The sequence below is a fragment of the Lonchura striata genome, chromosome 28 (assembly GCF_046129695.1).
Source record: "Lonchura striata isolate bLonStr1 chromosome 28, bLonStr1.mat, whole genome shotgun sequence".
In the NCBI taxonomy this organism is placed as follows: domain Eukaryota; kingdom Metazoa; phylum Chordata; class Aves; order Passeriformes; family Estrildidae; genus Lonchura; species Lonchura striata.
In genome coordinates, this window is record NC_134630.1 from 1,527,030 (window position 1) to 1,648,925 (window position 121,896).

At 42.9% G+C, this 121,896-nt stretch overlaps 4 protein-coding genes and 1 pseudogene across 8 annotated transcripts; 2 read left to right on the forward strand and 3 right to left on the reverse strand.

Annotated features, from left to right (window-relative positions):
• Positions 1–6,242: 6,242 nt before the first annotated feature.
• On the reverse strand, positions 6,243–38,267 carry SPPL2B (signal peptide peptidase like 2B). Of its 2 annotated transcripts, none has more exons than XM_021528185.2 (15): positions 38,140–38,267; positions 29,480–29,599; positions 27,266–27,448; positions 26,470–26,559; positions 25,984–26,123; positions 25,039–25,181; positions 24,120–24,216; positions 23,847–23,963; positions 22,275–22,356; positions 21,381–21,455; positions 21,184–21,246; positions 19,719–19,818; positions 18,687–18,764; positions 16,281–16,441; positions 6,243–15,308 (listed from the first exon to the last, which is right to left on the reverse strand). In XM_021528185.2, the coding sequence occupies exons 1-15, from the start codon at positions 38,194–38,196 to the stop codon at positions 15,021–15,023; spliced, it is 1,794 nt and encodes a 597-aa protein (XP_021383860.1). In that variant the 5' UTR covers positions 38,197–38,267; the 3' UTR covers positions 6,243–15,020. The 2 variants fall into 2 exon arrangements, with proteins under 2 accessions (XP_021383860.1, XP_021383861.1); XM_021528186.3 differs by having other exon boundaries at positions 15,142–15,308; positions 16,213–16,441.
• A 39-nt stretch (positions 38,268–38,306) lies between these two features.
• Positions 38,307–44,178, forward strand: LSM7 (LSM7 homolog, U6 small nuclear RNA and mRNA degradation associated). Its single transcript, XM_077788767.1, has 4 exons — positions 38,307–38,399; positions 38,823–38,913; positions 40,107–40,178; positions 43,138–44,178. Exons 1-4 carry the CDS (start codon positions 38,358–38,360, stop codon positions 43,278–43,280), a joined length of 348 nt encoding a protein of 115 aa, XP_077644893.1. The 5' UTR covers positions 38,307–38,357; the 3' UTR covers positions 43,281–44,178.
• A 1,748-nt stretch (positions 44,179–45,926) lies between these two features.
• Positions 45,927–48,890, forward strand: LOC110469449 (kelch-like protein 23). Of its 2 annotated transcripts, none has more exons than XM_021528187.3 (3): positions 45,927–46,944; positions 47,675–48,086; positions 48,309–48,890. In XM_021528187.3, exons 1-3 carry the CDS (start codon positions 46,023–46,025, stop codon positions 48,619–48,621), a joined length of 1,647 nt encoding a protein of 548 aa, XP_021383862.1. In that variant the 5' UTR covers positions 45,927–46,022; the 3' UTR covers positions 48,622–48,890. The 2 variants fall into 2 exon arrangements, with proteins under 2 accessions (XP_021383862.1, XP_021383863.1); XM_021528188.3 differs by having other exon boundaries at positions 47,696–48,086.
• A 5,392-nt stretch (positions 48,891–54,282) lies between these two features.
• LOC144247579 (ceramide synthase 4-like) lies at positions 54,283–68,411 on the reverse strand (annotated as a pseudogene).
• A 3,434-nt stretch (positions 68,412–71,845) lies between these two features.
• LOC110469450 (ceramide synthase 4) lies at positions 71,846–112,122 on the reverse strand. Of its 3 annotated transcripts, none has more exons than XM_021528191.2 (12): positions 112,075–112,103; positions 109,209–109,263; positions 96,056–96,229; positions 88,759–88,876; positions 86,225–86,343; positions 84,188–84,245; positions 81,093–81,143; positions 77,259–77,351; positions 76,495–76,623; positions 76,134–76,240; positions 75,614–75,770; positions 71,846–72,984 (listed from the first exon to the last, which is right to left on the reverse strand). In XM_021528191.2, the coding sequence occupies exons 2-12, from the start codon at positions 109,226–109,228 to the stop codon at positions 72,793–72,795; spliced, it is 1,218 nt and encodes a 405-aa protein (XP_021383866.2). In that variant the 5' UTR covers positions 109,229–109,263; positions 112,075–112,103; the 3' UTR covers positions 71,846–72,792. The 3 variants fall into 3 exon arrangements, with proteins under 3 accessions (XP_021383866.2, XP_021383865.2, XP_021383868.2); XM_021528190.2 differs by lacking the exon at positions 112,075–112,103 and adding an exon at positions 111,889–112,026; XM_021528193.2 differs by lacking the exon at positions 109,209–109,263 and having other exon boundaries at positions 112,075–112,122.
• Positions 112,123–121,896: the final 9,774 nt, after the last annotated feature.

A 121,896-nucleotide genomic window follows, 5' to 3' on the forward strand; every position in this document is an offset into this window, starting at 1 on the left:
CAGCAGGACCTAAAGGAAAAGAGCTGCCTGAAGTGGGGTGGTTCATACCTGCAGCACTGAATTTCCCCCCATCACCAGAACTCGCAGCCTCCACACTGGGGATGATCTCTTAACCAGCAGTGGCCCAAGCACACAGAAACCATAAAGGGAGCTGTATTCCCAAAAAACCCCTACTAATTTCATCAGTCAGACATCCATAGTCCTTCCAGTTCATACTGTATTTATCATCCTTATCATCCTATTTATCATCATTTATGTGATAGAACAGCCTAACTGCCACACAGGAACGGGCAGAGATTATCCAACATCACACACATACACAGCAGAGGCTAAAACTGGACAGAGTTCCTTGTGCTGAAGTTTATTTAAGCCCACAAGTGACCCTTCTGCCATCTTGAAAAGACAAAAAAATAGATGAAAAACAGAGAACAGAAAACTCTGGGTTTTGGTCTGCTGCTTGACACAGTCATCTCTCATCCAATTGCCACTTCTGTCCTTAAGTATCTTCAACATTAACAGCAAACTTGAGCAGCTCATGTGTTTGATGGCAAAGCAATAAAAGAACATAGGATCCTAAAATGATAAAATTATCATAGAGATTTCTCTGAAGTTGATTTTGGTTAGAGTGTATCCTTTCATTCCTAACATCCGCTGTCCCATAGATCTCTCCAGACTGAGCAACAATGATTGAAATCTGTTTTAAGTTTCCTGCTGAACATCAATAATGAAGACTTGGCTGGTTACAGAATTACAGACTAGTCTGTGCTGAAAGGGATCCAGAAGAATCATTGAGTCCAACTCTTAAGTGAATGGCCCTTATAAGGATGAAACCCAGAACCTTGGTCTTATTAGTGAAACAGAGATTTTTGGAATTTACTTAAGTTAACAAAATGAATTAAGCATTTATATTCTAGCTTGTAGAGTTAGGTGTTGAATTTTAACCTTTTACTTAAGAAATCTCTGCCAAGGTACAAAAGGGCACAAGAAAATGCAAATTACTGAGGCTTCTTGCATAAAGAACAATAGGAGTGAAAATACAAAGAACCCAGATAAAGAGGCTCCTCTGCCCCTAAGCCTACCAAGACTGACAGACAGTACTCAGATAAGCACCAAAAGACTGAAAGTGCACACGCAGAGAGGAAGGGTTCAAAAGTTCAACCATGAGAAAGACCATGATCTTCAGCCTCATGAGGCCACCAGAGACACCTGTATGACCACCATGGCAAACCACAAGTGCCCAGAAGGGTGTGGACCTATTTAGCATGAGAGGTGAGGACAGGCAGGGCCAGGGGTTCAATATACATGAAAAGTTGTGCAATGTACTGCATATGGAACATCTTTGGGAATAAAGGTTTGGGTCAGACAGATGCTCAGTGCACAAGTTTTTAGAGAGCTATCTCACTTGTGCTGAGCGCTGACAATACATACCCACTTCATAACTACCCCAGTCGTGGAGTCTATTTATTTATTCCGCATATTGCTTCATTAGCACCAAGCTAATAACCAGAAAAATGCTGCAGTCTCTGAATCTGAACTGACAAGCAGTTTTGTCCTTTCAGACAGACTGTACATCCCTGTGAAAGAGCTGAGTGAGAGATTGACATCCTTCTAATAGTTCATGAGATAAAGAGGATCTGCACCTATCTTTGTGTGAATGGAGACAACCAAAAGTAGCAAGGGGAGGAGGACTGCAATAAGACTTCAATAAAAGAAGAAACCAGCAAAATATATCAGTGGTTAAATAAGTAAGAAATTAGGGCAGTTTCTGCACTTCTGCTGAAGGAGCTGGGAGCAAACACATCAAAGTTAAGTGAGAAGTCAAGCCACTATGGATGTGATCTCTGGTGACCAAACACAACAGGGGCACTTGGGACCACCCTTGTCTCTTATGTTTGTTGCACACATAGTCACAGTGTGCAGATAAAATGAACACTTCACTAAAGCAATATAATACTCAAAATTTAATAGAACAATCAGGAAAACACTGTGGTGAACCAGAAGGATTTAAATGTCTTTAATAGTATTTAGCTGGTTTGCTACATTTCATGTTGGAATCCTGGAGAATGCTGTGCGTAGGATATGAAATTATTTCCATGGTCAAGAAAATTTCTAGATGTAAAAAACACAGTAAGTAGAACTTTACCTGAAAGGATTTCAAAGACCATTCACTTCATTCTGCTTCCCAGGAAGACCCTTTTACTGAGGGTGTGGAAAAAAATGAATGTGAGGTTAAATGCTTGTGTCTCCTGGTTCTTCCCCTGTGGCATAACAGCTAAGAATTAGAATGGGAACAGAAACCAGCTTATAAAAATAGTTTAGAAATGAAGAGCTTTTTATCATGAGAACCCCATCCTGACACATCAAGACATATATCACACAGCACCACCCCCCAAAAGACATTTTAAGTGCAGATTTCTTTGTTTCATTTTCTTTTTCTGCACTGAGTAGAGACATTCCTCATTCTTGAAGGGGGAAAAAGTATTGGTTGATTTAATTCAATGTAAAATCTTGATTTCAGAGTGATAAACCAATCAAGATATAAGAGAACACAGGAATAGAAAAAATTGATACTCATATATAACTTTATGAGAGACATTTGAGATTTTTTTTTCATAAAATTAAATTCTGCACTTCTAATAAAAGTGATGGTTATGTGGTTTCTTCTGCTAGAGTTTCCCTCTCTCTTTTTTTCCCCCTATGGAAATATCACAGAAATATTGAGTGACTCACTAACTTCTTAGTAATGAAAGTTATAGATATTCTCAGTTCAGTCAGAGAGAAAATGGAGGGTTTCTAACCAGGAAGGAGCCTGGGAAACAGTTGGGAATGACTGCAAATAATTCTTTATCTCTCTTATTGTTCACATTGTTTACTGATAAGTTCTGCCACTGAGCGTCATTCATTGCACACCAATGGTTGAGATGTTTTTACTCTGGGACCAATGGAATTGGTCTGGACGATGCTCTCTATAAAAGAGCAATGTATTTGAAATAATACAGAGTTTTAGTCTCTTGCTTTCTAAACTGGAGTTCTTTCATTCCTGTCCTGCCTCAACAGTGACAGAAAGTTGTTTGAATTTTGATGGAATTGTTTGGAGACCATTGAGCAGCTCTGTGATGGCCACAGAATTGTGTCCTTTCTCTATCCCCATCCAAGGGGTACAAAGACACAGAATAAATACACTATTCATTTAGACTTCTGGAGGTCATTTGGAATTAATTCCTCACTTGAAATGCCTCAACTGGAGCACGACACCGATCTGTGGGATCCTCAGCATTAGGAAGGACATAGATCTGTTGGATCAAATCCAGAGGAGATGCTCCCGGGTCTGGAGCCCCTCTGCCATGGAGACAGGCTGGGAGAGCTGGGGGGGCTCCCCTGGAGAGGAGAAGCTCCAGGGAGAGCTCAGAGCCCCTGGCAGGGCCTGAAGGGGCTCGAGGAGAGCTGGAGAGGGACTGGGGACAAGGCCTGGAGGGACAGGACACAGGGAATGGCTCCCAGTGCCAGAGGGCAGGGCTGGATGGGAGATTGGGCAGGAATTGTTCCCTGGCAGGGTGGGCAGGCCTTGGCACAGGGTGCCCAGAGCAGCTGTGGCTGCCCCTGGATCCCTGGAAGTGTTCAAGGCCAGGTTGGATGGGGGGTTGGAGTGCCCTGGTTTAGTGAAATGTGTCCCCACCTATGGCAGGGGCTGGAAGAAGATGGGCTTTAAGGTCCCTCCCAACTCAAACATTTATGGGATTCTGTGAATAGGACTATTGCCCTCATCACTCTGTAGCAGGTGTTGTGGATATTTTTTGCCAGCTTTAAAGAGCTCCTGACTGTGGCTGACAAGACTGTAGTAATGTAACAGAGTACAGGGCAGACAGGGCAAAAGAAACCTCCTCAAATTCAACAAAACTGAAAGATTCTTCCTCTGGAATCCCAATGCCACAGAGTTCATGAAGTCCTTAATGTTCTCTGTCTATTTTAGTGCAACCCCATGTTGTGAATCTGATCTAGGAAGGGGCAGCAGGCCAACTCTTGCTGCTCAAGTAGTGTTTCCTTGTAGTCCTCCACATAAAAGACAACTTTCCCTACCCCACACAGAGGAAAACATGAAACATCTGAATAGCTGGGCTGGATGGCTGTGCATTGCAGAGGATGCAGACATACCTGACTATTAACATAACCTGCTCAGGAGCATCTGTTGGGAACAGGGTGACTCCTAGGAGCCACTGGAGACATATAGCACACTTCTGAAAGCTGCATCTCTTTCCAAGGAACTCTTCTAACAGAAAGCAGTATGCAGAGGTGATCTAGAGAGTCAAATCTATCTTGGAGGTGAGAATGAGAAACTGTGAATATGGGAATTGTACTTAGAAAAAACAGAGATCACAATACTGTATATGCCTCGTTAAAGCTGCCACAAGAAGAAAAATAGGACAGATTTAGCCAAGTCTTAGGGTCCCCAGGTGGTCCAAGAATTCCCCAGTTAATCGTTGCCTGCAGAAGTGAAGCAATGAGCTGATTTGAGATTTGGCAATTGACTGAATACATTCGCAAAAATGTATTTCAGAGCACAGGTGCTCTCTGGGTGGGAATTTCAGTGTGCCCTTCAGGCAGCCCCTGTGCATAGAGCAATCCCTGTGCCATCATCCTGGGTGGAGAATGTGGAGAATTCAGCCCCTCCTTCCAGAGATGCCTGAGGGGGTTTTGCTGCAAAACTGAGCAAGGTGTATAGAGATAAGATGCCTATGAATAGTCCACACAAACTGTCCCTGCAAACACAGAAATGGTCACGTAGGACAGATCTTTAGCAAATGCACAGTCAGGAGAGGCTCAGAATGTCAAGATCTTCACTAGGGATGGATCTGCATTGTGGAACTGTGGGGAGAACTGTGGGCTCCACCACAAGTGTTCAGCAGACCAGCGGTTCAGTCAACAGCTCCTGTTCAAATGGTACCATTCCCCATTACTTTGTATCAAGACCGATAATATGGGTTAAAAAAAAAAAAAAAACAAAACACCAAACCAAACCAAACCAAACATCGACCTTGGAAAAAAAAAAAAAAAAAAGAAAAAATGAAAGGAAGAAGAAGTAACAACCTGCTCCCCAAACCAACCCAAACCCACAAAACCCCAAACAACAAATGCTCTGTCCTTGTCCTTGTCTATTCAACAGATACAGGAATAATACAGGAATAACCTAGTACAAGAATATAAAGGTCACACAATTTCACAGATGTATGTCTAAATCTAAAACACCAGGCACTGTTTTAGATAATATCAGCTGAGGTTTACAATACTTCAGGATGAACTCTGTGGCCAGATTGTATCTTAATAATTACTACCCTCTATTTAAAATGAACCCAGTCTTTCTGGTTTTGAACCTGCCTTTTCTGAATGAAAGCATCTGTCTCTTGGTTCCCAGTGACAGTCCAGATAAAAAGGCTGTCTTGCTGCAGCTGTTTTTTTGTAGTTGATTGGATTTTTTTTTTTTTGGCATGTAGTTTTCTTTTTGTTTGTTTGATTTAGTTGTTTTTTAGAGTCAGATATCACAGAAATTTTTCAATTTCCCTCTTCTCAGCTGTATTGTATATTTAGAAGTGAAATGTAGGACATACTAAAAAGAAGCACATGATGGAATTGTACCTGTTGTCAATTTGTACCACTCCTGGATACACATGTGACTTGTTTTGTAATTCAGTAGATATTCAGCATTTTTTTAGAAAAAGGGACTGTTAGTAAACACCTCCCTTCCCAAGCAATAGCATTTCAACATGCAACAGAGTAGTCAAAACAAACCAAATTTATCAGTACAATTGATCACTCGAATTTAAATGGCTGGTGAGGCCCTGGCACAGGGTGCCCAGAGCAGCTGTGGCTGCCCCTGGATCCCTGGCAGTGCCCAAGGCCAGGCTGGACAGGGCTGGGAGCAGCCTGGGATGGTGGAAGGTGTCCCTGCCATGGCAAGGGTGGGGTGGGGTGGGATGGGCTTTAAAAGGACATTCCAACCCAAACTGTTCTGGAATTCTGTCAGGGTTTCAAAAGCCAGGGAAAGAGATTACTTGTGTGGACTGTGTGGGGATGTCAGACACCATTTCTGGTATTAAGCAAGTTTTAAGAATTTTGCATGGAATCCAGCTCATGTTGGGAGCTGTACACAGTGAATTTTAAATTCCAACGCGCATTTTATCACATCCCAGAACAAACAAACAAAAAAAAAGTGTTTCACACTTAAGGATGATATAAAATAGCAAAACTCAGTTCAAAAATTAGGCAACTTTATTTGACACTTTTAGAAATTTTTTACAGTTTTAAACTAAAACAGACTAAAGGAAATTCCAGTGTTTTCAAAAAGCAAATAGAAGGAAAAAACTAAACACCTGCAATTTGACTAGCTGACCAGTCAATTTTAAGTTTGCTTTCTTTCCTTGTATCTCTGTATGCTTGAAACAGCATTCCTTATTCCATAGAAAATCACTCTGGAAAACCCTTGGGATATTTCTCATCTCTTTGTCTTAAGATTCTGCCATCCTTGTTAATTTTGAAATTGGTTTTTTCCCATCTGTGTTACATCACAGAAGGAAAGCTAATCTACATCTGGTCACTGGAAATCCAATGTATTACAATGTATTTACATATTAAAAAAAAAATATATATAATGACGTGCTGTGCAATTGGATAGAAGGCTGTAATTCAGCCAGAGGGAGGTCTGGTATCAAAACCATAAAGATCCACACAGACACAGGGTGGGAAAAGGCCACCCAGACTGAACTGAAAATCTGATGCTTGTACTATGGTTTTGGAAAATCAGAAATATTTGCCAAAAATGTTTTTTACTACTTAGGAACAAACTTGCTTTGTCCCTTGGTTGTCGCAATGGCTCTCTCCTAGTGTCAGCACAGGAAGGGATCCATAAGGTGACACAGTTGGTACTTCGTACTACTTGCAAACAATAACAACAGAAAAAAAGTATTTTGTACCACAGATAGAAGATACTGTATCATAGACAAAATACACAGAATTACTGCTTTATCTACCCTTGCAGATATTCAATATGCACAATTTTGCAAGTCATTAAGTAGTAGCCTGAGTGAGGGGAAGGGACCCTCTTCCCATGGGGAATCAACAGCCCCACAATCAGCTACAACTGTGGGACTGAGCCACGTGGTGTATGCCATTGACAGACTGACTGATGAGGTAAAGGAAATACAAGATAGGAACCAGGGTCTTGGGGAAGGACATTGATTTTATCAGCCTCACTAAATATATCCTTACAGAGAACTAAATTACTCACCCATTATGTCCCATCTGCACTTCATTTCCATACCTTGTTTGTTTGAAATCTTTTTTGCACGAAAAATACTCCAAGTAAGTTTTCATACCAGTCTCCTACACTGACCAACTTCCTTAGCCATTCTTTTTATGGGGGCAGAGGGTGTTTTTTAGTGTGGGCTTTTTTCTAATTTTACCAAAAAAATTATTAAGGGGACAAGCTGCATAGAAGATCTTACAACAGTAAAAACATGTAACATGTTGGATCAAGGGAAAATCTTTCCTTCAGTACCTGAAATTAGCTTAAAGTTTATTCTTCATGCGTACATATATAGAGGGAAACAAATGCATTTGCAAGTTTTTGCAAAATTGCTAAAATTTGCAAAATTGCTAAAATGAGCAATCTTTTAGGTTGCACTCTTCATATACTATCCTACATACTACTACTTGAACACCATTACAAAGTCCTTCCACAAAGACAGCAGACATTTAAGACTAATCATGTTATCTCCAAGAATCATCTTCCTCTCTAAAAGTAGCTACTGTGAAGCATCCAAATGGGTCTTAGATTGTAAATCATCTTTATACTGCTTGAAATTTTTGCTTCCAGCCTCCAAACAATCCATACCCAGAGCATTTCTGATTCAATTTTAGTAAAGTAACATTAGCAGGGGTCACATGGGGCTCCTGGCAGGCTATTAGAACCCAGCTCCTCCAGCCTTTAAAGAACACTGTCAGCAGTGAACAGAGCATCTATAGGCAGGGCTGAAACTTCAGATTTTTTTAGGTTTTGCTTTCCTGTGTTGCTAGGCTGAAAGTACCAGCGCTCATAGCTGCAGTCAGCGGCTTTAGGCTCGAGGTTTCGTGTTCAGCCCGTGAGGAAGGCAGCAGGTGGGCCGGGCCCCAGGGTAAGAGCAGCAGTCAGCTCCATTTCATGCCTTTCATACAGCACCAGGAGTGCTCTGTGACACAGAGATTCCTTCTTGCTCTCCCACAACCAGTGCTGGCTGTGCGACTCTCTATGAGAGAGTTTGACAGTCAAAAGGTCGCCGGAGGAGGCAAGTGGCAAAGTATGAGTTGAAGACAAACTGGTGACATGCTCACCCCAGCAAAGGCACAGCATGGCACTAACTGGCCATCAGAGCAGCCAGCCTGTTTCCCACACAGGCTTGTTGCCAACTTAGGATCTGCTGTAACATCTTTGATAAACATTTTTTGCAGTCTCCACTACTGATTATGAAAAAAGTAGATTATGACCCAAACCAAATTAAATGATGCCACTGTGGGTTGTGTTTTACTTTGTCAAACTAAACCTGAACCACTATTTTGAAGTTTTTGTTCAACATCAATCAGAACAACTTCAGTCAGAGCAGAACAATAAAATTCTCTTCTGTTTCCTTGCTGGGGAATGATGTGAAGGACTGTGCTTCTCCTCAAACAGCACCAAGCTTCCCACCATCACAGTGTTCAAGGGTTGGATCCACAGTGGAGAAGTGGCAGGTTTGTGGCAATTTCCTGACTACAGACATATGCTTCAGAAGAAAATAGCTATTTCTATCCATTCCAAACCTCTGGCCCAAGGAAGAAGTTACTGTACTGGAAACATCAGACAGGACTCTTGTGCCAACCCTACCCCAGGGTCGGGCTCTGGGAAACCTTGCTGGCTTCAGTGCACCGACTGAAAGGGTGCTGCTGCTCATGCCAAGTGCCACATTCTCAGAACTGGGGATCTTCCAGCAGCACTTGATTATAAGGTGTTGGCTGTCTGCTACTGCAGGGTTCCTACCAGCCCAAGCCACCGATTTTTTTAGCAGTGATGATAGAATACGGGAATCACAAAATGGTTTGGGTTGGAAGGGACCTTTAAGATCATCTCATTCCAGCCCCTGCCATGGTCAGGGATGCCATCCACTAGATTCAGATTGCTCAGGACTACATCCAGCTTAGCTTTGAACTTCCAGGGATGGGGCATGAGCTGGTGATGAACTGGTTTACTTTGAAACCATGTCTCCGCATATTTTCAGCTGACCAATATTTACATGAAACACTCAAAGTCAGATCACAACATACAGTGCACGTCTGTCAGCAGAAAGCAGTTCTTAAGCAAAAAAAAAAAAAAAAAGTCTAGTTAGTATATAATCTCGGAATTTCTCAGAGACAAACACCTGGATGAAGTTTGCCATCTGGAGCTGAACTTGCATGCTGACATGCAGAAAAATATTATGAGAAAAACGTAACACAACCTTCACCTAAGGAAGATAGCTCCAAATAATCATAGCAGCCTGTGCACCTGTAACCCATGGCTGCTGGACTCACCAACAGCTTCTGGGAAACAGAACCAAGCCTGAGCCCCTGTATCATATGAAGTTAAGTCCTCTGCTAGTTCCTGAAATTATAGATTATTGTGTACAGTACACTAGTTCCCAATTCAAGAAAATTCAATTAAAACACATTATTTATAATCTATCACTAATCTACAGATGGCAAAATGCCATCTTTACTCCACATAATCTGAATATTTAACTGCAAAACTCGAAAAGGTGGAACCTTCACAGAAGAACACATAATTATGTGTTAATAATAAATAGAGATAATAGAAAGGATCAGTGAAAAGAAAGTTCTTTTATGCCACTGGCCAAAGGAAGCTTCTGGTAGAACACAAAGCTGTCTTGTTCTGAAAATGTTCCAGGCTGCCAGAAGCAATACAACAAATTAAACATAGACAAAAAAGACTAAAATTGATGTTATTTCTTTCTAGAAGATTTATCATGTTTAAGTAGCAGAAAACAGTCTTTGTCTCACAAGAGCTGAACTGTCCATCACAGTGGTTACAGAACACCCTGACAGCATTCATGATATATAAACTGAGTACTTGGGGATGAAGTTCATGCTGTAACACCATTAAACCCAGGAATCCTGATCCTCAGAATGTATCTGGACAGGTAGGCCAGGGCAAGTTGTCTGGCCCCAACTGCCAGTGGCATGAATTATTCTGGTTGGTGTGGTTCAGTTCTCTCCTCACAGAATCAAAGGAGCTCATGCACTGGGCACTGCCCCGTCCCACTGAGCCCTTCACCTGTCAGCCACGCCTAGATTTTCCTACCACCAGTACCAAAATTTCTTTATTTATTAAGTCTATTAATTCTAATGTCATCCCTGCTTGAAAATGACAAATTGTTTTTCCAATTTGCAGCAGCAGTTCAGATTTTTGGATATTTTTCAGACCCTCAGACCTCCTTTTCAGAGTATACTCCACTGCCTTTCTTGTTCAGTGTCTCCTCATCTCATGCTTTCTGAGTCATCTTCATTTTTTATTTTTTATCTTTCCTCTATCCACCCTACCCAGCACCACTAGCAAAAACCTAAACTGAAAAGCTGTTAGTGCAGCTCTGTTCTTCATGTCCCACCCCAGCTAGGAAACCCCATGCAAGATTAAAATACCTAAAGATTAATTATTCCTTGTTGATGATGTTTGACGCACCTCTGAAATGGTTCCTGTCCTCATTCACCTGAAGACACAGCCCTACATTCTTAAAATATCTGAGACCACACTCATCTTGGAAAAAAGTATAATCTCTGTAGGCTTTGGATGAGTATTTGGATCTACTGGTATGTCTGTATTTCAGAATTGTGTCAATGTGCTATGAGCCAAGCGTTGATAATCATTAGTTGTATACACTGCTGCTTGGCCAGCATATTCAGCCTTCAGTGCACTACAAATAACACACCAAATGATAAAAGTATGTACAATATACTCTGATTTGTTCATGGACAGTCAATGAAGCTGCTGTTAAAAAGGAGTATCATGGGCCTTACATCCTATACAGCCTGTATAGTGCAACAAACCAGAAACACAAACACAGCCATGGGGCTCAAGACCAGAACAAAAACACTGGATCTTGCACTACAACAGCACATGTGAGCTTTAACTTCAAGGCAACACTATTCTCAAACATCCAATACTGTCTTTTTTAAAGAGCTGCAGGTAAATTCACAGCATCTCCCCGAGGCAGATTAATTCATTAGTGACTGCAGCCATGGTCAGCACCAGTTTCCAGCATACACAGAAGTTAAGAGGCACTACCATGGTAGTCATGATCTGTTCCCAGTTAGAACAATGCAGTGGGAATGCAAAAACCAAAGCTGAAACACAGAAATGCACATGGCTGAAAAATACTGTCAAGACTTTCCTAACAACAGCCATACCGAGGGGTACTGTAAGGAAAGAGCATCATACTCTGAAGGAAAAGCTTGACCAATTATCCAAGACCATGGAAAATGTTCAAGAAATATGGAAACAAACAGTTTACTAAATGAAGTTTTCTATGAAACATGTTAATAAACCTTTTGGAAAATAGGCTATGCTGCAGATTTTCTGTTGTCTGGTATCTGCCCAAGTTTAGAGAAAACATTTTAATATTTTTGCAAGTATAATTCTTACATATGTGGATGCACTTTTATTAGTGCCACTGGTAAACACAGAATATATTTTCAAACCTATTCTTTTATGTTTCTTTTTTATGTATTTAATTTACAATGCTCTTCATTTCTGACAAGAAAAATAAAATCATCAAAATTTAAAGAGGGTTTGAGATACTTTTCTCTTGTCACCCTCAGTAAAGTCCTTCATATTCCATTCTACCTTCAGCTGCATTTGGGCAATCCTTCAGAAGGGAACAGACCAAAATGAACACTTGGGGAAGCAATCTGACTCTCACTATTGTGATACAGAGTCAGATTTTCTCAAATGGATTTTTGTTTTAGTTGTGTTGGTTGTTGTGGTTTTTGTGTTTGTTTGGGTTTTTTTTGACTAAAATAAATGCTTCCTCTGAACACATACCAGTTCTCAGGAACAGAACCCTTACTGAATTTCTAGATAGATAAGGCTTAGTGAAAGACATAAACAAGAAGCCTGTCAACATTATTTTTAACATTAATGTCACTTTCATTACTTTAAATATTAGAACTCAAGTTTTAATATTTAAAGTAATGGTGTGGAATGTGTATCTGAAATAATCAAAATCGGAGTCAGTCACATTGAACTGATAGGCGCATTTTCCTATACAACATTAATTTTTAAATTAAGCTGATCGGGAAGGTTTTTTAAAGATAAAAAAATACAGCCTTGGTGTTTCATGGAAGGGATTGATCTGCCCAGGATCAGGGTCCAAACAGTCACAGCCAAGCTGGAGCACCACAGTCACCTGATTTGTACAGTACTGAGATAGTCAAAGTCTGTAAATTGTTTCCATTTCACATGTCATTTCACAACTGGAGGTACTGAGGTACTGCACTGAGAAGCAATCAGGATTTTTTCCCCCTGCATTCCTTGTTGTTCAGGGGAGAAAAAATTACACTTAAAAATAGATGGAAATTCCACAAAACATGAGGTGAAGCAGAATGTCCAGAATGCAACTGTGAAATGCCTAATTCAGTGTGACCAATTCTTCTGTTTAAACTGAGCTATGAACAATCTGAAATAAACTGTTTCCTAACCACACAAGAGAACAAATGCAAAAGTACACTTTCAAGTAGATGACAATACCTAATACCTCATCATCAGAAAGCTACTGGCTTTTAAATATGTAAAAAGCTACTCCAAACAACATTCTGACTAAGAGATGATCAAGGCAAAAACCAATAGAACTTTGAGTCAGACTCCAACTTACCTTGCTATTTGTCAAGTTCATTATTTAAACACAAGATTGCTTTCTTAACTTTAATAGCCATACTTACACAATTACTTAAGGCATAATCCAGTTAATTGAAGTTTTCAGTAAAATGTTTTTGTTGCTTTTTATTAGTAATAACTGTTTCAGGTTATGGCTGGCCAAAGTAACGGTCCATCAAAGAAAAGACTGAAAACCAGATTGCTTTAGTACTATCTTCCATTAGGGCAATTTGTAAATTAAATGTACTCTTGTAGTTGTAAATTAAATGTAGTGTTGGCCATTGGACCCAGGGAACCTTCCAAAAAACTTCATAAATCATCCTATCAGATAAGGTTCAAGGCTTTAAGCAGGAGCTGGTAAAACTCTGAAGCCAGAGTGTGGTTTTAGAGAAAGCAGTTCACATCCTAGAGAAAGAATGCTACCATTGCCCACAAAAGATTTCATCCAAAAAGCACAGGGGAAGATTTTGGAAGATCTAGCCAAAAAGACAATGGCTGATATTTAATTGACATTCCTGAAAAGAGAGCTCTTCAACTCCAATTCAACATGCCAACTGGAGACTCACAATTTAACAGCAGTGCCTCTGACTGCATCACTGCGACAATACTTTTGTAAATTACATTTTGGGCTCTCAAATACTCAAGAGTATTTCTTCCATACAATCTGGAATAATACCCAAGGATCCTATAATACTTCAATTTTCTATTTCAGTTTTTGTACAAAGTGTTTGAGGCTTTCTGCAATGTAAGCGCAGAACAGACTCCTCTGATAAAGACAAATGTACTTAGATGGAACAAGTAATAGCAAAGTCCCATCATCTTTCTACATACAAAAGCTGATGCATAAAAGACTCAATCATATTATACAGGAAAACAAGTTCAGGAATATGAAGTAAGACCAGCTGCACCCCAAAATTTTTAAATTCACAAATTCCTTCACAATGTAGCAAGAAACACAAAATAGTAAGTGAGCTCCCAGGTTCATTCCAGAACCTGACAGACTATGCTTTGGCTACTCTTGGGACAAAGACCAAACGTGACTTAGGCAGTTGGTAAGTTACTGAGCAGCAAGTAACTTTTAAATCACAACTGTCTCTAGGACCATATGTGCTCCATTGGGAATGAAAAATCAGACTGTTTTCTTCAGAATTAGAAATCACAATTATATTCCTTGAATGAAGAACAAATAGAAGCTCAAAGCCCCAAACATAAGAACATTTGCGCTTTAACATTTTTCCAATGAAAATATTGCCTGTTAAGCTTAGTATAGTGCTACTACCTAATTTTTTTCACCTATTTGGTTTATATTTTATTTTTAAACATTCCTAATATGCATTTGCTTCCAGGCATTATTCTGTGACCAACCCTGTTTATTATCAGAGCACTTAAGAGTTCACATGAATGCCTAGAAAGCTTCCCAGAGCTCTACTCACCCTGCCTTTTAAACTAGACTAGTAGCTCAGATACCTAGAAATAAAAACAAAGACAAAAAAGTTAAGAGATGCATTTAATGCACCATGGTAGCATAAAGCCTTTTGGAGTAATGGTAATTTAACCATTCTCTGCATTTCCTGAATGTCAGTTTATAATAATGCATTCCCTTATATCAATGGCTTTGACAAGTCAAGAGAAGTAAAGTAAATTGTGACAATAGGGAAAGTGCCAAAAAAACCCAAAGAGACCATGTTTCTCTCAAGTAAGCATTGTAGCAGACTTATTCAATGCTTTTCCTCCACGTTAACCTACATCATGGTAAAGCAGTGAAACAGCCACACAAGCACAGAGTACTGAGTAAATAAAGACTCTTGATGCTACCCTGCTATAATGCAAATGGAACAAATGGTCAAAGGCATTCACTAACAGTGACCATTGGAACCCACACGTGAGAACTCCTGGAGAGCACCATATTTCAGAAAGATGTTTTAAGTATATAGCTGTACTGAAGCTGGAGACAGAACATTCCTTGTTGGATTTGATGATCAGATTCCTAGTGAGGTTCCTCAATGAATGCAAACCTTACTAAACCAGTCCTACACACATACTGGTTTTATGTATGTTTGTGAGGGAAAGGAAGGAATTCTTATCACATCATTTATTCCAGCTGGTTTTGTTCTGCATTTAGGCATTTGCTTTCAAGGTCATCCTTATTCTGAGCAGTTGGTTCCTCACTGTGGGCCATAGAGATTTCTGACTGGTCTGTCTTTGTGCTGGTGTCGGCCAACTCCTCTTCAGCTGAGGTGGAGCCATGCAGCTCCTTCACGTGGAGGGTGGGGTTGGTCATTTGCTCTGCATCTTGTTGAGAGTCTGGCACACTGCTGTCTTTGGGAAGCTGAGGGCAGTTGACAGGAGCTATCACCACAGGAGGCTGAGGTAGGTCTTTCTGTAAATGGAAGATCACAGTCAAAATTATGGGAAACAAAAGCTATTGTGTCCAATTATCCAAGGTAATGACCATACAAGATGAAGATTAAAGGTCCATCAACTCAGTTAACATTCTCCAGCAGCAGATGCATACCGTTATCCTTTCTTTGTGTTCTATAGGACCCAGGGGAATTTTTCCTTCCAGAAAAGTGTTTGCTTTCAGAGTGATTGTTCCTCACCAGTTTCAGAAGTGCTCTGCTGATAAGGCAGCAACAGGCATTTGGTCTTTGGCCACTGTCCAGTTCTGTCCACATTTACTATGACTGTACAAGAACTGGTAACTTTTACATAACATTTCAGATGATCTCAAATATTTCTCTAACAATTAAATTCATTTCTCTGGTGGAAGCTTGTGAAAGTTATCACAACTAGTTGAAAAATAAAATAAACCTCACTGGAGGAACCTCCAGCTTCATAGATTTGGCCTTCTAGTAAGTACTCAAAAACTAAAATCAGGCATGATAGAAATTACTTTTTGAATCAAATTAATTTCACTTGCAGCACAGTGAAACAGTGATAATTTACAATACAATTTCCACCTTCATAAACAATATGCTATGAAAGAATATGAAGAAAGTATTTTAAGGGTATATTTTATGTAGTACTAAACCCCACATTTTATATAATATTGTGACCTTTTACTACTACTGATACTTTCAAGAGAGACCAAACAAGTAACATTTTGACAGAATCAAAGATAGACAAGGTCTACTTTACTTTTCACTACTCTGATTTAAGTGGCCATAAACATTGCAAAAACCAGAAAACCTGACTGAGGCAAAAAAAGTATGTAAAAAAGCAAACAATCAAGCAAAACAAAAATCTTTGTGTTTGTGTGATAATACTGCAATATTTTACTCAACTTTAATTCTAGTTAGGTTTTTATAATATTAGTATTTCCTGAAGACACTCATATCAAACTGGTATTCACCGCAAAGCCGCTGCCCGTCCAGAACATGGCAAGCTCCCTTCTCCAAAGGGCTACCACAAAGCTGGTGAGGAGAGTACAGGGCACCAGGTAGAGGAGAGCAGGCTGGCCCATCTGCATCAGTGCCAAGGCAACAAAGGTCACAAGAAGGCCTATGCCATATGCTGGAAGAAAACAAACCCAGCAAAACACAGTTATTCAGATATAGCTTTGCTCAAACACACCTAAATAATTGGCTAAAATAGCATTCTCACTAGAACTTTTTTTCAAGCAATATGTAAAACATCTCCAGAAGTTTTTCAGGCCTCTTTAGCATTATTTACACCATGTAAACATGGAATACTACAGTTTTGCTATTCATAACATGCGAAAGTAGTGTGATTGGCCTAGTCCATATTGTGCAATTAAATAATTACCTTAAGCAAAATAAATATATGAAATATTTTGTATCATATTATATTTATGAACTCAGCAGACACAGACAAATATTATGACCATTATAATGTGCTTCTTGTTTAGGTTGGCTTTAGCTGTTTCTTCCTATCCTGCCAACACAGCTAAAAAAAATGCCAGCCAGCTCTAGGTTATATGTTTTTATTACTTTCTATTTAAATTTCTGCATAAATGTGGCAAAATTTATTTAGTAGAACACAAGTAGCTTGGATCTCAAAATGTAATTATTTTCAATTACATTTTCAAGACAATGAAGTTAATCCAACTTTTTCTTCCAATCCAGATTCCATATTTTTCCTCAGAAGGTCAAGAAAGACTTTGAGGGGCTGTCCAGAGAAGGGAAAGGAGCTGGGAAAGGGGCTCAGCCTGGAGAAAAGGAGGTTCAGGGGGAACTTCCTCACTCTCCACAACTCCCTGACAGGACAGTACAGCCAGGTGGGCTCCCAGGGAACAAGAGACAGGATGAGAGGAAATGGCTTCAAGTTCTGCCAGGGGAGATTTAGATAGGATATTAAGCAGAACTTCCATCCCAGAAAGGTTTTCCAGTCCTGGCACAGCTGCCCAGAGCAGAGATGGGAGTGCCTATCTCTACAGGGATTTAACAAATGTATGAATTTGGCATCATCCAAATCTGTATTTGGATTTGGATATGGTTAGAGGTGGGTTTGGCAGTGCTGGGGACTGGCTGGACTTGATGATCTCAGATGGCTGTGATTAGAATGATCAGTAACTCCTTACAACCTTTAAAAATGGTTTTTGGGCAGGGGCATATTCTGTTATTATTGAGAGATCCTTATATCTAGCTAAAATGTTTCTTATTATGATTTAAGACCATTGCCTCACATCTTATGTGCACACCTGTAAGAAAAGTCTCTCTGTCCTCTCTGCAGTCTCTCATTAGGCAGCTGTGGGCAGCAACAGAATCTCCTCTTTGCTTTCTCTTCTTTTTACAACCCTGTGCTCTGGTCTTTGTCCATCCTGACAGTCTCCACTGGATTTACTCCAGTATGTCAAAGTCTGTCTGGCACCAGGGATCCTGGTTTACTCAGTCTTAAGTGACAAATTGAGAGGAATAATCACTCGTCTCATAATTGCTGACTCAGTCTTGCTAACTCAGCCCTGCATGTGGCTCATTCTCAGTGCTGCAATAGTATACTGCTGACTCTTTATTAATGCAACATTTTCCTATTTCTGCAAACATTTTTAAAGTACCAGATAAGACAACAATTTTGTTTTACTATATATGAGAGACAATTATTTGGAACATCAATAAAAGCATCTCTCTACCCCTGCTAGAAGCGTCCATGAACCTAGGTATTTTTTCAAAGGAAGTTGTTAATGACAATTTCTCATGAAATTCACTGCAAGCATTAGAAGTCTTTACTAGAAAAAGTACATTGAAAGAAAAAGACAACAGGAATCTGTCAGATCCTATTCATCAGTAATACTTAAGTTCATGGCACATAACTCTGTGGATTTTACAAACTAAAGAAAAAAACTTATCTAGAGGTGTTATAATAATAATAAAATTCCCTGCATCATAAGTTATGGATTTTTAGAATACACAAGAAATGAAGAACAAAGTCAGAGGATGATATCCCTGAACTTGAATTCTCATGCACAATTAGCTCAAAGGTTCATGAATCAAGAAACTACAGTGAGTAGCTGAGCATATGTAAAGAAAGTATAATTACAAGGGATTGACTGAGACCTTTGGCAGCCATGGCACCAGAAGCTCCCCTTACGCAAAGCAGGCAAAACAGCTCAGAAAAGCAATATCAGCTAGTTTGGTGATGGAAGATCTAGACTTGAAAGCACTTTGCTAAATATTTCTGTTTAATAATAAAAGGAAGAACAGGATAAAACCCACAAACTATGCCATGCAAGACTGACAACATGCTTTTAGAGGGAGCCACTCCTATAGGTCTTGTGTTCAGGTGACACTGTGGTACATACCTATTGTGCAGGCTACAAAATAGACTCTGGATGACTGCACCTGAATATCAAATCTATGGCAATAGGCTACCAGTAAGCCTAGGAAAAGAAAGAACAGTTACAATATGCTTTCAATATAGTCACGCACTTCATGATAAAGTTATCAAACCAGCTAGGAACTTGCAAGAATTTTTTTTTCCCAAAAAATTTCCTTGGCATCCTGTGTTTAAGCACCATGACAACATATCTAGGAGGCTGCACAATTTACAAACCAATTATCTGATGGTACAAGCCCCATGTCTTGGAAGCACTCCAAAAGCAAAATACACAGCTACAAATATGCAGATCATAGATAAAAAAGTCATCCCATCCCTACTAACTAAACATTTGTAAAAATACAGTGTTCACAACAAGAGCAAGAGTAAGTTCAGCCCTTTGAGATGGTACTGAAGACAGTAGAATTTTATGGTTAATGACTATACCTGTTTCAGGCTGGGGAGAGGAGGGGAGACTAATGGGGATGAGAGAGTTCATATTTTCCAAAATACAAGAAATTAAAGAAATGACTTTGCAGAAGAAATCTGAAAGCCAGAAGGTTCATAATTTTTTCACCTGCAGTGATGCCAGGGATAGTTCTACATACTATCTAAAATCATATTTGAGAGAAGGTGTGGCAGACAGACTTCCTGTGACTAACAGGAAGGTTTGAGTGGTCAGGAATCTGTACTTAAACCGTGTGCAAAGACAAATAATTTCCTCTATCACCACACTACCAAAGATGCTTTACAGCACAGAATCAGTTGCTAAATCTACTCCTTCAATTTCTCTACATTTCTTGACATCACTGCATGTGAAACTGAACCATAAGATTAATGCACATTTTTCTTGTGCACATTAATCTTATGGTGAACAGTGCACAAAAAAAAAACTATAATTGAAAATTTATCAGGTTTATAGTAGTCAAATCAAATCTATCACTTGAAGCAGGAGTAGAAGAGGAATAAACTAATATGACAATGCAACATGTAAAATTCTTAACATGCTAAACAATACCTGGAACTAAAATGTCTCCAAATCCTAGAAGAGAAAAAGGTCTGTCACACAGAGCCAATGGTGAGGAATTCAGTCGTGGAACCTTCAGGACCATTGGGAGCTTGGAATGAGAGAGACACATGTCTGATGAAAAGCACAGTCACACTACCTACCAGAACTTGTTCCTGTTGTACTCAAAGTGCAAGTTTCAAATACATCAAATGTATCTTTTTATATATTCATTGCATACAATATTACTGACAACTAACAAAATGCATTTAAGATGGGAGTGATGAAATACTTTCTAAATACTATGTTAACTACAAAGTCTTCACATACAATTGGGTATCAATTCTGCTTTAGCTGCAGGTATGTACAAAATTTAGGTAAGCTGCTACATGCATAAGAAATAATAATTTACACAATTCATTTACCAATATAAGTCTCAAAAGATCAAGACATGAAAAATTTCAAAAAGTCATTTTTCAAATCACTTTAAAGACTCTTCCCTGTCCCCTGTGTTCCTATTTATTACATAAATTGCAATGTGAGGCACAGTATGCCACAATCCATTGCAAACCTGTATTTTCTTTATTATAGTACATTAAAGAAACTGTATTTGCTTTTTTCTTTTCTTATATTAGTGCCAAAATAATTTTACATATTTCCACTTTCATTACTGTTTTATACAATTAATTCTGTGCATAAAGTTGAATTCAAAGGGGTACTTAAAGGGGTACAGGAGAGAAGAACAAAAGAAGTCAAAAAAATTAGTATGGACTGTATGGATTGATCCACATCCTGCAAACAATTACTTTCTTTGCTATTTTCTCACATGACACTATTACATTCATTGCTGAAATAGATCAAATTAATCATTAAATAAAAAAGGTTTTCCTACAGATTAGTTTTTTTTGTTTTGTTTTGTTCACTGTATCTCACTGTCTCCTACATCTCACATACTTTCCTCCCTGAGTCAGCCACATCTTGTAAGGTGTTCATGCAACTGGCTGCTGTCCAACGGTGAAAACCCACTGAACACTGACTTCTGTTTTCTTCTGCCTCCAGTTTGTGTTTCTCTCCTTTCCCTATAGTCTCAGCTTTTCATAAAGCAAATGTCAAAAAAGGGAAGGAGGGGGAAGAGACAGAATGATTATATGTTTTACCTCTTTAGGAAAAGATACTCATGCTCATTTAACAGCAAGTTACTATTTACAGATGTGGTCATGTTTTTGTGAAGCTGAGCTAACCAGCTTTCTTATATTGAAACCCTGTCAAAAAAAGATAAAGGGAAACCAAAGCTGCTGTGATGAACCACTACAAGTCTGCTTTGCCCCTCCAGAATAAACAGTCAGGAGCATTTATTCCCACATTAACTTCTTTTCAGACTGGCATCTTCATTTCAGCTTTGTGATCTTGAATTTTAGAGAAGTTAAAAGTGTAACAGTTGAAAGCTAGTGCTGGATTTTCAGACAACATAGAGTACCTTTTCATGAGTGGCAGAATCAGATGGGCCTGCAGCCACCTCCACCATTATACTCTCCCCAGTCTAAAGAAAAAAATGGGAAAATTGTAAATCAGCACTTCCCTCAGCAGCTCTGGGATGATTTAGGAATACACAGAGAAACAAGTCATTACACTTTGCTCTGTGGACAGCAGGGAATAGAGAAGCACCTTACTTACCTTTGTTAGAAAAGGTGTGATAAATACAAAGAATATATCATACACAAAAAGAACCAGGAGGAGTAAGGTACAACCCTGAAGGAAGAGACAAGATATTTGGTATTTACACACAATGCATTAGCAAATAGCAAAGAATTAATACTTAGAAGGCTATTCAAAGAAAAGCTTGCAAAGACTAATACAAGTCATTCATGTATTCTTAATTCCTAAATATTTTAGACAGAGGAATAGGGTCTTGCATGTATCATATAAAATAAAGTAATTCTTAAACACAAAATTACATGTTATTGCCCAAAATTCGTTCTGATGTAAAATCTGGAAATGGTGCCAATTCAGTTTGCTGTGGAATATGAAGAAGCTCTGCACTGAAATACGCGAGGCAGAGCTTGAAACACTATACACTCATTTACTGTCAGTCTATACAAACTTATAGGTGAAGGTAATTTGAAATAAGAGTTTGAAGAGCTGCTTAAGGGGCAACTAAATAACTAATAATAATTTTTGTCTTAAGATACTGACTAAGGTCAGAAAGATTTGAAAAAAACAGACTGATGCATTAGTTGTATGTCAATTTGAAAAACAAAATCAAAACAATCAAAATAAAACAAATAAAACTCCCCCAACAACAAAATACTCAAATACCAAATACATATATAAAGGGGTGGTGTGTGATTTACTAGTCAACACTCAACAGAATCTACAGAATAATCACATGCCACTTCTGGGTCTCCATTATACTCGTTGCATCCTTTTTTTTCATGCTACATATGAATGGAAGTGCATTTCAGAGACAATATACTCCATTTTAAGTGACTCCTCTGTTCAAACATACATGCAAACTTCTTCTCTTTAACTTTCTTCTGAAAGTCTATAACTTCTGTTTAACTTTCATACCTTAAATGTAGGCAGGCGAATTGTTTTCAACATGTAAAGACAGAAAGCAATTCCTAAAGCATCTTGCAGAACCCAGGCCCACCTTAAAAACAGGAAAGTAATGTTTTTGCAGGAAACAGCAGGAAAAGCAGACCAAGCCTTGTCCTCACTAAGGACCTGCTTGGGACAAATAAAAACTCCCTTTTATTCAAAGTACTTGCTTGAAATTGACATTGTTGTCAGCATGAGTTTGCAAATGGGAAACTGTTTTTCATCAACCTGATAACCTTCCACAAAGAAGTGCCTGGGAGATGAGGGAAGACCTGGTGATAGTGTCTATCTAGACTTCAGTAAGGCTTTCCACTGACAATCTTCCATAAAATCTTCACAGAGAAACTGATGAAGTACAAGCTGAATGAGCAGTGAGGTAGACTGAAAACTGGCTGAATGAGGTTAGTGGATACCAAAATGGGAAGTCCTGGGGTCTTTTGTCCTGTGCATAGGGGTGAATCCTTGTGTGCTGAGGCAAATTTACAGCTGGGCCTGTTTTTCAATTGTGTTTTGCAAGTTGAGTATCGAAGTGCTCTTTGCTTTGCTCTCAACTGCCAAGGTCAAAGAGAAGTAGGATCTGAGATAAACAACACTAAGGTTTCCCAAAAATTGCTATGGCCTAGGTACAATGAGAGCTAGTGCTGTTGGATCAATACATGTGTATACTTGCTGATGGAGCTCTGTGCAGGAGACACTCAGGCTCACTTCAGCTCTGAGGCAGAAAATGGATTTCCTAGTCCTAAATATTTTGGAACATCTCTATAGTACTGCTGTACTCCTCAGTCTGACACTTATCTCTCTAAAGAGTCTTTCAGAGTTGATGACTCCTGATTTGAATTCTGTCACTGAATGATCCACACAGATCACAGACCCCACAAAAGCACTGACATGCATTCAGAGCACAGGTCAGACATCTCTGATATCATCATCAGAAACACATGCTAGCATTACAGTTCCAATACTGAAATATTGTTCCAATAGAGGAACCAAGAAGATGAACACAACCTGTATACATAGGAAAACTGCAATATCTGAGAGTGAGGTAAGAGGCAAAAAATCCCAAAGAAAAACAAAAACACAACACTCTGTAAAAGATCCACCTCTAACACAAGTGGTACGAACCTCCTACAATTAGGTACTACAGCAACACTGGATGTAGAGAATTACTGACTTGTACAAGAAAGCTGAGAAAAAGGAAAGATCTGACAATCTTACCAGTTCTTATTCTCATGAAGAAATGAGTTAGACAACTTGTGTCCAACTTTCCATATCACTTCTGAAAAGCTGTCTTAAAGAGATCAGAATTCTGACTGGGACTCAGAGAAAATCAAGCTTAACAAGAGACAGTTTTCTGTAATTTAAATGAACAAGAAAAAGATGAAGTACATAAGGAACAACGAAGAATTTCTGCATGTCTCTATTTTTTTTCCTGTCATCCCTAATTTCTGGATATATGTAGACTTCTGTGGATGTCAGTTACTTACATGATAAAGTATATTACAATTTTTAGCACAGAAATTTTTTTTAGCACAGATCACTTACTGATCTTCATTTCTGAAGATTCCCCAGACTACACTGACAGAGATACAAAATACTGCCAAGAGCAACATCCGGATCTGGGGACGCTTGTGAAAATACGGCAAGTTGTTGTCTGGGATTCTGAAAAAGAATCACACCGAAGCTACAGTTGTCTATGTATATAGCCTCTTCCCTTATCAACATTTTGAAACATGACACCACCTTTTAAACCCCACACCTACTCAACAGTATAAAAAACTAAGTTTCTCTATTAAAATTTTGAAAGTTGCCACATACCTACACTTTCCCAAGGGGAATCTTCTTACAAATGGAGACAGACAGCTGTAAAGACCAATGGAGGCAGCCAGGCAGAATATTCCTATTATAACATAGACTGAGGGGAAAAAAGTATTAAATCCAAGTAGGATAAGGCAAGAAATGCTTTTTTCATATCCTGGCTGAATAAAGAACACACAATCAATAAAACTAAATGAGAAATAAGGTTTGCATTTCAACAGTGAAAGATAAATTCAGAGACTTCAGATGATTGATTAGATTTGTGCTCTTAAGGATCTAATTCTAGCTCCTTTTGCTCAGGTGTACTTTATGCAATACCTACTTAAAGAAATCAAAACCTCTATCCTAATGTTCTTAAAGTAAGTCATAAGCCTCAAAGGCAACCTATGATGAAGCATTTATCTTCTCTTTATGAGTAAACAGGAGCATTATAAGGGACTATTAAAGTCACTAAGTAGCAAAATGAATCAATACAGATGCGAAGCATGTTTCAGTACTTCTTCAAAAATATAAAGAAGCATTAGGCTCTCATATTTTGTCAATCTGGTGAGTAATCAGTAGAAAATTATAATATTTATAAAGATAAAAAAATGATCCTTGATCTTGACTTCAAATTGAACAATAATAGAGAGAAGGAGTAGGTCTGAGAACACATTTAACAAAAATAAAAATTGGAAAATACTAAGTCTGTATTTGCTTAATAGGCCTTAATGCTTGAAAGAAACTTTATGCCAACCTCACAAAAAGGATTAGAAATCTACTCAGTGAGTTTTCTTACAGTATTTTAAAACATATTGGGATGAACACACATGACAGAAGAGAGATGTTTCATTATTATTTTCACAATTAAGTGTTCTTTGAACAATGTCATCCTTATGATATTAAAGATGTATCAATACAAATACAACCTTAAGAGTACCTAAGTGGTCATAGAAGAAATAAAGGAGGATGAGCATCGAGCAGCACATCACTACAAACACACAGATCATTATGGGAGTCACATCCACTGTTTCATCATCATGTTTCTCTGCCCCATCATCACGCTTGTGCTTCATGTACCTCCTGAAAGAGTAACATGGCTACAATTAGTTCATTCCTTCTGCAACAAAATACACAAGGATGCTGAATCTTCAGCAAAAAAACACAAGGGGTTGAAACAACACCAATGCCTGCTTTGATTCCCACTCAAGTCAGTGGGATACCATTTTTCCATGGAGGTATGAACATCAATTGTAACACAATGCATAAACGAGTAACTGCTGTGTTAACTTATCTAGAGGATTATTTCATTTGGAAAAAACTCAAATGAATCCTGAAAGTAACACAGAATAGTTAACTTCAGACGAAATCCTTGAATCAAGTTGTGTATACAAAATACATATTAGAAATTAGTGTAGCACAATGACCTCCTTCTCCCAATCCCTCTTGCTGGCAAAAAGTAACCATAAAATTTCATTTAAAATTTGCTAACAAAGATAGCATATGTTAGCCATCCAATCAATTTGGTTTGCCTTATACCATTATACCAGTAAAAGCAAATTAATTTTTTTTACAAAGTATTTATGTAGTGAATTTTTGCAAAAGGGAAGTCTATTACTTAATTTTATTTCTGAGCTTTTCAAATGTTTGGTCTTTTAACATGGCAAAATCCTAAAAAAATCTACATGTAATTTATACTCTAATGATTTCCTACAATGACCAAACCAATGCAAGGTTCAGGGCTTTTCAAACATCACATCAGCATTTTCCCTAGAGTCTCCTAACATCACTAGAAGAGCTGCCAGGTAATGCTTACATAAACACCATCTATTTTTTGTTCTGTGAAAAATACAGAAAAACTGGTATACTGCATTTAGTGACTCACTTTTTCACATCTCTGCTTCCTGCCCAGTAGCCTCCAATTGCAACAGTCCCCACAGCCATGACAAAGATAATCACCATGTTGTAGTCCAGCACAGGTTCATTTGGTGCATACATTGCTCCTTTCACTGAGCTGCCAAAACTCTGTGGAAGTAAATACAAGTTAGGAAGGACATCCAAAAAGCCACCTTAGCAAAGGTTCACTTATTTAATTTTCATTAAGTAACCTCAGAATCAGGCTTTATTATAAACACGTAATAGCCATCTATTGGCTCTTCTATTAGTAATATTTATTTCCAGCACCAGGCTGTATTTTGATTTTATTATAAAGATGAGAAATAACCTCCCTATTTTTTCCAAAACACAATAATGCAATCTTCATTAATACACTCTCTACATAGTTAAAGCTCTTAAGGTAGACTTAATACTGTTGAGCAGTAACTCATTTACATGAGATAATATATATGAGAGCTTTTAGTATCGAATTTACCTTGCCAATATCTAACATATCAGTATAGCTAAGCAGAGCCACAGGAATATCAATCTCTTCATACTGACTCCTATTACCTCCAGGAGGAACCTGAAAGACAGTTCAGACCAGGTAAGAATATGTTTATTTCTGCAAATACTTCTACTCCTTGAAAAGGGTTAAAGTTGCAAATTCTGTTCTGGCTAATTTGAAAAATATTCTAGAAGGGAAGTTAATGATAGCAAACACTCAAAAGTAAAAATATATGCCTGTTCCCAATAAAACAGAAGTAATATAAGACTGTAACGGCAAAATGAAGCAACCAAATTTCAAGCAGTATCTTTTGCACATCAGGGTCACGGGTTTATGACTGCTGTGTGCCTCTAGTATTGGCCAGGACTCAAACCTACTAACTTTGTTTTTAAAACTACTAATTTTACAAAATACATGCTGTTGCTTCTCCAGCTGTATCTAAAGCACTGGATCCAGTATGGAAGCATGATGGAGTCACAAACCAACCACATTCTTTGACTCCACTATTTCATTTGGAACAAGAGTAATCCTGAGCCCTTGACCTGAATTTCACATGAGCCCTGTGCCAACCCTTCCTACTGAAATGAGGGCCTCTTGTTTCATTCATTCTTCTGTCAGATGTATGGTTTCCACACATAACTATTCAATCTATGTACATGCAGGAACACACATGCATTATTTACTTTAAAGAGGAACATCAAATACCAGCAATGTGCACCACAGACAAGACAGTATCTAGCATCAGAGGAGTATCAGCAGCATAGGAAGATAAAAAGCAACTTACCAGTCTCTCTCTACTAACAATCAGCAGCCCACGAGCCCCATTTATCTGAGCAAGCCTCACTTTCTCATAGAAGGTGCAATTTCCTCGCATCACCATGGGGATTTGATTATTAAATCCCCCATGAGGTACATCAGAAGGAGAACACAAAACAGATGCTGTCTGATCCTGCAGTTGCAGGAGTGACTGAAAAAAAGAAATTAGTTAAATATATATATATAACATAAAATAATAAAAGAAGTCAAGAGCAGAAGCCAGAGCTTCTAAAGAGTAATTTAAAACCTTCCAGTAATGGAAGCAAAATGAAATTCTCAGAGCAAAATGAAAGCTGAAACAGTGCTGCCTTCTCTATTATGTAGGGACCTGCCTTGTTTCACCTTATTGTACAGAATTCAGCTGGTAATAAAATTTGGGATACATGTATGTATATATACACCTTAACTTGCATTTATTTTCTTCAGCATTGTTGCTGTTCTGATGCACACAGCCAGGATGTGGGAGGAGACAGCAAGGTTTTATCTTTGCTGGGGTAGCAGAGTGGCAGGCTGGGATGATGGAGGGTATGAACAGCTAGAAATCAAAACACAGGCTGGGGAAAAGTACAGAACCATAGGCAATAAAATTCCATCTTAAAACCAACTGCATCCAGTGACCTGAGATTTTTGCATCCCAAGTACTTGAATACTGAATTCTAAGATAGTTCTCTCAGCACTTGTGATCCAGAGATATTGCAAGTTTGTCACAATTCCTTAGTTTTGGCCCTCTTCAGACCCAAAGGCATCTAATCTGGTGTGTTTCAAAAACACTTCAAATGTTTTAGAAATAACACTGGCACAAATTGTTCCTTGCAAAATCTAAACAACCACCAGCATCTTTGCCCAGTTCTATTTGTAAGTTACCTGAAAACTGAATTATCTACCAAATAACCAGGCTGTGCTAAGAGAAGCAGGTCTCAGCCCTTGCTGAAGTGAGCTGACAGATTTGAGAAGAGTTAAGGTAAAGTTTTAACCTGAAAAAATGGAAGTTTGTATTAGAAATCCACAGGTACACAACATACAATACCTGTGTAGTGGAGTCTACAGTTTTAGGAGGCAAAGGCAAGTGTCAGGCTGTCAGTAGCTTCCACCTTATTCAGAAAACTGCTGTCTCCAGCCTGACCTCTAGAGACAGTGAAATGCTCCAACGCACTTCTTGGTTGTCCAAACTTCAGAGCACAACACAAATGCAGAGTGAGCTCAGAGGGGTGCACCGCATCACCTCAGTTAATGAACTGTACTGCTGGACTACTGAAGGAGGAGCAAGAATGTGAAAGAAGGGAAAAGCAGGAAAGAACCAAGGAAAGAGACAGGGACAGGCAAGGGATGTAGCATATACTATCCAAGTGTCTGTGCAAGCTAATCTGGACTGTACTGTCTCCTGCAGAGCTACTGAGATGTGACTCTAGTGAATTTTTATGAGACTGATTTAAATGAGGTGTCTACAGTACAGTCCCCAACTCTCACAAGTACCACAGTCAGTCATGCATGTGCTGATTCACATTACACAGTCAGGGCAAGTGCAAGAGTTTATCAGCTGAGTCTATACAAGGCAAAGACAACTACTGATGTATCTAGGGACTAATCTACAGGTGCAATAAACCCATCACAAATAACTGAGACTTGCCTATTGGTAAGGGACTCTAATAATTCTGTGGGGCTTATTCAAAATGCATTTGGTAATTTCATCATTCAGTACCAGTAACTTTGTCTCACAGAAAAGACTGAAGAATTTACTCAATTTTCAGCTCATACAGCTTTGGATAATGCAGCAAAAGCTTGACATCGTTTATGACTACCTAATGTTACACTTGACACTGAGAAAGCACTAAAGGCCACAGTTCACTATATAAGAAAAGCTACGTGGTACCTTCTTGTACCATGCTGATGTACAAAAACTCCTTTGCAAGCCCAGGTATGTGTCATTTTAATTTCATTGCTCACACCATTGAAAAGGAGTATTTTTGTTTTGAACAGCAATAGTCATTATCTCTGCACAATGCCTGGAAATTAACATTGCCATCCTAGCACTGCCTAGTGATCTTAAGAGATAAAATATTTTCTAAGCAGAGCAAGCAAAGAAGTTGCTTCAAATTCTACTAATCCAACTAAGAAATCAGAATTTTCCTTGTAACAAATGCATTTTTATATATTTTTTGTCATCAGTTAGCTAGGTACTTACAGCTTTACCCAGATCATGTGGCAAATGGGCCCACTGAGAGTTGAAGAGAATACAGTAGTCTTTTCCTTTGCTGCTCCCCTTCTCTGAAAGGACATGTACCATCCCATACTCACAGTACACCTGAAAATGTAACAAAAATTTCAGAAGAATTTTAGGTTACATAGAATATCAGAAGTGAAGGGACTAACTTGCTGTTGACTGGCTTGCTTTGTATTTTTAAAGAAAACCAAATGAGTTCACAAAGTTTCCATATCTGTGCCAGGAGTACAGTGGAATTTGTTATTATTTCCATCATGCTTCAAAGAAAGACTTCAGATACATTAGGCAGATTCTCTCCTACACAGAAATTGGCCAAAGAATCAAATGAAATAATATTGGTGTGTTAAAAGAAAAAAGACCAAACCCAACAAATCAAAAAGCCAACCTCAAACAACACTGGTGCACATATGTATTTAACCACAGCAACGGAAAGAAGCTGCACAAATGCAGAACACATATGAGACTTGGAGTACTCTGTTCAGCTCTGGGGTTCCCAACATCAGGAGGATGTGGAGCTGCTGGAGCCAGGCCAGAGGAGCCACGGAGATGCTGCAAGGGCTGGAGCCCCTCTGCTCTGGAGCCAGGCTGGGAGAGCTGGGGGTGCTCCCCTGGAGAGGAGAAGCTCCAGGGAGAGCTCAGAGCCCCTGGCAGGGCCTGAAGGGGCTCGAGGAGAGCTGGAGAGGGACTGGGGACAAGGCCTGGAGGGACAGGACACAGGGAATGGCTCCCAGTGCCAGAGGGCAGGGCTGGATGGGAGATTGGGCAGGAATTGTTCCTGGCAGCGTGGGCAGACCCTGGCACAGGTGCCCAGAGCAGTGGGTTGCCCTGTCTCTGGAAGTGTTCAAGGCCAGGCTGGATGCGGCTTTGAACAGCCTGGCTTAGCCAACCCCATGTCAGGGGCCTGGAACTACATGATCTCTAAGGTCCCTTCCCAGTCAAACCATTTCATGATTTTATGAATAAGACACTGTGGTGTTGCATTTTAGTTAAATGGTATGCTCTGTCTCACCCCTAGAAACTCTATGCTTTATTCCAAGCCTGTAATCCTCCCGTGAAGTATCCTGTGTCTGTAATCCCATTAGCCTGAACCTTATCCGTGCCCACTTGGAATCTCCCTGTTAAGTGTGCTGGTGGGATGAGGCTCTCTCTCAGCTGGCTCTCCTGGCCAGTGCTCTCTTGGCCCCTCTCTCCCCCTCCCCTTTCCCCTTCCCTCCCTCAGAAACCATGCTGCTTCCCAGGGGTAGGACCCCCAATAAACCCTCATCTAATTAGCACCCTCAGAAGCCGTGTGGAGTCTTCTTGCCTGCCTGCTTCTACCAGCAAACTCACAGCTCCGCAACAAGACACCAACTCCTGAAAGTACAGCCTGAAATAATGATCAATTCTAGATTGCATTCACTCCAATACTCAACCTTGGACACCTTTGCTGAAGATGTAGCAAGACCCACAGCAGCAGCAGCTCTTTCTCTGTCCTAGGTAGAACATGTAGACTGTCAAGTCTACCTACTGCATTTACCTATCACTGCTCAAATGACCAGTTGTCACTGTTGTCAAAACTCCAACATCTGCAACAACATAAGTAGTGAAGATTACAAATATAATATTTATAATTAAAGGCCTGTCCTGGGTCTGGCCGGGATGGAGTTAGTTTTCTTTATATCAGCTGATGGTGCAGTGTTTTAGTTTTGTGCCCAACACAATGCTGATAACAAACTAATGTTTTAGCTATTTCTGAACAGTGTGCAGAGTGTCAAGGCATACTCTGTTTCTCACCCTGTTCAACCCATGAATAGATGACCAAGAGGTTTAGAAGGGGTCACAACCAGGCAGATGATTCAACAAAGAGATATTTCATACCTGTAGCATATCATGCTCATTTTTATAAGGTTACCTATCTTTTGTATCATGTGCATGTTAGAATTCTCCTGAAGAACTCATGGAAACTGAGATAATAGAACCCAAATCCCTTAGTAACACAGAAAAAGAGAACAAGAACTACAGCAAAAAAAAAAAAAAAAGTAACATGCAGCAAATCTACCAGTTTTAGACATCTCAGTTGTGATACACAGTATGTAACATGCTTATTTAGTGAACTGCTCACACTACATCTAACTGCAAGATGTGCTGATTTTAGCTCAAATATTTTCAGTTTCCCATTCCTGCAAAAAAGTACACAGCAAACACAGTATTTTCCTCATTATTTTAGTTAGGTCAGAGTGTACCAGACCATTTCCCAGCAAAACTGGAATATCACAAGTAGGTACTAGCAAACACTTCCTTAACACAGACATTTTCACAAATCTTATTCTTCATGATGAGTTCTGCTCTTTTAAACATCTACTCCTATCCTTCCCTTCCCTATGTATAGACAATTTCGTGAGTACTAGGTATATTCCTCATCTTCCACCCAAAAAGCTGAACCAAAATCACCTACAAGAGTATATATATGCATATATATATATATATATATATATATATATATATACACACACACATCCATACATATGTATGCATATATACAGCTTGCAAAATAAAGTACTTTGTGTTGTTGATGCAGCTGTCTGTTTGTACCCCAAGTCCTAGTAGATATTTACCCATGGAATCAGAAAGCAGGAAGGAAAATAAAACAACAGTGGAAGTACATACAACTCCCCTATCACTAGTGATGGTTTCCTTTAATTAGTGGTGACTTCATTCTTGTATTAATTGAGTCAAAATAATTGTAAATCCTCCCTGATCTTGGAAATGGTTTGAAGAAACACAAAGTATATAATGAGGTCTGTTTGTACTGTTCTAAGGATGCTGAAATAGGATGTTTGTACTGTTCTAAGGATGCTGGCCATTTCTAAGTGGCAAACAGGTCACTTGCAATGTTTCTCTCTCTGACAAGAGCCTCTTGTCCTTGCTTGAACAGGAAGGCATCAGAGCATCATCACTCAACAATCAGCCATCAAATTCTACAGGACACTTGCTCCTCAGGGCAGCAACACTGGGATTGCAGGTTCTGTCTTGGGAGGACTGTCAGGCACCATCTCCACTCATTGAAAAAGTTAAGAAATAAGAAGTCTTTCCTTTATACAATATATTGAACATCAGCTCCTCAGTGTGAAGTTTGCTCATACACATTCTGTGACCATCTAGTCAGGTTTGAACATCAACACATTAATAATTAAATTCCAGATTAAGATCTGACCAGCAGCTGCAAAAAGATTTTAATGCTTCACATAAAAATACATTAAGATACAAATGTAGTGCTCAGAAAGCAGGATAAAAATCTATCTTTTAAAATGTAATTCTATTATACAAATCCAGATCAATGCTTTTTTTTGAAAGAAAGTCTTGCTGATCTTCAGTTGCTGCTTTAGAACCTCACAGTGCTCTTAAAGAGAAATTTCAATGTTCAAGTAGTGCTGTCTGGTAATAGATTATAAAAGGATGATTCTGAGATCAAATGCAAATCATATCTGCATTTTGGCTTCATACAAGCTATTAGATAGTCAGGAAAAAGTTGACCACATATTAAATGTAGCAGTCTCAAAATACTATTTCAGCCCACGATTTGGAAATCTAGTCCGTAGGAACACCACACACTGTTAATGTGACTGGATTCTTCAGAGTAACATTTTTTCCCAGAGCATTTGTTTCCTATTGTAATGGGAAGTTTCTCCATTTTATTGAGAACATTCGCTAATCCTTACTAGCACTTAGCACTTGGAAGTTGCAAAAAAACCAAAACCCACCAACCAAAATCCCCTCACACCAAACAAGCAAGCCCCCTATCCTCGCAACCATCTTATCTTTCTACCATCCTATTTGTGTCATACTCCTCTCTACCCACACATCCAGCTCCTTCCTTTCCATTCTTCCTTCTCTCTTTTGTCCAGCACTCAAGCAAAATTGAAGTAATTGACTGAAGATATGTTTAAATGGTCTATTGCTCTGCTTTAGCCTTCCCCAAGAAAATCACTTAGTGCTTACCAGAACTGATTAAACTTTGTTCTGTAGAGAAATATAACATCATATCCCTAACCATTGCTGCTACTAATTAGAACATTGTGGCAGACTAATTTGTCAATATCTGGTTTAATATTCGTAACGTGAACACACCAATGATTTGATAATTATGCAGTTACGCTCTCACAAATACACTTTATACATCTGTTTCTTCATATACCAGCTGAGGAACAAGATGCTAAAGATGACTGGACTCGGCAACAATGTCTTATCTTAACCTGCTCGTTCAAAAATCCATTAAAAGAATTCATCACACTTATTTATCCTTCTTTATTTCAAACCGTACTACACAGAAGTTACCATGCACCCCTAGGAGACACTCAGGGTAAAAGATGTTTTTAGAAAAACTTCTGAGAATCACAGACTGGTTTAGGTTGGAAGGGACCCTTAAAGGTCACCTTGTCCAAACCCCTGGCAATGGGCTGGGAAATCTTCAAGTATACCAAACCCTGTTCAACCTGGCCTTGAACATTTTCAGGGATGGGGCACCCACCTCCTCGCTGGACACAGTGAGTTGTGTGTTCTACCAGTGTTTTACCCTGTGTCAGTGTTTTACCACTTGCATTGTAAAATCACTCTTTTAACACACACAGTATGCCCAGAGGCAATGATGGCATTCTGCTGCAAGATGTCAGCAATGCAGTAAAGAAATATTATTGTAAAAATATACAGGAGGTAGAGATTTAATATAAGAGAATTTTTATATTTAGCTCTTCTGCATATAAATGGTCTTTGTTAACATATGCAGCAACTTTTTCCCTCTTTTATAACACTAGTATTAACTAAGTCCTTTAGAACCAATGACATTTGTCCTGAACATGCTGATATAGGAGGTCACTGATTAGTTCAGTGCAGATTAAAGCCACTTGAGCACAGGGCAAATTTCCAAGATATCTGTGGAGACAGAGAGACACTACTGTGCATACACTGTGAGGAAACAAGAACTCCAACTCCGTGCTATAGCAGACTTGTTAAGTCATATCTCAGGTATCCAACCATAGCACCTAAACTACTTTCAACAGAAACAAGTAATTTAGAAAAGTAACCTGTACTTATTATCTTGAATTTGATTTTGAAGAGTAACAAGCAACAGAGATGCAAATACAGTCACACACGAAAGACAAGAACAAAAGAATGTTCAATTATACACAATTTTGCTTTCTGAGCTATTTAATGGACATTCTTCAAAGAAATATTAAGGGAGTAAAAGGTTCCTAGTGTTAAGTGCTCAACACATTTTAGAAGCTATTTGGATTTGTGTGCCAAAAGCTAAATGAAAGTCAAGCATGAGAGGAATTAAAGGAAATATGAGCAGGGCTAAAAGCAAAAGGGGGAACACAGAATTTAAGAAACTCTGTGGAGAACACAGTCTGTGGATAATGTGGATTAACAGGCATTTTTATAAAGCTATTATCACTTAGAAGCAAAGCATAGTTCTGAAGTTTGTTCTTATCCACTTTGATGCATCCAGTTTTGTTTTTATTAATGTCAGTAGGTATGAGACAACAAAAGTTCAAGCAGTGCTGCTGTTGCACTGGCATAGTGGCAACATTTATGATTCCTTATTTCTAGAGACCACTTCATATCCTAGATTAACCCAGGAGAAAATGCCATCTCCTGTGCAGATCCTATATAATGTGCCTACAACCCCAAAAGGCTCTTTTCCAAGTGCTTGGATACCAAGTGCAGTCTTTTTCAAACACAGAAAAACAACAGCTGCTGTGAAAATAAGGTATATTATAATACTTGCATCTTGATCCCATGGCTTAAAAAGCACACAATAGTGTATAATTAACACAAAAGGAAGTGTTTTCTATAAAGCTGCAAAACTGGAAAAGGTTTTCACACAACAGAAATGTAAAATCTGAGGGCAGAATTTAACAGACAAACGAGCTAATCTAATGTTTGTGGTAATAGAAGGGCATACTTGTTAGCTCTAAATCTCATCAGGGCCTTCCACAGATCAATGCATAAAAGAGAAGAATGCTCCCCAGTTTTTCTGCTGTGCAATTTTTTTTAGGTGAATTAATGTATTTCAGAGGCAAGCACTGGACTTGCAAGCTGAATGATAGAAGAAGGCGGAGAGAAAGAATTCAGCTCACCAGTATTTCAAGAAACTTCAGCATGAGTGACTGAGCCAACTCAGTATCTGTCTTGTTTGTTCCTCCCTGCCTCTGGCCCCACACTCACGTGGATGTCCTTTTCTGCTTTCAGTAGCTCTATTAACTGACCTGGCCACTCATATCTCAGACATTGGGAGCTGTGTTCCTTGAAGAAGGAATGAATGAGCTATCCTACTCTTACGGTAGGTACCATGCCAGAGTTCCCAGGAGCTGGAGTCATTCTGTCCCATTAACTGCACTGACCCATCTGGAGAAAAGCAACAGCAGACAGCAAAGCTGCACACAAATAAACACTCCTTCAACAAACACTGTACAGTGCAGAGAGCTACATATTCATAATGCACTAATACCAGAAGACTAAATTATCAGCTACCACCTTAATGCAGAATTTCAGACAGACTTTCAAATTCTTTGGACCCATATCAGAGTGCCCTAATTTAAAATACAAACCCATCACCACAATTCAACATATTCTTCTGAAAGCTGCTATAGTGAAGGCCAGCTAGATCCAACACATTTGCTGCAGATCATATTACTATGTTCATCACTAGTCAAAGGCTCACATATCTGCTGTTGTTACAGGAAACTGAGGGGTAACAATGCCTGGAATGAATGGGAACTTAAATGAAATGTGAGAACTCGAATACCAAAGCAAGATCTAAGTGCAGACTGTCCTTGGATCTATAAGAACACACCATTCTTAAAGTGTTCCCAGATGAGGACCCAGATTTGGAAGAGTCATGCCTCAGTAACCAAGCTGATCCTTCTCCCAAAATAAGAAGATAGACGCATATGTGGACACTACCTCCTCTTGCCCCAGGGAAAACAAATAAACAAAACATTCCTAATATCCTGTTTCAAGGAGAGAGACAAAGGTATATGCTCACTAAGGCAAGAGTAAGGCACTAAGAATGAGTAAAGCTGGCACACAGCAGCTCCTGACAACAGCTGTCAACTCTGTCCCCCAGAATAACTCCAGCCATCAGTCACAGGGGTACCAAACCAGGACTAGTGCAGCAGAGCACTCTTCTCTGCCTCACACTAAGGAGGATGTACCACTCAAGCCATCCCAACAAGTGCAAGCACAAGAGATGCAGAAGTTATGCACAATACAAGGTAATCAAGCAAATTTTTAAAACACTAGCTTGGCTAACAGAAGCATACTGGCAGTACACAGTAAATCCACTTTTCACTGCAGCAGCAGGACTGTTTCAGCACCCTGGCCAGTCTGCCCAAGCTTATTCAAGTACATTAACACTTACACTGCACAAATATACCAAATGTTTACAGACAGGAATGTGCTGCAATGCATGGAGCTGAACGCAAGACCTCCAAGTACCCACCGGTGGACTATCTCACCGCTGTCTTTCTGCGCTGCCATATGCTCACCTTCCCCAAACTGATGGATCAAACTGACTCCATGCCAGTCTTTGACTCATTTTTGTTAATTCATTAATTAAATTAATCTTGTTAATTAAAGCTTATTAATTTGTCGGGCCTATACGGCCACTACTAATCCCTGCAAAGCATCAGTGGAGATGACAAAAAGCATGGGGCACGCAAGAGCGTAATGAAGAGAATGGATAAAAAAGGGGATGATACAGAAATAAAGAAGTTAGCTGACAACCAGACCACTCTGTAACTAAAGATTACTGGCAAGGAAACAGTAAGGAGACAGAGGGAGAAGAAGGAAAAATTAGAGTTCCATGTTACACCAATAATATTCAAGAAGCCATAGCACACTCCAAATTGTCTAATAAACAGTCAAGAAGTTTAAATGACAGTTAAAAATTTTGAGAACACAAACCAATTAACTTAAAAGGCAAAAGCTATGCACCATGCAATGCAATTGCTAGAAATCCACTCTCTCCTGTATCAGGATTCATGCCTAGTATCATGCCTAGTTCTCACACCCTTAAAAATGTATCCACAAAACGAATTAATATTTTAGTAATGATAATAAAAGACCCAAGACAGACTACAGAGTCACTGTCAGCAGAAATCCCTTCTTTTCTGCTGAAAGCTTCCTCACAGGGAGTCTGTCAGTCAGGATAAAACAAATCGTCCCTGCGAGGATCCGGCCCGGGGGCTCGGCTGCGCTCTCCTGCCTAGGGCTGCCTGGCGAGGATGCTGGGCTTTGCCTGGCCCCGAAGTTTTGGGAACTACGAGGAAAACGCTAGTTAATGCGGAAAGAGTAAAAAAGTTTCAGAGAAGCCCAGACACACAGAATCAATACTGCCAAATCGCCGAGGGCAGGGCCAGCAGACCCATGCGCTCCGCTGCCTTCCTGCGGCCACGGCTCGGGCCCGGCCCGCTGCGGGCGGCTGCAGCACCTCTGCGCGCCCACGGCAGGCGGCTCCGGGCACGGCCACGGCGCACGGCCCGCCCGGGCCCGGCTGCCCCCCGCCCTCAGCCGGCTGCCCGCGCGTGGCTCGGGAGCACACAGCCCGGCACAGCCCGGCACAGCCCGGCACAGCCACTGACCTGCGGCAGCAGATGCAGGAGCAGCCAGAGGCGGAGCCAGGCCGGCTGCGCTGCCATGCCGGGCCTGCCTCGCCGCCGCCGCTTTGTTCCGACCTGGGCCGGGCCGGACCCTTCCGTACCGGGCACCCAGAGCCCGCCCCGGACGTCCCGCCTCAGCGCCCCGAGCCGCCAACGGGCTCCGGCGGGGCGCGACGTCACTTCTGGCGGTGCCGAATGAAATGGCGAGCGGCGGCGGCGGCGGCGGTGCGGGGAAGATGGCGGTGAGGAGCGGGGCGGGGCGGGGCTCGGCGGCGGCGTGTGCGGGGCTCGGCGGCGTGTGCGGGGCTCGACGGCGGCGTGTGCGGGGCTCGACGGCGGCGTGTGCGGGGCTCGGCGTGTGCGGGGCTCGGCGGCGGCGGTGCGGGGCTCGGCGTGTGCGGGGCTCGGCGGCGTGTGCGGGGCTCGGCGGCGTGTGCGGGGCTCGGCGGCGGCGGTGCGGGGCTCGGCGTGTGCGCGGGGCTCGGCGGCGGCGTGTGCGGGGCTCGGCGGCGGCGTGTGCGGGGCTCGGCGGTGCGGTGCTCGGCGGCGGTGCCCGGTGTGTACCCGCGCCCCCGTCCTGCCGCCGCGGAATCCCGCGGCAGCGATCTGGGTCCGTGTTTCCGTGGATGGCGCGTTTTAACTGGGCTGCCTGTGCTCTGCCGTAGGATAAGGAGAAGAAGAAGAAGGAGAGCATCTTGGACCTCTCCAAGTACATCGACAAGACGATCCGGGTGAAGTTCCAGGGCGGGCGGGAAGGTGAGCCCGGCGCGTGGCTGCAGCACGGAGCTCTTTTCGCCTTTCGGCGTTTTCCCTCAGCCGATGCCTGTCGACTCTGCCCTCCTGCTCATGCCGCTTTCCCATCAAGGGAAGCGGAGGAGTAGTGAGTGCTTTTACTTATTAGAATTTGCAGTTACCGGTGCAAAGCTTCTCTCGTTTAACTATTTCACTCATCTTCTGGGTGCACCTTTATCCTTATGGCTCATCTGTGCATCTCTTCTTTTATTGGTTGTTTTGAACAGCCTTATTTTGGCTGGGTTTTTGTTTTTTTTTTTTTTTTGGCATTGCAAGGATGCACTTAAAGGAACAAAGAAACATTTATGGATGTAGTAATTAATACAACTGTCGTGCCTTTCATCTCTTGACATGGTAAGCATGCCTGGAGTTCGTGGTTCAATATATGCCACTGTGCCTTTGCATTCCCATCTCTTCCCAGTTGGGCAGGTACATCCCAATGCAGTTGGTGCTACCCACAGGCACTTGTTGGTCCAAGCTTACCATGTGCTGCATTTTAAAACTCCACTGGGACCTTATGCTTATAAGGGTTTGGAAGTTACTTGAACTCCTTACTGAGAAGTGTATTTGTCAAACTGGGAAGTTGCTCGGTGTAATTTTGTAATATATGTAGTGACTAGTCTTGTGGAATCAAGTTCTCCATTAGGACAAAGTGCTGGTCTATCTGCAGTGCCTTCCTGTGAGGCAGTGCTTATGTTAAAGACATCATGTGCCAGAAGAGCATCTGGAAGATGGGGTTTCTGAGGAAAGAACTTAAAATATGGTCTTGTTTTGTTTTTAACCATAACCTTTCATTAAGGATATTTATTTTGTTTTGTAGTTGCCTTTTTTTTCTTTGTGTGACTTATACTGATTTGTTATATCGTATTCTTAAAATGCCCTTGAAATTGACTGAAAGCAAACATGTTAGTGTCTTGAAGAACATTTGGAAGAATGAATTGAAAAGTCTCTAAGTTTTAATTGGTGCAATGCAGAGCAGTTTTTGTGTACTTGCCATTGAAAAAGAGGACACTGTTTAATACCTCTGGACTCACATGTTTGGTCTTGCCTGAAAGAGGGAACAGGGCTGGAGAACTCAGTGTAACTTTCTTGAAGTCTTATGTTGCTGTATACCTTGTTTTGGTCCTAATCATTGTTTTCTGTGTGGTCTTCAATAGCAAGTGGTGTCTTGAAAGGGTTTGACCCTCTTCTCAACCTTGTGCTGGATGGTACCATTGAGTATATGCGAGGTAAGTAATATGTAATCTTTGGGAAGCTTCCCCTCCCTGAGTGGCTTTCTTGACAGAAATTTTACAGCTCTGTGTGTGAATAAGCAGAAACTGCAGATTAACATCACCCAAACTACAGCATGCTTGGGATAACTGTAGACATACAGGTGAAGGGTCTATGGGACCTGACAACATGTTCCTGAGGGAATTGGCTGTTACAGTGCCCAAGCTAGTCTAAAACATTTAAAAAGTGATGGCAGGCAGGTGATGGGAAAAAGGGAAACATTGAACCCATTTTTCAAAAGGGTAGAAGGGAGCCTGGGAATTACTGTTCTGTCAGCCTGACCTCTTGTGCCTGAGAAGATCATGGAACAGATCCTCCTTGGAGCTCTGCTAAGGTATTTGGAGGACAGGGAAGTGATTTTAGACATCCACCATGGCTTTACCAAGGGAAAATCCTGTCTGAACAACCCAGTGGCCTTCTGTGATGGAGTGACTCCATCAGTGGCCAGGGGAAGGGCTTACAGATGTCTTTTTTTCTGTACTTCTGTAAAGCCTTTAACACAGTCCCCCACTATCCCAGCAGCAGGCCCCTGACCAAGTAATAATTAGCATTGACTCCATGATTCACAGAAGGCTGATCAGTCTCTTTATATATATCATTATTAAGAAACCCATCGCTTTTGTAGACTGTTATGATACACCTAGACCTAATTGGTCCTCCAATCCAAACACCATTGGCTAATTAAGAAATCACCCTTTGGTAAACAAGTCTCCATAACACATTCCACATGTTCACAATAACAGGTGCAGCAAGCCAAGATAAGAATTGTTTCTCATTCTTTTCTCTGATCTTCTCACAGACTTTTCCCAGAAAGGCCTGGGAAAGTTGTCTGTTGTTCTCTGTGGCCAGAGAAACCCCAGAACATCCTTCTCCCTGAATTGAAGGAAATGGATTTGATGGGTGGACTGTTTGGTGAATGTGGAATTGGTTGGATGGTCATATCCAGAGGGTAGTAGTCAATAGCCTAATGTCCTCGTGAACATCAATGACCAGGGGTGTCCCTCAGGGGTCTCTGTGGGGACCAGTACTGTTTAGTGTCCATCAGTGACATAGGCAGTGGGATCAAGTTCATCCTCAGTCTGCAGGTGACACACCTGAAGGACAAGGCCATCCAAGGGGACCTGGACAAGTTTTTGAAGAGGGCCCACAGGAACCTCATGAGGTTCAGCAAGACTCAGGCTGGGGAATGAATAGATTGAGAGCAGCCCTGCTGAGAGTGATTTGGACATGCTGGTGAATGAGAGGCTGGACAATACATGCCTGCAGCTCACAAGGCCAGCTGTATCCTGGGCTGCATCCCTGCCAGGGATGGGGCATTCTGCCCACTTAGGTGAGACTCCAACGTGCAGAGCTGCCCCAGCCCTAGGGAACAACATCAGGAGGACATGGAGCTGCTGGAGCCAGATCAGAGGAGGCCACAGAGATGCTGCAAGGGCTGGAGCCCCTCTGCTCTGGAGTGAGGCTGGGAGAGCTGGGGTGTTTACCTGAATAAGAGAGGAGATGGTGTTGTGGCCTTTCAGTTTTAAAGGGACATAAAAGGAAATGCTGGAGGGGGGTAATGCTTCAGCAGGCCCTGTTGTGGCAGGGCAAGAGGTATTGGGTTTAAACTAAAGGAGGGTCAATGTAGATATAACAGAAGATACAGATATAAGGAAGATGTAGTGTTGCTCTGTTCTTTTGAGAATTCTCAAGTTCTTCTAAAAGTTTCTTATGCCTCTGATGTTTACATATTTCTACTGAATTTTCTCACAGTGTTCATATAAACAGTAATTGTTTTGCATTCTTCTTTGTGGGTGGACAGAATTAATGGACTGTTAGTTTGACCAATGTGGTTGGAGAGGTGGTAATTTCACCCTCCAATCCACTGTCACTTTTATTATTCTGTGTATAGTAGAGTCAGCAAATTAAGTTTGCTCTTTGGGTTCTTTTCTTTCCCCTTTTGCATCTAGCATCCCTGTGTGAGTGATTTTGTGTCGTAGTGTGACAATGTAGATATAAGGAAGAGGGTTTTTTTAATAATGAGAGTGATAAAAACACTGGGACAGGTTGCTTGGAGAGGTAGTAGGTGCCCTATCCTTGGGAGCATTCAAAGATGGAACTTCAAGCAACTGGGTCTAGTTAAAGATGTCCCTGCTTGTTACAGGGGGGGCTGTACCGGATGACCTTTAAAGGTGATTCTACTAGCAGAAGTTAGGTTAAGCACATTCCCTATGATAGAACATCCCTGCTGGTCCTTGCTTGAGCTCCTCTATAGTTATGTCATTGGCTGCCCTTGTCCTCTAAAGAATAAAGCAGTGTCTCTTTCTCCTCTCTGATACAAAACCTACCATTTGATAAGAGAGTGTTTTTGAAGAGTATTCTCATACCTGTTTAAAATGGAACACCTGAAACTTCAAATTCCATCTTTAAAAGAGAGTTTTAAAATGTGTTGTTAATTTCTATTGAATATAGATATATCTCTATATGGAAGATAGAACTGGCTGGTTTGTAAGTGTTTATTTGGCCTGTCTGAGAATGGGCTGGTGCTCTCTTCCCTAGTGCATTGAGAATTCAGGGGCTTTTTCTGATTTGTGTTAGTCACCAAGTGTTTGTCTATAATGGCATTTGAAATGAGACCAGAAGCTTTTTTAATCACTTGCATGTATACTATTAGTTATATGCATGAAAAGGCCTTTGAATTCTTCAATAAATATGTTCTGCTTTTTTTGCATACAAAGCAGATTTCCTATTGCTCACTGTAAGTAAGGTCTTGAAAACATCATATGTCACTGCTGCATCACCTGTATGGTCCATGTGCTCAATAAAACAAAGCAGTTATGCCAGGAAAAAACATGCATGTCTGTGCCTTTTGAAGTTGATGGAATTTGGTTTCTTTTTCTTATTTTCCTGCTCTAACCATGGATCTCTGCTTTTTAGATCCAGATGATCAATTTAAATTAACAGAAGACACACGTCAGCTGGGACTTGTGGTTTGCAGAGGGACTTCTGTGGTTCTGATCTGTCCACAGGATGGAATGGAAGCTATTCCAAACCCTTTCATTCAGCAGCAAGATGGCTAATGCTTTCTTTGGATTGTCTCTGAAAACTTCAGGGGGTGCAAGTCATTGGAAAAAACTATCAGTGTGTGAGAAGCTTCCTGTTTGGGGGGGGAGTTTGAATGTGTATTTGTTAGTGTGAAAAAAGTATTCAATTTGTAGCTTTCATAAATGATGAGAGGATGTGGAATGTAAGAAGCATGTTCTTGTTTTCCTCCCAGCCCCAAATAAGTGTGTAACTATGTTGTTTAGACCTGACAGAAGAGAACATATTGTTATGAATTGTCTGAAACCTTCTTGATCTTGTGTGTTTTGAAACAACCCCATAAAATTAGTTATGAATGCCCTGAATATTAGTTATATTCTTTCAATTTTTAAATACATTAAAATGCCTTTAATCTAAATTAAAAGCCTAAATACAGTAGAACATGTTTTTCTTCCTCTTAAATATCAGTACTCAGCTGGGTAAGCATTATGTTGTAGTCTTCTACTGCATTCAGTCTATTTTGTGCAGGAAAATTACTTCCTTGTGTAGTGTCATCACCTTTACAAGGGATGTAGCCAAGAAGGTCTTTTTCAGCACTTGTTCCAGAAATTGTGGGCTGTGATCTGTGTATCAGCAGGCTCACACATTTCTACCGAGGACTGATCTAACTTGTGGGATAATTCTTGGTTGAGTGACCTAAACCTTGTGGAGGTAGCTATTTGTTCCTTGGAATTTTAGGGGAAGAATATTTAATATCCTAACATTTGTTCAATTGTAGGCAGTGTCTGGAAGCACTACTTATTTTTATATTGTAGCTATCCACTTGTGGTTTTGCTTGTTATAACTTGATTTGTAAGTAAACATTTTTATTTTTTTTATACTGCAGAAAATGCAAGATTTGAGGAGTTCTGAGTGAATAAAGACAATTGATCTGTTTGTAAATGTCTGGTTTTTTGTAAAAGTGCACTACAGCTGACATCACAGTTCTCTAGCCATAAATCCAAATTAAATTAGTTCATGAGGTGCATAAGCACTGCAGGATCAGGAAGGACCAGAGCAAAAGCCATACTTAAACAGGGAATTGATGGGAAAGGCCTGAGAGTATCTCATCCCTCTTCGGAGGCATTTGAAAGACTGCCTGGTTGAAGTATGTGCCTGGAGCCTGTAACCTGCTTCTTCCACCTGCGCTTGCCTTTATAGAGGACCCTCTTTGAGGTGATTATGACAGAGTGAATTGTTTTGCTAGCAGCAGCAGTTTTGTTCCTGAAGGTTGTCAAGAACCAATGGCAAGTACAGGTTGTATCGGTTATTTTGGCCACAGCATCGTTCTCCCATGCATAGCCTTTCCTGTGTCGGCTCCAAAATGGGTGGGAGCTTAGAATAAATTTCATTTTAGTGACTCTGACTTCAGGAGGCTCTAAAACTAGGGACCAGGTGTTGTGTGTAATGTATTGCCTGCGTGAACTTGGGTGCGTTTGAATTTTAATCTGGGGGCTTACAGAGCTGTCTATAAAGTTGTGCTTGCTTGTGAAACTGCACAATTCAAAAGATAATCCTTATTTAGAGTGTGCGGAATAGAATTTGCTTGCCATCAGCCTGAGCAGAGTTTTGAACTGTCCTTTAGGTGGGAGAAAGATTGTTGTTGTTGATACCAGTAGTGTGCAGAACAATTTTTGCACTCTAAAGTCTAGCATCAGAAACAGACCTGCTGGGGCTCTCTGGGGTGGATTCTGAACTCTTAAGTGCTGGGAGATCTGCCTCAAGCCATGGGTCAAGTGTGTAAACTCTGGAGAGGGGCATGTTCTTAGCATTTCCTGCTCAGATGGTTGGTTGCTTGGTCTTCATTGTGAGCTGCATGGCTCTCCTTTTCTGCCGTGCAGACTTTGAGGTTATACTTGGGAGTCAAGTACCTGAAAAGAAGAATATGAAAATGATGGGGGACAGACATGTTAGCAGGGTCTGTTGTGATAGGATAAGGGGCAATGATTTAAGCTAAAAGAAGGGCAATCCAGACTAGAAATAAGGAAGAAAGTTTTTATGAAGCTATGGTAAGACACTGGCACAGCTTCTGTTTGCTGAGCTCTGCCAAGAACTGGGAGTGAGTCTTGCTGGTATAGGCTGGTATGGGTAAGGGACTACTTCAACGTCCCTATGCAGGTTTCTTCACGTAATCACTTTGGAAAAAGTCACTGTGGCATTAGCTGTTCTTTGTCCCACATCTGTGTTTATTTAGTGCTTTCAGATTGAGGATGAGTGAACATGTGAAGCCATCTGGGTTTGAATGGGGGTTCACTCCTTCCTCTTCTCTCTTACTAAAGTATAAAGTTAGATACATAATAAAAACTGTAATCACTTTGGTATTTGGTTAAACTTGAATTAATGAAAGATGAGGTGATGATTGTTTTTTTCCAAATGGGTTCAGTATTTTCTACAACTTCTTTATATTTACTCAGTGCTTAGGAATCTTTTGGTTGTTTCTCCTGCTTTTTCTTTTTAGCCCAGGCTCTTTTCTTGGCTGACGGCTTCCCTTATTTGCTGTGGTCTTACCTGGTAAAAGAAGATGCCAGTCAAATCTGTAATTTTTAGGTTATACTGCTGTTCTGGTAATGCTGTTCAGAAAGCAGCAGAAAAGACAGAAGAGGAAAGCAGGAGAGTAGAAAGCATTCTATTTTTAGGACAATATTGCCTTATCTCATCCCAGCTAGGGGGATAGGGTTTCCAGAGATGGAAAGGGTTGCATAAAACTTGAGTTAAAATTAACTGCCTGGCAGTCTACAAGCATGGAGCCTGCACAAGAGCCACAGGAGCTGGGACCTCAGACAGAAATGATTGCGGACACAATTCTTGAGGTTGGAGAGAGACTCTTCCAGGTCAGCCGTAGGGTGCTTTCAGTACACAGTCGATACTTTGAAGCCATGTTTTTTGGAGGAGCAAGAGAGAGCTCTGAGCAGCACATAGTGATCAAAGGGGTTGATGCAGTGCCGTTTCAGGCACTACTTGAGTTCACTCGCACAGCGCAAGTGCTTATAGGTCAAGAAAATGTGACCAGCTTACTGGAAACAGCTGATTTTTTTCAGTTTGACAGGGTGAAACTGTTGTGTGAGAAATTTCTGGAGAGAGAACTGCATGTTTCAAACTGCCTTGGCCTGATGATCTACTCACAGCAATTTGCCTTTACAGAGTTGTATGTGTCTGCTATGAATGTGGCTCTCACTCACTGGGGGGATGTGATATGCCAGGAAGAATTTAAAGCATTACCTAAGGAAATGCTGGTGCAGCTCCTGAAGAGTGATGACCTCTTCATTTCAAGAGAGGATGTGGTTTTTGACAGTATTATGATTTGGATAATGGAGGACCCAGCAACAAGAGAGGAAGAATTTCTGGATTTGGTGGGCGAAGTCAGGGTCACTTTTCTGAGTTTGTCCTTCCTTGATATCTTGGTGAAACGCAGCAAGCGTGCTGGAGAGACAGATATCTTTTCCAGACTAATAAAGAAGTTAGACAGCTGTCCCCCACCCAGCTGGCAAAATCCGAAACTGTGTCCTTATGCTGGCCGGAGCTATGACACCTTATATGTCCTGGGAGGAAAGCATGACAAAGAACAGCAAGAATTATTTCTCTTTCAACCTAAAACAGGGACCTGGCAGGCTTGTTCTCCACTGCAGCGCAGGAACCTCACCCAGTATGCAGTGGCAGCAGTAGGTAACTTACAGAGAAGGGAGACTTGAGCAGATGCGAACAGAAGTTGAGACTGAATGCTGTATGCAGGGAGTCAACTGTTGCTGTAGAACTGGTGTGCACAGCACTGCTAAAACCTCATTCATATTGGTGTTCATATTTGTTCAAAGAATGGGTTTGTCTTCCTTAGTCCTGGGAGAATGCTAGACAACGCTATTCTCATATAGCAGAAACTATGCAGTCTACCAAGCTCCTTACCTTGGCTTTATCTGGAATTAGTCTAAGGACTTGGCTTTAAGCAGTGTATTTTTTGGCCTTCTCTTTTGTAGTGATTAGACCTATGACAGGCAACTTCTGATTTATAGTTGCCATTACATTAAACTTTTCCATAGATGTTGGGAAATCTTCATGCCTGGAGACTTTTAAGCTAGCTCAATATTATTGGTTCCTGTATTAATGTTGCTAATAGTCCCATTTCTGGTAGGAGTTTGAAAATAAGATCTCTGAGGTTCTTTCCAACCAGTGTTTCCATGATTCTATTAAAAATGGGAGCAGGCTTAGAAAGACTGGCTGCATAATGTAGGCCCAATGTATCTGTGTGGATGAGGAATTAAATACTGCAAACTGATTGATAGAGCAGTGATTTTCTCCCATCATCTTGCACCTTATCAGTACAGCCCAGGGTGAAGTGAGAACCCCAGGTATCAGGAGCAATTTTTAGCCTTCATGTGACCAGTATTTGCTGTGTTTCCAGGGAGCTTCCTTTTTGTGACAGGAGGATATTTCCGGGATGAGATTGTGTGGTACAGTGTGGATTGGGTACTCATCTACAACTGCTTGGACAATTGCTGGCTGGAAGGGCCAGCCATGAAGAAGTCCCGCAATAGCCACTGTGCAGTAGGAGTAGGGCTCTACTTGTATGTTCTCGGAGGGAGCACAGATGAAGGGATAATCCCAGCAGTGGAGCGCATGGCTTTGATGGAGTCAGAGTGGGAAAGCATGAGTCCTATGGTTCAGCCTGTAGAGAGAGGTGATGCAGTCAGTGTGGGAACCAGGATCTATGTGGTCTGTGGCCTGGATGAGAATGGACACGTATATGATGGAGTGCAAAGGCTGAACACAGAGACAGACAGCTGGGATGTCATCTCATTCTCCCCTCTTCCAAGGTAAGAAATAATATTCTGGGACCTGGCAGAAGACAAAGGATTCTAATGTTGGTCCTGCTCCAAGAAGAAGTTATAGTGTAGAAATCCATAAGTCCTGTCCCTGCAACAATTCTGTGATTCTCTGTTTAAACAGGACTTCTGATTGGAGGACCAAGGTCATCCTGAATATTTCAGGGACCAAATCTTTCTGTTGATTCTGATCAAGGGTTTCTTCTCTCTCAGGTATGACCTCTGCATCACATCCCTGAATGGGGCTCTGTACACTGTAGGAGGGGAAGCTTTTCGTTTTGATGTGGAGACAGATGAATGGACCCAGGTGAATGAGGAATGCTTGACCCAGAAGTTCTTCATGGGATGCAGCACTGTGAATGGACAAATTTATCTCCTTGGACAGAGGAAGGGAAACAGCACCCTCCCCATTGTAGTCCTCTTTGATCCCTACACTGATGTGTGCCAGGTCATATATAACAAACTCCCTTGTCCCCTTCCTATTCACGGCTGTGTCTCTGTGCGAAGATTTGATACGTGGGCATAAGAGTGGAAGATCATGTGCGTTACAGCTGAAGGGAGTTAAGATTGCATCAACTTTGGCCTGTGACATTGTAAAATTTTGTTCCTTTGAAATTTTACCTTTTTTTTCCTACTTGACAAATTAACTTAAAGAAAAAGCCAGTGCAGTCTTTGTCTACACAAAGGCTGCAGGTGATTATTGAAAATGACCTGATGATGGTATTTAACTTGTGATTGGTATTGTTATGGTATATAAACTCCTTAGGGTTGATGCTCAATAAAGGGCTGTTCTGACCTTTAACCTCTGTGTCTCTCTGTCCTTTGAACAACTGGAAAATCACTGCCTCATTGTTGGAAAATATTATAGGATTTAAATTATTAAATGGGTGTCAAGGTGAAGCAATACACGGAATAAATAAATAGACTCCACATCTGGGGTAGTTATGAAGTGGGTATGTATTTTCAGCATCTGGCACAAGTGAGATAGCTCTCCAAAAACTTGTACCCTGAACCTCAGGCTGACCCACACTTTTATTCCCAAAGGTGTTCCATATGCAGTACATTGCACAACTTTTCTCTGAATATTCAACCCCTGGCCCTGCCTATCCTCGCCTCTCATGCTGAGTAGGTCCACACTCTTCTGGGCACGAGTGGTTTGCCATGGTGGTCCTGCGGGGGTCTCTGGTAGTCTCTTGAGGCTGAAGATTGTGGTCTTCTTCATGGTTGAACTTTTGAACTCTTCATTTTTGCATATGCACTTCGGTGCTTACCTGTGTATGTCAGTCAGTCTTGATAGGCTTGGAGACAGAGAAGCGTCTTTATCTGGGTTCTTTGCATTTTTAGGCATCGTTCTTTGCGCAATAAGCTTCAGAAATTTGCATTTTCTTATGCCCTTTGTTCTATGGCAGAGATTTCTTAAGTAAAAGGTTAAAATTTAACACATAACTCTACAAGCTAAAATATAAATGCTTAATTAATTTTGTTAACTTAAGTGAACTCCAAAAATCTTTTTTTTTTCAAAGAGAATCTTCAGCAGGATTATAAGCCCATAGTGCTGTGGGACAGTGAAAAACAAAAACAAAATAAAACCAAGACAAAACCAAAAACCCAACCCAAACAGCAATTGCCGTCAAGCCGTACTTAATATCAGTACCATTTTAGCCTGAAATAAGCAAATTTTGCAGGTTAATTATGGCTAAAATTACCTTTATTCAAGGCTGAAGAGCACCACAGAAAGAGGGAGACTGTTCTGGGTTTATGGATTCAGGTATGTGATGACAAACATTTGCACGCTGAGTCTTAAGAATCTGGCTACAGTTTCCTTAGTCCTCTTTGTGTTCACAGCTGCAGAGACGCAGAATAAAAATGCCCATCCCAAAGCACTAAAATGAGGGTGCAAGGAGCAGGGTCCTGCACATAGCTGTAATTAAAGACTGTATGAGAAAGAGCATTTCCTGGGCAGAACTATGGCCTTAGGGCAGTAGGGATTGATCTCTGAAATGAACAGGGTCTATGCCTTTATTAATGTTCAGCTGTTTATTAAAAAGTCAGCTCAGCAGGGGGCTCAACACGGAGCTCACCCCCGCTGTTGTAGCTTCTTCCGGTAGCCGAAGGGTGAGAAGGCTGCAGAGTCTGTCCCTGGAGTCTCCGTGGCACACTGGTAGCCGGAGGTGAAGAAGTGTCCAGTCTGTATCTGAAGTCCTCTCTCTGTTCTTCCTGGCACACTGGTAGCCAAAGGGTGGGTGGATGTGCAGAGCCTGTTACGGAGATCCAGCAGCAGCTATCCCTCTCCTTCCCTCCTGGTAACACCAGGAAGAGTGTCTGTTTTCCTTGTGCCTGCTTCCCACAGCCCAGTCCAGTCTGGTCCTCTGTAGGTTATGGTGACAGGTCAGACACAGACCAGGGATCTGGTTCCCTTCTCCCCAACCAGCACACCCATCCAGCCCCCTCCACTGTGCCCCTCTTTTTCATTTTGGGGTGTTTTTCATCCCCAAAACCCCTTCCCATGATTCCACTGGTCTCTCTATTTTGCATCCCAGTCCTAGAATGGTAGTGAGGGTGGGGTGATAGGTGATTCCCAGGAGCAATTAGGTAATTAACATTTCAATGTCAGTACTTAGTTCGAGCCAAGTGTCCCAGCCAGGCTGTTTAGTTCATAACAATCTCCAAGGGCACTCGGGCCTCCCAAGTGTGGGGAGAGAGTGACTGCCCCACTGGTGCAACAGAAGCAAGCTGGAAGGCTGCACTGCAAGCACTGCTGTCTTCTGTGCTGTCAGAGTCTGTTCTCTGATGTGACACAGCAAGAGAGCTCCTGAGCCAAATGATTAATATCTCCACAGAAGGAGAGAGGCCTTAAAAACTGAGAGGTTTTGATGAAAAGCAGCCCTGCCACTGTGACAGCTCTGTCAGGACAGCAGGCCTGCAGACATGCAGCCCTCTAGGTCTGGTTTGGCTTCCTCTCCTTGCCAGCTCCCCCCCAGAGCTCGGGATCCCATGATGGGGCTGCAGCAGCCAAGGCTGGACCTGTTCTCTGGGTCCGGAGGCCAGCTGAGCCCTGGAGACTGTATGGGTCTTTTGAATTATGAAGTTCTCATGTATCATTTGGGGCTTTAAAAGAAAGCATCGTACTTGGAGGCACAAGGTACATTAATTCATGGGTGAACCCTTACACAGGAATCCCAATGAAAGGTCTTTCACCTCACTAAAGCACAGCTAGAGTGGGCGTAGGAATGTGCTCCTGTTGACAGAGAGACCAAATTACCCTTTGTCTCCTTAAAAAGGAAAAAAGCCCAGAAGTTTCTCTCCTCAATTTAGTTAAAAGACACCTCATAGGACCTTGAGGACTTCGCCTCAAACTTAAGGATAGCCAATTGGACAGAAGTCAAAAAAGTCCCACCTAAGCAATTCACTAGAAAAATAAGAGAACAAAAGAAGTAAATTGCTTTTGTGAAGTGTTTTACCAGGAGCAAGAATCTCTTGCCCTGGCTCGGGTTTTCTCTGCAAAGAGCTTTGTTATTTTGCTTTTTATTAAAACTTTTCTGTTTCCAACACTTGTCTCAGAAGCCATCCTACTACTTTTATGCCACCTGAGCTACCTGAGCTATCTTGGGTGTGATACTTTGCTCTAAGAGCTTATGAGACCTGTTTTGAAGAGATAAGTATCGAGTGGGGGTGAGGTGGCATCCTGCTCAAGGCTGATGTTCCACACAGGGAGAAGGTGGCTGCCTGCCTTCCAGCATTGCAGCCTGCATGGTTTGACACTGGCACAATGCCAGTGCCCCCATGAAAATGCAATCTCTCAACTGAATGCTGTGAAATGCAATTGAGAACAGAGCAAAGCAGGCCAAAGCTTAATAACAGGAAAAAAACTTTATTAAGCTACTACTATAAAAGGAAAAAAGAAAGAAAAAAACCCACAAAGATCAAAATGAAAACCTTGCAAAGCATTCCTCCTCCCACCACCCAACTCCAACAAACCACAGTGAGACACAATCTGGACCCCAATCAGGTTTCCACCCTCCAGACAATCAATACTCAGTCCATCGAGGGAACAGAGTCTCTCCTGTGCCATAGACCCTCCAGGAAACACAGCTGCCACATCCTGTGCTTCTATGTCACACATGGCACTGCCTGGAGAAAAAGTTTGCCATGGTGACCCTTCTCCTTTTCATGCACCATGCTCTCACCACCAATGCATGGGTGGACAGACTGCTTTTAGGATTTTTCTTTTCAAGGATGCCCTGCCAAGAGGGGAAAAAAACAACAGTTCAGTTTTTCATTTTTTGGGACCACAGTCCCCCCCCCCCCCAATTTTCCCCTGGGGCCGAGGGCTCAAGAACAGAGATCTTCTCTTCTTCTTCTTTGAGGACAGGGGGCACCACCAAAAACCCCCTAACTTTTCTCGGTTCACTCAACTTCTGTCTTTTCCCAGCTGAAGGAGGTCTCTTGGCTCACTGGCATCCTCCTAAAATACAGTCTCTCTTGGAGGAGAAAAATCAGTTCAGTCTATGGCCAACAAGGAAAAGTCCAGCCAAAAAGCCACTCCTCATCTCCTCCCACCTAGAATTTCTCCTTCTAACATCCCAGGGTCCAAGCTGTCTCTCTTCCTCTCTTTCAAATCAAGGAGGAGAAAAATTTCACAAAGCTTTCATTTCTCAAGGAAGGGTTAAAAGTCCTGACTCCCAGGGATGGCTCGATGCCCAGTCTCCAGCTCCCACAGGCAGCCAGGAACCTTGCGGCCCCCCAGCTCTACTCCTTCCCCATGGTAAAACTGGTGACAAAACTGCTGCTGTTTCTTTCTCTCTCTCTCTCTCGAGAGAGAGAGACTCTGGGGGGAACGGAAACATCCCAGATTTCTCCACCCTTCCATCTGCAGGGGCCAGCCCAGTTCCAGTCCCTCCACCCTTGGGCCCACCTCAGTCAGGCCATGGGCCTTCCCCTCCCCACCCAGCCACAGCCAGGCAGGGGAGAGGCTGCACTGCACAGAACCAAAGAGAGCGAGTTCTCCTGGGAATTCTGCTTTTAACTCCTCTGTGTTCTCAGAGGCATGTCTACCTTCAATTGATCAATATCCAAATTGAACTCTTCTTTCCGAGAAAATTCTTTTTCCATGTCAAACCATGACACAGACCCAAATTCCAGAGTCCTTCAAGGAAAACTCAAACTCAGTGTTTGAGTTACATGATGTCAGACTGCCAGCAAGGTTCAAAGATTTTCCTACTGACATATGATCTGATATTGTAAAAAGATTTCTTGCAAAATGTACATAAAACAGACTTTTTTTGGGGTATAATTAATTTTTTACATTTACTTAAAATTTTTTGTTATACTATAAATTCTGAAAATTAGAACTTATGCAAGAAATTACAAGACGAAGCATCATCTAACTCCTAAACTATCCAGGTAAAATGATAGTTTTGTAATACTCCTATTTTCCAATTTTAAAAATGAAATATCAACACAATTAATACATCTGTATAGAAAGCTTCCATTTATTATGTATAATTTTTGGTGGAAAAATGTGCATTTGGAAGAATTTAGTTCCTTTCAATTTTAGGCGACTTTTCCCTGAGTGGACATTCAGTAAGCAAAATCTTTTAGACATTAGAGCTATTTTGAATAATTCATACAACAAATACAGCTTGTATTATTTGGCCAGGCCTTCACTGCAGAAATGGTTTATCCCAGAGCCTGACCATTTTATACTTCCCAAGTAAAAACTTGTTTGCCATTTAAACCGGTGCCTTTCACATGCAAGTCTTTTCATGGGGTGGCTGGCAATGAATGCCACTGTGTTTTGAAATTGCAAATTGGTTAAATTTTCCCCAGTTTTAATTTATTATTTCATTAACCTTTTGGGAAGACTTTGAGTTAATAATAGATAGGAGTCATAACTTCAGCAGCTTGTTCAATCCCTCTTCTCTTTCTTTATACAGTGGGTCTTTGGCTGGTATACCCTTTTCTTCCTGGATGAATATAGAGTAGTAGTAAAAGAGTAATCCTAACAGAATAATTATAGGAAACAAATCCTGAAGTGACTTAACTGCCTATAGATGTGAGGAAATTCACCACCTAGGCCTCAGACACACTGCAGTGAAGCCCTGTCCAGCCTCTCCCCCAACTCCTGTTCAGCCTTCCTGCATTCCAAAGACTGCCTGGATTCTGGTGTTTTGCAGCAAGCCCTGTGTTATTCTTTGTTCTTTTCCAGATCCTTTCCTTTGCTCTTGTCACTCTCTTTGGTGTCACTTCTGGCATCTTGTCTTTTCTGAAGAAAGTGTTATAAATGAAAATTTGTCCAGACAAATTAAAATGAAAAATAAAATATTTCTTTTGCAATCAAATTCTATCTAGCCAGCCACAAGGAAAGAACAGAGGTGAGCCCAGGGTCGGCACTGGGTGTGCATCAAAGAAGTCAGCCTCAGCAGAGGCTTCCTCTATGCCCACACACCTCCATCCTGGCCCAAGCGGTTTTTATAGGGAAAATTTCGCCTGAGACCAAGATTTCAACAATGAGTCTTTTCTTCTATTCGGAGTCCATAGGTTAATGAGATTTTCTTTTTTTGGTGATGAGGAGGAACAATTCAGTGTCTGGAGTTGGTGAATCTCTTGATGAAATTTACGGGAACACTGCATTCACATGGATCTGTCCGAGGATTTCCATGATATCCATCCCGGGTCGTTCACCAGATGATCAGCGCCTGGGGTCCCCCGTATCTCTCCAGACATGGTCCATCTCCTGGCCGAGCCGCATCCTTCTACGTGTAAATCGGGCTTCAACATACACCAGGTTTCACCTGCGAGGGTTGGGGGGAGTCCTAATACAAACGTGTCCAACAGATATTCAATATCACATATATCATACTAGAAATGGTGCGAATTATATCTACTACACATAACAAAAGTTTAAATTGTATTTGAGAATGGTATGCATTCACAGCCCTCAGGGCTTAACCTGGCAGCTAAAATAAAAATAAGAGGTGTGATCATGTCATTAAAGCCAGTGCGTCAATTGTCTCTGCACTGGGAGACAGGCTCAAGCTGACAGGTGGTAGCTTTATTATGGTTTCACCCAATATTTCTCACCCTGGTAATGTACCTTGTAATGTGATTTCCTGAAAATAAGTTAGTATTTGTTCTACATATAGTTGTTCAGCATATTTTTCTATGCAATTTATTACTGTTGAAGCTGTGAAAGCCAACACAGATCTGTCCAGTAAGCATATGCACTGGGCTCCTTATTTGCTATTTTCTACAATCTTGATGAGCATATCTGTCTTAGGTTATGATGTAAGATGTAACCAAAAGAATGTATTCTATCACCATCTTCATAAACTGTTAAAAACAGGTGGGACATTGTTCTTTACCTCTTCCATGACTCAGCCCTGATAACACCCTTCTGGGGAGATCTTCTGCCAATGGGCCATCAAGTCTCACTGCATGGCTCATAAATTGCATCATCTCACTGTGAAATGCTCCACTCATGGGGAGGAACCTAGCATTTCTACCTGGATATAATCTGAGTTTGGAACACCATGAGGAGCCTTACCTACTGGATTCCAAGAGGAGAAGAGCTACACAACCTCCCTGGACCATCAGAGGAAGACCAGACCATTCTACAGGATCAGCACTTCAACAGAAATTATACATAATAAATGGAAGCTTTCTATACAGATGTATTAATTGTGTTGAGATTTCATTTTTAAAATTGGAAAATAGGAGTATTACAACACTGTAATTTTACCTGCATAGAAGCACATCTATCACTAAATGAAGACTGCAGCCACTGTTTAATTTGACTGTTACCACCACCCTGACCAGCAGTGTGTCAGGTTGTATCCTGACTGTCAGTTTAAGCCAATGTTTTCTACCTTTATTTTAATTTTCCTATTAAACTGTAGTTCTGACTTGGAAGTTCCAACAAGTTTGTTTTCAAACTAGTAGAGTGTCCTTCATCATTTCCTCAGAAAAACTGCTTTTTCTTGTAATTTAGCTTTGATGAAGGGGTAACTCAAGAAAGTTGAAGGCATAGCACTAACATGGTGGAGAGATTTTTTTGACCACAAGTCTAAAAGCTTTCACAAACCTTCTCAGATGCTCTCACAATGTCTTCTCCCTCTGTTAGTAAGGCAGGCTAGGGAGCTGCCCTCTCTGATGACAACAGTTGTCCCAGTGATCCCTATACAAACTCTGACATGCACCAAGAGCCTGTGGAAAGCACCCAAAACTCAGAGATGCAAATACAGTGTGCTATCTACCAGGCTTACCTGGTTACTCCTTCCTTACTCCACTTTGGACCTACCAACAGGTTCCAGTTCTCAGAGAAGCCATTAGGCAGTGAGGAGAATAGTCTGTGGATGGCTCCCATGTGACTAGAACATAGCTGCAAGCTGGAAGTGAGCTCCTGCTCTGATCTTTGTGAGATAAGGCATCCATACAACTCCCAACATATGCCTCGGAAGCTGTTAAGAAGCTGTTTGGCTGTTTGTGCGGCAATCCCATTTTGCTCCTTCCTTCGTGCAGGGCCGGTAGGAGTCACCCTGAACCTCATGTTCTCTCATGAGTGGTGGTGGCACAAAGGAGACAAAGACTTTTCATACCTCACCACAGCAGATGACACTGAAGATCATTTGGATGATCACATAGGGCCAGAAAATGTGTAACAGCTGCAGGATCATCAGGAAAGCATTTATGAGACAGTTTATGGGGAACAACTAAACTTTTGTCATGAAGTAATATACGCTCGGGGAAAGAGAGGGAGAGGCAAATCAGAAGACACAAGACTAAAGCAGGTTAAGTATCTTCAGACTTACAAGGATCAGGTGTCTTTCTGCAGAATGACTTGGCTGATGAGTTCCCAGGGCAGAGCTGAGCTGAGCCAGGCTGGCACCACCAGGCTTCACACAGTGCCCAGCTGTCACAAAGCAAGTCCCAGAGGACTTGCAGAAGCTCTCTATTAAAATCACCAACAATACCATAGGCTTTGCAGACAGGTCAGTTATCAGAAACCTGCAATGCTCCCTTAGAAGAGACAGGATCTGGCAACATTTCTCCTAAAATAAATCTTAAGAGGAACAATGAAAAGTGAAACCATAAGGGGACCTCAGTTAAATAAAAAGAGAATGTCTTTTTAAAATGAAGTTAAGGGTGCAGATGACCAGCAGGGCATGGCATTATTTTTAGCAAAAGTCACAGAAAGTCTGTATCCTCAGTGATGAGAACAGAAAGGAGGACAGCACTGGTTTAGAAATGGAAAGCAGACAGGACAGAGAGCAGCTCAGCACAGGAGACAAATGATGAGTTGCTAGTATTTTCTTCCTCCACAAGTTACCTATGACATGAACATATTTTATGCTAGGAAACCTTGATGGACAGAGCATGTATTTGCTCTGCACTTGTTCTCCTAGAAATCTGCTGCTTGCTGTTGGTGCTGAGACGTGCTGATCCCAGTAGATCCTTAGTGTAATCCAGGATACCTGTTACCTTCTTTGTCCTTACATGATGGTACAGCAGGTTGGGATTCTGGGACTTTAGTAGTGGAGACAACAGAAATTGTGCTTGTTCTCAGGGAAGTTGCCTCAAGCTTTTACTGATTTTCTCTCTAAGGAGACATATGACTACCAGAATCTGGGACTTGTCATGCAAAGTCAGACTCATAGGCATCCAGACGAAATGGCAACATGACCAAAGTTCAAAACTCAGCATCTACAGTGGTGGTATGCAGCAAGGGCAGGGACAAAGGACAGCAATATAGATTTATCCCTTTCTGTGTACATAGCATGTCCTATTTTTAAAATTCTTCTTGGTGTAACAAATGAAATGTTTGGTTTGAAAGAAAACAGAAAGATTAGACTATAACACTAGTGTTATAGAATAAGTTTATGGGAAGTTAGTCACTATCAGCTTTCCCAGGCTACTTGGCAATGGTAAAGAAAAAAGAACAACTTCAGCCCAGTTAAAGGCTGGAAAGGTTGCCAGATGTGTGTACACAAAAGCCATTCTCCAAGGCTGGTACCTGTGTGTGGTTTCTGGAGGAATCATTTCTGATGCCCTCCCAGCATGTCAAGTATCCTACATCCTGAATCCCTCATTATTTTCTTGTTTTATTTCAGATACATGGTGGGTAACTTTAAATTTACTGTGCTGTTTTTTCTATACTAATTGTATCTTAGTAAATCTTTGAGCATTAAGGCTTTTTTAGTTGCTAGGAATTTCTTGGGAAATTCTAAATGGTATGGTTTGCACCTTCTCTCTTTCATAGGAACCAATGTTTATAACATTAGGAGCATCTGATCCTGCATGCTGCTGCCTCACTAGGATGTGTCAAACACTCCACAAATCATCAGTGTTCCCCACCACACTACAGCTCTCTGAGGTCCTGCAAAATCTCAGGAAGGAAATTTTGTCCTTTATGCCCAGTCTATGGAAACCCAGATAAATACCCATGAGACATATGTAGGTTCAAATATGCTGGAAGATAGATTTTTATAAGTTTTTGTGAATCAATCTGTCCTTCCAAAATTGCTCTCTTAATACCCCATATTTTCTTCCAGATGCCTCCTCTGTGTATTGAAGGCCTTTTGTAATGGCAGTAGATCACCCTTGGCCTGGGGCAGGTCCTATCCATGGACTATAATGGATGAACTCTTCAATTGCCCGTGCTTCTTCAGTTGACTGTGCTGCAAAAGTCATGTATACATTTACAGGACCCTCATCAGGACAGGCCAGCACCCCCCCAGCCTAGCAGACAGGAAGTCCGTTCCACACATGAGCAGGGCCCAGTGCATGCTGCAGTGGTGGGGTATGAGAGCTGAAGGGGTTCACCTGCACAAGGGTCTTCATAGCAGCACTTGTGCCTTCAGTTTTGCACCCCCAGGACAGTGGGACAGGGGCATAGGGGGCTGACTGAACCACCTGGTTGTGGTTGTTCTGTGGTCAGTCACCTTCCTCTTCACATCAAAGGGCAGGGTGGTTTTATGTGAAGTAGATATAATTAGCACCATTTCTAATATGATATATGTGATATTGAATATTTGTTGGAGTATACATGTTTGTATTAGGAGTCCCCCCCACCCTCACAGGAGAAACCTGGTGTATGTTGAAACCCGATTTACAAGTAAAAGGATGTGGCCCAGGTGCTGATCATCATGTGAACGACCCAAGATGGATATCATGGAAAGGCAGATACATGTGAATGCAGGGTTCCCGTATATTTCATCAAGGGATTCACCAACTCTGGACATCTGACAAGAATGAATGACAAGAAAAGGAATCTCACCAAACTATGGGACTATGAAAGGAAGAAAGGGCTGATTGCTGAAATCTTGGCCTCAGGCAGAATTTTCCCTATAAAAAGTGCTTGTGCCAGGATGGAGGTGTGTGGGCATAGAGGAAAACCTCTGCTGAGGCTGACTTCTTTGTTGCACATGCAGTGCCAACCCCAGGCTCAGCTCTGTTCTTTCCTTGTGGCTGGCTAGATAGAATTTGATTGCAAAAGAAATATTTTATTTTTCATTTTAATTTGGCTGGACAAATTTTCATTTATAACAGTGGCCATCAGTGAGCAGTAGAAGGAGAGCTGAGGAGGTAGAACCAGCCCAAAATGCGTGGTAGAGGCTGTAAGACAAGTGAGGGGCATTGTGATAACCCTGCCTAGCTCTGGGTTCAGGAGAGGGGAAGAGTCTTCCCCTTCATTCAACCCATGTTTGGGACAGCAGGTGTTGGTCATGCCTAAATTTTCCTGTTCCCACTGACTGAACTGTTTGCTGATGTACTGACAAGATCAGTCTAAAGCCAGGACTAACCCTGGTCTGTCTGAAATGGGATTGGGAGCAGCTGGAGTCTTCTCTCTTCAGAGGTTCAGACACCTCATCTCTATCCCTTCTTTGAGGTGTCAGATGTCCTGACCACCTTTTGTGGCTACAAACAGCCACTTCCAAACAGACTTTGGTGACAGAGAAAGTGAGAAGAGGTGCCTGGTCTGAGCAGAGCTCTCCATGGGCTGCCACGTGGGAGCACATGTGAGAAGCTCATCATGCAGGTGTCAAACTGTTTGCATAATAAATAATGTGAGGACAAGGGACCAGAGGGGTGTTGAAATAAGACAGGTGGATATAATGAGTTATACATATAAGGCTTTTTGTCATAAGGTGGTGCTGTCTCCATACTTGAAGGTTTTCAAAACTAAAGTGGAAAAAACCTTAGGTAACCTGGTCTAAGTGATGCAAGCAGGAGGTAGGACAAAAATCTTTCTTATCTCTCTTCCAGTATGAATTATCTTGTGATTCCGTGTATTTGCTGCTCATCTGTTGCGGAAATTCCAATCAGCACATAGTGTGGTTCTACAACCAGCGCTTCTGTGCATAAAGAAGGCAGCAGTAAGAACCCAAAGCCCTTTAATGACATGTAAATACCGTGGTGTGGTGGTTTGTTTTTTCTTTAATTTGATATTTGTTCAATGTCTGTTCACCCACCCTCCCTAATCTCCTCCTCTCCCCAGTTGTCAATCTTCCCAAGATCTTCCCTAACACCCTCTTCTCCAAGTTGTCAATCCTCCCTTTCCATGCTCTTTTCCCTGGAACATTCCCTGTCAATCCTCATAGTCCCTGCCCCTGCTTCTACAGCATTCCCTGTCCATTTAGTGAGGCTCAACACCCTATTGGTTACATTGTGTTTTCCCTGACAGGTTTATATGTTAGTCCCACCCTAGACTCCTCCCCAGGTTTACCCTCATTGGTTGCTGTTCCTACACCCCTCCTCCTGAGTTCTTATATAAAACCTTTGGGGCTCAGTGAATAAAGTGAGCAGTGAAAAACTGTTCACCCCCAAGTCCTGTGTCACCTCCATCTGTCCCCGCGCCCGTTCTTGTCCCTTGCCGCCAGCATGCCGCGCTTGGGGTATTGCGGCAAGAGGAGCAGCCCACGATACAACGCCATGGGAAGAGGTGTTGCAAGAACTTAGTGTGCCCATGCTAGATCCAATCTGGCTCTGAGCTTTGGAGAAACTGGTTGGCAAAATGCATTGATCATTAGTGAATGTACAGGACTGTTGCAGATGATAGATAAATATGATTGCTCATAAATAATACATCTAGGATGAGAACAGTTCTCCCAGCTAGCCGGATGACACCCCTGCCGTCGGATGAGTCCTGGGGTGAAATGGACTGTTCCATCCCACCCCCCAAAAGATGTATGGCTCATCCCACACCTCTGTACCCTCCCCTAAAACATCAGTGTCTGTAACCCCATTGGATATGCCTCATCCCAACCCACCTCAAAGCTCTCCTGATAAGGGGTCTCTGAGGGGCCACGCACCCTCTTGGAACCTCTTCCCCCATCTTGGAACTTCCTCCCCTCCTGGAACCTCCTTCCCTCCCTTGGAGCTTCCCCTCTCCCAAACCCTCCTTTTGTCTCTCTCCTCCCCCACCCTCTCAGGCCCAGCCACGCGCTGCGTCTGGGAGCACGAGGCAGGACCCTCCTGCACCCCCAATAAACCTCTTTCCCCAAGAGCAAACTTCAGAGATCTCTGCCTCCTTTCACCCACACCGTGCTGGAGCATAGTATTTCCCTCACAGTACGTCATAGGGAGAGTCTTTGGAGCAGTGGGCAGCAGTCACAGTCAGGACAGGGTCTGCTCTTGTCTGAGATGCTGGAGCTGTGTGTGGGTATCTGTGGGGAGCACTTACAGCAGGATCTAAGACAAGAACAGCAGGGTGACATCACTGACACCTAGCCAGCTCCACCCAGGGAAAACGTGTTATGTATAATGAATATAATTCGCGCCAGTATAATATGATGTATGTAATACTTGATATTGTAGGGAAGATGCACAAGTCGGCATTGGGAGTTGCCCCCACATATTCGAAAACCAGTCTCTGACAAAACCTCATTTGCAGACTAATACATGTGGCTCCCCTGGAGATGGGTCATTTCTCGAGGTGATACAGGAACACCTAGGCATTGATCATCCCAGCAACGACTGGAGATTGGGATCACTGGGACCCTCCAGGCTGATACATCTGAATGCCGTGTTCCAGTAACTACATCAGGGAGGTTCATCGCCATCCAGACACCTAATTGTTCCACCCCAGCACAGAGAAAAGAGACTTTATGAATATGTAGGACTTTGAATAGGAAGAAAACACTGATTGCCGAAATCCCGGCCTTGAGTGAAATATTCCCTATAAAAACCAATAGGGTGGTGTGTGGGCATAGCGGGGACCCTCTGCTGAGGGACGCACCCAGCGCCGATCCTGGGCTCGGCACTGTCCTTTTCCTTGTGGCTGACTCAGAGAGAATTTGATTGCTGTAATAAAATTTTTATTTTTATTTTTTAATTTGGCTGGATCAATTTTTATCTATAACAAAGGGAACTTCTGAATCGGAACTTCTGAATCAAGGTTGGGGATGATTCAGCTCCATAGCCCTGAATTTATCCTTTGGCTTTGCGCCCACAGACATGACCACACATTGTCTTTGGATGGGCTCTTTAAAGTGGCTTGGGACCATCAGCCTCATTTGCAATGAGCAAAGAGCCCTTGAAAGGTGTCACTTCACAGCATGACCCTACTGACATACTTACATCATGCAGAAGAGCCAGTCCAGAGAAGAATGAGGTGAAATAAAATGCAAATCTCCAACTAAAACAGAAAACAAGGAATTAAGACCTCCCCCAGAGTTGAACTAGCTCCCCAGGCTATGTCCAGGATGCCTACAGGGGAACCTGTGCATGTTTGGACAGAAATTTGCAGAATCTCAGCTCCGCTGGCACATGGAAGCATGTGCTGTAACATAGCACAGTATCCACTGCTCAGCCAGGCTCTGCTGAGATCCACACTTTGCCCAGATTCCTTGGGCATTCCATCAGTGCTAAAGAGGATGCAGTAAGACAGCCAAGATGCCTCTCTGTCGGAGTCCAGAGCATCCCTCTGGCTGCCCCGGATGACTCAGCCCAGGAATCTTGGCAGCAAGTCAAAAACACCTGTGGCTTCAATTTTAGCCCATCGGAGAGGCTGCCAACCTTACATGCGGCATTACAAGCCAAAAGGGTTTGAGTAGTGTAATAGAGGAATTGACGCAGGGTGGAAAAGTAGAATTTTGGGATTTTTTTAGAAAGTAATTTGGGGGACAAGATGAAGGGATTTGGGCGTGTCCTAACCTTCTTGTTCTCCTTGTCCTCCATGCCTTGGTGTGATAGTGACATTTTTCTGTTGGTCTACGATAGGGACACACTGTCCAACATAGATTTTAGGTATTGGTACGGGAACTGTAAACATAGTCTACGTAATTTTGAGTATATAATGTGGGAGACGCCTGGGGCTGGAAGGAGACTCCCATGGCTTCTGTGCTAGCTGGACCTCGGCAGGTCAGAGAGAAACTATTATAGATAAGAAAAAATAAACAACCTTGAAAACTCAGCTTCACGCATTCCAGATCTTTTCTACAGTGGCCAGGCTAGGGAAAAAAGGACTTTCACACTGTTGGGGTCTTGTCAAGTGACCCTGACACCTCTCCCTGGATATTTGTAGATCACCTATCAAATGCTTATACACTCCAGACAGTAGAAGGCACCCAGTTTTTCTCAGTGATGGCACAGGAATACTGGGGGATTTACTACTTTCTTCAGAAATGCTGCAGAACAAGCTTTCAGGTGGAGAATATTTTTTTAAAAAATATAATTACATGATTCAAGCACTGAGTAATTTTCAGAGGGGGAAGAGGAGTAGATCTCTTACCTGATGGGGGTGTTAATGTACATATAGCATTAAACCTCAAGGTGAGAACCGGAGATAACTTGATTCTCTTGATCAAGACACTTGGTGAATCCTCTCTCCACCCTGACTCCATGTATTACTAAGATGTGTAAGAAGACTTAATATAAGAGAACAAACAACTTAGGGAAAAGGAAAGCTGTGAAGATTTTGGTGCTTTCTTGTGTTGTTCAGTTTTAATCTCCCCCTTTCATGGTTTGCACTGCCTCCTTACTCCACTTGATGGATTCATTTTCTGCCCAACCATCCATGCCAACAGTATCTTAAATTTTCAATTTTGTATCACGATCATCTTTGAAAATAAATTTAATGCATTTTAAATGGCTTTGGTATTCAAAATCCCTCTGAGCATCTGAGATTTAAACCTATTCTCCATCACAGCCAGTAGACTCTGCTGAGGCAAATTTAACTTTTCAAAGGTAAAAGTGGGAAGGGAAGGAGAGAGGGATGGAGCTGGCAGTGCTGCAGCATGGCTCTGTGTGCAGTAAGGGACCTTGCCTTGTGGGACAGAGGCTCTGCTCGCAGCCACAGCAACTCCCTGGGAGTGTGTTTGGGGTAAGGACTTGACAGAGGGTATTGACAATGTGCAGAACTATTGGACATCTCCATCACCAAAAGCTAACCCAACTACCCGGCCTCACAGAACTTCTTCATCAGCCTGGGGTGGTCCTGGGCTCGCTGGTGCCTGAACCAGGTCTCCACTTTTCTGACAGGCAGGTCACTTTGCTTGGCTAGTGCAACCAGTACCTCCTAGAAAACAGAGTAGGGAGGAAGGACTGAGCCTTTTGGAGGCTGTCATTCCCTGTGAGGGACGAGGAGCTCTGCTCCCAGGGCCTGCTTCTGCCTTTCTACCTTTGCCCAAAGTACACCTTTCTTTGAAAAAAAATTGTATCAACTCTGCATTTATGAACTCCCAGAAGATTATTTTGGCCATTTTAAAACTCCAATTTAGACATATCTAAATGCAGGTTCAGAAGTAAGCACAGCCTCTCCCTGGTAAAGTTTTGCCTGCTGTACACAATGGGATGTAATGGCTGGCTATAGAAGTCTAAATACTTTTTTTCTTCATCTCTGATACAATTTTGGCTTATAATTATCAGCTACTGATGGAAAACCTGAAGATGAAAGAAGTTTCAGCTTGTAAAGATAAAGAAACAGACACATGGTTCATTCCATGTCAGTAAGCCATTCAGCTGTTGAAGTGGCAGTCACAGGCTCAAAGGCATCAATTCTATCATTCTCATTTCTGCATGAATGCCAAAGAACATGACAAGAGTTAAGATTTATAAACTGTGATTAAAATTAATGCAAAGATGAGCTCATGAGCATTTTATAATTAATCTGACAAAGCTTCATAGTGATTAAAGTAAATTATTTTTTAAAATCCATGCATCAGTGTGAGTTGTGATCCAGACCAAGAGACTGGTGGTGGATGGAGCTAAATCCAACTGGAGATTGGTGACAAATAATTTTCCCCAGAGCTCAGTTTTGGTGCCAGTCACGTTTAGTATTTTCATCACTGATCTGGACAAGGGGATGGATCAAGGACACCTTCAGTCATTTCCCAGAGGACACCAAGCTGGGTGGGATGTTGATTTGCTGGAGGGCAGGAATGCTCTGCAGAGGCAATTTGACAGGTTGGATCAATAGGCCAAGGCCAGCAAGGCAAAGGGCTGGGCCCTGCCCTTGGATCACAAGAACCCCATGGTTTGGAGCAGGGTGGCTGGAAAGCTGCCAGTGGAGAAGGGCCTGGGGGTGCTGGTCAAGAGCAGCTGAACATGAGCCCAGGTGTGCCCAGGTGGCCAAGAAGGCCAATGGCACCTGGCTGTACCAGCTACAATGTGGCCAGCAGGACCAACTCAGTGACTGTCCCCTGTGCTGGGCACTGCTGAGGCATTTCAAACCCTGGGCTCAGTTTTAGGCCCTTCCTGACAAGAAAGTCAGTGAAGGGCCGGAGCATGTCCAGAGAAGGGAACAGAGCTGCAGAAGGGTCTGGAGCACAAATTTGATGAGGAACAGCTGAAGGAGATGGCAGCAACTCAACCTGTAGAAAAGGAGGCTCAGGGGAGACCTTCTTGCTCTCTACAACTCACTAGCAGAAGTAGAACAAGATGAAATGGCCTCTAGTTGTGCAAGGGGAGGTTTAGATTGGAAAAAAACTTCAAGCCCTGGCACAGGCTACCCAGGACAGTGGTGGAGTCCTCATTCTTGAAGAGATTTAAAACATATGTAGATGTGGTACATGGGGACATGCTGGTGGTCTTGGCAGTGCTGGGAGGATGGCTGGACTTCATGATGTCAGAGAGTTTTTCAACTTAAATGATTCTGTGATTCTGAAGGACTTGGAGTTCTGCCAAAAATAAGCAGCCTTAATAGAGTCTACCCAAAGGGGTGGTGGCTGCCTTCCTGCCAGAGCCAGCAGCTCTCACAGCAGCTGCTGTGTTTGACATGCATCAGGTCAGGAGGTGCTGGGATTGCAGCTGTTGAACATGTTGGAAGCTGCTGCAATATCTGCTTATACATCTCTTCCCTGGAAGGATGGCTAACAGTAACTGCCTTGCTTGTGAGGTTGGTTGGCCTGGCCTGGGGATAGAGAGAAGGTGTTGATTGCCTGGGCTTTTGTGATAATGGGACACAGGGGACACTCACCTTCTTTGGGGTTCTGCCCAGCAGAATGTAGAAACCTTCTAGTGTGGCACTGGTCTGAACTTTGGGCCTTTGCTTGTGCTCACCCCCAATGCCCTGCCCAAGAGTAGAGCCAGGGCTCTGTAAGAGGAAGCAGCTCTGTCAGGAGAGGACCTGTGTGCCCACACTGACAGCCAGGGTCAGCCAACAGGAAGATGTCAGTGCCGTGTTCTGTGCTGCATGTTAAGCCCCAGCACCACCAGAGTGCTCCCACATCTGGCCCAGGGCACAGCCCAAGGCTCCCAGTGCTGCTCCAGTGCACACTCAAGGCTTGGTGCCTCTGCCGGGTCCATGCTCTTTCTTCACAAACACAATGGCACCAAAGCAAAGATGGGGTGGAGACAACAATAACGATGGCTAAATAAGCAATAATTAATTTTGCTGAGGCAACAGGACACAGAGCATGCCACTGTGTTGGAGTGTATGCTGGCCCTCCTCACTGTGCTCCTGAGCAGTCCAGAGTATGCCACAAAACCAGTCTGCAAGTGTCTGAGTGTCCCATGGGCTCTGTGTCCAGGGTACCTGACCATTGTCTGCAGCAGGAGCCAAGGACCGAACACATGGGAATATGCTGGTTCCTGCAGGAAACCCCAGCAAAGCTCTAGTGAGAGGCATTGTGTCCTAAATCATGTTGTTTCTAGGAAGCCAGGCAGGTGCAACTTGCCTTCCTTTCTTTGAGGGAAGACCTGATGACCCTGGAATTAACTCTGGCTCTTCCTACAGCCCTCATCTGCCACATCTTCTTACATGGCTGTGCACTGCAGGCAGGAGCCAGCACTCAGGGCAGATGGGCCAATGCTCCCCTGGCTCCTCCAGGAGAGACCCTCTGTCCCAGCTTAGGGCAGGTTTGCTGACCACAGTTCAATTCTTCACATCCTCCTCTTTTCCCTTCTGGAGTCCTGTTCTGCCTGATGGAAAGCGCGCTGGCAATTCTGCCCACATGGGCACACAGCCCTACTTTAACTGACTGGTTTCCAATTTTCCAAGTGCGAGGGCTGATCTGCACCTCCCCATGTGTCAGTCCTTGTTCCTGGAAAAGGGACACAAAGCCCTGTCTGAATCCATCTATGGGATGAGCAATGTGCATCTGCCTCATTGCCACACACTAGTTCTGGGGAGATGTTAGCCAGTCCTCAGGCTCCCGGAGGGTGACATGCCTGCAGCTGGGACACTGGAGTGTGTCGTCGCCCCTGACAGAACTGGAGTCCTCGGTGTCAAGAGGAGAAAGTGAGGCAGAGCTGGGCAGAGTTGTGTGAGCAAAGAGGTCCCGCAGCAGCTCTAGGAGCTCTGGGGTAGGGACCTCACATAGCACCTTCAGGAGCAATCCTCTTAGGATCAGGCTGAACCCTGGCTCAGCTAGGGGCTCCCATCACTGACATACCCAGTAAATCCCTTATCTGTGCTGCAAGCTGCCTTATCTGTCTTGGACCAGGGGGATCCTCCCACAGCTAATGTACGACTTGAGAGATGGACTTATCTTTTCATACCTACAGGTACAGGAGAGAGGGAGGGCAGGGGAAAGAGCTGCCATACCATAAAAATACCATATGGCATGAAAAGCAGAGAGATTCATTATCCTTGGGGACAATCCCATGTACATTTTGTAGTGGTCAGGAGGCAGGTAAGGAGTATTCTGGAGCAGCCCCACAAAACAGTGGTGGCAACCAGCACAAGAGAAACCAGAGGTGCTGCACTCACCTTTCAAAGCTGCATCGGACAAAGTTCAATAACGGGGTACCAGGGATGCAGAGCTGGAGGTGCTGAGGCTGTGGTTATTGTATGTCTGCAGACTCCTTCAGGTGTTCCCAGAGAGCTCCAGGTGACAGCCAGTATTCATGGTGCCAGAATCCCTCTGACACTCCCATTCTAGTCAAGACAGTGGGCAAAGAAACCAGAGGCTGCCTGGTATTAGTAAGGCAGAAAGCTCACTGCTCAATCAGGAGTCCCAACTCAACAACTCATCACTCACTGTCCCCACCTCTTGCTCAATCCCATGAGTACGTCAGACTAGTTGAAATATCATCACTTGTTTTGACCTGCCTGTGAGCTTGGAGGTGAGGTAAGATGTCCTAGTACACGAGAGTAATTCAGAGGGTGTCAAGGAGGTGGCTGATTTCAATTTCACCCTGTTTCACCTGGTGACACTATCAGCAGGGTCATCTCTCTTGCCCCCTCTTTCTATCAGGCTTTTCCTTCTCAGGCTGCACAGCCCTTGTCTCTTAATCAGCTCTGACACCTGGCAGAGGGTGTGGATGGAGGTCCCAGGGGAGACTGTTTACATCCATTAAAATCTTCTGACATATTCAAGGCCCCAGCAGTCCTAGTTTTGGTTCCTTCATCTCAGCCAGCAACATCCCATATCCTGTTTGCATTTTGAATCATCATATACTGAGCAAAAACCTGAGGCACTGCTCCCCAGAGCAGCTCTGGAGTGCTCACACACAGGCCAGCACTTCAGGACACTCTCTCTCCTGCACCACCTTCCTCTGCTGCACTCAGCTTCACCTGTGTTCTGTCAGTCTCTCAGTGCTGTGAGCTGCAGCAGACAACCTGCAACACCATCATGAAGAACCTTCATTATCAGATGATTTTGCTCTCTGCCTTTCCCTCCCCCTTTTTGGGGGCACCTGCAACAATACACAGCTGCAAACAATCAGTGTTTGCTGCAAGTCTCTCATCATCAGCTCAGGTGGGTTTCATCAGGCTGGTCAGGGACCTTTCTGAATGCCTTTGCAAAGCTGAGCAGGGTGCAGGTTCTCTCCACTACACAAGCTCACCAATTCCTTTGGTGTAACTCCCGCAGAGTGAGACAACTTCCCCACAGATGCCTCCCATGGCAACTCTATCCTATGTAGTTCATATCTGTTTCCAAAAATTCTATCACAAAAAATACTTTCTACTGCTCTGACCAGTCTGCATGTCAGACTACAAAAGGTTGTAGTTTCTTACATTCCCACTGGGAACCTTCTTAAATTTTTCTGATAACAAGATGATTTGAGACAAAGAACAGCATTCCACTGTTGGTAGTTGAACTCCTCTAAGAACAAATCACCTCCTGCCAGTGGGTTTGAAGATTTGCTGTTACTCAGTGAACATTTTCTCACATATTGGCTTGAAGTAGATCCTCTTGGGATATGCTCTGAGTGAGATGTCGGGTTTTGGACCCTCTCTCCCTTAGCTGGGGAACCACACAGGGCAGCTCACTGCATTTCTTGGCTCTAGCCTGACCTATCCCAGTGTTCCTGCTGTCTGCCACCATAATTTCTGAATCCAGCCATCTTGCCAATGTTTCAGAGACTGTTATTTCCTTTCAAGTTGTTTCTCAGGATATTTCTTGGCCTGCTTTATCTCATGCTTACATTCATCTGACAAAGTTAAAAGTCCCTTCCCTTGTTTTGATATGACTTCAGCTTTTTGAACAAGGCCTTGCCTTTATTTGCAGGCAATGTCTGCTGTACCTGTGAGAATGAGAAAAGCAATTTTGTTCCAAGTGCAGCCATCCAAGAAGAGGTTCCCTTGGGCATACATTTCTGAATGAAATAATGTTAAATAATGTGAAATAATGCAATAATGGAGATCTTTGAAGGAAACAACTCTGCCAAATTATTCTTAAAATAAGATCCAAAATGGCACCAGATGTCCACATCTACTGGAGTCAGCAGATTCGTGTCAGCCATAGTTTTGGGCTAGGGCAGGCTGGAGGCCACACTGTGCCAGCCTTGACTGATCCACCTCACAGCAACTGGAAGCATCTCTATATGCTCTTTTTCTCATTGCTCACCTGGAGCTGGATGCCTCATCTCCCACGGTTGCTCACTAACATTATATGGGCACACACTGTGTGACGCACATCTTGTCTGTGCATATGGGGAATAAAAGTATGGGGAAAAGAGAGTCAGGCCCTCCTGTGGTGTCCGGGGCTCCATCTGGAGATAGAACTCTCCAATACAGAGTAAGTCCTATGAGGAGAAGCCGAGGGAACTGGGGGAGCTCAGCCTGGAGAAAAGGAGGTGCAGGGTGATCTCACTCTCTACAACTCCCTAACAGGAGGGTGCAGCCAAGTGGGAGTTGGGCTCTGCTCCCAGGTAGCAGTGACAAGAACAGAGGAAATGGATTTAAGCCATGCCAGGGGAGGTATGGGCTGGACATCAAGAAGAATTTTTTCATGGAAGGGGTTGTTAAACATTGGAATGGGTTGCCCAGGGAGATGGTGGAGTCACTGTCCCTGGAGGTAATTAAGAAGGGACTGGACTCTGCTCATTTGACGAAGTAGTGACTCATCACAGGTTGTACTTGATGCTCTCAGAGGCCTTCCCCAATCTAATGGGTTTGGTGGTTCCATGATATGCTCTGCTGGGTGACAAGTGACAGGCAAGTGACAGACTTGCTGCAAGTTTTCTACAACAGCTGTCCTGTGGGAGGAGCCGTGATGCCTCTATGTGTGAAGAGAGGAGGGGATAGATACACTAAATTCTTAAACTATCACACTACTCTGAAGCTTCTCAGCCCTGGAGCAAACATAAAGAGAGAAGATGGAGCAGTGCAGGGAGGAAGCTGAATGCTTCTTCAAGCCTTAGCAAGTTGATGGCAAGAAAACAAATTCAGCAGCTGATCTGCCTCAATGACTGCTATGCTCAGTTAAAGGCAGCACTCAGTAATTTTCAAATCCAACAGCTCTCCTGTCTCCTTGATGTATCTTTCATAAGAACCAGATTTGCCTCCTAACAAGCTTATCTCAATCTTCAGGGACACAACAAAGCCCTGAGAATCAAATCCAGCAGGCATTAACATACACTGCCTCCACTGAGCATTATGCAGACTCTGGGAAGCATTCTGCTCCTCGGAGGAGAGGTGATGTGATTTTACAACAGGGATCTTCCCTAGCCTCCTAAAACCTCACCAAAAAAAAAAAAAAAAAAAAAAAAAAAAAAAAAAAAAAAAAATAATTTCTCTCCTCCTACCCTTGCAAGGCCAAAGCACCTCCCCAGTGTTGCCACCCTGGACTTGCCATTGTCGTGGCAGTACCAAGTAACCTGGCCCGCCCCTAGATCTAGTGTAGGGACGTCCCAAATTGTCCCTTATTCCAGGGCCAAACACATTCTCACTGAGCAGGACACAAACCTGGCTGCTGCAGGCCTTTGCTGGCATGGCTCAGTGCAGCTGTGTGTCCTGTGCAGGCAACATCTTCCCCTTGGCAATGGCACCCACATGGGTCTCCCTCATCAAACATCCAACTGTAAGGTGCAGCCAGCCAGGTTTACCTCCTGGTGGTTAAAGAAGCAGAAAAGAGACCAAACGATCAAACCTTTAAAAGTAATTTATAAAGAACATTTACATTCAGTAGTACAAAATGATGTATCATTTCAATATCCCTCCTGAGCACAGCACCTACAGAGAGATGGGACCATACGCTCAGATCACAGCGTACAGAACACGTGCTTCCAACTACCAATTATCACAGAATTACAGAATATTATGTGTTGGAAGGGACCCACAAGGATCACCAAGTCCAACTCCTAAGTGTCTGAAAAACAGCTGTCTGGATTTTCCAGCTCTTCCAATGTGATTTGTGTGGGTACTCCTCCAGCCTGGGCTTTGGAGTTCCCTCCTCAGGGGCAGTAAGTAGGGACTGAGATCCATACCATTACAAAACTAATAATGTGTCACTGGCACAAAGAGTACTTCCTTTGAGAAGAGTATGTTTTATCTTATGCCTTTCCAAAAGCTTTCATTTCACTATGCTCAGTTTTAATTCTGTAAGTGTATACAGGGCACCTGTTTTCTCAGACGAGATATCCCAGTGGTAAGGTTTGTCACTTGTCAGCCATAATAATTACTGGCAATAGGCAGGGCCTCCAGAGACTTATCCAGGCTAAACAGATTCCTATCAAACATTAGGTGGGTAAAACTTGACACTGCTGGAGTTTATCTACCTTCTTATTTTTAAAGTATTTTTCAAGATTAATGCAATTGACAACAATTATGGTACAGTCTTAATACAAGTCAAACCACTTTGATCCCTTGCTATCTGTTTTGAGGCTACAACCTATAGTAAGCTTTTACTGAAGGAAGACAAAAAACTTCCTTCAAATATTCACTGACTATAAACACTTCAGTTCATGAGAAGCAGGAATTCAGCTACAATACTGCAATTGCACTCCAGTTAATCTACACAGTGAGCAAAACTGTTTCTACAGATGGTGGCCTGGGGTCGCTGGAGGCCAGGCCAGCAGCACAGGACAGCAGCTATCTTTCCTTGGCATGGCCATTGGCACGGTGGGCTCTTTTGTCCAGGGGCTCAGATCCATTCCTCTGGATGTAACCATTGCTTGTGATGTTGCTGAAACATGTGATCCCATTTTTCTCCTTTCCTTTAATTTTATCTCTTTCTTCATCCTTGTCACTTTCTTCTGTGTCACTTCTCATGTCCTTTTCCATCTACAAAGGCAGGTAAGTGAGAAGCCAGATAAACACAGCAGTTGCACAAGCAGCAGTGATGGCTAAGCCACAGGCTGACCATGCACCTGCTGCGTCAGCTCCTCAGCACAGTCCTGCTCTGTCTCTTCAGCTTTTACATTACCCTTGGGAACAGATGCTCCCTGCCTCTTTGCTTTCAGTCTCACTGGAATCTATCTGTGATCCTGACACATATTCCTGATACACGTAATTCCTGAAATTAGGAATTACAGGCTGTGAAGCAGAACAAAACCATAAATGCCCAGGAGTGAGGACAACTGTGTAAGCCTGAGGAGATCTACATTGCTGTGGTCATCAGCATGAGGGAGGCAGTTAATCAAGCTCTTTTACACTTTCCAAAAGGGACAAGGAGCTAACTTCTGCCTACATGGCCTGGGTGGCTGCAGGCTGACAACACTGCTTGGGACAGGCTGGAAACACATGCTTCCCAAAGGCTCAACACAAAGCCACTCCACTCTGACTATATTCAGTTTTATAGTCAGGCTTTTCCTCTTGCTGTTTATTGACTGAGAGACCTGTAATCCAGTTCTGTAAGCATTTAATTAACTGCCTTAAAAGGAAGGCAAAAAAGAAATAGTGGGATAAAATGACAGCTTAGAAAAAAAGCAGCTCAGCACTTCCTGGCTTCTCAGGCTGTCTCTACTCTGCCATATAAAATGCCAATACTGGGGACAAATTCAGTGTCACACTCCTTGCTGGACAGCGGGAAAGCTGCAAACCCCTTCTGTGACCTCAGCTTTAGAAACTGCTCAGGGGAAAACCAGGTGCTGCCCAGAAATTTAGTCTTCATTTATGGCTATCCATTCTTTTTGAGATCTCCCAGATCATACTGAGAACTCTATTTCAGCTCATGCTCTTTCCAGAGATCACTACAGCCAGATGCAGACAGGATTTGTAACAATCTAAACTTGCACTGAATTCAATTTACCTCCAAGGACAATATGGGTGGGAGATAGTATCAGTTGTGAACAACCTGCATCTTGGATCACTCTGGAACTGACAGATCAGGAAATATATAGGAGTCTGGACCAGCAGCATAAGGACAAATTGTAGTCAGCATTTCTAAATATATCCATTTATAGCCAGAGAATGTGGCTGAGGCCTTAAATCTGGCAAGATTCCCAAAGGAACTATAAAGCTGCTCCCTCTATGAGGGAATGAAATTTGTACTTCAGGATGTAGGCTGAATTCTAATTACTTGGGATTAGGAAACATCATGTGAGAAGGTGGTAAAGATTATCCTGTAGCCAGGGAGGAAAACCATGGAGACCAGAAAGGCCTGCAAGAAGAACATAAACTGACTGCAGCAAAAGTTTCATGGCTCTCAAAGAGAGAATGTCCTGTATTCTTTGTATTCTGTATGCTTTGGGCTACTAAATACTGTCATTGAAACACATCTGTCTAGGACAATTCTTTTTTGCCTTTTACTGCTCAGTATAGAAAGTTTTCAAATATAGTTTTATAACAAATCTGGCATATCCATTTTAGATAAAATAGGAAAAATTCTGGATATGCTTTAGGATTTTCCTCCCTGATGGTTCTTTACTTTCTAATAAGACTATTTATTACCTCATCATTTTACACTACAGTAACTGCAGTGGTAATTCTGCCCTCACAAAAACTAGGAAAACAATAAAAGGCTGTCTTCAGTTATGTCTTCATTTCCGGCCCTGTTTCCTGATCTGCAAGTAATTTGCTCTGTGCTACCTTAAGGGAAAGCAGATAAAGAAAATGGGAACAATCAGGATAAAGAGGAGCCTTTAATGCTTGCTCTCAGTTTCTGTAAGGCAGAATTCCTCAGCTGGATACTAATAAAAGCAATCATCCTGGGCTCTGAGGTCAGTTCCTACAAGGCACTGACTGGTCACCTTTGGACTGCATCCTTGGCATGTGGCCAGTCATGGCTTTGATTTTGGGAATAATTTCATGTTGAGCAGCACTTTGGTCTCACAGCAAACACTACAGGCCAGAGAGTGGATGTAGGATGCATTCCATTTCAGTTTATACAACTGGAGGTCAGATACTTATCTCTGGTTGCTCTGTGGCTGTTGAGCAGCACTGCCAGGTGAAGTATAGAATGGATTGTGATTTGGGCATGCCTGTTGCCTCCACTGCTGGAAGTGCCCTTCACAGCCCAGACAGTTGGTTTAGACAGAAATACTTACAGTGTGAAATCTACAGCACCATAACACAATTGTAATAAAAAATCCTCTACCATAAAGGAAAACAATTCTGCACTGACCTCACCAATCATGATAGTTTCCTCTTCCTTGATTTCTTAGTCATGTTACAAATGCAAATCACACTGCACAAAGTGTTGGGATTTTTACTCAGCTGTCACTGGCTTTGTTCACAGACATCTCTCCTGGAGTCCAATCCATATTTTTGTTGAATATAAGCACCAGAAGTGCACCCAATATTGTAGTGATTCATAAAATTATTTTTGTCAACTTTCCCTAATATAACTGCATTTCCTTCCACCTCACTGTTGGAAATATACATATATAATTTCAATAGAACAATAAGGAATTCATGCCAGATGGACCCCTGTATTCTCAAGCAGTGATGTAAAGGATAGTACAATCCATACCGTGCCCTGGAGGATGAACTTGTAGACCATGTGAATAATTAGGCAGGACCAGAAGACATGGAGCAGCTGCAGAATCATCAGGAGAACATTCACAAAGTAATATCCAAAGAAGGGTTGGAATATCTCCATGGAGTAATAATAGGTGTTATAAAGCACTCTGAAAAAGAGAGGGGATGGCAGTGGAAAGCATGTTGTTAACAGGGCTACAATTAAGCCCCAGAAATTTGTAAGTCACAGAGGACATTTCAGATCAGGCACTTCCATCTTTACCTATCCCAGCTATCAGTTCCCCACCCAAAGTTCCCCATCCAAACGGGATGGAGCCACTGGCCCAGGGCTCCAGGACTGCTCTATGAACCCAAAGAGCAGCCTTGTTTACCCCAAGGCAGGTGCAACAGCCACGTGGCACCCATGTGCAAAGGGGAGGAACACATGCTGCAGGACACAAAACAAAGGCTGCAGCACCCAGATGTCTCTCAGAAGGCAGCTTTTCCATGTCTCCTCACTGCAGCAGACTCACGTGTAGGGGTAAATGACGAGGCGGCTGATCAGGAAAACAGCTGAGAAGATCATAAAGAGGCTGTCACAAGTTTTTTTCCACTTCATGTAATTGAATATCTTAGTTGGCTGGAAGGAGAAAGAACAATTAAACAGCAGCCAAGACAGTATCTGCACACAGTCCAGGGGGTTAATGAGACAGATATGACACAACCTGCACGCAGGTAACCACAGCTCTGCCCAGCTCTCAGATGGACACCCTTTGCTGGGTGAACAGAGCAGCAGAAGGATCTGTGGAACACCCCAGTGTTTGGCCTGCATTAGGTAGAAGGACATTCTGTGACTGAAGAGCACCATTGCTGATTAGGCTCTGCTTGGCTCACCTCTAGGAAGCAATCAGAAGCATCATGAATCACCATCACCAGTGTCCCAATGCGGATGTAGTTGGCACAGTATGAAAAACTGATCAGGAAGATGGTTGCAGCATGATGGACTATCTGCTCCTTGAAATCCTGATGAGAAGGGGAACAGCAGAGAATAAAATACATAATGCATCTCCTGCCCCAGTCCAAGCGTGGTTCCTGCAGGTAGCAATGGTATCTCTCTACCTAGTGATTAAGAAACCTCCCACTACAAAATCTTACCCATGTAATTATTTTACCAAATGAATTCTAGAAATGTAGGCAACCAAGAGACCCAGGAATTAAGGGCTCATGGTATAAACTGAGAATCACACAACAAAGAACATTCTTTCCCCCTACCAGCCATGGCCTGATGCTGCACCCTGTCTGTTGGGACAGTGGCACCAAGAACACAAGCAACTTTACTGGAAGAGAACCACCTCTCTTCCTGTCTCTATGATCAGTGCAGCCTAGAAGAGTTACAGAAGAGCAATTTTTATATTTAAATTTTAAGTTTGGATTGAGAACTCTGCAGTACTTTGCACCTTTCTATATCATGGTTGGTGCTCTCCACTTCCCAGAGTAAAGAAAGCCAATGAGTGGGAATGAAAATTCCTGTGAATGAGCAAGAAGTGAGTGCCACAAAACCTTGACTAGCACTATAAACATGCTCTTAAAGATCACTCTCCTAAGTGTTCAGCTTGTGTCCTGTTTGCACTTGATTCTCCCCTAAGACTGCCACTCACCTTCCTCTTCACATCAAAAGGCAAGGTGAAGACCAGTGACCAGTAGAAGGAGAGCTCCAGCATGTAGTACCAGAACAGGGAGGGCTGGAGAGGCTGTGAGAGAGGGAGAGACAGGGAAACACCCATCAGATACATTAATGCAAGGGCTGCAAGTGAAAACTCCTTCCAAGGCAAAAGACAAATATAGTGGGTTGATGCTGACTGATGCCAGGCATCCACCAAAGCCACACTGTCACTGCCCTGCACAGCTGGACAGAGGAGAGAAAATATAACAAAGGGTTCATGAGTTGAGATAAGGACCAGGACAGATTGCTCATCAAATGTAGTAATGGGCAAAACAGACTCTAATTACATATATGAATTAAGTTAATTGCTAACAAAATCAGAGCACGATCATGATAAGTGAAATAAACCCTTAGAAACACCTTTCCCCCTGCCCCTCCCTCCTTCCCAGCTCTACCTCATACCCCAGTGATGCAAGGAGATAGGAATGGGGGTTATGGTCAGTTCATCACCCATGGCTTCTCCTGCTGCTCAGTGAGAAGAATGGTTCTCCTGCTGCACCGTGGGGTCCCAAACACTTCTGCATTAACTTCTCCAGTGTGCGTCTATCCCACAGGAAACAGCTGTCTATGAACTGGCACAACATAAGTTCATCCCATGGAAAACAGTCCTTCCCAAACTGCTGCAGTGTGGGTCACTCTTCCATGGGTGCACTCCTTCAAGGCTGCTCCAGTATGGGCTCCTCTCTCCATGGGTGTCCCATGAGGCCACAGCCTCCTCTCAGACATCCCCCTACTCTGGTGTGAGCTCCTCCTCCATGGGCTGCAGGTGGGTCTCTGCATCGCCCGTGGATCCCCATGGGCTGCAGGGGCACAGCTACTTCCCCTTGCACAGCCCGCAGAGGAACCTCAGCTCCTGCACCTGGAGCACCTCCTGCCTTTCCTTCTCCACTGACCTTGACGTCTGCAGAGTTGTTCCTCTCCCATGTGCTCAGCCTGCTCTTCTCTGGCTGAAAATACAACTGTGCAGTAACTTTTTTTTCTTTCTTTCTTTTAAAATCCGTTATCACAGAAGTGTTAACACTATTTCTAATTGGCCCAGCCTTGGTCAGTGGCATGTTCAACTTGGAGGCACCAGGGATTGGCTCTGCTGGACATGGAGGAGGATTCTGGTAACTTCTTACAGAAGCCACCTCTGTAGGCCCCTGCTACCAAAAAACAGGCAGCGAAAACCCAATACTACAACCAAATCAACAAAGTTAGCTCCTGCAGCTACAGGGGAAATAGTTCTCACTTACTAAATGTCATCTGTTCCAAGATTAAATCAAACAGCAGGGGAAATTCAACTTTACCACACCATGTCAAACATTTAGGGAACCACCATGAAGATCGTGAATATTTTTAGGATTTCTTCAGCATTATTCAGATTCCTGAGCAGACAGTACAGAGTTTTAAAAACTACATAAACCAATTCATTATGGTGGAAAAGGAGTAGCTGAATAAATCATTCCCTTTTTAGGCTTGAAGATGCATCAGATACCCTGCACTATGTCACAAATTTTCCAGTTTAATCAAACTAATGGAAGGAAAAATCCAACCCCAGGAGGAAATGTAGTTCACATTCTTTTGAGTAAACTATCTGGGCTTTTACAGCTGGAAATTGGAAAGCTTAGACCCACTCAGTAAGATCTTGTTACTTAACAAACAATTTTTGCTGTTGTTGCATTATATGACCTCCTTAAACTTAAATATATTTGATAAATAATTACTATAACTAAAGGGGCTTTGCAACCATTTTCAAAGGAACATGAAGTGTTGTCCTCCCTAATAACAACTGGTTATTTATGGCCTTCATAAATTTTAGTCTGTTTTCCTTTGTAGCACCAGCAATTGGCCACAAGAGGAAGCACAGCTGCATGCCCTGGGGCTTCCAGGGAGGATATGAACATCTCCCTAGCTGGTATGTGCTGGTCACACTCCGGGTTATCCTAGCAGGAGGTCTGGATCAGAAGCTATGTTTTTGCCCCCAAAGATCAGACAATTTGAAAGAACTAGTGTTTCTTTTGTAATTGTCTGTAGCACAGGACATGGTCTGTTTAGTAGAAATTGTACTTAATACATATTAATACATTTGTTGTTCCTGCTAATACACAGGTTTGTCCTTGACTTGTTCTTTGCCAGTGGGACATGACCAGCCCTGGTTTTGGTTTTTTCTGGTTGTTACAAATGTTGGAAAATTGGTGTGTGTAGCATTTACATGGAAAGGTTTTGGTAGCAGCGTGGGGGCAGGGGTGGCTTCTGTGAGATGCCAGAAGCTGTCTGTTGTCCTGCTCCAGACACCTCCAAGATGGATCTGCTGCTGGCTCATGAATGATAGTGGCACTGGCTCAAGAGCAATGTATTTAAGAATGGAAAAAACTGCCAGGAAAGAGTGCTGTGGAGAGAGGTGTGAGACTATGAGATACAGTTCTCTAGACCCTCAGGTCAGTGCAGCAGGAGAAGGAGCTCCTGGTGCTGGAGCAGAGATGCCCCAGCAGGTCATGGTGATACAGGCTGTGCCCCTGCAGCCCACAGAGGTCCATGGGGAGCAGAAATCCACTTACAGTCCATGAAGGAGCCCTGACTAGAGCAGGGGGATGTGGCCTAAGGAAGCTCTGAGCCTGTGGAGACTCTGTGCTGGGGCAGGCTCCTTGCAGCACCAGCAGACCTGTGGTGGACCCGTGGTGGACCCATGATGGAGCAGTCCATTCCTAACAGACTGCATCCTGTGAAAAGGATCCACAGTGGAGAGGTTCTTGGAGAGCTGTCTCCCACAGGAGAACCCTGCTACCAGAGCAGGAGGAAGGAGCAGCAGAGACAAGGTGCAATGGACTGACCACAACCCCCATTCCACATCTCGCTGTGCCACTGCAGGGGAGGAGGTGGAGAATGTGGGGGTGAGGTTATGCCCAGGAAGAAGGGAAGGGTGCAGGAAGGTGTTTTTTAAGATTTGGGTTTATTTCTTATTAAACTACTCTTATTTGAGTAACAGTAAGTTAAAATATTTTTTCTCCAAGTCAAACCTGTTTTACCTGTGATAGTAACCAGGGATGCTCTCTCCCTGTCCTTATCTCAACCCATGAGCCTTTTGCTATATTTTCTCCCCCCTTTCCATTTGAGGAGGGGGAGAAAAATGGGCTTGGTGGAGACACTGTGTCCAGCCAGGGTCAGTCCATCACAGTGTGCCATTATGGAGGCTCCCACTGTTTTTGACAAGACATGTACCACAAGTGTACAGAGTAGGAGACAGAGGGAGCCAAATGATGCTTGAAACCTTACATTCCTATTCAGGCCCCACTTGTTTGTATGGTTTAATTCTTACACAGAACTATAGATTTACCCCTAAACTTTTTGCCTTCTTGCAATACTGGATTGTTCAGACACTCGTCCTCTTAAGGCATTGCCTCACCCTTCAGTCATTTGTCCCGTTACATTTCCTCTGCCTCACGCTGTTAGAATTGGGCATTACTTTTCCCTTTATGGGTTTGTAACTTCCACATATAGTCAAGGGGTCTTGCTCTAGCTTTGTCTGTCAGACAAAACCCCTGGAACATGTCTTCATTTTCTCTTAGTAGTGACAAAGTGCTCTGCCAATTCATCTTCTCTTGCATTAGATGATACCAGGTACAAAGATGTTATCTCCAGATGATGGTCTCACTTTGAATTCTTAGGTCTTCTGTGTCTGAATTTAATCCAGTGTCCTCTTTTTGTCACTATTATAATCTGATTTTCAAAAAATACAGAAACACAATACAAGAACTGTAACAGCAATTTTCTTTCTTAAATGACTCACCTGTTGTGGATATCCTGTCCAGCACTCTCTGTGGTCCCAAAGCCAAGGCTTCTGCAACAAAAACGCAACATGTATGTGAGAATATCAGAGGATTTCTTTTCTTATCAGCTGTCCAATTCCTTTAGTTTGTTACTACTACAGACTTAGTTGTATTTTATTACAGACAGAGCTGGTCTCACTGTCTGGAATCCAATTGCCAAGAGATTTCCACTACAAGGACTTCCATCTGCTTGTGACATTTCCAAATTGTGGCTATTTGCCTGAAATCTCAAACACTATTTAGCCATTCAAAATTAAATAGCTCAGAGAAGACCTCTCCCAACTTTTTGCCATCTTCTACAAGCTTGAGGTGGTGGTGATGTTTTGAGCATTTAAAAATAATCTTACAAGTATTTCATTAGGAATATCTGTGATTTAGACAATAACACTTAAATGCGGATAGAAGGCTGAAAACTGGTGTGTCAGGTATGTGTTTTTTCCTTTAACAATGAAGGTTATGCTGCAGTTTAAGTAATGACCTCTGAAAATATCCTATTTTGTTCAATAGAAAATTAGTAGTTTAGAACTTGGCAGTTTTGAAACCTTCATAGAAACATGGCAACTAAAGTCCCCAAGAGTCCTCCCTGCATGAAGCATGCTCTGCCTGGAGCTGTGCCCAGACTGGGTCAGAGCTCACAGAACACATCAACGCCTTGCACCTAATTTTATTTCAATTCTACAGGGCTCCAGGTATCAGAGATGAGGCAAGAAGGCAGCATTTCTTCTTCCCACTGAGCACTGCTGGTGTGTGGGCAATACAGAGGCAAAGCAGGAGGCAGTAGTTTTAGGTGCAGTGGTAATTTGGAACAGACACAGTCCCTGCTGACTGGGAGTGAGGTTGGGAATAGAATTTACAGCAATTACAGAATTTACATGTGCAGAACTGGGAGAGATGTGCAATATAGAACCAGAAAGCACAAAGCAAAAACTATGAAACAACTATGGCATACTGTTTACCTAAGCTAGAAAGGAACTTCAGATCCCTGAATTTCATCATTCCTCTATTCTCAGCAAATATAGCTGATTTCTGGTGGCCTACTGGAAGATAACTTTCTTTTGTTACAGGCTTTTTTCACTGACTTACGGGCAGAGGTTTTTGCTATCAGTCCAAAACTACTAATGCGGAATTTAAACATTTGCATTTTTCCTAAAGAAAGAAGGGACTTTCACAAAAACAAGTGCATGTTTAAAAGCTACTCAGGTTACAAAATAAACATGTGAAAGTCAGGAAATCTCACAGGTATATATGCCTGTCATGTTATTTCTTTGTCCTTCTTTTTAAAGTAGCCATTTTAATACAATTTAGGTAACAGAATAACATATTTGCTACAGGATCTAGAGGCGCTGTCTGTAGGATGGATGTCTCTCTTTTTTGTGAAAATTGTAAGAAGTGTGTTGAATAAAGAGATGAGTCACAAAAAGTGAAAATGGTATTTCATCCATATAGTGGACAGACAGCATGCTGAAGAATATGATTTTTGTCCCTTTGCCACAGGGCTCCTGTACAATGCTAAGCACGTCATCCAGACCAAATATCAATAGCTGGTCTCAAAGAACAGTTTTGATGTACAGATCCACAGAAGACTGCAGCTCAGGTTCAGATACCTTCACTTCTTAGCTACCTCATCCTCTAATTCTCTGTGGGAATCAAGGGCTTCCCTCTGGCTGCCCTGGCAGGTCTGGGACCCTGGCAGGGGTCAGGAACCCCCCTGGACAGAGCCCCCAGAGACACTGGCTGTGATCTCTGTCCATGGAAAAGAGTTTTCAATCTTACAGGATGAATTACCAGCTCTGAGTGTTTGATATAAGTAATAATTAAGTGTGGCATGGGTGCAAAAGTAGAATTTTAGGATTCTAGATAAGGGGTTCAAAGGGGACAAGATGGAGGAAATTTGGTGTGCCTTGTACTTTTTCCTCCTTCTTCATGCCCTTCATGTTTCACTGTGGGGTTGGCATTTTTCTGTTGGTTCAGGCTGGGGACACACTGTCCAACGTAGATGACAGATATTGGCACGTTATTGTAAATCCAGCACAGGGAGTTTCTGGTATTTAATGTTTGTAACATCCCACTGAGGGCAGAGCCCCACATGCTGCCCTGCAGGACAGAGCTGGGCAGGGCAGCAGAACATGTGAGAGATCAACAGAATAAACAACCCTGAAACCAGCACAGACCAATTATGGCTTCTGCTTTGGCAGCGGGGCTGAAAGACAGAGACTTTCTACAATCTCAAAATCATCAATACCTCAGATTCCAACAATCTTCATACTTTAGAGTACCTTAAAATCTGACTTGAAAGTCTGTGTATCAAGTGTTACAGTGAGAGGTTACAAGGAGAGTTTGTGCCTGCTGCCTTGGGCTGTGCACATTTTGCATCACTTAACTCATCAGACTGTGCCAGAAGACTTTTGCAAAGCTCACTTAGGGAACCAGACACAGCAAAAGAGTCAGAGGAACATAAAAAACAGAAGCAGCAGATGGCCAATGCCCTAGTCCCAGCTCAGTGACCACAGCTCAGGGACAAGAGCACACCCATGGCTCCTGTTACCACTTCTGCCTGGTGAGGCAGTACAAACTGTATCAAGAGAACTCACTATTTATCAAATTGGAGAAAAGGCTGAGGCATGAGCCTGAACCAATAACACCCTGGATAAGGAAAAGAAATCTAGTAGATAACAATTATTAAATTGCAGTCCATACTCCAAAGGAAGCCAAATTTATTTACCTTAAAGAGGTATTGGATACAACACACAAACAGGCCCTGCAGCTTCCAGCTTAGGTAAGTATTCTATCTACTACCTGCAGAAATTTACTTTTATACAATCCCAGCTGCATTCTGCTTTGCCAGAAGAATAGGAAACATCTTGGTTCTGGAGCCCTTAAAATAAGCATGGTCCAGTATGTCTGTGGTCTCTTAAGTGTGCTATGCAGGGGATACACACCAACCTGTATGGAAAACCTCTAGAAGAAGATCTGAAAAGACATGTTTGACAACCAACTCTGCCATTCTTGCAGGCATTGGCTGGGTAGAACATCAGGTGACTGTGTGTATACTCACATCGTACAGGACAGCGAGTCCAGTGAAGAAAGAAATGATGTAAAATGTAAATCTCCAGCTACAAACAAACAAAACAAAGGACATTAGCATCCCATTCATTAACCCCTGAGCTGCAAGTCTGTGTATCCTCACACAAATTAAAAGAATAACTCTTTTAAGGCAAAGACACGTGTTAGTATGTTTAAGGTTTGACCAAAACAGGAGCAGCTCTTTGCATTTTATCAGCACATTTAACAGACTTCACAAAGAGCAATTCCTTTGCTGTAGAGATGGCAGAGGACACAAGAATCTTGCTGACTAAAATTCTGAGTAGAATAATCCCAAAGCTTCCCAGCAGTAGCAGATGCATTTGTAAAAGTGAAACAATGCCAATCTCTCTCCTAGTCCTTTGGAGATCCAGCCTGCTAAATTTGTTATCATGTACAGTAACTAATTATTGTCATGTTTGACCCAGTGAGGAGTCAGAAATGACTTTCCAACATTAAACCCACACAGAAGTACATACAAACTGTTTGTTCAGTTCAGTGGACAGAGGCAGGTCACCTGCATATTCACACACATAGTAAGGAATGGGGGAAATTTCAGCCCAACAGAATAAACAAGTTATAAAAAAACAAACCACAGGAAATATTAAAAGGTGTAAAACTGTCTAAACTAGTCCTTTAATATCCAAAAATCTCCATAACAATTCAGACATAACTGCATTTTGAGAGACTCCATCTGTCAATGAAAGCCCCAGGAATTCCAAGACAAAAATAAACTCTGTAAAGCTGCTACGTCACATCAGAGAACCATTCTGTCTACAGACTGCACACGGTGACAGAGGGCAGGGGTGGGGGAAGGACACTGTCCTCAGTGGGCTGAGGCAAAAAAGGATTTACTGTTTCCTACTTACTGTTACTATTTACTTCAAGTCATCAGAGGGCAGGGAGAGCTGATTTTCACTGAGATGGAGGCAGAATAAACATTGTTGCTTTACAACTCCTTATTCACTGTTTCTGTAAATATTTGTAACTACATGGAATATTATAAAACGTAATATACATCCTTTTCTTCTTTTTGAATTAGGGTTTTTAGGCAAGGGTTTTGAATTACAGGTGCAGTGTTAAATGGAGCACATGCTGATGAGCCCAAAGTTGATGCCTATCTTATGCATACAAATACACACTTTTAGATAGATGAATAGTGCTCCAGGTATTTAATGATTTCTTTTGCTTATGTGGCTTTCCTGGGGGATACCAATTCCTTACACAAATAGCAGAGCAGCTCCTTGTAAATAAGGCATTCCAGCCTACATGTGGAGAATCCTCCTTTTCTGTGGAAAGCTGAGCCAAGACTGACATTCAGATCTGTCTGTCCTGAGGTTTATTTTGTGCCTCCACATAACAAAGAGGATTTCCACACAGCTGTTTCCTAGGCATGTTTTGCTCTTTGCTCACACACTTCTGTGCTCACCCCCATGGAAGGGTGCTGGTTTATGACTTTCAGGATGCTGAGGACAAATGACAGCAGAATCCAATCCAGCCTGCTGCCTGTAGCTTTTGAAAGCAACAGTGTGCAAAATAGTTGCAGAAAAGGTGCAGCAGAAGGAATCTATGCAAAAAGGGAAACCATGGGAAAGGCAAAAGAAAGGATGCATTTTTAGTAGGTACTGAAGCAGCAGCAGAGCACTAAGATGTAAACAGCAGAGAGTTTTTCAGGTTCAAATGTGTGTCAGAGCAGGATGTCAGTGTGACAAAGTCAGGAAAAGTCAGAAACAAGGACCCAGTAAGGAATAAAGGTACAGCGGTAAAAGGAGACTTGGGATTACAAATAAGGGGGAAAAGAAAGAAATGTTTCCATAACAGAGAAGCAGCAGAGAGTTATATCAGAGCCAAGTGGGTCAGAGAAGACCCAAGATGGTCTCTGCAAAGGGATGGAGGGCAGACAGGGAGCTGGGATCTCTGTGTAGGGATGGAGGGCTGGGGGATGCAGTGAGCTCTCTGTGGAGCTCAGCTCTGGTGAAAACTTGAGTTCATGGCTTGTGCTCCTGCTCACCAGGCCTCGCTGAACTTCTTGGACAGACTGGGCCGGTCCATGTTCCTCCGGTGCCGGAACCACTTCTCCACCTTCCGCACTGGCAGGTCACATTGCTTAGCTAAACTGAGCAGATCACCCTGGAAAACAGGTGAGGCAGCAGGCTCAGATCCAGATTCAAAGGCCAGACAGGGCAGTATCTCATCTGACCCACCACAGAGCCCAGCTGGAGCCCCTGGCCAGCCTAAGTCTGTTCAGGCTAAGGCATCTTTCTGAAAGCTGTCCATTCCTGCTGTAAAGATCTTGGATACTACAAAATCTTTCCATTCCCCTCCAATCAATTGGTTATAAATACTAATGTTGAAACTTCTAATTTTTTTATGTTAACTACCCCAGTTTCAAACTAGTCTTGTCTCCTCGCATGAGTTTGTTGCCTAATCACTTCCCCACCCTATCTTCAGGGGCCAAATCCTTCCAATTTGTCACTCCAATAAAGATCATTGCACAGATTAAATAATATTTTATGGTTCTCCACTAAATCTTGTCACGCCTCTCAGCAATTCGGACGCAGTATCACAGTGGATGTCATGAGCAGAGGCAACATTTTCCTACTGCATATTCTCCTCTTGTGGTAAACCTGTTAGGGGTAATGCTTCAATATATAACTCACAGAAATCCTACAATTACCTTCCTTCTTGTCCTTAGGCTGTTAAGAGTTTGTCATGTTTTATATTCCTACTTGGAAGTGTCATCATGGATAACCTTATTTTTTAAGTAAAGCAATAGTTTCTCATGGAATGCATTTACCTGAATTGGTACCATGTGAGAGTGGCCTATATACTTTGAGCATGCTGTACAAAAATAAATTGTTTACCAATTTTTAGATATGCTGCTTTCAGATACGCTGTTTTTTGAGCCCTGTTCTGGAGGTGGAGACAAATGGAGATGCTAATTTACATTCTCCAACTGCTTCATCATAAGGAATTCCTCCCAAGAAATGGCTGCCAAGAACTGCAAAATCTCATATTGTACTGGACAAGTAAAAACTGCCTCTAACAGTGGTTTGAGAGCTCATGGGAGGGGAAGGAGCCAGCACACTGGCTGAGCTGTATCCAGTGAGTGGAGGGAGCCAGGCAGTTCCTGTTCCACCTCATACTGCTTTCTCATGGTGAGGATCTGTTCCAGTATCCCAGATCTGCTGGGAGAAAAGCACCACTTCAGTGCAACAGAGGTGCAGATAGAGCTCTGGGAAAAACCTGCTGGCAGAGCCAGGTCTTGAGTTAGATCTCTGCTGTAGAAGCAGTTATACTGAGAAATGTTTGGATTTTGGGGACAGAAAGGCAAGAGGAAGGTCAGCCACACTGACAAGTGTCCCTCAGAACACTCCTTCCCACTGCTGCAGAGATGGGCTGACTGCACTACCCAGATCAATGCCTGCATTTTTATTTTAGTCTCTTTTGCTTTATTTCTAACCTGGTACTGCATGTCCTGGGGCTCCTCATGCCCCACTGCACCAAAACCATGCTGCAACAGTCTTGGTGAAGCAATGTGTTTGGAGTAGTCCTTGGGACTGGAACACCCTACTCACCCATCCTCTATAAGAGTTTACAGCTATTGCTTTGAGGCCAAGAGAAAATCTACAAAAACAAGCTGAAATAAAATCAGATTGCTTTTCTTATCACAGAGTTCACACCCAGGGACTTCACTGACCAGGTTAAATTCTAATATTGCATGACAATTCATAATCCTGCTAGTGGTTTTTCCCATCAGCAGCAGCCATTATAACTCTGGGTCATCTTGCCAATTTCTTGAAGAACACTTTTCTTATCCCTCAGGGGACAACTACCCACCAGTTGTGTTTGCAGGTTTCTGAAGCCCCTCACAATCTCTGTGATGATGGCCAAGAGTCTGGCTTCTTGCAAGGCCAATCTCAAACTCATGGATTGTATGGTAACAGAATGACCCAGTCTAGGACTACAAGATCAAGCAAGACACATTGGCTGAGCTGCAGGACTAGCAATGTGGGAATTCAAGGCAGCCAATCTTTTACAAGATTTGCCAGTACATGAAAAGAAGCCATCACAGAATGGCTGGAGTTGGAAGGGACCATGGAGATCACCTCGTCCAGCGGACCTTGCTCAAATAGAGCTGCCTAGAGCCAGGTGTCAAGAACCATGTCCAGAGAGCTTTGAGTTTTCCCAAGGATATAAATTCCCAACTTCCCTGGGCACCCTCACAGTAAGAAGGTGCCACTGATGTTCAGGCAGAGCCCCCTGTGCTGCAGCTTGTGCTGTGTATAGGGTAAGCAGGGACAGGAGCTGTCACTGTTCCTTTTGGGAGCAATTTCTTCCCAGGTGTTCAGAAGCAGAACTCAGAGCTGATGGCATTGCAGGAGAACCCTCCTGGCAGGCTGCTCTCAGGTAACCAGTGCTACAGCGTTTCCTTTCTTGAGCTTCTAGATATGAATGGCATTGCTAAACTTCAGGATTCCAAACGGGATTTTCTTTGGCTAAAGACACAAAATCTACAGGAAAGCAAAGAAAGAAGGGACTCACCTCTTTAGGGTTCTTGTGGCGTGTACCATAGAATATTTCCAGCACAGGGTTGGGCTGAGCTTTTGGTCTCTGCTTGTCTCTCACACCCAATTTGGTACTGAGGGGCAGGGCTATGGCTCTGCAAAAGAAAACATAAAGGGTCAGCCAAAAATAGAACAGTGATTTCTGATTTTGCAGCACTGTTAAAACATGATGCAGTACATAACAGCTGCTTCCCACATGTGAATCTAAACATAAGTATCATGTAAAGCAGGTAAAATCACAAACCTACCATGGAAACTGTTGGACTTGAACCCTACTGCTCTGAGCTCTGTGCTGTATTATTCAAAATTACATGAGGCTGGCAAATGTGATATCCTCCTTTGTCAGCTTCTGAATCACCAGTCATGTGTCTCTGGAGTCCTTGCAGCTCATGGGGAGTACCACATTGGTGATAAGGCCTAAATGTTGTTCCCTGCTTGATCTAGAACATGGAACATACATGGCATCCACCTGAACTAAGGCCTTGGCTCAGGATCAAGAGGGAGGCTCTGCCATAGGTGTATCATTAGTGTAGAAGAAATGTCCTGAAACAGGAAGCCATTTGGTCTTTCCTGAGTAACTTACCTCCATGTTTCCTAATATAAATCAAACACAGTTGCAAAATAAGGACATGGCAACTAGAAATCTTGTCACAAGGAATGGATGTTTGCATGTTTGCACTAGCTGTGCATCTTCAGTCTTTCATGGTGAAACAAAGGAAAAAAAAAAAAAAAAACCAAGAAAACCTGCATAAATAGAAAAACTATCCAAGGAAAACTGCTCAGAGAATTCCTGTGCTCAACAACTCAACACCTATACAACCAACTCTCTTCTCTACCTCAGCAGCAGGAAACATCCTCTTCAAAGGTGTGAATTGAGATCTTGCATAAATACAGCACAAAGAGGAAACCTGTCAAATAATTTTTTAAAAAAATACCCAAATCATCTGAATTTTACTTTAGTTTCTCGAGAATTAGATGTTCTTATTAACTACTCCCTTTTACACACTGCCACTGGGGAAGTGTCTCTGTGTTACTGCAAACTGGTGCTGAAGCTGAGCCCCACACCTGCTCTGCCTGGTCACTCCTGATGTCCACGCAAGTCCTCTGATGTGCTCTTCCTAATGATTTGGACACAGAATATTTTTTTTTTCTTTCACTTTGCTTAAAGAAAGCTGCAAAAGCTATTTCAGTGTGTAGGTGTTTAAAGGTGTTCTACTTCAAAACAGTATGGGATATATTTATGGCTGTGATTATCTGGTGTGGTTACCTGTGGTTTCAGCTAGTCATAGAGCTTATACTCCATATGCATGTCTTTAGGGACTATTTCAGGTTCAGAATTCTCCAAATGGGTATTTTAGACATTGTCTTCTCAAGAACTCATTTCTTAATTTAATTAACAATTATTAAAAAAAAAAAATATGAAAAGACCCCCCTACCTAAGGAATGCTGTAATTTCTGTTAAACCACAGAATGGGTATACATTTTGCTCACTCATATAACAGTTCTCACTTTTCTTTTGAACAGTCAGCCCACCTGCCTGTGTATCAATTGTTCTTTGTCATTATCTCTGGGAAATTCCTTTGGCACCACTGGCTAGAGGAACATTCAAAGACATACCAAGACCAACAAAAATTACATGTTTCTATCATAAAAGAAGGGCCAGGGCTAAGTGTGCTTGCTGGCAGCAAGATGCATAGTGATCACAAAAACATGGGTAAGCATTAACTAGTTTCAGTGAAATTTAGCAGCACTCTGGCACTCCTGCTGGGTGGCAAAAGAATATATCCATCACTGGGAATTCTGGGGTTTGGCTCTGACTGTTCTCAATAAATGTTTTAAGTGCATCTAATGACTTTTTTCTATATGAAGTGATTGGTTTAAGAAGAGTGATACTGGACCAGCAGGTCCGGTGCTAAGAACAATAACACAGTATCTCAGTAGTATCCATAACACCACTGAAGCTGGGAAAACATCTATTTTAAGATCTGCATTAGATCTTGGTTCTTGTATTAAACAGTGGGCTTGATCTTTCTCTTTCAAAGAACAGGCATAAATACAAGCACCTCTGAAGAGGAAGATTTAATCAATTCTATTGTTGAAAACAACCTTATTGCCACTTCTTATCAGGCCATATTGGGAACTAAAATGTATGACATTTTCCAGATACATTAAACAAAGACAATGTCAGGTGTCAATGTAGCTTTCCAACAAATTTATTTTACTGAAAAGTGTCCTGAAAATTTTCTTAATTTTGTTTAATCCCTGACTTGTTTATATTTCCTGCTGATTTCTTATGGTCATGGCATGAAATCTCACTGTAACAGAAACAAGCCAGCTGCAGTGGATGAAGACAGGGTGTAACCAGTTACAATTACTTTGTTGTTGAGGTTTTCAGTTTACCCATGATTTATGGAACCAATCCTACTTTTATGAACATCATTGGGAAACCAAGGCCTGAAATTCTTCCTAAGGGACATTTGCATGTGTTAGCTGTATGCTCTGACTCAGTTCTCAGTTAAGTCCTGTTCCAAGAACAGCCCTAAAAGGATGATGCTAGTACTGATTTCAACATTACAGATATGTCATCTCAATGGCAGGGACAGCCTCATCATGGCACTTTATCAGCTCTCTGCAAGACAAAAGGGTAAATCTGAGGACTAAACTCTGCCCCTCTCAGACACAGTCAGGGAGATGATTCTCATCACCAGCCTACTCCTCCATCAGTGAGCACCTCTCACTCCATATTTTACATGGCAGAGTTCTCACCAAGGCACTTTATTGAGTAATCACAGAACAAACTGTCTTGTGCAAAACCTCCTGAAGTCGAAACTAAGTGGATTTATCATAAATGGGGTTAAACTGCTACTATCCCACCTTTCAAAAGTGGGCTACACTCCTTCTGCAGAGGCTTTCAGAGTTAGTGTGAGGTAAAACAAAACAAAACCAAAACAAACAAACAAAAAAAAAAAAAAAAAAAAAAAAACCAAAAAACTTTGGGGGTGGATTTAAAAAAAAAATTATCTATAAGGGTGCCACTTGCAAATACCTTCAAGTACTAAGAAATGCAGAACTGGTGACAGCAGCAATCTGAACTTCTGTTCTTTGAACTGCACAGTCTCTTTTGATCTGCTTTCCTTTGGCACAGGGCTATTGCTATGCTCCTGGCGTAGTCTCTGCTTCTCCTGCTTGCAGATGTTCCACACTGACTGTGCCATTTGATACAAGGCCTGGATTCACTACAGTGCTGCTGTTCAAACGGAGTTAGGTCCCTTTTCAGTTAAATGCTGCAATGTGCCCCTCATCTTTGCACCAAGCCCTGCCTGTAAGACCTTAACAGCAAACTGTTTCCAGATCCTTCCTGATTATTGATCAACAACAAAAGTCTCTATGCAAAATAAACTTTAGAATGATTAATTTCTAAATTAAATACTCAGAACTGGTGTCCTTTCCTTCTTTTGGTCTTGAGTTCAAGTATCTGTTCCTGGCTGATGAAGAGTGTCCATTTCTTTAAATGTACAACATGTGAGTCACATCCTGACACCACCCTTCCACAAAGAGACCTAGTATTTCTGACTAAAATCCTCTTCTAGCGAAATCTGGGAACTGTGTGGATTCAAATTCACTGACAACTCCGTTCAAGTGACCACCACCAAAAAATCCCTGGACAAGTCTAAAATCAGACAAATAAAATATTGTATGTAAAGAATGGTTTTCAGTAGCTTTACTATTACTCAAAGGACACATTGCCACATTTTACTAACCATGCAGGCAAGAAACACCTTGCAATATTCCTTCAGAATAATAGCTTTCCAAGAACTTGATTTTTACAAAAATGGTCTTAAACATTACATAACTAGAAGAGAAGCCAACATCCTTGCAGGACTATGTCCAGGGAAAATTCTGCTAAGTAAAAGCAAACTCCAAGTTATGGTTGCAGAATATATCTCCTACTCACAAGTGCAATCTGCAAATATTAAAGGAACAAGGGAAGTTCCCAAGTTCTATCCTCTCTATCCTTTGGACATCATTCATTGCTTCCCCCAGTTCCTGCCTCAGTACTGTGGCATAACCCAGCACTGCAGCAGAAATGGGCTTTCTACTCTCCTGAAGCACTGAATCCACCTTTCCCCACCTTCCTCAGCACAAACCAGCTCACAGGGGACTTGCTCCACAACCTGTGAGCTGTTTCTTCTCCCCCAGGGCTGCACCCACAACCTCCTCAGCTCTCCCAGGCCACACCCAGACACCCCAGGTCCTCTTCCCACAGCCAGCACCTCATCCCCTGCATCACTGGCTCTTAGAAGGATGTTGCTGTCTCAGTTTTCCCCAGTTCAGCCAGCCAGTGCAAAGGAGAGGAAAAATCCATCCTTACACATGTTTAATGCCTAAAAAAAGGATGAAACAATCGGTCCCAGCACAGCAGCTGATGCAGATATTGCAGAAAATCCTCCAGACTTCCCCTGCCTCTTATTTACCTGTAGTTCTGATCATATGAACACATTATAACATCTCTGAAATCCCAAAGCAGACGCCACCAGGAACTATCTAGAGAGAGAAAAACATGGCACCCAATGCAGAGTTGCAAGCAATAGCTGGTGGTGGCTGAGGGTAGAATAAATTGCCAGAGGGCAAGCTACAGCCACCAAACCCAAATCTGTCTACTAGTTACAGCCACTCATTTCAATCTGCAAACCAGGTGTCCAAAGAAATACAGTCAGGGTTATCTACACAGAAAATGAGAAATAAACACACATTTCTTTTTGCAATTCACAAACTTGGTGTAAATTAATTTAAACAGGGCCAGTGCCACTGTTTAAAGATACAGATAAAGCAATGGAGAAACTGAAGGCTGGATTCACACCTCACCTTCCCAGGGGAAGCTTTCTTCTCCAGGATGAACTGGATGTGAAACAGTAATGATTCAGAATGAGAAAAAGTCATGCTGAAATAAATTACTGCAGAGTTAGGACAAACAAGAATACAGCTCAGAACACCGGCTTGTAATTTGCATAGGTAAAATAGTGCTATGATTATAGGCTTCCTGGACCTGTAAAATGGGCTTGTGATGTTATCTTTTTCAAGGGTGTGACATGTAGCTTTTATGTAATGAAGTTTGTGAATCAAAACAGCTTTAAAATTAATGAGTAGGACCAGGCCTGTGGAAACACTCCCAGCTGAGGCAGCACTTGCATGGGAAAGAAAAAATCTTTTTACTTGGCCATTGGCATGTAAAAGCAGATTAAAAAGATATTTAGATTGACTGGGAGTGGTGTGGCAGGAGGTAGGCAAATAAAGGGACACAAATAAAGAGTCACAGAAGCACAGAATCAGAGATGCTGAAAGGGGCCTCTGGAGATCACCCAGCCCAACCCTCCTGCTCCAGCAGGCTGCATGGGCTATGTCCAGCTGGGCATCATGTATCTCTGCCCATGCAGACTCCTTTCTTCTCTGGGGAAGTTGTTCCAATGTTTAAGCACCGTCACAGTAAGAAGACAGCTTTTGTAAGTGCAGTTGGAGCATCATGCAGTTTGTGCCCATTGAATCGTGTCCTGAACCACCACAGGGAAGAGTTTGGCTGCTCCTTCTTCCTGGCCATGTCTTGCACTGGGGAGCCATAAATTGGCCAAGTGCCAGTCAGTGGCACATGGGCCCAATTTCCAACCCCACACCAGAAGCACATCTGTGTCACTGACCAGCAGGGCCCACCTGAAGGAGTAGGGAATCCAGCCAGGTCTCGTGCACCAGCAGGGAAGAAATGTGTCACTTGTGTTTTAATGACTACCTAGAGCACCTTGGTTTCCACATGAATAGAGGTAACCAAGCTGGCCATGTCCCCAGGAAAGTCCAGGATAAAAACCATGGAATTTATGGAATGGACACTGAACATATTGTTTACAAAGAGGAGATTTTAATTCCAATCTTATATCATCCTAAAATTATTATTTCAGTAATTACTCACATATTTGGTTTTAATAAAATACCCCAAATTACAGCCAGTATTTTTAGATAAAAATACTCTCATAGGAGAGCTCAGAATAATTTCAACTTCTATTTGTTTTTCCAAGCTACTCTTGTGTCACAGAGAATCTGCAGAAGAAACATCTTTCTAGTCTACAGAAAAGTCCATTTCCATTTTGTTATGCAGCAACTTTTCAAAAAAAAAAAGAGAAAACATTTTTTAAAATGTCATTTCCACCCATCTTTCTAAGCTTAAAACCACCAAAGATTTCAAATAATTACCTCTTCAGAGAGCTACTAAGAATACTGGGTTTTGAATATACTAAAAAACACTTTAAAGTGTATTCAATATCACGAAGGGGATTTGCTCTGCAGTCTTAACTACAGTTAATGCTGTAGTAAATCTCAGTTTTCCACCAGCAAATCATATGTCACCAATCACATTAACTCTTGTCCAAACTGCATCAAGGAATGGCACCAGTTCAGGACTTTAATAATTAAACTCAAAGTTAGTGACACCTGCAGGATTTCTTGTTATACTTTTGTCATAATGCCCAAATTTTCTGTCCTGAAGTGTAATGTGCAAAACATTCAAATGGTTCTGGCCAGAAAGATCCTTGAGTCAGAGTAACTTCTTGTGCCAGCACTGGAGTATGATATCACAGAGTTTGCAAAAAGCAGCCCCAAAAGCAGATCTGGTAGCAGAATGTGGGGAGCAGAAATCCTGGCAGCCCAGCACTGAGGGGTCTGTAGCAACTGTAAGTCAGAGGAAGCAGCTACAAATGTGTGTCCCTGGCAGAGAGCAGTGGCACTGCCAGGGGGTCAGTGCCACACAGCCCCCTGTGCTAAGCAGGGCTGATGCTGAGGCACAGGGCTCAGCCCAATCTGATGCATCTTGTTCAGGTTTGTCTATCAGGTACAATACTCCAGATTCCCATCACTCAAGATAAAGGAGATTTAACTGTATGATGGAGTCTTAACACGTTTTCTGCCACACTCAATCCAGAAATAGCAAGTAATATACAACATACACAAACCAGCAAAACACACACATAAACCTCACTTACACTGATCTATGTGTACAAAGTCACAATGCTTGCAAATAGACCCCAAGGATAGGGTTTGTGCTCATCTTTAGCCAGTACACAGGGCTGAAAAGAAGGAGCTGAAAAATGCATCTATGTCAGCACACTTTGCGACATGGAGTCTCTGTGGACCTCTTCAGTCATGCACTGGCATAGACAACAAAGCCAGCTTTTCGACCCAAACTGCTCCCATTGCACCTAAGAAACCACAAACACTATTAAATAACTTACCTTTCAAAGGCACATCGAATTACTACCAAGATTAAAGCAAAAGGGATACTGAGCAGGAGATCACGAGGTTGAGGGTAATGAGTGTCTTCAGATTCTTGCATGTCCTCCCAGGTGATTCCTGGGGGCAGCCAGAACTCGTGCTGCCACAGCCACTCATACAGAGAGCGAGCCATCCTGGAAGGAAGAGAGACCAGGATAAAGTGAGCCCTGCACACAAGAAAACCTGTCAGCACAAGCCGGTGCAGCCTAGGAAGGATTACACCCTTGCTGAGGTGGCATCTGGTTCTGGAAGCAGAGCAGCTGTGGGATGCAGCACTGCCCAAGGAACTGATAACCTGTTCACAGATCCTTATCGTGTGCTTGGTAAATGCTGACTCCTGGCACCAAACCAAAACTGGGGTAAAATGGAGAAAAGTGCCTCAGAATTCAACAGAGTATTAGTGCCAAACTTCTCAGTTTCAGCAACTCCTCTCTATAGCTTGGTACTGTGGGGATGCAGTAAGTCTGCTCTACTTTTTATGTATATATCCTTATTTTTCAGTTTTTGATATTTTGTATTTATTTGTTTCTATTTACAGATTATCATTCCATTATCTCTGTGTGTGTATGCATTATACTTATTCTGAGACTTCGCCTTATAAAAGAAAAAACATCAGCTTTTTGCTTTGAATTATTAAGGAAGGTACTTCAGGTAAGAATTTTTGTGCTAGGTGGATTTTGTGCTGGGTTCTTAATGCAATTTTAACAACTATGCTTGACTGTGCAATCTACATATATGATCAGTGAATTTAGCAGCAAAATCAACAGCAGAATTTTGATAATGACAATTGAACACACAAATACTGTTTCTAGATAACTCTACCTCATACAGAAATATGAGCTGCACCGCCCTCCAATAGATATTGCTCATTCTTAGCTTGTAACAACCAACATCCCAAACACAAGCTCTGAAGTCAAACAGACTCAGTGCAGCCACAGAAGGATGAAATGGGAATGAAATGCCGATTGGATAATCAGAACAGTGCACAGGAGATGCCACCTTAGGAAACTAGGGGAAAAGCATACAATTTGTCTGGTCCAAGTATTATAAAGCTCCTCTTCAAGCACAGTCCCAAGGCCTGGTCTATTTTCTGCAAGAACTGCCTATCAAATCAAAAATTAATCAGACATTTTATTTTGAAGATATCTGTAATTCTGATGCAATTTCTCTGTTAAACTCATTCCACATTTTGGTGTCTGAGGGATATTTTCTAAATCACAACCATGGAGTCATAGAATGGGCTGGGTTAGACAGGACCTTGAATTTCATTCCACCTCCTGCCATGGGCAGGGACAACTTCCACTATCCCAGGCTGCTCCAAGCCCTGTCCAACATTGGCTTGGACATTTCTAGGGATCCAAGGGCAGCCACAGCTGCTCTGAGTAACCTTTGCCAGGGCCTCACCACCCTCATGGGGAAGAATTTCTTCCTAATATCTAATTTAAATCTACTGTCTCTCAGTTTGAAGGCATTCCTCCATGTCCTGTCCTTCTAAGCCCTTATAAAAGTATCTCTCCATCTCTCTTGTAGGCTCCCTTCAGGCACTGGAATGAAATGTAACATCTTTTCTTGATTTGGACATTACTATTCTTCTCAATGTGTCTTTTCATCTGACTACAACAGGGAAAAACAGGATTCTATTTCAACAAATTTGACTCATTTCTCCTGGCACATGCACATCTAATTCAGTTTGAGGCCAAAGCTGCTTAAAAATATATGTATAATTGATAGTAAGTGGATGCAAGTTTTCTAATCACTTATAAAAATATATATATATCATATATAGAATTTCTATATCATATATAGAAAACAGGAAAACTTTTCCCAAAGAAAAAGGAAAACCATCTTATGAAAAATGCATTCTTCTCCTCCCCTGTGCACTGCCTGATTTCAGCTTTTCAGAATAATACCCACAGCATAAAAATCCTCCTAAAAATCAAGAACCTGACATACTGAAGAATTGCAACCAAAAGAAATGGAAGTAAAAAGAACATCCAGTGTTTACTAGAGTTCAGGTTGACAATAATAAACAGCATTTTCTTTCTGGTGTAGCTTCTGGGCCTCTGGAAACTGCAGTTTTGATGCCACTTCCAGGCTGCTCTCCATTCCTCCTTCTAGCTCTTCTTCTTCCAAACAATGCCTGGATAAAAAACCACTGGCACACAAAATGGAGATAAACAGGGTTTATAGATTCTTCAAATCCTGTTTTAAGAGCCTGACTAGCCGGATGCAACAGTTTTTGAACTGCCTGCCAAATCTCAAGTCTCTACAGCTCTCAGGGGCCTAGAGGATAATCTACCTGTCCCCACCAAGGCTGTTTGGAGGTGGGAACATTTGCTACCAACCACTGTTCCTCTGGCAGGGCTGTAGGATCCTTTAGGACAATTCCCTTTGTGCTCCAGCAAAAACAGCTGAAGCCAGGATCGTGGAGGTTGGTGATGGCTCCCTGGTGACAGAGAGAACTGAAGCACACATACTGCCAGAAAAAACTTTTCAGACTACTCAGTGAACATGCTACTCACCAGTACAGCTCCACTTGGGTGACACAACCCTGTGCCCATGGGACAGGCTGGGCTGTGCTGCCCAAGCCTCTGTGAACCATTTTTTCAGGATGTCCCCAAACTTCCTATAGACTGTGTGAGCCCAGGTTTCTCAAAAAAAGTCTACATTTTTAGAGAAGAATGTGTTTGTGTAGAAGCAAACTGTATATGGGCTTAGCCTACGATGAATTCAACATCCTGTCACCATGAAGCATGGTGACACCACACCAAAACAACTTTTGCACTTCAGACAGTACAGGATACCAGCCTGAAAAGCCAGATAACCTAAGTGAGGTACCTGAATTGCAAAGAACTTTACAGGCATTGAACATACCAACCTCAAAATGTTGGTAAACTTTCTCAGCAGTTAAAAATCTCAACTCTAGTTGGGAAAAGCATTAGGAATACCTAGGAGAACTCCAAGAAGACATTTCCTCCTTGGCTCAGCTCTTCAAAAAACATTTCTTCAGTAGGTTTTCCAACTGTACAGGCAGAAGGCATGATGAGGAAAGATGCCATCACAGCCAGCTTTGCAGCTACACAATCCCACATTCTCCCTCCAGAAATGTATATATCTGGCAACAACACAAAGCCACACTTGGTAGAGAACAGCAGCTCAACTCCACTGGGGACTCTGCAGGAGAATACAAAATCGATGTCCAATTTGCTTAGGGGAGATGTATATATTCAGTGTGCTAAGGAAGCAAATAGCCAGTACTAATTGACACTCATGTGCAAAAAACATAGTCAGGATCACTCTCATGGAATATTCATCTTTGCAGCAGTCTTTACACATTGCAAAAATAAAGAACAGGGTACTGTATGAAGCAACACATATATCTTTTGCAATTTATGCAGGTCAAGTTCTCAAGTCAAGGCTGCTGAAAAGCTGAAGACAATGGTGTGTCTAAAAGGCCCTTTGAGCACCCACAGAAAAGTGTGTGCCCATTTCTTTCTCATAAGTTCTTTATACTTCACACAGCATCTGTCCTGCACTGTAGCTTTGTAACATGCCAAACCAAGCCCTTCAGCTCTGAACAAAGGTCTAACAGAGAAGACACCCCCGCACACAGAGCTCAGCAAGAACAGAGATAACAAACAACAGTGGGAAACACTGGACAGATCAACATAAAGACTTAACATACAAACTTGACATAACAAACAGCCAACAAAATTGTAAATGCTGAAAGAACAATTTTAGGTTGGTTGTAGAAAGGTATGTGTAAGGATGAAACCAAAACCAGAGAAGTATCACAGCTATACCATGGGGTAAGGGAGGACAAGGCTTCAGCACTTCCTGAGCCCATAGGACACCAAGAGAAGGCTAGCAAAGTGGACTTCACTGAGCTCCTTTGAGGTGACACAGGTCTTGAAGCAACTGGACTCTGAAGCCCAGTGGCCCCATTCACTGTATTTACTTTGTTGAATCTTGCCTTTCCTGGTATTGATTGTTTTTTTTTCTGTTTTTGTGAATATAGTGGTTTCATCTGAATCCTCATCATTACAAAGGTCTCTGCTCTTGGGCTTGCTGAGCTGCTCCAAGGAGAGCAGGAATTGCTGCATCCACAGTGCCTGCAGCAGAGCAGCACAGCAGGGTCCCCACCCTGAGCCACAGAACACCACTGCACCTAACCTTGCAGGGCCAGGTTTCGCTTTCCAGGCAGAACTGTTTGAAAAGAAGCAGGGCATCCAGCTAAAGAGGTTACTGCTTGTCTCACAGGTAAAATGGCTAAGCAGGTTTATGCAGGCAATGATAACTGTTCCTTACATCTTTAAAGAGTTATTCTCTTTCTTCACTTACAGACTCCATTCCCAAGCAAAACATTACTATATTGGTACATAATTATTCATGTAAATTTACATGTGTGAATACAGCAGATAAGGGTGGGGATGAAACAGAGAGAAACAGCTTACACAACTTGGAAAGACCTGGCTACAGAGGCCTTCAAGTGCTCATTTATAGCAGACATGGTCTATTGTCTACAGGTGGATTATACAGGTTTGTGGGTGAACCATGCCAAAGGTACAAACATCCCTGCAGTGGCTCTGGGCCAAGCCATTTAGGTCAGCCAAGTCTTACTAGTTTAAGTGCAGCATCATGTTAATGGCCTGGCTGCCAGAGCAGTGCAGGGATTCCTGCAGCAGCCTTCCTGGTAGGGCCAGTTTTCCCAGGATGCAATTATCCCCTGCAGCACAGCACTGCCACAGGGGAAATCACTGGTTGATGCGGACACCACCACAAGGTTGCAGTTATGCTGCTTCTCGAGTCAAGTTGCTTTATTTTTCCATGGGGTTAATGCTAAAGCAAACCAAGAAAATCTCTTCAGTCTCGATATGTTGGAGACCAAAATGGAGAGGCTTGTCCTATCTTCCCGAGAAACTGGGGTCAAGAAACAAAGTCCTCCGTATAGCTCTAAAGGTTCCTGTTATTTCAAACTGGAAGAGCCATTATGTTCCTGCCCTACTCTGGCTCATATTGCCTACATTTGAGTTTCCATTGCCTATTATGCATTTGAACCTTTAACTCATTTTACTAAGAAATCAGTTAGCCAAGAACTCCATGAATTAATTCTCTCCTGATAGCTTTTCTTGTTTGACACTTCCCATAATCCTGATGTCTTCAACTAAAGCTACTTATTAGAGCTACTCAAGAGAAGTTACTAGTTTAGACATGAAAATTACTGCATCTCTTTTAGGCAGAAATAAATAATTTTAACAATTAAAGCTCTGACTAACATAGCACAGGCTATCTTTTCAACACTCATATTATAGTTAATATCTTAATCTCCATCTCCAAGAATTTTTCTTTTTTTAAACCTTCACACTAATGATCACAATACTGGTATTATAGTTTAGGATAATTTTTTTTCTTTCTTTGATTTTATTTGTTTTGTATTCTTTGTAAAATCTTTTATGCATCTCTTCTAATATATATCAAGACTTGTTAAAATTTATTGATAAAAAATCACTAAAGATTTGGTAAAATTTATGGATAAAAAAATCTTTGCTCCAAAATTATTAATTACATGTAGCATTATTTTCTGCATACTGAGACGGTGATTAGTTAGTTAGAGTCTCTCCTACCTGAAGGGAATACATTAATCTTTTCAAATTTCACTTCAGTTTTGATTTTGATTTCCATTTCCTCATCTCTGTTACCCATCCTGGAATCATATCTGCTTTCAGATATCACCTTATTCAAAACAACATTTCCCCTGCCCAAGATCCCTTTTTCAACTATGTTTCTCTTGGTTCTTTACCATTTTAAGACTTTTCTTATAATGCAAATTTAATCATTGATGTACAGTGTCAAAGGGACTCAGGTGAAATTTATCAATTAAGAAAAATGCCAAGAAGGTCCTCCCATGGTAATGAAAAAATATTTAAACCTTTCCATATAGTACCAGTCCATGAACTACTGATTGACCTTAGCCCTCCTAGCATGCTTCCTCACCCTGTCAAAGTAACATTCCTACAGAACCCATCACCCTCTACACTTCCATTTCTTTGAACTTTTTTTGCAGATTTTTACAAGCCTGCTTGCTCTGGCCATAACTGATGCAGAATCTCCAATCACATGTACAGGTTTTAGTATTAATCCCTTTTTACCTGCAGCTAATTCTGCTTTTTTTGTCTAGTTCCCCAGCCTTCTCATATCTTCCTCTTGTGACTCTACACACCCCTTTCCCTAAAACTACAATTTCTGGCAGAACCTTCATTTCTTTTTGCATGAAATAATATGTTTAAACTCTGACCAGTAGCAAGAGAAATGAAACTACAACCTCCTTACCTTCATAATCACCAACACTATGTTCACCAGGCTGACCCTCCTCACCCAGACTCCATTCTCCATATCCTCTTCTTTGGAAGATAATTGAAAATTTGAAATGATTTGTGCAGCCTTGTTTCTCCACCAACATCCAGTTGCCCTCAGCTTCCTAGCTTTTAGATGTTCCCCTCACTTAGATCTACCAGCTGACATTTCCTACCAAATTATTTCATGTCTGCTGTTTACACAAGAACAAATTCATTTTCTAAGTCATGTGCTGTTCTGTTCAAAGGCAAAAATTTTTATGTACACCATCTTTTGGGAGAGCTCTGTTCCAGAAAAACCCTAAAATGCCCAATCAAACATTTGAAACTGCAAATAGACACAAACTTGCTTACCTAGATCTGCAGAGAACATCTTCCTCACCCAGCATGAATTCCATACTAACCTCCCATACCTTATGCTCCACTTGCCAGCTCCTTCCTTGCTGGGCTGCTCTGCCTGCGAGTGCCTGGCTCCGAGCAGACTGCGAGTATGACCCACAGCACAGGTTTCAGCTGTTGTCACTCACCACGTCAGAATGCAAATCAGACAGCTCTTCTTATTCAATCATCCCTCACTGAGGGGAATGAGTACAACTTCCTGGTTTTGCCCAGTGAAAAACAAGCATTAGTTTATTCAGCTAAAAACAAGGCCAGAAAAGGCCCCAAATACCTCTGGCTTCACCATGTCTTTGGTCAGAAGTTGCTCAGAGCAGTGTACCCCAATTTTTCTTAGCCTCCCTCTTGCTACCAATGTACTTTCAGAAGCTGTTCTGGGTGCTCTTCACGTCCCTCATTCCAGCTGAGCTTTAGCTTTCCTACCTGCATCCTTCTTTCCCTAGGCAACATTTCTATATTGCTCTTGGCCATTCATACATCTCCCACCTTCCTGATGCTCCCTGCTTGTGATTAAGCTCAAGCAACAGGTCCATGCTTATGCTCGTTTGCCTACTACCATGTTTATTTGTCTTCCTACATGTTGCGATGGACGACATGTGCTTGGATCTGACTGTCCTGGAAGATAGCACCTTTACATGCCAGGAAAGTCTCCCATGAACTGCTGACAAGTAGATCGCTGAAGAAGTGCAAATCTCCTCTCCTGAAAGTTAAGAAAAACCCAAGAAGGTAGATATAAATTTTGAAATACCACAGCTGCTTGTGCCATATTTTTCCTCCAAGAAACTGGAGATACTTCCCTACTAATGCTGCAAAAACCTGTGCTGAACTGCAGCCCTCATCAAACTAGTCTGAAAAACAAAGTACTGTATTAAGTTATCAGGGTAAAAGCAACAGAGACAAAAGCTGAAGACCTTTTCTGTTTGGCTGGTACCTAGTCCATGGCTGAATTATTAAATGAAGTAACATTGCTGTTACATGCCAACATGAAGTAACATACCTTCCAAGGGCAGGGTGAGGTAACATAAACCTTGTTGTCCTGACACTTGGGAACAATGTTCTGCTACTGAACATTAACTGTACAAACGCACAAACAAACAAAATAATTGAAAAACCACAGGACACTGCATGCTGATTGTTTGGCCACAGCACTGTGCAGAAAGCTACAGACCATGTTAAGGCTTAGTAAGGACAACAGACACCACTGGCGTTCAAGTAAAGCAACTGAGGCACTCAAAGCACCAGCTACAACATCTCCACAAAACACATAGTCCCAGACATATGTGTGTTTCTCAAGAGTGCAAAGGTAAAATATAACAAGGAGACACCTATAAACCCCAAATGAGCTACTTATCAATTTCTTTGTATTTTTCCTTCATCCTTTCTCCTGACATCTACTATTTCCTCCAGTCTCACTGTAGAAACAGCTGTCACTGTCTGACATCACTTAATAGAATTGAGGAAGAAAATCAAGTTATTTGCCTCAGGCCACAGTGAGCTAAGAAGACAGGTTGGAAGATCAGTCAAAGAATCAAGAGGGAGATTACTTCTCCTAGAACTGCTCACCTGTTTTTTCTCTAAATTTATCAGTATCAAAGAAAGAGTCAGACAATCTTAATGAGATCATGTCCTTCAATCTAAGTTAAGAGACAGTAAAATCTGCCAAAAAGCTTCTAATCAGAAATGCTTTTTATCCACAAAGATTGTACCAACAGGCAGTTCATACACCAATAGAAGCCTTTTGACAGATTTTGGAAGAGAAAGGCACAAAAAGGAATCACACGGTGAGAATACACACTGAATAAGGCTCAAGACTTTGAGCCTGGGCAGCAATAACTTAGTGAGAAACTCTTACAAAGGCATGTTCTGGCCTTTCAACCCAGTTTATGGGCATGGATGTTCAGGTGCTGGAGGAGCAAAAAATACTTGTCCAGATCATTCATGACAATATATACCCCTGACACTTTTTCTACTACCAACTGAAATCACTCAACTGATTATCACTAGCCCTGTTACTCAACAAACACATACCAAGCCTTGAAAAGTTTAATTCTAACTTAAAAATTGAGAATAATAAAAAGCAGGTGGGAGGTTCAAGCTTCCAAGTCATACTTGAGTCACATTAAAATACCAACACAGCTGTCAATAAAGCCGCTTTCTTATGACAGTGCAATGCTTCTCCAATGCATTACCTGACTCTCCAGCCCTTTTGAAGAATAAACATTCCTAAATAATCATACTGTTGTGGTCTGATGGCCCTCTCCTCACCTATCCTCTAAGAATCACCCTTGGCAACCCCTTCTGGTCCCTTCCAAGACAGCTCTTCCTCTTCTGTCCTTTTGCCTTCAGCCACACTCCAGGTTCCACAGTCTGTGCAGCCCTCAGAAGCTCTTCATCCATAGTTTCACCTACAATTCCTACTTTCCTGCAGCCCAAAGCATCACCATTGCTCCTAATTCATACAGTCAAACCCTACAGTGAATCAAGCACTTTTGTCCCTCTTTCTCCCCCAGCAAGACCATTTCCCCAGACAAGTTTTCTAATTCATCACACCAACACCTCTGAGCATCCCCCTCAGTGAAGTGCTGAACTCCTGAACAGCTGATGTTGGGGCAAAACAAGAGAACCTGCTGTGTTAAATAAGGAGGCCTAAGGGACCAATCTGTGCAACCTCTGCCACAGACCTCGCAAAGATCAAACAGCAAAGTAGAATGCCAACATAGATTAGGAAAGTGCTTACCTATCACTTGGGATTAATCTGTTGCTGAAGTTGAGGGAGGCATCCTCTATTACATGCAGTACACCTACACACACAGTGAATGACTTTTCACACAACCCTTGCTCTCCTCCCTTATGCAGGGAACACACAGGCTTTAATTACTTTCTATGAGTTGGCTTTAAATTTCAGTATCAACAGTTCCATCAGTTTCCCAGGTATTTGTTCCTGCAAACTTCCCAGCCTGTTCTAAAGCTTAGGGGAAAAAAATTAATTACGCTAAAATTAAGATTCTTTTAAATTATACTCCTACCTCTAAAACTAGTACATGCTTTCATGATTTTTCATTTCAAAACACAAAACTTAAAACCTTATCTCAGAACATCTACATTCCCAACATTACTGCAAAAGCAAAATATGTCAAAAACATTGAGATAGCAACTGATTGAAAGATTTCTCCTTCTCAAAGATTAAAAGCATTGAGAGTCACTTTTCATAAGCATTATTGCTTAATGAATAATGCAATCTGTCACATGATGATGTTCATTGAAAAACAAATGTGAATATGAATTATTCTTCATTAGCACAGATTACTTAAAAGCTCTGTGATAGGAACAGCCTATGAAGCAGAATGTAAAACTCTGGCTGTTTCTGTAGGCACTGCACTCTTTTCTTTGCTGGAAAGTGCCTAACATGAAGAGAACCTGCCTCCAATGGAGCTTTACCTATTACACAAACAAATCACTATAGGATGGTGTATTCCTTGTCAAGATTTGAAGCCTGCAACCACACTGTGCTATTTATCCAGCAATTCTGGCATTATGGGATGGCTCAGCTACATGTGCAGTGGGACCCTTTCAGTAAGTGATCCCGCTGGACACAGACAGGGCTCATTGGGATTGCTCAGCCCTTGTCTTCTGCCGAACACGGTCACTCCTCAACCTGGACTCCTGATCTGCTGAGGAACCCTGTGTTTGCTGACGGATCGGAGAGAGAACTCCGACACCCATGCGATCCTCTGCGGAGCAGCCACCGGTCTGCCGCAGCGCAGCCGGCCGCTCCTCCGAGCCGGCGCCGCGGGGCCGCGCAGGGCGAAGCGGCCGGCGGCCCCGGCCGGGCGGGCACAGCGGTCCTTTGTAAAACACCCGTCCTCAGGGTCACTTTCTCCTCACTGCAATTCACCACAAGTAACTTCACAAGGAAAGTCACACGGAAGTGATTATTTGGGGAATTCTGCTTTCATGCTTTTAATTCAATATCCTCTCTAAACAGAAATTCCTCAGATCTTTTCTTTGAAAACATTAAACACAGACTCTGACAATTCATCTTTCAAGCCCTACAGAAGGATTTTGCAAATATGTATGAAGACTGACAGATGAACAACAGGGAAGCCATTGTCCCAAAAGCTCTTACAGTACCTCAGGGATAAAAATAACTCTGCTCATTACAAACAAAATAATGTGAACACTGCCTGTAGTTTACCTCTTTCACAATTTATTTTTCCTTATCTGTTTTGATTTAAAGCCTTGGCATTTTTTGGGTTGGAAGGCATATGCCATAACCTGTGACTACCAGTGCAGCAAACGCACAAAGAAAAGTATTTGAAGAATTTCTTTATTTTTGAAACTGACTTTTAAAACAAAGACACTAGTTCTGGTCAAAACCAGTTTCAGTAAAAGGTGAATCAGTTTCAAAGTTTATGGAATTACTGCAGTCCTCTTTGAATGCATTTCCTATTTTTCCAAATAAAACTCCTGGATTAATTAAAACTAAAGCATATTGGAAAAGGAGTGGGCAACATGCATTGGATTCTTGACATTGCTATTTAATTCTGGACAAATCTGCCGAGGCATACTCATCAGTAAAGATGACAACACCATAAAAACAACCCCCAAGATAACAGCCTTAAGTGGACTTTCAAAACTGGGAAAATGATGACATTTTTTCTTTTTACTTAAGAAGAACCTGCAATAGGGTGCCGGTAGAATTAAATACAAAACCTTCAATACAGATATACTAAAGGTGAATACATGCAAATAGCAGAGACCTACAATAAAACGCAAACCTTTATTTGAATGAGGAGGGTGGCCAAGGGCACAGAACAGACTTGCAGACACCTGGAAAACACCCCACAGCCATGTCCATATGTGAGACCAGGAGCACTGAGACACACCACGAGCAGGTACAAGGACAGGAGCTCTGCCAACACCTGAAGTGGCCAGGATGCATCCAGTGGAGAACAACGCTTTGCATCCTCAACCCTTTACAGCAGGCCCAGCCTGGGCTGGGTAACAGCTCCTGGAACTCATCCAGAACCAGAGCCTGCACTGGGCATTCCAGGGCTGTCCATGCTGCTGGGCAGGAGGCAGTGCCCAGCTCCTGGCAGAGGTTCCCCTACAGCTCCTCTCAAGTCTACTGCAGGTCTAGGGACTCCATGAGCTGCAGCTTTTACGACAGAACCTGCAGTGTGCTGGAAATGTGTAAACTCCACACCTGCAACAGATGCCACTGAAGTGTTCAATTACTCAATTAATATTAACTAGAATGAAGATAATTAATTTTACTAGTAAGAAATAATTACAAGATTTTGGCCTCCTAAAGAGTAATCTATTTTTAAGTAAGCCTTTTGACTTCTGCTTTTCCTTTACATGAAAGCGTGGCTTTTCTTCTACAGGGAAGAAACCTGGAACAGACATTAGAAATACAAGCAGGATATAAAACAGAGAGCACAATAAACAGTTCTGACTCCAGAAATCTCGTGACATTTTTGTTCTTGTCAACAGGCTCTAAACTCACAGCTAAAGTGGAGTCAGTTCAAAACCGCATGCCCCTCAGTTCAACTGCACCTCCACTGGATTTTAGTGTGAACTTGTTATGTCATAGTAATGTCTGGATACATCCAATGAGTCTAAATTTGTTAAACAAATGTGGTTTTTCAGAAAATGTTGTGATATAATGACTCAGTTTTCAGCATTTCAACATTTTATTCATGTTACTTACACCCTACAGTACAGAAAATCAAGATGGACTCTTTGTTCTGACTTGTGCATGTCAGTACTTTCATGTTCTATAATCTTCTTTCTTCTAAGTTTACTTTTACCTGAACAAAGCCTAAGACTGGAGGATAACAGTGATAAAAGAAACAGATGTGCTTCCTTTAAGATTATATCAGTGGGTGGAGAGATCCACTACAGTCCTTAAAATGAAAGTGCTGCTCTTTCCAGCATGAAGATTCCCCTGCTGAGAGAGGCTCCTTACAACTGAGAGCCAGTGTAAACCAACAGAGCCATCAAAGACTGGACCCTGGCCTCCACCCAATCCGGCCAGCCCTCCCAAATCACTGCCACAACCCCACCATGCTCAGCACAGGAATTTGTGAGGCTTCACAGAGAACCAGCTTGAGAAAAAGATTTGGGTTTAAACCAAACTTCTTTTGTTTTTACTTGGGAGTGATTTTACCCCATACCAGTTCCTCAGTGCAATTCACTTTCTGGCTTCAAAATAATTTGTGCAGGTTCAATGCAAGGTGTAAGGGGAGATAACAAGTGGCCCAGACCCAGCAAAGGTGGCACCTCTCTCTACAGAAACACAGCTCAAGCTAATGAAACTGTACCTCTACTGAGCTCCAAATGTCCATCTGCTACATCATACCTGGAAATATCTGGATTCATATCATCAAATCCTTACAGGCCTCTACAAAAGGAACCTAAAAAAAAACCCAAAAAACATATAAAACAACAAAACAAAACAATCAAAACAAAACAAAAAACCACCAGAAAGTTAAGGCTAAATATGTGATAGATGCAGCCCCAAGCAATTTCTGGGCATACATACACAACTGCAGGTACCCTCTGGATCATATCACACCAAACACCATGCCTGTATTTCTCTCCTATTTCCTTCAGGAGTGAGTAGCAAACTTACAGAACTATCCCCTACTCATCTCAGACCTGAAAAAGTAGTGTAAAATAACATTCTAGCTGCATTTTAACCTCTTGCAGAGAAATTTGCTATGAATTAGGATTCAAAGATTCCCCGAGGGATCTTTCATTTACAACTGCTTCCAAAGTCTGGACAAATTATCATGACCTTGGCAGGTGGCACCCAGCTGCTACAGCTCAGCTGTGAGGTCCCTTGATCTGCTGCAAGCACTGGTCACATGTACTTGTTCTGTGCACAGTGCTCTCCAAAAAGAGAAGTCCCATGGAATTGCCTTGGAAGAAAATGTGACCAAGCTCAGGCATGCGCCCAGGTGGCTGGAGCCTTGTCACCTGTAGCTGTATGGACTAAACACTCCTTCACCATAATCACTTTTCACAAGCAGAATTAGCAGCTTTGCAATTTGAATATTGTGTATTGAGCCCACATAAGCCACTTCCTAGAATAATGCTAAAATAAGTGATCTACAGAGGCTTTCACTTCCTTCCCTGCCCTGTATTGTTCTCTGCCATAAACATGTCAGAAAAGAAAAATTTGGATAATTCTCTGAGCCTGAAAGCAATTTCCCCTCAAAAGCTCTGCTCAGAAGAGACTAGAGTATTATAAAAGCTAGAGCTAAAATAGAGACTAAAAATTTAGAAAAATAGTATCAATTTTCTTGTTATGTATCTCAAAGAACAGAAAGCAATTGGACTTTCCTGACACCTTTTTGCTTCTTGAGCCTTCTTGGACTCATGAATATGATCAAGGATTCTCATTAACTTCTGTCAGAAAAAATATGAATTGCAGGAAGGCCTAATATAGTTATTTTTGTGTTTATGGGACACTGCCAGGTTTATAGAAGATTGGCTGTTGTCAAGATGTTGACACTCCAGAGCTCATGTGCTCCTTCAGATAAGACATAATTTAAGTTCTGCATTCAAAAGGATGTTAGAAACTGCAAGTGGTGTTAAAAAACCAATGAAAATGTGCTCCATCAATCTGGTGACCTCAGGAAGTGAAGGAAAAAAGCTCTATCACGAGGAGAAGCTTTAAAAATAAGACTTCTTTCATTCTATTTTGACAAAAAGGCATATACCAGGAAACTGAACTTTGAAGCCTGTGAGGATGCCTGCACGAGTACACAACTGTGGGCCTTGGGAGTTCAGACAGGTTGGTGTCCCCAAACAGACTTGGGAAGCAAGAGCAGATAGCTGAGACATCCTCCAGCACCACTTGTCTCTCATTTGGTAATGCAGGGTCTCCCCAGACACTGTCCAACAACATGGGAAATGACACAACTCAGGTGAGTTTTTTATTTTGATTAGAGCTGAAATCCCTAAGCCCAACATGAAAGGTTAGAAGCATGAATCTAATCTTTGCCACATGTGAACAGAGGAGCTAAGTCTCTTGTAGTTACTGATGTGAGAGACAGCAGAATTAAACCCATTTCTGTGGATTTTGGTAGACTACAATGAAAGAAAAGGACAAAAATAATTTTTCATTGCAGGTGTTTACTGTCCTTCCTGTCTGGAAGCAATTGTCAGGCTGTGAAATCTCTACTGTATCTCCTTAACAACTCTGACATTACATGGGAATTAGATTAAGAAAATTAATATTATATGCAAAATTCAACAGATTTTAAGAGCTAATAAGCCTCAGCAGCTTTGATTCTCAGTAAAAAGCTCTTTTGGCTGAACATAAGATGCACTTTTCCATTTTGGCATTTTCTTTGCTGCTCTGAACACAAGTATTTCACGAAGTCTTATCTTTCAGTGTACAACCCCCAGGTAAAAAAAAAAAAAGCTTTGGCCTTTTTTTTAAAACAGAAATACAGAAAAAATTCCTCTGCATTTTCAAGTCTCATGGCCATCTTGATAATCTGAACTTGTAGATTCATCAGTCATCTGCTGAGTTTCACATCTCACCCCAGTTCTCACTGGTGGCTGAAGGAGAGGTAGGTTCCTTCTGAGGACAAATTTCACCACGTGCGTCCTCTCTCACACACCTGCCATCTGACTCTGACAAAACTTATCTCACAAAACTCCATATTACACTTTTGAAAGAAGGAATTACCTTTAACTGATGATAAACTGATATAGATAAAGATGCATTTTCCAATATGGTGAGCTAAACTTCAGCTGTCAGACTGCAAATTAACACTGGTCTGCTCCAGAAACACACACCTCATGCCCTGACACCTACCTTTACTCTTATCCCATTGTCATTACCTCCTAAAACCTACCAGTTGGTCTGGCTTGAAATAATTCCAGAAGTGGAGTTTGCTGCCAAGGATCTGAAGTTTTTGGCAACTCCAGTCTAAAATTAGGGTTGGTTTTTTGTCACTATCCTACTTGAATTTTGATCATTACACAAATCTTTCTAAAAACAATTCAAATCACAAACTAAATACCTCAGCCTCTTGACCAGCTTTGCCGTCCTTTTCTCTGGGAACAGTTTTCATTGCCAGCAAGAAAATCTTCCCCCAATTCCATCGTTTTTCATGCCACGGGGTAAAAGCGGCGCTCCCGTGCTGGCCGCGGGCTGAGCGGAGCCAGCGCCCCGCGGCCGCCCCGGCCCTCGCCCGCCGCCCGCTCACCTCCGGCCTCCCGCGCCGGGCAGCGCCGGCCCGGGCTCCGCCGCGCCCCGCGAGCGGCCCCTGCGCGCCCGGGCGGAGCCGCCGCCGGCGGGCCCGGCCCTGCCCCGCTCCCGGCTCTGCCCCGCTCTGCTCCGCTCCGCTCCCGGCCCTGCCCCGTTCCTGGCCCTGACCCGCTCCGCTCCCGGCCCTGCCCCGCTGCCGGCCCTGCCCCGCTCCCGGCCCCGGCCCTGCCCCGCTCCGCTCCCGGCCCTGCCCCGCTCCCGGCCCTGCCCCGCTCTACTCCGCTCCGCTCCCGGCTCTGACCCGCTCCGCTCCCGGCTCTGACCCGCTCCGCTCCCGGCCCTGACCCGCTCCGCTCCCGGCCCTGACCCGCTCCGCTCCCGGCACTGACCCGCTCCGCTCCCGGCTCTGACCCGCTCCGCTCCGCTCCCCTCCCGGCTCTGACCCGCTCCGCTCCCGGCACTGACCCGCTCCGCTCCCGGCACTGACCCGCTCCACTCCCGGCCCTGACCCGCTCCGCTCCACTCCCGGCACTGACCCGCTCCGCTCCCGGCTCTGACCCGCTCCACTCCCGGCCCTGACCCGCTCCGCTCCACTCCCGGCACTGACCCGCTCCGCTCCCGGCACTGACCCGCTCCGCTCCCGGCACTGACCCGCTCCGCTCCACTCCCGGCACTGACCCGCTCCGCTCCCGGCTCTGACCCGCTCCACTCCCGGCACTGACCCGCTCCGCTCCGCTCCCGGCTCTGACCCGCTCCACTCCCGGCACTGACCCGCTCCGCTCCGCTCCCGGCCCTGCCCTGCCCGCCCGGGCCCCGGTTCAGGGCGGCCTCGCGGGGAGATCTCGGCGCGGGGGACCCGGGTCTCCTTCAGCGAAATTGCAGCTGCTCTTTACATGGAAAACAGTGGTTAAAGTAATTCATAGTATTTCAGTCGAAACAGGGAGAAAGTGTTCTTCGGTGCACCACGGCTTTGGAATCAGCTCAGGACAGTTGTGTAGATTTCAGGGCTGGGAAAAAAAAAAACACCCTTAAGATGATCTATTCTGTCCTGTGTTACGAAGGCCAAAAAAAATTCCACTCCATCATTCTTGCTTTCAAGCCTTGGGAGTACAGATCCTGTTTGCTGTTCTGTACTATAATGCATTCTTGGAGCACTTAAGGCTGTTCCCTTGTCTTACTGAAATGCTGTCCATCAGCTCTTTCTTGCCAGACTTTTCTAAAGCTGTAGTCAGCACGGTTATGATGAACATGCTTATAAATACCTTTGCAGACATAAATGTGAACAATTTTAAAACAAACACAGTGACTTGCTGATAGTTTTCTTGCTTACCCGCTGGAGTCCACCTGCTCCATTCTCACTAGGCAGTGTACAATCCAGCTGCTGGCAAAAGGATGCCTTGTAAAGAGTCTCTGTTACAGTAGCCAGGTTGCCACAGCGTATCAGAGGACATACTTACACAAGGTACTGGGGCCCTGGAGTTACAATCTTGCCAGGAAACTCCGGCCATCTCAGAGCCCCAGGGGACCCCTGTACGCCTACAAGCAGGTGGTTGTCCAGTAGATCCTTGCATGGCATAACTGACACCAACTTAAAACAGTGCTTGATCTGCAATGTCTATAGTTATAAAGCCAGTTTTTCTAGGGCTGATCCGAAGCCCACTGATGCGAATGAAAACTCCCACTGACTTCCAAAAGATTGGGATTGGGCTTTCTACAAGCAACAGTCTGCTTGTTTCAGTGTGTGCAATAGGTGGAACAAAACCATCTAAGACCCCTGGAGCAAGGGAAGGTGCTCATGTGTTGTTTGCCTTTTATTTCCCTTGTGTTCACTGTGACTCTTTTAGTTACAGAGGTGTGACCCAAGTCCTCCCACTCAAGAGGACCCATCTGTGTCCTCACCAGAGGGTCCCCAGCACACAGAGCCACAGCAGCACCACGACCCAGCACAACCCTCTGTACAGCAAAGCAGTGAGCAGAGAAGAACTCAGAGCAGAGCCTTGGTCAGAAGTGCTAACCCTGCATGCCTCAGCAGTCCATAATCATAAATCATGGTGAGTCTAGAATTACAAGTGCTGAATACTGCTACTCAATCCCTCTGCAGAGTGCTGCCTTCAAGCCATGAAAGATACCAGTTTTTTTGGGATCTGTACCTTGAGACATCCAAAGGGTCTGAAGAACAAAGACGGACACACAGTCTCTTACCTACCAGGTGTGTTCAATACTTCATGAAACAATTAGGATATGAGGTACTTAAAAATCACTTTTCATTTCAGAATATGGACTGCTGGACCCCTGCTGGGTTAGTATTTATATGACAATATATTTATGAGTATACACAGATTTATAAAAATGTAATCATTTATCCAGCAGATGCTCACTGTGAACAGGATGATAATGTGTTCAGAGGTCAAACAAGTCCTCTAGTTAGAGTCCATAAGAATGTTACCCTCTGAAACCATGTTCAGTGAGTCCAAATGAAGCTCTGAGCAAGACTGATGGCCATTTTGTCTGTGAGCTCTGGGATGTGATGCTGGGCACTGGAAAAGCAGATGGGTGGCCTTTGCCAATGGGAACAGTACCCACGAGTGGGAAAATGAAGTTCCTCCTAGTCAGTAGGACCTGAGGTAAGCAAGATTAGTTCAGGCTGGAGAAGGCTCTAGGGAGAGCTCAGAGCCCCTTTTACTCCCTTAAGGGAGCTTGGGAGGGACTTTGAGTAAGGGCCTGGAGGGACAGGACAAGGGGGAATGGCTTCCCACTGCCAGAGGACAAGGTTTGATGGGATACTGGGAAAAAATTCTTCCATGTGAGGATGGTGAGGCCTGGCACACTTTGCCCAGGAAAGCTGTGGCTGTCCCATCCCAGAAGTATCCCAGGCCAGGCTGGATGGGACTTGGAGCAACCTGGGATAGTGGAAGATGTCCCTGCCCATGGCAGGGGTGGGAATGAGATGAACTTAAAGGTCTTTTCCAACCCAAGCCATTCTGTAATTCTATGAAACTCCAAATGCAATTGTGCACTGGTACTCCCAGAGCTGGATGTGCCTAGGTCTGGCAGTGGTGAGTGAATGCTTGTGCCTGCTGTGGCACATGATCTGGGCAGACCTGCTGGCCATTGCAGCCTTACTGGTCCATCTGCCCATCAACAAATCTCACCTTGTGTGGATTCTTGCATTCAAGTCACTTCTGAGTTGTGACTAGCATGGCACTTCATCCTACTCTTTTATTCATGCGCCTCTACATCCTAATGAGGATCCCAAAGCCATTATAACTCAAGACCAGGACACAGCATTTTCATGGAAATAGTTCATGTACTCTTGAAATAGATCCTGTTTATGAACAAAAGAGGAGGCTTGTCTTCAGGAGATACTGTAATTCCTCAGGTCTTGAGAGAGGATGCTGTGGTACAGTGTCTAACTGGAACTGCACAGGTAGTTCATGGAAGAACATGCAATTATTTACACCTGAAATTTGATAAGATGCTGTCGCTAACAGGACTATCCTTTTGAACATGCCTTTCTATTATCACTTTATGGCTTTTTTGTCAGAGCAAGGTAAGCTGGGAGTTTTGAAGAAATTATCACTAGCAGACAACTCAGAAATTTACTTTCTTGTAGATCATGGTGAGGCATATGTTTGTGGTCAGGCAATGAGGGTGTCAGGGGGTAGATACTATGGCTGACACATCAGTGATGCTTCTCAAGAGGATCCAAACCATGATTAACTGCACCAAACTTCCTCTCTAAAAATGCTCATGTTCTGAATCAGTGACATTTCTCATGCCAACACTCCCAACACTAACAGTCTGAGGAGTCTTAAAGTCTTCATATCATCAGCTAAGCCAGGTCATTAAAATAAATCCCCACTGTCTTTGCAGAAAGCAGGTATCTCTGTTCCAAGTCTGCTGTGGATTCCTTCTGTAGAGGCTATGAATTCCAGTTCCACCTGGGTGCCTCCACATCTGCTTGCTCATAGCACTAGATATAGCATCATTTTGGCACTGGCTGTGGCCAATGGGGTATTGGGTTTTACATGACTAAAGCAGAAGGAGTCTAGCAAAAAAATGTACAGCAGTAATGGAATGTATGAGCCTGTGGTGCAGAGCCTGGATCTGTGAATGCCATCAAAGCCTGCACATTACAGCAGCAAGAGCTTTATTTTACTCACAGGACCTTTATAAATTGTGCACTCTCCTAGAGAGTGTGCTTGGAGTGCTTTGAACAGGTCTCTTCCATCTCAGTTACACTGAAATGCAGAGATGGTGGGATTTAAAGAACATTCTTTATTAGGAAAATTTGAAAATCTTCTAGGTCTCTTTCCATTTACCAATGGCTATTCCTGTAAAAGCAATGTCTTCTATGAATTTTCTGGAATAACATCTCCTCTTTGAGGGTCAATGCCATCTCAAGACATTACTGCTCATCATACTATTCCCTAGGAAGATAATACACAGCTTCCTGCTAACACCATAAGGATATTTTGATGTATGTGCTTTCCTTTTTCCCACTTAGATAATCCTGAATTCTGTACCATTTAGTTTCTTCATTTGTTCAAGTCTGATGCAGAATTTTTTGTTTGGGCTAAATCGAGTCCCCCTTATCTGTCACTCAGCAGCTGTTTGCTACCTGGACTCTGTCCTAAATCCTGCAGTGACAGGTGATGCCCACTGACACAGCTCCACTTACTCTCTTTCCTGCTGGCATCCCCACCCCAATATTCTGAAACTGGTGTCTGCTCTTAGTGTGTCATTTGGTTTCTGAACCCTAATGTTTAGGGTCACAGAGGGACCTCAGATTCTCTGTGCAGACAGCACGTCACAAATCCCATACCCATCGCTGTTTATTGCAGTTCACTTACCCGCTCCTGCTGCTGGTGGCTGCTGCACTGTCTTACTTGCACATTTTTCCTGCCATGTATCAACCTGAATTGGTTGTCCTTGGATATCCTTACAACCTTGGGTGTGCAGAGAAGGTGGCTTATTTCCTGGTGCCAAAGTTCAGTATCTTGAGAGAAAGGTACAATTTTGTGAGTGTAGTAGAAATAGGAGAGATGCAGACACCATGGGTACTCTCAGATACTGTGTGAGCTCCTCCCCCAGCTCTGTGGGGAGGCACATGGGAGCAGCTTTGTTCCTATTTTAGGTACAGACCAAAGTATCCAAGAGCCATTTGTACTCTCTGTGCAGCCTGGCAGGATTTGGGTTACAAGCCTCAAAGACCTGCTATTGAGAGTGCTGCTCCAGGGGATTACGGGCAGGAAAGCTGTCCTACAATCTCTGTCCTTCAAGAAAGGCTTTCTAAAGTATCCGATCTGTGGCTAATATTAGACTCTGCAACTTCAGCAAGCAATCCAGTGCCCTTTCTGTACTGCTTGGCTCTGCCCATACCTGCTGTGATTTCATCCTGTAGCACCATTTTCAGGGTGAATGTCAGGACCTCGGGACTCACGTCACTGGACACTTAAGGGTCCCTTGGTGATATTTTTGTTGAAAAGGGTGAAGTGTCCTAAGCAAGCCTGCTGGAATGTCAGAACATTGTCCCCTTCCTTTGCACAGCCAGTGCAGCAAAACTCAGGATGATATACTGAATAGCTGATTTTACTAGAAACAAAACTGTCTTAATTTGCATTCCTTTGCTTTTGAATTTCATTCACAGGTTCTCTTACACTCATACAGAAGTACTGAGATGAATGTGTGCAAGTGGTGTTACTTGAGGTAACACCACAAACAGAACAGTGGGTGCTGAGTCCTCATCACATCTCTCAGCTCGTCACGAGTTGCTGGCCATGTGTTGCATTTTGCATACACCTTTCATACCCACCCTGAGGCTCTTGCTCCAGAGAGTGCCAGGGCTTCACCAAGCCTTGCCATGGCACAGATAGGACCCTGCAGCCAGCTCTAGGAACTGAGCAAACTAGAATATTTCAGTTGGAGGAGACCTACAACAACCATCTCATCCACCTGCCTGATCAGGGTTGACCAAAAGCTAAAGTTTGTTCTTAAGGCCATTGTCCCAGTGCCTCTTCAACACTGACAAGTTGGGACCATTGACTGCCTCTCAAGGAAGCCCATTCCAAAGGTTTGACCACCCTCTTCAAAAAGAAATGCTCCCTCATGTCCAGTCTGAACCTTCCCTGGAATGGCTTTGAACCATTTTCAGGAGTGCTGTTCCTGGATCCCAGCTCAGCACTTCACTCTCTATATCCCCTCCTCAGGAAGCTGCAGAGAACAACAGTATAATCCCTCAGCCTCCAAAGGAGACAAGACCAAAGCCCTTAACTGCTCCTCAAGGGCATGCCATCCAGCCCAACCAGCTTGGTTCCCCTCCTGTGGACTCATTCAAGGACCTTCACATTCTTTTTAAATTGTGGGCCCCAATTTATGGGATTGCATTTCCTTTCTATGGGGGGACAAAACAGGGATGCAGTTATTACAGCTATAGTAAATTGTTTCAGGATGTGCTATGCCAAGATTTATTTGCAGTGTGTGGCCCTTTGAAGGGGAGAGAAGATGGTCTTAAAATGTACTGGTTACCAACTTATTTCAAACGTAATTCAAAGCATAGGTTTCAGCTCATAAATCCTGTGTCATTCGCAATCCTGGCTGTTAAAGACTGGGAGAGCTCAAGAAAAAGAAATTTACCTCTATTGTGGTTTGACACTGGTTAAGACAACAGGCACCCATGAAAATCATAATGAAGGGCTCATAAACTAAGTATTGGAAGAAAACACTCTAAGGGCAAAACAGGCTCAAACTTAAAGGTATAAAGTAAATTTAATATTATTTAATATTAGAGGAGGATAATGAGGAGTAAAATAAGCCTTTCAGTTCATCACTTGAGATATTTCTACAGTTTGCTTAGGCAGAGGAGTCTTTTTCTTCTGCTATGCTGTGAGGTCTTTCCTGTGGGAGACAGGTCTCAGTGAATGTGGTTCAGTGTGTCTAATTTCACAAGTAGCAGTCCTGCCCAGCTTGCTATAACATGAGCCCCTCCCACAGGCAAAAGAGTCTTCCCAAAACAGCATGTCATGGGTCACTAGTCCATGGGATGTAGTCTTTTAAGGCTAGGCTTCTCTAGTTTGGAAGCATGGGCCGTTTCTCTTTGTTCAGGTCTCCCACTAGACCACAGCTGTTTTAGCATCCACCAGCTGCAGTGTGAGCACCTTTTCTCATGGGTTGTGAGTAGATCTCTTCATCCCCTGTTGACTTCATGCATTACAAGGGAGCAGTTTGTTTCACCACAGTTCTCACTACAGCTTGCAGAAAAATCTCGATTCCAACACTTGGAGCACTTCCTCCCCTTCTTTCTTTCCACTGACCTCGGTGCCATGATGCTGTCTTTTTCCACGTCTTCACTTCTTTCTCTTTCTCTGACTAGGAGGAAAAAACTGCTGCTCATAAGTACCACTGCCAACAAATCCCATGAATTCAAAGATTCCTGCAGGATCCCACAGTGCTGAGAAGCTGATCTCGTGTAGGTTCCACACTGGGGAATCACCCGTCATGCTTCTGCTGCAGCCACGCGGCCCTGCTGCCATTGCTCAGGCAGTGGTGGCTGCCGCGGCGCTGCACCATTCAATGCCTCTCCTTGTGCAGGGCACCGGGAAGGGGAAGCTGCCACCACACCTGCCCTTCTGCCCGTGGCACAGCTGGCTGGGAGTGGCCAGGTGGGCTTGCTGCAGGCTGTGCCAAAATGATGGTGGCTGTGGTAGCTGTATGGCCATACCCAGTGCTGGGATCACCCCTGGCAACGGTGCCTTGCCACCCCTTGGAAAAAACTTCCCATGCATAATTTTGATTTCCTTCTCAAATATGTCACCACAGAGCATTACCAACCTCTCAAGTTGGGCCAGCAGCATGTCCATCTTCAGAGCCATCAGAGATTAGCTCTGTCAGACATGGTAAAGCTTCTGACAGCTTCTCAGAGAAGCTACTTATGTGGCCCTCCTCAAATACTAAATACTGTGCCAAATCAGCAGTTTCTAGCCTCACAGTGTTGTTGGATGCCTGCTGATCTATCAGACCCATGTTTGGACATATGGAAGGATCTGTGTTGTGACCCTGAGCATGTGTCACAGCTAAATCCCAGCTGGCAACTAAATACCACACAGCTGCTCCTCACCCACCTCCATCCTGCCCCTGGTGGGAAGAATCAGAAAGAAAAGTTAAAGCTCATGGGCTGAGAGAAGAACAGTTTAACAATAAAAAACCCATAAAAGAACCCCACCAATAATAATAAACTTAATACTAATAATTGTTATGAAAAGGAGACAGGGATAAAAAGCAAGAGGAAAAAGTGCAGCCCAATACAGTTGCTCACCATCCACTGACCAATGCCCAGCCCATTCTTGAGCAGTAATCAGCCTATCCTGGGCAGCTCTCCCCTGTTTACTGTCCTAGGTTGATGTTATGGTGTTTGTATCCCCAGTCTGTGTTCTGTTTATGTTTGATATTCTGTTCTGTGCTTTCAGAACTGACTCTGAAAGTGAAGCTTTGTTTTGTCTTGTTAACAGCCGGCTCACCTCCCCCCATGGTCTGCTGTCTAGAAGAGGCTGGTGCTGCCTGGCTTTGCTTGCTTGATTTTTCTGGCTTTCTTTGCTTGCTTGCTCTTGCTCCTACTTCTCCTTTTGCCTTTGCTTTTGCTTGTTAGTTAGTTTAGCTAAGTAGTCCAATTCTTTCTGTTATGAACAAAACAGCCTGGCTGGGACACTTGGCTCGAACTAAGGACTGACATTGAAATGTTAATTACCTAATTGCTCCTGGGAATCACCTACACCCCCACCCAAAATAGGACTGGGATGCAAAATAATCCTGTGGAATCATAAGAAGGGGTTTTGGGGATGAAAAACACCCCAAAATGAAAAAGAGGGGCACAGTGGAGGGAGCTGGATGGGTGTGCTGGTTGGGGAAAAGGGAACCAGATCCCTGGTCTGTGTTTGACCTGTCACCATAACCTACAGAGGACCAGACTGGACTGGGCTGTGGGAAGCAGGCACAAGGAAAATAGACACTCCTCCTGGTGTTACCAGGAGGGAAGGAGAGGGATAGCTGCTGCTGGATCTCGGCAACAGGCTCTGCACATCCCCCCACCCTTCGGCTACCAGTGTGCCAGAAGGAAAGGAGAGAGGACGGTCTGCTGGGACTTCAGATACAGACTGGACACCTCTTCACCTCCGGCTACCAGTGTGCCACGGAGACTCCAGGGACAGACTCTGCAGCCTTCTCACCCTTTGGCTTCCGGAAGAAGCTACAACACCCCCCCGCCGAGCTGACTTTTTAATAAAGAGCTGAACAACAATAAAGGCATAGACCCTGTTCATTTCAATTTGGAGGCTCATCCGGGATAGCCACACACGAAGAGGAACCCTGGACTGCTGAACAGCTCGACCACCGGCTTCGAGGGACCCTCGGGATTTGCTGGCTACTGGACCCTAGGATCAGCGTGAGACGAGCCACGCAGAGGAGCAACACAGCGAATGAGTGAGTGAGTGAGTGAGTGAATGAGTGAGTGAGTGAGTGAGACGGGGGACGGCAGCTCGGACCCCCGAAGTGAGAGGGACCCGCTAGTACCGCGTTTCCGGACTCCTGCGAAGGGGCCGGCCGGGAATGGGGGGAAGTGAGTGGAATAGAGGAGTGACTGAGGTGTCTCCTTAGAGGTAAAGGCCCTCCTCTGGGCATGTGGAGATTCTCTAGGGATAAAGTCCCTGGCAATCAGGACAAGGGGGTTGTCCACAGCGGGGCAGGTAGGATGTCCCTGGCAGGTGGGGAAGGATGTCCTGGCAGGCAGGAGGCATGTCCTGGCAGGAAGAGCGCTTGTCCTGGCAGG

What these genes read in the sequence shown, in the direction of transcription:
- LOC110469450 (XM_021528191.2), bottom strand. Translation starts at nt 109,228, where the DNA reads ATGAATCCAGATATTTCCAG. An exon ending in CTTTTGATGTGAAGAGGAAG is followed by an intron (nt 76,624 to 77,258) that starts GTGAGTGGCAGT and finishes CCTTCTCATCAG; the next exon opens with GATTTCAAGGAGCAGATAGT. An exon ending in CTTCTGATTGCTTCCTAGAG is followed by an intron (nt 76,241 to 76,494) that starts GTGAGCCAAGCA and finishes TTCTCCTTCCAG; the next exon opens with CCAACTAAGATATTCAATTA.
- LOC110469449 (XM_021528187.3), top strand. Translation starts at nt 46,023, where the DNA reads ATGGAGCCTGCACAAGAGCCACAGGAGCTGGGACCTCAGACAGAAATG. An exon ending in GTATGCAGTGGCAGCAGTAG is followed by an intron (nt 46,945 to 47,674) that starts GTAACTTACAGA and finishes CTGTGTTTCCAG; the next exon opens with GGAGCTTCCTTTTTGTGACA. An exon ending in TCATTCTCCCCTCTTCCAAG is followed by an intron (nt 48,087 to 48,308) that starts GTAAGAAATAAT and finishes CTTCTCTCTCAG; the next exon opens with GTATGACCTCTGCATCACAT.
- LSM7 (XM_077788767.1), top strand. Translation starts at nt 38,358, where the DNA reads ATGGCGAGCGGCGGCGGCGGCGGCGGTGCGGGGAAGATGGCG. An exon ending in GCGGTGCGGGGAAGATGGCG is followed by an intron (nt 38,400 to 38,822) that starts GTGAGGAGCGGG and finishes GCTCTGCCGTAG; the next exon opens with GATAAGGAGAAGAAGAAGAA. An exon ending in TACCATTGAGTATATGCGAG is followed by an intron (nt 40,179 to 43,137) that starts GTAAGTAATATG and finishes TCTGCTTTTTAG; the next exon opens with ATCCAGATGATCAATTTAAA.
- SPPL2B (XM_021528185.2), bottom strand. Translation starts at nt 38,196, where the DNA reads ATGGCAGCGCAGCCGGCCTGGCTCCGCCTCTGGCTGCTCCTGCATCTG. An exon ending in TTCCCCTTGGGAAAGTGTAG is followed by an intron (nt 23,964 to 24,119) that starts GTATGTGGCAAC and finishes ATTCTTTTTCAG; the next exon opens with AATCCCAGACAACAACTTGC. An exon ending in TGGAGACATTTTAGTTCCAG is followed by an intron (nt 18,765 to 19,718) that starts GTATTGTTTAGC and finishes TTCTTTTCCTAG; the next exon opens with GCTTACTGGTAGCCTATTGC.